At 45.1% G+C, this 142,863-nt stretch overlaps 4 protein-coding genes and 1 long non-coding RNA gene across 6 annotated transcripts; 2 read left to right on the top strand and 3 right to left on the bottom strand.

Moving 5' to 3' along the window:
• Window positions 1-8,031: 8,031 nt before the first annotated feature.
• On the bottom strand, window positions 8,032-38,454 carry CRISPLD2 (cysteine rich secretory protein LCCL domain containing 2). 2 transcript variants are annotated; one of them, XM_068203147.1, is made up of 15 exons: window positions 38,120-38,454; window positions 33,873-34,186; window positions 28,475-28,593; window positions 26,278-26,410; window positions 26,062-26,177; window positions 24,652-24,752; window positions 23,319-23,477; window positions 21,989-22,049; window positions 21,248-21,314; window positions 20,153-20,283; window positions 19,962-20,005; window positions 18,961-19,033; window positions 18,226-18,301; window positions 13,860-13,993; window positions 8,032-11,378 (listed from the first exon to the last, which is right to left on the bottom strand). In XM_068203147.1, the coding sequence occupies exons 2-15, from the start codon at window positions 34,113-34,115 to the stop codon at window positions 11,324-11,326; spliced, it is 1,512 nt and encodes a 503-aa protein (XP_068059248.1). In that variant the 5' UTR covers window positions 34,116-34,186; window positions 38,120-38,454; the 3' UTR covers window positions 8,032-11,323. The 2 variants fall into 2 exon arrangements, with proteins under 2 accessions (XP_068059248.1, XP_068059247.1); XM_068203146.1 differs by having other exon boundaries at window positions 38,126-38,453.
• Window positions 38,455-44,014: 5,560 nt separating this feature from the next.
• USP10 (ubiquitin specific peptidase 10) lies at window positions 44,015-91,324 on the bottom strand. Its single transcript, XM_068203145.1, has 14 exons — window positions 91,169-91,324; window positions 71,732-71,800; window positions 68,593-68,638; window positions 63,074-64,099; window positions 57,454-57,545; window positions 55,807-55,916; window positions 55,310-55,365; window positions 54,026-54,129; window positions 53,195-53,294; window positions 51,822-52,002; window positions 49,229-49,394; window positions 47,338-47,482; window positions 46,201-46,266; window positions 44,015-45,114 (listed from the first exon to the last, which is right to left on the bottom strand). The coding sequence occupies exons 1-14, from the start codon at window positions 91,187-91,189 to the stop codon at window positions 44,927-44,929; spliced, it is 2,370 nt and encodes a 789-aa protein (XP_068059246.1). The 5' UTR covers window positions 91,190-91,324; the 3' UTR covers window positions 44,015-44,926.
• Window positions 91,325-91,369: 45 nt separating this feature from the next.
• LOC137481411 (uncharacterized) lies at window positions 91,370-96,015 on the top strand. The gene is made up of 4 exons (XR_011003485.1): window positions 91,370-91,485; window positions 92,546-92,994; window positions 95,353-95,482; window positions 95,769-96,015. It is a non-coding gene; the product is annotated as an uncharacterized lncRNA (long non-coding RNA).
• Window positions 96,016-97,549: 1,534 nt separating this feature from the next.
• Window positions 97,550-116,137, bottom strand: KLHL36 (kelch like family member 36). Its single transcript, XM_068203143.1, has 5 exons — window positions 115,910-116,137; window positions 111,562-111,643; window positions 106,852-107,925; window positions 105,793-105,950; window positions 97,550-99,570 (listed from the first exon to the last, which is right to left on the bottom strand). Exons 2-5 carry the CDS (start codon window positions 111,619-111,621, stop codon window positions 99,015-99,017), a joined length of 1,848 nt encoding a protein of 615 aa, XP_068059244.1. The 5' UTR covers window positions 111,622-111,643; window positions 115,910-116,137; the 3' UTR covers window positions 97,550-99,014.
• Window positions 116,138-116,243: 106 nt separating this feature from the next.
• COTL1 (coactosin like F-actin binding protein 1) lies at window positions 116,244-136,037 on the top strand. Its single transcript, XM_068203144.1, has 4 exons — window positions 116,244-116,432; window positions 116,835-116,917; window positions 126,625-126,782; window positions 134,716-136,037. The coding sequence occupies exons 1-4, from the start codon at window positions 116,356-116,358 to the stop codon at window positions 134,824-134,826; spliced, it is 429 nt and encodes a 142-aa protein (XP_068059245.1). The 5' UTR covers window positions 116,244-116,355; the 3' UTR covers window positions 134,827-136,037.
• The last annotated feature ends 6,826 nt before the right edge of the window (window positions 136,038-142,863 follow it).

Genomic DNA, 142,863 nt, shown 5'->3' with positions numbered 1-142,863 from the left:
CCCGGGGCAGAGCTCAGTAAAACCAGGGAGGAAAGAGCAGTGGGGCAGTTTCAGTGAGTGGCTGTGACCAAACTGTGCATCACAACTCGAAAATCCACAGTGCAGCCTCCAGAGGAGGGATTATGCAGCTGTGCCTCCAGCCTCTGGGCTTCCTGTGACACACTTGGCTATTTTCTAATTTCTGTGCAATATCCTTTAACAAATCAGGAGGACCACTCATGGCCTTTAATTGGAAAATTGGTGAGCCAGGGTTACAAGCCCTGTCCCACAGCCCCGTGGGTTCCCACAGCAGGCATTGCCACACCTTTTTCTCAATGCCAGAGGGGACAGCATGGCCATGGACAGCCAGAACCATGGTCTGATGAAATCTCCTGTCCTGCTTGTGCCATGGTGGAAATCATTCACCTCTAAAGACATCCGCTCAAAGATGCCACAACTCCACAAAAATCTACGTTTTCCAGCATGGCTGGTTTGGAGACTCTGATTTGTGCAGAACTGGGAGCAGACCTGCAATGACCAGCTCAGGCCCTGGTGTATGAGATCCATAAATGAGATCCTGACAGGGTTTTCTGAGCCTTTCTTTTCAAAGGGGGTCTGTATTCTTGCACCCTTTGCAATACTCTCTTCCTGTCCAGTCAAAACAGATGTTGAAATCTACAGTAATTCTCAGTACACTCAATAAAAACGAGTCTGTGGTTCATTTTTGCTTCCTCTTCCAATAATTTTCATGTCTCCCTCCTCTCCCAGGATGAACCTCCCACACCACCAGCATGAGGGGGTTCCCTGAGCTCAGTCTGTGCCCACAGCACTGTCCCCTGTGCCCAGCATGGCCTTGCATGCCCCTCTCTGTCACCAGGGAAGGGAGGGGAAATGTAAAGAGGGGTGGCTGTGCAAGTCCCAGGGGTCTCAGATCTGCCTTTAATTAAAGGCAGAGATCACAGAAGATAATGAGAAGGTACAGGAGAGCTCAGCTTAAAGTGGGGCTTTGATGAGAAACTCACATCTGCCAAAACCACTGTGCCCAGAGGGCTGGTAGGTCAGAGTGTGGGTGGGAACAGGATTTCCCTCTGCTTTACACACCCCCAGCTCTGGGAATGACTCCCTTACTCATCCACCAACCTAGAGATGCTCCCATGGATGGGATGCAGTTTATGAAGACACAAAATCTCACTGCACCCCTCAGGACAGGGCTGGTTAAACTGGGCTTACAAATGGAGCAGCTGCAAGGGACCATCCATGTGTCAGTGACCAAGCACAAAGCCGATGGTGCTGCAACAGCAGGAGTTGGGCTTTCCTCCAGGCTTGTCATCCCTGGCAGTTTTCCAGGCTGCCTGTGCTGTTTGACCAGCTGAGTGAGCTGTTCCATTAATTTTCCCTGAGGAAAGTCCACTGGGAAGCCGTTGATATGGAGAGGAAGAGACAAGGGCTGTGTTGTCTGCTCAGCCACTGAGCTGGAACAGTGCCCACAATTTCCAGAAACCCCAAACGTTAGCTCAGGAAAAGCAAGGCTGCTTGTGGCTGTCTTCTCCTAGTGAGAAAATTTCCTTTGCATTGCATTTAGCTGGAAGAATGACATCCTCTTGTATCCCACAGAAGATGGCTTTCCTGGAAGAAGGCAGAGCCTGTGGTCAAACTCTTCCAGGTGCTTTCAGGGGAGGGGAGAAATGTGTCCTCAGCCTTTCTGGACAATTTCAGCACCATGTGAGAATCTGTCCAGCGAAGATTTGCAGGACATACACTCATATCCTACACCCCTGAGACCTCCAGGTTAAAAGGAAAGGAAATCTGGCTCCATGTGTCCTTGCTGGCCTCTCGGTGCCACCCCAGCTCTGTAGGAAGCACTGTCCCTACAGCCACAGTGTCCCTTTTCTCCTTCCATTGGATCAACCCAAAAGGCAAATGTGAAGAGGAGCATCCATTCCCCATTCCTGAAAAAGAACCGTCACCTGCATGGCCATGTGGGACCAAAAAGCTCTTACCTTTCAATTAATGAAAGGTGATTAATTAATGAATCAACTGCTCAGAACTAAAAGCTCTCACAGAGTCCTTCCAAAACCAGGGTTTGGCTTAAAGGAGCTGAGGAACTGGAAGCAAGTAGTTTGGAACCACCTAAGTGGCAGCAGGCTTGGCAGGATGGGCTGCACAGCCAGGACACAGCGTCATGGAATTACTGAGGATGAAACTGGGTCTTTGATAACGGCAGAATAAAACACTTTTCTGTTGAGGAAGAAAAGGAAAATAAGTTTGAGGGGGTTCAAAGCATAAGGATCACCTCCCATCCTGACTTCCACTCATCCCCTGGATTTTGGGGACTGGCTTTCATTCAGAGTACCCAGCAAAGCTTTCCTCAGATTTCACAAAAATAAGGTGTTAGGCTCCAGTTTGAGTCCTTATGGCCCCTTGCTCTTCACTCCTCCTTTAGCTCCATTCCATTCCATTCCATTCCATTCCATTCCATTCCATTCCATTCCATTCCATTCCAGAAAAGCCTTTCTCCTTTACAGTTCTGTCTGGAACTTCTTAGGTTTCTTCAGCTGACACTCCTTCTCAGTTTCAACAAAAAAATTGTTCCTCTCTTCACCCAGATAGCATCTCAGTCTTCACATAAGCCAGCAAAAGCCAGTGAAACACCATGGGGGAAAAAAACCAACCCAAACAAACAATAAAATTAATTTAAAATTTTCATTAATGCTTCTCAACTCCAACAAGCTTTTAATAAGACACACTTTCAAACATGAAAAGAAATTACTGAAATAACTGCAATTTCACTTTTTTAAACAGTGCCTTTTAAATTTTTTTAAAATATATTTTGGTCAACGAAACCACTTTTTACTTAAAACTGCCTTGCTACAAGAACGAGGATTGGCTTTCACTCCTTTTTGATCCTTAATGAGACAGAAATGCTTTGGGGGTTTGGGTAGTTGCATAAATTTTATGTAATGTGGTTGGCTTGGGGTTGGTTTTTTTCTTTCTTAAAGGTCAGTCAATCAAAAAAACACCCCTCATTTATCTGTAATTTGCAATTATGGAGTCAGACCCTCCAATTCCCTGGGAATGCCCCACTATTGACCCTTGGATGAGGAGTGCTGCTTGGGTCCCTTCCAGGGAAATTGCTCCCCTCGTGAGACTGAGACTCCAACCAGTTTCACTGGGCCAAGGCCTCAGAGCAGCTCCAAGCCTGTGTCTCAAATGGGAAAGGTTGGCACACAAGAAAGAAAAAATAAATAAATAGAGGAACACAAACCCAATTCTGTAATATTGCACATTAAAAAAGCCTGCCTTGCAGGTCCTGCTGATATTTCTGCTCCCAGTGTGTGAATTATTAATATTTAGTATCTGTGACTCATTGATATTTACTTTAGGAGGTATTTTTATAAAGTTCAAGTGTTGTCTCAATGTAGGAGCTAACGGAGGCTCCTGTTGTTAATGTCCAGGGAGCCCTCCCTGAACAAACTTTTCTGGTCACTGTTTAAACTGGGCTGCTGGGCTCTTTTGAGGCTCTGACCCTCCGAGGCTGAGCACTGAGGCTGGCAGGGGTGGCCCTGCTGGGACACAGCTAATTTTAAACCTGGATCCCATGGCAAAAGAAAAAAAACCTCGATTTTACTGGCAAAACTGTCACAGTCGAATGCTGTGTTCAGATTACGGGAAGAGGCCGCGAAGGAGCGCACACTCAATCCCTTTTTTGGGTACTTGGCATGAATTTTATCTGAAGTCATGGATTATATAAGAGAAGAGCAGAGACTTCACACAGCTCTCTCCTGCGTCAGTGCACAACGCCTGGCTCCACTCCAGGCCCCCATGTTGTGCCACACCGTGCCCACGGCCAAGGGGACAGGGCTTGGCCACTTTTCCAGTAACTCTCCTTAAAAGTGGATCACAAGCATTTTCTGGAACTGCATCCAGAGCTGTCCACAACATCGACTAGAGCTGGCTCCTGATGTCCTTTTCTTGGTCTAGACGCGAATCTTTGGAGCTCATGAAAACTTGGGTGTTTTCATAATTTTATGGCTCTCGTTAAAATGGCCAGTGTCCAAACGAGTCCCCATTTAGTGCTTTGGATTTGCAGAGATCATTGTTTGCTGATAATGAAGCTGTTCCCAAGGAGAGCACTGTCCAGCACTGGGCTGCTCAGCTGCCTGCATCTGTTTTGCTGTAAGGTTTTGGGACAGCTTGACTTCCCTGGTGCTTTTGGAAAGGCACACACAGCCTGCTGAGCTGGCCAGCTGCCCTCAGATGCCTGAGATGGTTTCATGACTCTGCAGATGAGAAAATTTCCATGGTCTCCCTCTCCCCACCCAAAGCCTGCCCTCAGATGGTGCTGCACGCCTGGCACGGGGAGGAGATGCCTTCTGTGCCTGTGCCCAGCCTGGCTCAGTGACACTCCCAGGGGATGCCCTAAATCACCCCTTCCTTGCCAGCATTTCTGAAAGGTTCTCCCCACTATTTTATCCCGGACACAGCAGCCACGGGTCCATCTGCAGCTGTACCTCATAATTCATCTCTCTGCTAAAAGACCTAAAAAAAAAAAAAAAAAAAAAAAAAAAAAAAAAAAACCACAAACCTGAACAAAGACTTAAAAGAACAATGACTATTTTTATCGTGACTGCCATGACACTGCACACCTTTATCTAGGCTTCTTCTGCCAGGTCATCTCTATTGGTGTCACCCATGGGAAAATGGGAAAATGACAGTCTCTGCTTGTGCACCATCCTGGTCCAAACAGAGGATACCCTGTCCCACATGATGGGATGTTTCCTTTAACTTGGAAAATTATAGGAAAGAAAACACCTGGGAGAACCACCAAGACGTTTTCTACTCCATCCTCCACTCGAAGCAGGATCTCATATTAGGAGGTGGCATCTAGAATAACCTTAAAAACCTGGAATGATGTCTTGAAAAGACCACACAGATAATCTGCTCCAGCCAAAGCCTTTACCAATGGTCTCGGTGTTTCCTACTACATTTTCAGCCCATCCCTTCCCAATGGGCATGAAGAACCCTCTCTCCCTTTACTGTACCTTTACACACCACAGGCATCCTCTTCCTCACCTTTTCCATCCTCAGAGAACTCTCCTGCTTTCACATAAGTTGTTTTAGCTCTCAGGTCTCTCTTTCTTTCTTTCCTCCTGGATTTCCCACAGTGGGATGAATATTTTCCAGGCAGTACCAGGACAAGCCCAGACAATGTCATATTGCACCAGAGACCTGAACAGAGGAAGAAAATCTGGAAGGTTTCTCACCTGCCTTGCTGATCTTTTCACATCTGATATGACTTTTATCTCCTTGGCCATAGTGTGATGGTTTTGACTCTTTATCTCAATTGGGCTGAGCCATTCCTTACTGGTTGGTCTCCATCTTTCATTATTCCTTGTACTCTTCCCTTCCAAGTGTCATCTGATTTTTCACCTGTTTCTTCCAGCACAGGTGCTGATGCAGTTTTGGAGCTCCCTGCATTGATATAAATAATATTTTTGTTACAAAAACATCAAGTAAGATGGTCTCAATACCTCTACCTCCTACAGTCAATCTCTATTGTGTTTTACTCTCTTTTTTCAAATTTACAAAGCCTGCTCAGCTGGTGGAGGGGGGAATTAGGCTGCTTTTGAGATTTGTTTCTGACAAACTTGTCCTCTAGCCCCTGGGATTAGTTCATAAGTGGTATTTTCTCAGCTTCCACATGTGCAAAAGACAGATGTCCAGAAACAAGCCTTGAGGCAGCTACTAAATAAAAACTTCAGATATCAGTCAAGCACCCCTCAGGACAGTTGCATGTGTTGGCGGGTCCCCCCTTGGGGTCACAGTCACCCACAGCCCCTAAACCACAGCAGCCCAAACCTGATAGAATCAGCCCTTGGAGGACATCCCAAAGCTCTGGGTTTATTTTGCTCCCTTCTTCTTTCTGCTCTCATGTTCCACCTGCGCCTCCTGACTTTTCACCCACTATAAATATCCCTGTATTCCTTTTGACACTGAATCTCCCTGCCATGTGCTGGGCTGTGCAGTGGCTGAGGGACACTGTGGACAGTTCTCCCCTGGGTGAGGAGCAGAGGGAGCAGCATAAGGCAGACCTTGTCTGTTGACTTAACTCCCTAACCCAATTTTAACCACTGTCAACAAGATAGAAGGGTGGTTTCTGTTTACACTGAGGCTTCTTTACGCTGCTCTCCCCACACCCTAAAGTGGCATAAATGCCTCCTAAGTGCCTTAAAGTAGGTCCTTAGTGTAAATGAGAGCCAACCCCATGGTTTGCAAAATGGCTTTGAAAACATCGGGGCGCATCCTATAAATGACTGTGGGTTTTTGGAAGGACACCCACCCCAAGGTATGCCCGTGCTATACATAGGCTCTGATGAGCTCAGCACGGGCTGAGGAGCAGCCAGCAGAAGGCAAAACAACCAGCAACAAGATATTTGTGCCCGAGGCAGCAAGCAGAGAGATACCTGCTGCTTGTTGATGCCCAAGGATTCCCAGCAATGTGGGAATATCAGATCTGCCCCCCTCGCCCAGCTCCAAGTGGGTTTCTCCTTCCTTCCCCCCTCAACTTTCCTTCAACCTGCCAATCTTTACGTCTTCTCAGCTAAAACAGAATCTGGATCCCACCCCAGCTGGGAAAAAAATAATTATTATTTCTCCTGCCTGTGTGTTTCCCCCAAGCCTTCCCTTACCTGGTTTTCATACCTGTTGTACAGGAAGCAGGCACAGCTTTGTTTGCCACACAGCACTTGTGATAACACCAATTTCTGGTGGACAAGCAGAGGACAAAGCCCAGGGCTCGAGCAGGAGGAGACAAAACCAGAGACAGTGTCAAAGGATGGCAAGATTACCCAAAGGATGGGTTAGGTTCAGCCCTAAGTGTTGAGTGTTATGCTGGTTTTCTCTCTAGGCCAACCAGGACATAAATTTTACCACAGAACTCACAGGATCATAGAATGGATTTAGTTCGAAGGGACCTTAAATATCATCAGGCTCCAAATCACAGTGTGGGGCCTTCTGTAGCACCAAAAAATAAGATATGAAACAACTATTGCCATTAATGGGATGCTCTAGGCAGCCTCGCAATAACCAATAGCCTGAATTCCCCTCTCTGCTTACCTTTAAGCTCTGCTTAGGAAAATCCTCCCAAATATATTCAGCAGAGATATTTTTGCAGCAGTAAGAATGGGGGAAGGAAAGCACAAACTAAATTCAAGTGGGCACTTTGGAACTGCAGAGCATGCAGGAGCCATGAAACTCCCCTTTGACAGAAATCACTGGCTGGGCAAAAATGAAGTTATCTCATCAGTCCTAGGCTGGGACTATTTACAGGGAAATACTGTTCAACCAGAACTGCATCAGCCCAGCCCTGAAGTAAAGCAAACATCTCTGGATTTAACATTAATCCTCTTGTATAGGCAATGAAAAACACAAATTTCATGGCCTAGTCAATCAGGACCTCATCCCATGGCCCAGCCTACATTTTTGGTCAAAACCCATCTGGTGCTCATTGTCTGGAGGATGAGTTATGAACCTCCCTGTGTTGCTTCTTTAACTAAATGGGCTTGGATTACCAGGAAAAATCTTGGTTTGATTTGTGGTGCTGTCAGCAAGGATGAGCCTGGAAAAAATTTCAAAGGGAATTACAAAATCTGAATACTTTTCCTTTCAAAAAATGAGGGTACAATTCACACCAGCCTGCTCAGGTGGAGAGGAGTTCACCTCACTTGCATTTTGCAGCACTAAATCATTAAACACTATTTCCAACCCATTAATCTAATTCAGCCCTTATGTTGCAGGGATTCAAAGACAGGCAGTGATTTTCCCTTACTCTCAGTATGTTTCACTAAGGATACCTCTTATTTTTGACTGGGTAAAGATTGAGTTTTAATGCCTGGGTACTGGGCAGTTTGTTTGTGGAATAGGCTTTGCACATCCCAATCTCTTTTGGAGTCTCCAAGGAATGCTCTAGTCCCCAGGATTAACCCCAAATAGCTCTTCTACCAACTCTTCAACCCAACCCAACTCTGGCTGAGCATTAAGACAAGGGAAGCATTCATTCCAGGAAGGTTTTATTTCACAAATAATTCAGAAATCAAAAGAAAATTGAAGGGTAGGGAGGAAAAGATATTTTACAATTCCACATTTAGACAAAAAAAAAAATCTAGTTTATAAACAACCACGGCCCCTTGGAAAACATGCAAAGGCACACAAAAATGTACAAGTAACTTTTATACATAGGAAGTAAAATACACCATTTTTCATAGAAAAAAAAAAAAAAAAAAGAAAAGCAACTCTATGAACTGGCCCTAAATATTTTGACTGCACAAGTGATGAACTGGAGCCTCCTCAACCAGCTGTTGGCTGGAAGTCTTAAAAAGAAGGAATGAGCGGAGCCCAGGCCCCACCAGCACAGGCTCTGGATTTCACCCTGGTTGTGTTTCCTGGAGATTGGGCTGAGCCAGGTGTTTTGCAACGACCGTGCCATTGCTTCCAAACCCCAAATTGTTGGAAAAGAACAACCAGGCAGCATCAGCTTTGGCTACACCTGGATGCTTCAGGTGCCTACAGATCTGCTGAGCTGGGGCTGAGGAGGAGAGGGCCTGGTGAGATACAGACGTGATGCATCTTTAAGCTGCATTGAAATATAGCAGGCTGAGAAAAGTCTTGGTATCAGAAATAAAATCTGTCAACATTTGGCTAAAAACTGGTACTGTCCCACCTATTCATGAATAGCTAGCACACATGATGGCAAGTCATTGATAGGTCATGACTGCCTTGGAGGACCTGATCGCCCCTAATTCTGGGGGAGGTATGTTTAAATTAATAGCACCCAGGACCTCGAAAAATATTTGTGTAGTAAAGTCACAATTTCTCTTTTGTACAACAAATACAAAAATAAACAGATACAGACTTAAATTAACATCGGTTTCTAAAAATCCAAACCAGTTGGCTGAAGATAAAAATACGCAATTGTAACATGAATTAAGCATTTTAGGATATTTCTGTTGGAATAATAACCCTTCCCCTGTCCCCTTTCCGTCACCTAGGTACATCCCCAACTGTTTGGATTTTTATGTGCTCCCAGTAACCCCCTGGGTTTTACTCCAAGAGCCCTCACAGTCCTTTCCATCACCTTCCATCCGTAATTTTCATGGATCCTACACTAGAGTCGAGGTGTTTTATGTGCTCCTGCAGTCCCCATGAACCTGACTGCACCTCTCACTCTCTCCAATTCCATTCCCAGCCCATTTGGCCCAGGATGTCCCAGATTCTTGCTGCAGTGTTGGATGGGCTCGAACCAGACCATGCACACCCCAACGCTTCACAGCGGGCAGAAACGGGGAGGCTTTTCCTCACTGCCAACATCTCAAAAGCTTGCAACCAGCAGCTTTTCTAGGACATGTCCCAGCTGTTTTTAACATCAATTTATTTAGCAAGAAAAAGAAATGGTTCAGTTTTCCTGTCTAAAGTCAATACTGTACACCTTGGACGACAATACTACATAAACAAAGATGACACGAAGGGTCACTTCTCTCTATCCACCCCAAAAGTAGCTTTTCTGTGCAGTGTTTTTGGAGACAGTGAAAAGCAGTTCCAATTTCAGGTTTTACAAAAGGTTTCTTTCCAAATTCAGATTTTATGGAGAAATAAATCCCAGTGGTGGGACAAACTGAGTGATAAATGTCATTTCCTTGCTGATTTTGTGGCGTTTACAGAATTAAAGAAGCGTTTAATCATATAAATGCTTTTGGTCTGTGTTTTGAAAGAGCTTGATGAGATGGCTCTTATATCTGTCTAGATTAAACCAAACATGTTCTGGGCATAAGAGCAGCTGTGAAACATCTGCCAGACAGAGGGAAATATTTTCCCATTTGTTATCCAATATTACAAATCAGTTTTTGAACGGAAGGACTGAGCATTTACAAAAACTGAAGAACCACTGTTGGCTTTGTCTTCTCATGACTGATGAATTTATTGGATGTGTGTGTATCAAAACCCACCAGATTTGTGTTTAGACCAATCATAAAAATTCATTTCCAATATGCAGCAGAGAATATCCTTCTGTCTTAAAAAAGCAGCTCATGCTGAGCCCTTCTCTTGGCTTTGAAATGCATTTTGGTTCATGTCAAGACAAAAATATCAAAATATGGAATAACACCATTACAACACCTTATGAGTTTTGCAAAACCTATCATCCTGGCTATCAAATGCTCATGGGTACAGCATTTACACTGAAAGTGGGGGTCTGTTGGCTTCACAATTGGAAATTCCTGGAAAAAATCATCTACCCCAATTTATGCTGCATCTTTAAAGTCTCAGAACTGCACACACCACAAGGAGCTTCACAAAGGGGAAAGTGAACCTGCTTCCTACAGATACAACCATTCCTAGCAGAAATAAGATTAATTTTACCACTACTCAACTACTATAAAACAACCAGCACTGCTGTATAAACCAATACACTGCATTTAACTGAAGTTATGGCATGGAGTATAGGATGAGATGTGCCAGCACAAGAGCCCCAGTTCTCTGACTGCTCAGAGATTGCCAGACTTGCAAAATACCTGGGAGTGTTTGACCAGCAAACACCAAACCTGCTCTTTGGATGATTTGGTGGCCTCATTTTCTGCAGTGAGGATCTCTGCCACCGTTTTACACCCTGCTCCAGGCCCACAAAACCTCAATTTTGGCTGCCAAGAACATCCCCAAACCCCATCGTTCAAGGTACCCAGCAGCCTCACACAGCAGTGCTGCTGCACATCACCTCAGTGGGAAAACACCACTTTTTATCCTCTTTTGCACAGAAACCATCCAACATACACAAAATCACTCTGTCGAAGCCCATCCTCTCCCCCAGCGATGCAATTTTTCAATGAGTTTCTCATTTCAAAGTGTCCAGCGCCTGGACAGCCGCTCACTCCCGAGTCTGCTTATCCTCACACCCATCCCAAGAGAAGCTTCACACCCTAAAAACACCATCCAGGGCCAGGCTGAGATCCCTGAATCTGCTGCACATGGAGCCACCGCCGTCCTGTGTAGCAACACCTCTGGTAAAAGGAAACTTAAAACAGTTTATGGTCGCTGAATGCCCCTAGAGAAACAAAGACACGAGACAAAGAGATACAAGGCTGCACCAGTGCGATGAGATGCCAACAGCTGAGTCAGAACCTGGGGTCTTTTTTTGGGGTTTTTTTTTTCTTTTTTTCCCCCTTTTCTTTTGGAATTCCCTGAAGGAGATCGGCAAGGAGGGTACGGGCAGAGCTGATGCCGTTCAGAGGAGCTTTAGCGTCTCTGGAGATCAACAGAGAGCTCTCCCAAAGAAACCTGCACCTTCGCTGGGGGTTTACTGCTTCACAGCAAAGATTCGGAAGGCGTTCCCATCTGAAGGATTCTTCAAGCTGGAGACAAAGAAAAGAGGAAAAGAAAACAAACATGGAATGAACCAAGTGAAGACACCTCAGAACCCAAACAGGCAGCTCTGTATTGCTCCTATCTCTTTCCTACCAGGAGTAGGAGAAAGATAAAGGATGAAAAAGAAGTGGCACACATCCATGGTTTCACTTTTTTTTTTTACATTTTCAATCCAAATCTGTAGTGCTAATGCCAAGAAAAGGAGCTGGAAGACAACAGACTCTCTTACAGCCCTAGCTTTTATCCAAGGAACACTGTGCTCCCTTGTGCAGAGATTCAGGCATAAAGAGGAATATGTTTTCCTTAGAAAACAGTTGTCAAATAGGTTGGCAGGTTCACAGGGCCTGTCTGGCTTGGCTCCTAGTGCTGGGAGTGGGAAGGGCCAGATCAGCTCATGTTAAATGACAATAAATATGGATATTCCTTTTCAATCTGCAGACGTGTCCCCAGCTGCTTTGACTCCAAGCTGCTTGGGGTGGCTGTGTGAAGGGGAAAGGGGATGTTTCTATTCCCAGGTCCTACAGCACTGAAAAAACCCAGGAAAAATACAAAATTTCATCTTCCCACAAAATAAATATTGCAGCAAGGGTAAGGAGCCAGTAAATCCTCAAGGCAATCTTTTCCCATACCTGTTTGGGTGTGTATCTTTACCCAAGGTTATTTCCAGTGTCCTAAGGGGTAAGGGTTCACCTTGACCTTGGAAAAGCTGTTTCACTGTCTAATGGATCTCACAGCATAAGGCTGCTCCTTACTGCAGAGTGTAAATAATATTTTCCAAATCTTCATCCCTGCTGTGAGAAGGTCTCTGGTTTCCCTCACCCCTCAGATCAGCACTGGCTGCTCACATTGCACATCCCTGAGAGTGGTGGGATTTATTCTTAACTAGGGCACAGTTTGCCATCACAGTAAAAAGTTGTCTTTTAGTATAAAAGATAAGTGAAAGCAAGATTGAGATAAAAAAAAAAAATCAAAGGAACAGGGGGTTTTTCACCTAAATTCAAGTTATCCAATTGGAAAATGCTGACCCTGGTAATCTATATGAAAACTCCCATATTTAACAGCTGTAGTTTTCCTGTCTTAGTCTGTTTTTATTTCTTGAGATGCTCTAAAGCATTCTGGAATATCCATTGTTAGAACAAAACCAGCAAACTTGATAGAATTCCTTATGGTCTTTATAAAAGAAGAATTGCACAGAGCAGACAGGGTTAGCAGTGACCAAAAACCCCCCTAAGTGTGGGAAATTCTATTCTTGTGAAGGTAGCCCTGAGAAATCAGTGTCATCACACCAATATCTGAAAAAATACATAACAGATTGAAAGTGAAGTCTCAACTTAGGAAGGACTGGATGAGCTGTGACTGGATTGTTGTGATCTTGAGGAGGTGAAGGATGTTGGAAGCACAGATTTGCAATTGGTCACTGAAACCAGCATGATTGGCCCAAGAGAAATTACAAAAAAAAAAAAAAAAAAAACCAAAAAAACACTACAAGGGTGGCAAATTCATCTTCAAAAAGTGTTTGATCATGTCTCAAGAGCTTAATTTACTTATTTCAAAGAGAATAGAGAACATGAATCAACAAATACAAATGAATCCCACACTCCAGAACTGAATGGAAATCCAAATTATAAACCCCAAATCATGACCTGGGCTGAAAACTGAAAATACTTGTGCTTATCTCCTGATGTGTTAAAACACACAGCAAAATGTATTAACATGTGTAGGAATATAAAAAGGTAAAAGACTTTAGAAAGTGCAAAAGGCTTCAGAACGTGGACATAAAGCTGAGAAAGGTCGGGAAATGTCAAAACCTTCTCATGGGAAGCTAAGAAGTTAAGAACCAAGTGAATACATTTATATTTATCATAAGGAACAAGAAAGTACAAGAAAGAGCAAGAACTTATTGATAGTTCAAGATGTGAAAAGTCTTAGATATATGCTTTGCAAAGACAGAAAAAGTTTCAATCTTAAATAATTAATTATTGTGTATTGTTTGAGGTTCATAGAAGTCCTTTTGTTAATGTTAAACCCACGTGGGTCCTTTTCTAATTGGTTAGAGTATAATGACTTTACACCTTTTCTTTTATGCTATTGGTTCCAAGAATATGCATAAAAAGGCTTTGCATGGGCTGCCATCTTGTCTCTGATCTGGATTTGCATGGATGTTGTCGTTTCTCTGTGTCTCTTGCTTTTTACTTGTATGATACAGACAGATTCTAAATCCTAAATCTGTATAATCCTTGTGCTGTAACAAAATCTAACAAGGCTTAACAACATTTCACAGCAGCCTGAGCGCAGCTCCTGGCTGGGGGAAGGAAGGAGCAGGACAACACGCTCCATTTCTTTGGGTGTCACAGCTCACAGTGACGCTGGGAAGCCACCAGCCTGTCGAGCTGGTATCTGCTGACTTTCCCAGGCAGCTGAACCCACTGTGGAAAAGAAGAGGGAAGTACAAAGGAAGGAAATCCCACCTCTCTGACTGGACGCCGTTCTTTAAGGAGCCAACGTAGGTTTTCTTCTTTTCTACAGGCATCACGTCCACAAAGCCTCCTCTTTCATCTGAAATGACCCCTGCGTGCACTGCAGTTTTGCAGATACTGGAGCTCTGAAAAATATTTAATTGTTTTTATGCACTGTCTATATTTTATAAACTAAGACTTATCAATTCCATCATACCAAGAGAAACAGGGAATAGACAAAGAAACAGTTATGAAACAGTTTTGTCCCTCTTTTGGACAAACTATGGACTAGATCTTGCAGGTATGTCATAATTCCTGGGTGAAAGAAGATCCATCATCACCACAAGCAGATTTTCCATTGTTCTGAGGTGGAACTGCACCTGTGAGATCATCATAAAATCATGGAATGGTTTGGAAGGGTTGGAAGGGACCTTAAAGCGCATCCAGTTCTACCCCTGCCATGGACAGGGACACCTTCCACTGCCCCAGGCTGCTCCAATCCCTGTCCAACCTGGCTTGGACACTGCCAGGGATCCAGGGGCAGCCACAGCTGCCCTGGGCACCCTGTGCCAGGGCTTCCCCACATTCACAGGGAACAATTCCTTCCCAATGTCCAGTCGAAAGCCACACTTCATCCTATCCAGGGCCAAGACTGAATTGAGGACAACTTTCCAGCCAGTGCCTCTTGGGACTGCACCAGAGAAACCTCTGAGGTGAAACTCTGTGCTACTGGCAGCAAAGGTTATTCTCACAGTTGCTTAGAAAGGAAATGCTTCTGCTGAATTAAGGTAAATTATCACTAATTATCTGGGACAGTTCACATCCTTCTCTCTAGGAATGACAGAAGGGCTGCCCCCTTTGTCTGGTGTAGTTTTTGGATGGGCTTTACCTCATAAAACAACACCAAATGTGGAGGGAGATTACACTTCTGGAAAGACTAAAGTTTCTCTATTGCACATCCCAGATGTGCAGAGTCAGAAGAGCTGGAGGAACACAAACCAGTAACAACTGATGACTAAGCCCCCAGAGCATCCAGGAAAAGGCAGCAAAAGCACAGAAGGCTGAGGGATAGTGTAAACTTGGCCATCAGCTCTCTGCAGGGTTTACATACAGCAAGCTGGAAGAACAGAAAGGAAAAACCAATCCAACTCTGCTCAGCGAACTGCAGCAGGTGAAAATCCCAACCCCAGAAATGCCCTGGTTGCTAAAAATCCAAGTACCACAAAACCTGTGCCAAGTGCAACTGTTTGCCTTGCATATGCACAGCAGCCCATGCTGCTTGCCTGCCACAGCCATATATGGCAGCTCTGCCTTGTCCCCTATATATTTATCACTTTGGATGGCCTATCTCTTGGCAGCCCTCAGAGTTTTGAGTGCCAGTTTGGTATTTTTCTTCTATATATGGTCAAGGGAGCAAGGGAATGCTGTGTTTGGAAGATATGCAGTGAATTTGCCCTAAGATGTGGTGGGAAATCTATAAATCTAAATCTGGCTCATAAAATTAAACTGTCCTGGATCAATTTGCAACACTCTCCGCTGGGAGACATCCTGAACAATGTTCTTTTCAAAGCATTCCTGTTATTTTTTTTTTCCAGGACTTGCTGTTCCGCCGCTTGCTCAAAGCTTTGACGAACAGATTTACCTCAAACCTCCTCTTATCACTCTGTTGGATTACAGCCCTCTCATGTCCCAGGCTGGGCTGTTCTTTGATTAATTTATTGCAGAGCTTTTGGAAGATGAGATATTACAAGAATAAGGCCTTCCCTTCCAGGTCCAGGAGTACAGCGGCATGGACAATACAACAGTTTGCCACAGTGAAGCCCCTCGGGATGCTCTGAGACCAATTCCTGATGAAACGAGCCCCAGGGTACACACCATAAAATGACAACACACTTTATAGTGGGTCATTAACAATATTGTCTGACTATGAGCTTAATCACCCAGAATTTCCTCACTAGTGTGGCTGGTTTAACCATTAAGGTCATATCTCCTGGGAGCTGACTACCAACTCATTTGCTCTGGTGACAAACTCCTGCCTCTGTGCAGGACATCCATCCATCCACCCATCCATCCATCCATCCATCCATCCATCCATCCATCCATCCATCCATCCATCCATCCTCCAAGCAATCACTGCACAGCTGTGGGTAAAACCTTATCTCAAACGTGGGGAAGTTGCTCTCTTTCCTGGGCAGGGATGGGCATGGGTTTCCCCTGCAGGTGTCACACCAGGAGCCAGGCAGAGTGGCAAATGACAGTCTCATGCAAGTCAAAAGCTCTTTTACAACCTTCATAAAGATCCCTGGATGTTCCCACAGCTCCAGCATCAAGGCCGGGTTGGACAGGTCTTGGAGCACCCCAGTCTATGGAAAATGGCCCTACGCATGGCAGGGGGTGTAACTGGATGAGCTTTGAAGTCCTTTCCAACCCAAACCATTCCATGGCTCTATGATCATCCCAGAACCAGGCCTGTCCACTTTTACCATCGCATATTTCTTGCATTTTATTCATTTACCCCAAAATTCAAGTCACTTCTACGTCCCTGTTCCACAGTCTTACTAGTTTTCCCACAAATAATTCCCTGAGCTGCTTTTTAAAGCAAAGTGCAGACTGGAAATGGGGCTAAATGCTTCATTGTCTTTTAGACAGCTTATTTAAGAAGACTCATTTGGAGCCCCGCTGCCCTTAGGGCCAATAAGGTGCCACACAAGACATGAAGCTGGCTTCCCAAAGCCCTCCCAGAAGACCAGCATTTGTCTCATCCAGCTCATTGCCCGCTTTAATTATTCCTCAGCAGTGGGCTTGGGTTAATTCCCAGCACCCTGCACTGGCCTTTCTCTCTGGGAGAAGCCTTTCCCCAAATTCTCCTTGCATGGTGTGGTTATTTCTCTTCCTAACTTCCCATTCTGAGCATTCCCAGCATCCCCACCTCTCCCTTTGCAGTGTCACTCAGAGTCACCTCAAACTCTTTGTTTCACCTGCTTTGCCACCAACCTCAACGCTTTCCTGGCACCTCCACATCGCCCTGCTAGCACAGTAGTCCAAAAAAAGGTTAACCAAACCCTCGAGAAAGTGGCCAAATGCTTTTTTATTATTACTGCTTTTTGGTTTTCTCCCAAGCCACCATCCATGCCCCCGTTTATGAAACAATACCCAGGGGGGACAGTAGGAAATGGGTTCATTAAAGGACACTAATCCTTTTGCGTCAGTGCAATGCCAGCCTGGGATGCTGCTCCTCACCTAATTCCTTTGTAATCACAGGCCCTGTTCAGGGGTGATTTGAGGGAGGTTTGTCCTCTGTAAAAAAGAGAAAACTATTTCCCATTTCCTGCAGGTGGGAGCATGCAGGAGGCAGGTACTGCAGGGAGGCAGCTGCCCCATGGATTTGCCTGTGAGCTAGTCCAGGATAACCTGTTTGTGCAGCTCTACCTTCAAAAAAAATTGGTCTTGAGCAAAATTTAAAATAGTGTGGATTTTTGTTTTGTTTTGTTTTTTAAATTGCTTTCAAAATTTCTTCTCCAAATTACTGTATGATTCCTGCAGGATGGATTTTCTTCATCAGTCTGCAAAGCTGTAGAGTGACCTGAAGCTGGGGGTCCACAATCTGCTGACTGCTTTCCCCAGGCTTTCAAAACCACGATCCTACAGGCTACAGGGCAGCCAGGGAGCTGAACAGAAAATGAGGAAAAAACCCAAAATAACCAGACACCCACAAATGGAAAAGCATTGAGACCCAGTTTTTAGAGGCCTAATACTAAGAGATTTCAAGAAAATTACTCTACCTAGTTTTAGCACCAAGTCTCTGCTCATCCCCTTGAGCAAAGCTCAGAAAAACAAACCCATAAAACCAGCTCACACACTTTCTTTCTTTTCACTGCTCTGAGCTCTGTCCTGGCTGCTCAGAAGCTGTTCATCTCCCAGAAAGAGGAGGACAGGGGAGAGAGGTCTTCTTCTGTCAACTCTATCGTGTGATAGGATGGAATAAAAGCCCTTTGGTGCTCATCTATAAATCCCAAAATGCTTTACAAAGGCAAACAAGTGCAACCATGATTTCACAGCCAGAGCCCAAAGGCTTGGGGAGGTTAAGGGACATGACCAAATCTCTAGGAAGGAGTCGGTGCTGGAGAGTAGAAGGGCTCACCAAACCCAGTGGCCACAACCCAAGGAGTTGTGGAGTGGCACATCCAAGTCCTCCAGAATAAATCAGTGTTGGAGATCAAAAGGGTTTCCCAAGCCTGCTGACCCCATCTTTCACCCCCTTTTGCCCATCCCCACGTGGAATAACCACAAGAGAGTTTGAATTTCTCCTCTAAATCCCAGAGTGAGCCCAGCTCCGGGACAGGACAGTCAGGACATGCAGGGAGAGGTCTGTACTCACATCCGCATAAACGTTGGTGCCGAACACCGGCGCCCAGTACGACGGCTCGTCCTTACAGTGGGCTGGGCAATAAATCCTAGAAAACAATGTATTCAGATTTATTCTCCAGAGCAGGGCTGGACAGGAAGGTGAGCTGCATTCCTGGGAGATTTCAAGTGCCTGCATCTGGTCTGCAGGTGGCAACAGTGAATTTGATTATTTGCTCCCCTCAGATGACATTTGGTTGTTGCTGCAGAACTGCAAACAGAGGGGTTTGGGCCAGTAGAAGAGGGATTGGGTTTTTATGACCCTTTCAAGGAGGAGCACCTGTATTTTTGCTCAATTCTGTGCACATAAATCTCTGCATATGTTTGTGCCTCCCTGCCCTGTCACTTACTCCTGCACAGTTTCCAGAACAAAATTCTTCCATGTTTTAAGGTGGAAAACCACATCCAAAACCCAGCAAATGCAGAAGCAAAAAGACAGAGTGTGCAGTTGCACGCTCACACGTGAGAGTGGGCTGGGACAGGATTGTGCAATGTAACTGAAGTCATACAAAAACATAAAGTGAATTTTCTACAGTGATGCCAAGAAAAGCATGGTGACAGGGGGAAACGCCATTCCAACTCCCTCCTCCAGTTCAACCAGTATGATCAGCTCTTATCCCACCAGCCCTCAAATTCAGGGGCCTCAGCACCTCTGTTAAGCTGCCCCTCCCTCAGGACAGAGGTTTTAAACCCAACAGATTTGTGTTACCTCGGGCAGTGGCTCACTGGCTTTTTGAAGTGGCAGAGTTCAGCTACTGTGGTGTAACAATCCAGAGTCTGTGCTGCCAAGATAAATGTGGAAAGGCAAATTATTAGACCCAAAAGCTCTGGCTGCTGCAGAAAACACAAGTCAGAGCCACACAATGCATTTGGTGAGACCCTTGTCCAACTGACAGCACAAGAAGGAAAGCTGCTCCAGCAGCAGGATCCCAGGATCCCAGAGCTGTTGGCCAGCTCTCCAGCAGGAATCCTACAACCACACTACAGTGTGGCCTTAAAAAGGTCACAGCTTTCAAAAGAGACAAGCAGCTGACCCACTACACGTGGGTTTGCTACAGCTCCAGATGTGGAGCCCAAATATCTTGACACCTACAGTTGTCCCCAGAAGGGGCTCAGGTGGATCTAATCAAAAGGATGATTCTGTGTTGGAGGAATTTTTCAAAGATATTCAGAGAGTGGGAATTGTTTAAAAAGTGGAGCAGTGTTTATTTATATGCCCATCAGAAATGTGATGACTCAATGTTAAAAACTAATATCACATGTATTGTGTTTTTCATTACATTACTGCACTAGGACATTAGCCACTATGGTTTTTTTTCAGTTTTTGTAAGTGCTGACACTTGACTGAGCCTTTCAGAGATGGATGGCTCAACTTCCATCCCTTCACTATCAGCAGCTGAACTCCGGACCCCACCATGATCCATCAGCAGGAGATGCTGTTGGAATTGGCTCATTTTCACCTATTTCTCTACCTTCCTCTTAGATGCCCCCAGGAAAATGAGGTGTGTGGTGGTGGAATTGTCCAGGGTGGGTGGGCAGTCACTCTAAGGTTCTGCTCACCCTAGACCACCTCTCCAGAGTTTGGTCGTGGCACAGAACCATTTGACACAACCACTGAAAATGGAAAAGAGCCCTGAAAGGAATGATATTTTCAAGTACCCCATAAAACCCTAGCAACAATATATTTTCCCCTCAACATTTAAAACTTACTTGTGACTTTGGAAACCATGAACGCATTTGAAGGTTTACTTTTCCTGTAAAACAAGCAAACAAAAAAAAATTTAAAAAAATAAGCAGAGTAAAATTATTTGGACCACTGAGTCTACATGAGAGCAACAAAGATGACTGAACATCTGCTTGTATTTAAAGGTAATACCAACAGTTTTTGGGGACGGCAGTACCTGAATGACTCCACACCGTTCCTGGTGGACTTCACAAAAGCAGGTGTCCTCCCTTTCCTCGTGATATCCACCAGCCCTCCTTTGTTGTCCAGGATTCCATAATGGATTGCAGCACGACATATGCTGGAGGACTGATGAGAGATAAAGAGATGGGGTGTGAAATAAATCAGATAAATCTCTCTCACAGAGCAACGCTGCCCAACTGCTACGTGAAAAACAGAGAAGAAATGAAACCACCACCAGAGCACCAAGTGGAAAATAAGCTGAGTACACTCCTTTGGAATCTGGTTGTTAAATCTTCCTCTCCCAATACAGATTCTTTTATTACTATTATTTTAAGCACTGCCTGGTTGAACGGGAAGCTTTTTTTTCAATAACAAAACCATACATTTAAATACAATTTAGAGGAAAAGCAGCGTTGGAAGTGAGAGACCAGTCTGAAATATTTCCAGTTCTCGACAAAATATTCAAACCCAAAATATTTCTGCTGACGCCACTTGGAGGGGTTGGGTGTCTGCAATCACAGAATTTCCAGGGCAAAGACACATCAGAGTGATGCAGTCACACACCAACAGTTGGAACAGGGAAAGAAAACCTGATTTTACCCAAAAAAACCCTTTTTATCTTCCAGCTTCCCTCACCCCAAAAAGTAGTTTTGATGGGAAAATGGTGCCATGCTTTATTTATAAATTATCTTACTGATTTAAGATCAAGCAAATCAGCTCAAAATATTATTTAGTTACAAAATTTAACAGTGTTTTTTTATATAAAGTTTCTGTTCAGGTGACAGCTGCCCGCAGGAGCAAAGAGATCTTTGTAGGAGCTGCCTACTGGTGCTCATCCCTCAATTTCCATGGGTGTGCACATTTAGGACAATTCCTGAATTCTGGAACCACTTTGACTTCCTAGAGTCTGTCCCTTTTTTCAACACCAAGATGAGGAAAATACAGATAAACCTTTATTAGCACCATTTTACAGCACCACAGCCGGGGAACATGAAAAGCCAAATTACACCAGAATGGCTGGCATTTCCCATTTCTGTCATTCCCACTGACTCCCACAAATTACATCCAGGAGCTATTAAAAGGTACTTACGCTTTCGTAATAAAATGTTCCAAAGATCTTTCCCTTACTGTACAAGCAGCCAGCTGGGCACAAATACCTAGCAAAGATATTTATCTTTGAGGGTGGCGAAAAACAATTCAAGAAAAACAGACTTTGACTCTATTTCATTTAATAGTCATTCCATTCATTTCACGTAGTTCTCCTGTTTTAAAAACAAGATTGCAAAATAGCTACTTTTTTAAAACAGTTGCTCCACCCTCCTTAAGAGCCCGACCAATATTTAGGTTCTGTGGATTTGGTTTTTCTCCAAGTGATAAACTGTCCTGTTCTCTGCAGAAACCTTAAGCAGAAGTTCTTGACAGGCTGGGAGGGACAAGTCATGAATTATTGGTCTGGCTTGGACAACACTGGAATGCATGAAAAAGGCTCAAAAAATGACTCTGCTGAAATGTCTTAAATTATTTTGGACACCTGAGACTGTGGGTCATCACGGCTGAATAAAATCATCCAAATCACCTTATTGCCAGGCTTGGCTGAAGGCTTGAATTAAGAGAAATCTAGGGGATTTTTTTGTTGGGTTTTGGGGCTTTTCCCAAAGAGATCTACCTAGAGAGTCACAAAAAACATATAGTGCAACCTATCCTGTGTTTGCAAGAACTGAATAATATTTAGCAATAAAACATAAATATTTATTAAAAATATTGAGTAATACAAAGTAAATATTTATTTATTTTCCCCTCAGCACTCCAGGAAGTATCAACAAAATCCTACCTGTTGCACGTTGAGCCTCTGCACTTGTCTCTCATCTTGGTTTCACAGGTAATGACTTGTGCTGGGGAGGGAAAAAAAATCAAATACATTTTTTAAAAAGGAAATTGCTCAGCCTGCTCTTGAGCTAAAGAAATGAGCAACCTCCACACATCTTTCCTGGAGGTCTTTGGTGCAGCAAGATAAAATCTGATTTTATCCAGCCTGGAGCAGTTGGTGCCTCTTTAGCCCTTCACCTGAGACAGGTGTCTTTGGAATATTAGCAAGGAAGATGCAGCTGACAGCTCAAGGCTTTGATTTACAGCCCGAGGTCTGCAGTCAGAGCTCTCATTCTCCTTTTAATTACAGACTCTCCAGATGCTGGCAGATAAACTTGAAAAGGACCTGCTGGCTTGCCCCACCTTGTTTTCTCAATAAGTGTCTTTTAATTAACTGCGGTTGGAAAACAACTCAGGAAGTACCAGCAGCTCCACAAATAACTTCAGAAATATTCCTGAGCAAGAAACAAAGAGGAAACAAGGCATAAACCCCAGAAAAGCTGTGAAGAAGGGTAAGTGCTGAGTCTAGAGCTTTTTAAAGGAGAAATAAAACCAGTATTTCCTAAACGTATTACTGATTGAGGGGACTTTTGGTACATTGATATTTAATTGAGATAAGGAGGACATGGACTGCTGGAGACAGTCAGAGGAGGTCACAGAGATGCTCTGAGAGCTGGAGCCAGGATGGGAGAGCTGGGGATGCTCACCTGGAGAGGAGAAGGCTCCAGGGAGAGCTCAGAGCAATTCCAGGGCCTGAAGAGGCTCCAGGAGAGCTGGAGAGGGACTGGGGACAAGGGATGGAAGGACAGGACACAGAGAATGGCTCCCATTGCCAGAGGGCAGGCTTAGATGGGATACTGAGAAGGAATTGTTCACAGGTGCCCAGAAAAGCTGTGGCTGCCCCTGGATCCCTGGGAGTGTCCAAGGCCAGGTTGGACACTGGGACTTGGAGCACCCTGGGATGGTGGAAGGGGGTGGGACCGGATGAGCTTTAAGGTCCCTTCCAAACCAAACCATTGTGGGATTCTATGAAGTGACTGAAACAAGCACAGAACTTTTGCAGATCGATGTGCAGTAGGTACAGGCTGGTTTTGAGAGCTTTGCTCACCACTCCTAGCAGCTTTCTGCACAACTGAAATTTTCACACAGTGAATTTCCAAACAGATCACCTTTCCTCCACTCAAACATCCTCCCAGTTTCTTTATCCCTGAGCCTCCTCATCACTTCCCACACCTTTTCCCACAGAGGTGCTTCAAAACCCATAGGAGCTGAAAAAGAGGAAGGCTGTGTCTTACTCATGTAGGATTCTGGGGTGATTTTCTTGGGCTTGATGGTTTTGCTGGGTTTGTTTTCTGGAAGGTGGAACTGCACCGGCTTCTGCTCCGCCACCTGCGGAATCTCCACCTCGTTGGTCTCATCTGTCTCAGCAATGATGGGATCTTCATAACGGTGATCTTGGTAGAAGAGGGGATTCAAAATAATCACAGTGTGCTCACACTGGTGGGCAAGTCAGGTTCATGTTTTGTGGGGATGATTTAGTTGGACAAGGATCTCCTTTTAAACAGCTGGGAGATCAAAAATGCCTATTGAAGGCAGCACAGGGCTATTCCCAGGACACTCCTCTCCTGCTCCTCTGCACATGAAGCAGCATTTACAGCATCTCACAATAAAGATTTGAAGGGATCCCCACTAATTAGTGAAAAAAGGATGTTCCTTCCTCTGTTTCCCACTGAGTTCTTCCCTCTGGAGGAAAACACAAATTTGCTGAAGGGCTCATATTCCATCAGGGCATCCCCTTCCTTCTCCCTGCTGCAGCCCACCTGCACCCTGGGGTCCTCCTTCAAACCCCACAGGATAAAAAACAAGAAATGCATGGTGGCAGCAAAATAAGCCTCTGCACCCTGGGCAAGTCTCCAGGGAATCTCCCTGTTTTCAAAGAGCCCAGCTCTCTGGAAAGTAAAACACTTGGAGGAGAGAAATGACCCTGGGAGATCCTGGATGCTGGGGGTAGCACTGCTGCACTGGAGGGCTCACCCTAATAATATGTTTTATCCTATTGGCCTCTCTTCCAAAAACACTCCACAGGTCAGGAAAAACCCTTCAGGGTCCCCTCCTCTCCTCCAAGGGACACAAATGGCTACGTTCAATTTGCATCCCTGAAAACCATTCCTTGAATCCCCCATCCTGAAAGGTGGGGAGGGAGGCAAAGGCTCCATCTGAAGGAGCGGGGCAGGCAGCCAAGCTCTGCCCACCCACGATGCCTCTGCCAAGCACTGGAGAACATTCCCTTCCCCAGCAAACCCCTCCGGGATGGGATCGCTCCTGCCCACAGCCTGCCGGCGCTCAAAACCCCCTGCAGCTCCGGGGCCAAACCCATGGAAGCTCAGAGCTGCTTCTCCCCATCCAAGCTCTCTGTTTTCCCCAGGAAAATGTGCTGAATCCCAGCTCCAGGCTTTCAGCAGCTCAGGGATTCTTGCTGACGATTTCCCACGTGTCCCGACGTCGGGATATTGAGGATGGCTAATTAAAAGGGGCATTAAGCTGTGGTTGGCTCCAATTGGAAGCTTCCACACGTTTGCTCCAGCCTTGTCCCCCACCCCAGAGGTGCCCCAAGCCCCCAGCAGGTACCTTTGTAGCAGAGGTTGTTCTGGCAGCTCCCCCCGTAGCTCGGCGGGCACTCGGAGCAGGGACGGCCGGTCTTGTACGGAGCTTCTCCAATCCAGTTGCCCCTGGGAGCACAGGAGAAATGAGCACCCATCGGACACACAAATACCTTTCCAAGCCTCCAAACCCAGAAACATCATCCTGGCCTAGAGCAACTAAATAAAGACTAAACAACCAGCCATGTAGGAAAGATGCTCCTCCTCGTTCCATCTTTAAAATGACATTTTTAGGGGTTTGTTTAAATCGTGTGCCAGATCGCTTTTATATTACATTCCAATATAAACACCAGGGTCTTATGTAAACAGAAATAAATCAATGGATTACTGCATTTTGCTGAAGAAACTCCCCAGAAATAACAGCCCATTTTGGCATTCTCTCCTGCAAGTCTTAGGGGATGAGGAGGTTGAAGGAGCCGGAGTTAAGCTGTGGCTATAAACTCCTGGGTTATGCTCTTTCAGCTGTCTCCACCTATAAGGCTACATGAGGACAATGTGCACCGATGCCAGAGAGAAAAGATTAAGCAGAAACTGCAGAAATAGAGTATTTTTCCATCCAGCAGCTCTGAATGGATGACGTGTAAATCTCCCAGCCTGCTGTGGGGGCTCTGTGGGAGATGCTGTTATTCCTCAGGAGGAGCAGATTGTTAAATCCCCCCAAACCAGGAGTAAAATGTGCTCATCTGACGTGGGGAGAGAGGTGCAGAGAACCCACCCAGAGAGCTCTGCCTGGGACATGATAGCTGCAGCCCCACACTTCTTTTTCCTTTGCATTTTTCTGCACTGTTATCCCCTGAAGTCAGTTGCTCCCCAAGCCACTCCATTTGCGTAGAGAGATTTCCCTATTTTATTTTGTTATGAAGTCTTAAATTGCCAAGGGCTCAGAGTGGGAATGTTTCTCCTATTAACCAGAAAATCTTAACTGCCATTGCCAGGTAGTAAACTTCTCCTGGATGTAGTAGGCAAGAAATATGATTTTCATTTTGAAATTTAATCAAACTGTCGAGCTAGTGAAATCTTGACTGCTGCAGTTATTTCAGGGTTTTTTGGCGTTCACCACCACCCCATCCCTTCCCACCCTCTGACAGCAGAGAGCAAGCCTTGCTCAGCAGCACATGCCAGCTCCATCCTGGCCATCTCCTGCTCCTCCTTTCCCTTCCCGTGGCAGGAACATCAAAGCTCCAGCCTGGCCCCAGCCTCTCATTCAGTTTTCCAGGCAGTGCTCTGTAGTTTTGAACCAGCCCTGTGCTGCTGTCTAAAGAAAAAAATTTAAAGCCACAACCACCAGTCTAGACTGCCTGAAATCTCTTCCCCAGAGCTAGTTAAGCAAGCTGCCAGTTTTGGGAGAGCTGGAGAGAGCCCAGCTGCTCTGCCTTACTTGGGGGAGTAGTTGCAGACCAGGTAGACAGCGTTCTCCCAGATCTCTCCCCACACATTCATCTGCTTGCAGACATTCACAGCACAGCCAATCCTGTTGGTCGTGGCCCAGACTATCTGTAAGGGAAATGTAGTTATTGCAAATAAGCAAATTACCCCGATCCAGACATGGGGGGGATGTGGGGAGTGTGGGTACAGACCCCTTAGAGTCCTTTACCTGGGTGTAATGTGTGCACATGGCACCTGTACACCTCTCTGGGCACCACGGGTTGCACTCATGGGGGTATGGGAACGTGTAATCTTTCACTTCATCATACCAGGACTGGACATGGAATGCTGGAGATCGATACCTAAGGGAGGAAAAGGCAGCTGGAATCAGGATGTTCTGGTAGAAGTTTTCAAATTTAAAAAAAAAAAAAAGGTTTTTTTAAAGATGAAGGGTTAGATGGGATTTGGGAAGGAATTGTTCCCTGTGAGGGTGAGCAGGCCCTGGCACAGGGTGCCCAGAGCAGCTGTGGCTGCCCCTGGATCCCTGGAAGTTTCCAAGGCCAGGCTGGACAGGGCTTGGAACAACCTGGGACAATGGAAGGTGTCCCTGCCCATGGCAGGGTAGTTGGAACTGGAAAGATCTTTGAGGTCCCTTCCAACCCAAACCGTTGTGTGTTTCTATGATTTTTTCCCTCAGATTCACAGCCTGACCTGACTCTGTATTATTTATGGGTTTGACATGATCCTCAAGTGCTGCTGACCTGAAACGCCCTCTCACTTTTCCACTCAACTACAAAATAACTTCTAGTTTGGCAGAAAGTTGTGTTTTGAAAGTAAACAGAAGTTAGGCTTTGCCAAACATCTTAAACCAAAAGCCAATCATGTACCTATTTTACCACGGGGCAATTTGCTAAATCTGGAAGTTAACTCGCAGCCAGACTGTAAGACCTTTGAAAGTGAGTGGGCTTTTCCTCACTCACATCCCACCAGGAGCTGGTGTGGAGTAGTTGGTGCACTACACTCCTATCCTACCTTTTTTTTGGCAGCAATATCTCCCCGCACCCTGTGTGTAACCTCTGCCTCAGATACCAGGGTCTGAGGCAGTGCCGATGCTGCTTGTGCTCTTTGGAGGGCACAAACGGTGTCAAAACTACCTGTAGAAACTCAGACACACTTTACACACAGTGAGCAAACAGAGTGATCTGCAAACTGTACCAAACCCACTGCTTTTTGATTGCTTTCAACAGCTCGTACGGAGCAACCTGCCAGAAATCCAAATGATATCATTACCAACTGGAGCTCATACTTTCAGCCAACTTTTCATTAAAAATCACTCATTAGAAGTATTTTAAAAACATCTATCTCATGAAGTCATGAAGCGAATACTTTCCGAATCCTATTTTACAGGAGAGGAAATGGAGGCAATCAAGTTATGGCCCATTCCTGAAAAAGCTGAGATAAATCTGATTTTTCTTTCCTCTCAGGGGCCGCAAAGGGAGCAAGATTGGATCTTCCTCCATCAGGAACCCATGGCCATCCTGAGCACTTGCAGGACAGCCAAGAACAGCAGGATCTTTTGATTTTTGTTTCCAATGAATTAACCACTCTACCTTCCAAACATTAAAATGGGCCTAATTTTTACATGCTGCTAATTTCACAGCAGCAAATTTCCTTTGCTTTCCACCAAGTTCTACCTGATTTACAACAAAGATAACTGGACTTCCACCCAGGAAATGGGCGAAAAAAAGCTCAGGGCTTCTGAGCAAGTACAAAATGTTTGCTGTGCAAAGCAGGCTTAACCTATAATAAGCTTAAAAACAGGGGCTTAGCAATAAACAAATTTCATCTTGAGATGGAAAGGAAAATCCCTTTGGAAGCCTTCATGTCAGCTTTCCTACCTTAGTTAATGACTCTAGTTTAACATCTTGTCCCAGGAATTAAAAAAAAAAACAAACCTACAAAGTGTTTTCAGTAAAGAAAAATCAGGAGCCAGATAAATATTTATGGAAAACACAGCAAGAGATAATTAAATTCTGAACTGAATCCAGACAGAAATTCTGAGCTGAATCCACACATTGCTCCTTCAGCTCCGTGATGCCAGAGCCCCCCCCTGAATCAGCACATTTAGGAGGGTTCAGACTTCTATACCTGTTCTCCTCAAGGAGAAGGAGTGACTTTAGGTCACTCCAGAGGTGCTACCCCAAGATCCAGATGGATGCAGGAGCCCAAATCAGTGCTGGTTTCCTGGGAAGTCTCAGGGGAAGGTGGATAACCATCCCACTGAAGCCATCACAATTAACAACCCCCAGCTTTTCTCCCATCTCCCCAGTGCTCCACCAAGCACCAGAGCAAATCTTTCCAGCTGCCTCTAAAGAAGGACCCATAAATCACCCTTTGCAATGATCCTGTAGCACCCCAAGCCTTACCTGCCCCAGTGAACTGCCAGGTTCTGCCCAATTGACCTGATGAGGTCACTGGGCCCATGGTCCCAGATGCACTGCTGAGCCCAAGCGTGTGCTGACCGTTCCAGCTCCTCATCCCAGGTCTTCAGGGTGTGGGGAGAGAAAAGAACAGGTCAGTTTTTCATCTCAAACTCGCTAGATCAGGAGATTAAACCAACAGCAGTTAGTGGAGAATGACTAAGGTACAGACTACCCCCACTATTTCTGGCCTGTCCTGGTGAAGCCACCACGTTTCTCTGCTAAAATCACATTTCTCAACATGTTCCCCTGCCATGAAAGTCCAGGGCACTAAAGGGTCTGTGATTTTCTCCAGTTGATGGCATGCTTCTGAGGAAATGCTTCACTCAGTTCATCAGAAAACACACAAACCCACGTGGGAAGACCTCAGGAACACATCCAGACTATCCACCCTAAACCACAAGATACTCTTGGCAGTTGTTTTTCTAATACGTTCTAAAAAATTAAAAATTAAAATTTGAGGTTGGCTATCCCGTGATCTCCAGCATGACACATATTTCTGAGATCCCATGATGTGCAACATGACACATATTTCTGAGTCCTGCAAGAGTTCTGACATACACTCAGTGCTTCGATGCATTTCAGGATGATTTTTCATCCATTGTCCTTACTGCTGGGACATCTCCAGGCTTTCCCATCAAGGGGAACTCCAGCAGTGGAGAGCTCCACTTCCTCCACCACCACACAGCTAGAAGTCTTTGATCCAACCTCTTAATCAAGGAGTCTGAGGCTCTCAGTCTCAGGCCCCCTTCTCCTTCCAGAATAAATGAGAGTCCACCAGTGGATCCAGTCAAATACATCAGAGGTGGCAGTGTCCCAGGGTTTTTTAAGCTTTTTCCACTCTCACTGAAACAGGCATCACGTTAGAAGTGACAAATCCCATTTCTGCTCCCACTGAGGGCAGGATGCTGGGGTGAGGTCACTCCTCATCGAATATCACACAGTTGTGAGCCAAAGGAGAGCTCCAACATGACACAAAGGCAAACAGGAAAGCAGCTCTGCTGGCTCTGCTGCCCAGGAGAGTATTTGTTCTAAAGGCCAGACTCGCTGGGCCCAGCAGCCAGTGCCCTGAATTCATTGTGTAATTACTGACAGCTGCTCTATTCAGAGCAGCCCTTAGAGGATAATTCATTGGGATTAAAATATTACCGCACATTCCTACAAATAAAACCAAAGAGAAGAGAGGTCTTGTAATGTGTATCCAGCCCATCCACATGCCAGCACGAGACTGTCCTCTTTGGACATTTAACATCACAACCAGCTGCTCTTTCCAAGTCCTGTCTCCGCCAGAAGAAAGGCAACTTCTGGTCTCAAACATTTCAAAGGACCTGTCAGAGCCTGGAGGGCTGCAGGGCACCCAGGCTCTCGAACACATTTACAAACCATCCAGTGATCATTCTGAGCATATCTGCACACAGCCTGGGGCAGTTATAGTTGGGATGGGGAAGGACTGTGCATCCCTGGATAACACAACAGGAAAATGCAGTGTCTCCTGGAACTTGGTTTGTCTCCACTACCTCAGTGAGGCAAACATGACCTCATCTCACTGAGCTCACAGCCCAGGCCTCCCAGAATAGTTTATCATGAAGCACTCTCAGCAACCCAGAGTCCAGCAGCATCCCAGAGCTGCCCCAAGCTCACCAGCTCAGCTTTGGATGGAGCAGGGACCAAGCAAATTCTGTCTGCAAGACCCCGTGTGGACAAGGCTCTGACACAGGGAGCAAAACCATTTTGCTTCTCAGCCCTCCAGCTCCTCGGAAGTGATGGGATCAGACCCACCACACATCTCCAACCCTCTGCTCAGGCAGCCTCTTGCAGCAGTGCCCAGACACAGCTTTTTGTGGTTTCCCACTTTGTGGGCTCAGCAGCGACCGGCCACAGCTGCCCTCCCATCCAGCACAAAAGCCACAGAAACTCTCCCAAGATGTTCTGCACTCCGAGCTCCTCAGACTTCCTACCCAGCTTTATTCCCTGCAGCCCCGGAGGTGGAGATGTTCCAAATCTCCTAATTTACTGCAGAGACGTCCTGAGCAGTGGGCTATTAAATGGGAATTAATGCGAGCGTACGCGTTGTATCTCCCTTTGACGCCTGCGGATAAAATAAATGAACTCGGACAAAAGACACTTCACAGGTAATTGGGAAGGAGCTCCATCTCTGCACGGCTCTTTGCTGCACGAGGAGAGAAGCTCGTTTCTGCAGGCATCAGATTACAAAGCCACCCCCTTTAAATTAGAGCAATTATTTGCCTCTTGCTTCTCAGACGCGAATGCGGTCAGGAGGCTGGAATTATTTCACAGCAATAAACATAGGGGGGGAAAAAAGAGATTTCAGACTTTCCCAGCAAGAATTCTTTATGCCAATATTCAAAGCAGTATCTAGGAAGATGTCTGAAGCCAGAGGGGCAAGAATCCTGTGCTCAGCTTCCTTCAGAAGCAGAGGTTGAAAATTTTTTGGGTGTGTGTGATTCCAAGTGGGTTAGCACACGGTCTCTCTTTTTTTTTTACTCCTACAAATTTCTAATGGCCTTTCAAAGTGGAATAGTGCATATATAAAATATATGCATGGCATACACACACCACACCACAACTTGTAGGTCCAGATTTAATAATGCATCCCACAAGGAGTCTGCTCCCTCAGCCCAAGGAGCCTGCAAGCCCAAAGCCAGACACCTGAATTGCAGTGATCAGGTTACTCGCTCATTTTCCTCCCCAGCTCAGACTTTCTGCAATGCTGGCAGCTTCCTTCTAAAAGTGGCATCAAACCCCAGGACTGACATGTCCTGGCAGACGTCTGGAGATACTTTTTGCTAACCCCCACAGAAACACTATCCCATCCTGACAGGGAAAGCCACCACCCTACAGTTGAGAGGAAGGATGCATACCTTATACATGAAAACAAACTATTTTCCTTCCAGCAATCTACACTGAGAACAATTTTGCTTTATCCAGCTGTCTCTGAGGCCGCCACAAGAGGAAAGATTTCTGCCTTTCATCACTGCTGAAAGCATCTGACTAAGCCATCTTAAAAGGTCACCATGCCTTAGGATCTATTATGTCCTTTTTCCTCTGGGTCCGTTATGTCCTTTTTACTCTGGGACTGTTAACAAGGAGTTTGTTTTGGCCTTGGCACCCATCCACCTCTGTTAAACAGTCCAAATGCACTCTGGAAGTGTCACTCATGGAGCTGGTAGAGGGGTTAAGGTAATTTTGAACTGGCCCAACTTTGTCAGGAATTTGTGCCCTGCTCACTCATTTTTCACTAGCACTGAATACCTGTGCCAGCTTTCAATTAATTACACAGACCCAGCAGCTCAACTGTTTCTTTCTTCATTTTTCAGTCCACTTTGCCTTTATCCCATATGTATATAACAATTCTTTTGATCTCCAGATAAGTCACAGGACTCACTGTGCTCTTGCTTTCTTATTAACAGTGTCCAACAACAGAAGCTTATCCAGTAGCAGTTAAATATGTCCCTTTCCTGGAATATATTAGGTCCCATTTCCCTTTTAGACACTTAAATACCTCAGATATGGAGCTGGGAGAAAGGATTTTCACAAGGCAGCATTTGGAGGTTGGGCAAGAACAAACTCTACCCACTCATCCACAAATTATCCCAGCACATCTCCAGTGATGCTCCACTCTGGCACCAAAGGGAAAGAGCAAAGTTTATCCATGGTTCTAAAGACAGACCATCCTCTTAAACGAGTCCAAATGAGAAATGTCCTCTGCAGGACAAAGGATTAAAGAGAAATTCCCGTTCAGCATATAGATGGCATTTCCAAGTCATACTGGGTAAACACGAGCACATGAAAGGCTGATTATAGCCTTTCCAAGCAGCACCATCTCATACTCAGCTCCTTTCTCCAGAGCACATAAGGCCCTTTCATTTGCCCTCGATCACCCATAAAAACCACTAGAAAAGCTCCCAGAGCAAAGGCAAACACAGAAGTGCAACCGCGCCGCGAGCGCAAACAGCGGCCGGGCCGTGGGCACTCGGCAGCGGCAGCTCTGCCAGCCCCACGGCCAACCAAAACACCTTGGGCTTTGTGTTTACCCTGTGGAAATCCATCCAGTCGCCTCTTCTGGCAGTGCTTCCCTGCAGGATAACGTGAGAGAGGCTGAGAAAGGGATGCAATCCCCGGTTCTTAGAAAGGCACAGGATTTCTGGCAAAAGCGGGACCAAAACCCAGCTGGTATGGACAGAATAAGGGATAGCTGTCCTTCCTCACCATCCCCTGCCCTCCCTTCTCTTTCCCTTCTCCCTGCAGTCACAAAAGGCAGGATTTTCCATTTGCAGCCCTCACTTCAGCACAGCTGGCAAACAATTTTATATTACATTGAAGTGTACTCTTCTTTTACCCTTTTAAACACGGTCTTAACAAGTCATCCGTCATTTGATCCGTCAGCAGGAGGGCACAGTTGAAGTCAGGCTAGTTTTGATCAGAACTATATTTGCACACTAGGAAAAGGCACACAAAAAGAAATTATTTGTCTACGTCATTTTGTGGCCCTGTAATATTTTGATGGCATGGCAAAAATAGCTCAAAGTAGGTATCAGGTAAAAAAAATATTAATGTGAATTGTTGGTGGCAAAGGCATATTGCATACTCCTCCAACTCTTAAGTTCTCCCTCTGAAGTGGGAGGATACATTGATCAAACTTTTAACTACAAAACCTAACAGCACTGACCCATCCACCCAGGAACTCCCAAAGCCTTTCCAGCTATTTCCAGTGCTTTGCAGATGGAGCCACATTCCTCAGGCCCCGTTTCCCTGTGGTGCTGTACAGATTCCCAGGAGCATCGTGGAGGTTTGGCTCACCTTACTAAGCTCAGGTGATCAGTGTGTGACTGAGGGCAGCTGCCACCTCCAGCATTGGGTTGGCAACCCAAAAACCACCAGAAGATTCCCTGAGCAGACTGTGGTGTCCCCACAACAGCCTGAAAGCTTTCACAGGGAGAGCAGGGGTTAAACACTGGGGGAAAATGCTGCTTTTATGACTTGAAGGTAATGGAAGAACCTGCTGAGGCAGGCTGGGGAATTGCCATCACCGGAGATGCATCCAGGGCTGGGCCAGATGCTGCTTTATGAATAATGGAACCAGTTCTGAAACTATGCAGAGGATGGACTGGATGACCCATCAGCAGCCCTTTCCAACCAAAACAGGCCACTGATCTAAAGCATCCTTCACTCTGGAATGAAAGGCTTCAGGAAACCTCTTGAGAGAAACTTACTTCAGAGGAAATTAATTCACCACACCTCTCGCACCACAAGGAAAATTTAAATACAGTTAGGAAAAAAAATAAAAGTAGTAATAAAGTGATGTATCAGGCTCTAGACTCACCATGTATTCCATGTTAGAGGCCACTGGATACACCTGACCTCTCAATTTATTGTGGAGCATCAGTATCTCCTGTCTGTCTGAGAACAGAATGGCTCTCTTGGACCTGGAGTGAGCTTCCCCATCCTGATATTTACTCAGGATGCTCTCCAGGTGACTCGAGTTGGGCAAGATAAAGCACTCAGCTGTCTTTGTCAGCAGCAGCACACATCCAAGAGGAATGATCCAAGGCAGGGCAGGACTCATGCTGCCAGCAGAAGCAGAGATGAAGGTGACGGTGGGTTTTCGTGCAGGGACTCCCGTGGCTCAGTGCAGGTCTGGAGTTTGGGGAGAAACAGGCAGTCAGAGCAGTGCCACAGGAGCTCTCCGTGCATTTGTCCCCCAACAACGAGGTCACACAGCCCAGATTTGAGCTTGAAAAAGAGTGGTGCTTAAAATTATTGCTCACCCCAAAGGCAGGAAGACCCGAACAGCACCACAGGAGGTGGGGGCTCAGTTTATTACACCTGGGAATTCCACTGATGCTGATTTGGGAGTGAACCCTTCCCAGGCATGCAGGAGGATGCCTTCTGTACCCCTGGCATCCCTGGTGGAGCTGCCACCCTGCCATGCCCAGCAGCTCTGAGTAACCCCAGCTCCATCCCTCCACAGACGGGGACATTTGGAGCTGTCCCCCCAGAGAGCAGCTGCTAAAGCCGAGATTCACTATTGTATGAATAGAAGGGAAAGTAAAATCCCCAGGCAGCCGGATGAGGAGGTCGGGCAGCAGCAAGAGCTGCTCCTGAGGCTGCAGCAGAGCAGCTGCCGGGCTGTGTGAGAGCGGCTGTTTTTTGGGAAATGTCTCGGGGGGCCGAGCAGCCGCGGTCCCCGCTGGCAGTGACGCACCGGGGCTCTCGCTGACGCTTCCCGGCGGGCGGGAGCGGCGCCAGGGATGTGAGTTATGGAGCAGCAGGAGCAGCCGCCCTCCCCCGGCCAGATTAGGTGTTCCCAGGCACTGGGATGCCGTCAGCGCCGAGAGAGTGGGCTTTGGTCTTTGAGCAGCTTCGTTTAATCCCTCGCTCCGTAGTGCTCCTGCTCCACCTGTCATTCCCAAGCACTTCCACCCCCCGTGCTCCAGTTTATCCACCTAGCGACCCTTGAGCGGCTTGGCTGGTGTTATTTGGATCAGCAGCTATTCACGGGAGGCTGTGCAGCACTCGCTGCTCTCCAGTGGGATCCAAGAGCCCCTGGAGAAGGATCAATCCATCCGGGCCAAGAGGCATCCGTACAGACAGAGCAAGCACGGGATCTCCCTCCTTAGGGCTAAGTTTTGGGAGGAAGTTTCCCCATCCCTGTCTCCAACACGAGGTGAGGATCTGTTTTTGACAGCGCTGTTGAAAGCCACGCTGAAAGCATTTCCTCTACAGCGGCAGGAAACAAACCCCAGATTAGCAGGAATTATTCGAGAAATTTCATCCAGTGACACGGGATTTGGACACTCTGAGACCAGAGGAGTTGGAAGCCAACCAGAGCACGGAAGAGCCATCTAACTCCCAGCTGGAAAAGCGACACTTGAGCAGAAAACCCCAAACCTCTGCTCCCCCAACCCACTACAGCAGCATCAGGAGAACCGTGGCAAGCACGAGGTGCTTTGCACAGGCAGGGACCCCCAAAAAAACTCTGAGAACACTGAGAAACCCCGAAAACTTGTTGGCTGACTGCACAAAAGACACAGAGTCCCTGCTCGAGGCTTCTTTCTTGGACTGAACGTTCAGGCAGATGAAAACCAGCTGCCCTGAGCCTCTCTCCAGGCAGCGCGTTAAGCCTTTGCCTGGGTACGACAGTGCAGGATGCAATGTGCTCAGTTTAGGTAACAGCTTCTCATCACATCCTGTTCCGCGGAGCAAGGCGAACACACCCGCCTTGTCCCCAGCTCCAGGCACACCTGGAAGGCAGGACGGACGTTCGGAGGTACGGGGACAAAGACTCATTTAACCTCATCCTCCTCGCAGCCCTGCTTGCGGCATTCGCTTCCCCCCAGGCAGGAGCCCGACTTTCTAACCCGGCTACAGAGGGGTAGGGGAGAAGGAGCAGTTGCTTTTGTAGACTGTCTGACCCAAATTCAGGGAACAATTCCTACTTTGAGGCACTTCCCTGAGAGTTTAAAAATAGCCGCATTGCCACGGCCATTGACAATGTGGCCATTTAGCCCCGGCGGCTCTCCCCGCAGGAACAGCCGGCTCTCGGAGGCGGCCGTTGCACCCCTCGTTTGGCCGGCTGCCCTTTGCTAAACAGGAGCCCAAATCCACCACCCATCTAAGGCAAACACTGAACTTTCAGAAAGGGCAGATTGAAAAAAATCAGCTGTAGCATCTGAGAGCCAGAGGAGCTGCCCCGCTCACGGCTCCGCAGCAAAGCCAGCGCGTCTGGCTCGGCGAGGCAGCCAAAACCTCCCAACAGATGGTGCATTATTCCTCGGGATGTGCTTCCCTCGGTCCCACTCGCCAGCAAAAGGATACCAGCACCTCTTTAAAATTAGGTCACTTTGGCTTAATCTTCTGTTTCACTTGGGGTGTGCAAGTCCCTTGCTCTGCTTCAGCTTGAGGTAAAGAGCGCTGAGCATCCCAAGGAAGGATAAAGGGATCAGAGAGGGACAGGGAGCAGGGAGTTCCCTGGGCAGATTAACTGAAAGCTGCCGAAAGGTGCTCACGTTTCAGAAGGCTGTCATGGATTTCAGATGTCCATCCATCTGCCTCTCAATATCCTCATGCCCAGGTGCAGAGAAACACTCGGATGTGTGCTCCAGCCCAGCCCGTCCCAGTGCCCTGCAGGGCTGGGGCAATGCCTCACCCAGGGAGGCTGAAATCACATTGCCTTTGAGCTGGGGTTTGACATAATTCACAGAAAATTATCAGCTGACAGTCAGCTGAGGAAGCCTCTGCTGTTGATTTCAAGGGTTCAAGAGGAGCACAACCTCCCTTTAAACACACCAGGCCCTTGACAATGGTGCCAGGTGAACATCTGGGAGCCATCAGAAATGACTGAGTCAGCAGAAAAGGACTCCTGAATATGCTGGAAAGCCTGTCCAAACTGGGGAGAAATGGGAGGCCTTCTTTTGGGGTCTGAGGGAGTTGAAGTGCAGCACTGGACTTAGGGAAAGATTATTTTTAGAAAGCTATTTCCCCAGCTAATGGATGGTGTCTGCTTTGCAGGGAAAGCAGGAGAGCCGGTCACATCTGAAGCCTGGCAGAGACACTGCTAAGGCCATATGCAGGCTGATCCTGCATTCATGTCCCCATGTCACCTTTTTCCTTAGGGACATTGAGCTTTGACTGCCTCCCTGGTGAAGCACATGAGTGGGCTCCTGCTCCTGGCTTATGGGTGACATTTGCAGCTAAAACATCCCAGGGCTTGGGGAGTAACGCATGGCACCAGCTGACAAGGAAGGAAAATGAAAAGTTAGCTCAGGATGTCAGGAGAGCATTTAGAACAGCCAAGCAGAAGGGAGTTAGCCTGGGATCAGCTTCTAAACTGAGCCTGGGATCAGCTTCTAATCTGAATTAGCCTGGGATCTAGGATGAGTTAGCCTGGGTTAGCCTGGGATCAACTTTAACCTGTGCAAAGAAATCCAGGGATAAAGCCACAAGATGATGCACTAAACCCCAGGTCAACTCTTTCCCTGGGATGCACACACCCCAAGCTTTGCAGAATTGTGCTGGCTTCCAAAGACAAGGAGGACGACAAGTTCCTAGCCACAGGGCAACAGTGACACATTGCACTGGACACACCACAGATTCAGCATCTTCAAGGCCATGGGTTAAAATATCTGGATCTTCCATTTCAGTCCACTCCCACAGAACCCAAGTGGGTGAGTTTCTACATAAAACCACATGGAGAACCACACGTGGTGACGCTGAAATTCCTTTCCTACGGGTCTTGAGAGCAGAGCTGCACAAACACAGGCAGCCTGGAGCACACAAATGTGCCCACAGCTCTGGCGACTGCAACAGCATCCCTTGGATATTTTCTATTTGCATAGAAATCCACTCCTGTACTTGCAAACTCCTCCCATTCATTCCAGATTAATGCTTGTTAATCTTGCATTCAATTCTGCAGGGCGCACATGAGGGAAGCTCAGACAGTATTGTGTTATTTTATACCATCCAGGCAACTTTTCGGAGAAGTTACTAAAACTGTGCCTTCTTAAGAGTCATTTCTTGCACTCTCACCACCCCCAAAACCACATTTCAGCAGCCAGGACCGAACTTTACACTTACCTTGCTGAGTACTTCCAAGTCTCCAGGTAATTGCAGCTCCTCCAAGCCTGCTTGTGGAAAATAAATTAATGAATCTGAAATATTTAAACGAGGAGGACGGGGGGGGGAAAGGATGGAATAAGCCTCAGGAGGTGCGAGATGTGCAAGGTCTCGGCTCAGCAACTCGGACCAAGTGCAGTCTCACAGAGCTCCCCAGTGGTATTTATGCTCTCCAGGCAGAGGGGAGAACCCTGGATCATCCCCTGTGACAACGGGCGTGGAGCAAAAACGAAAAGGAGAGGGAGGGGAAAAGGGGGGGGAAAGCCACGAGGAGAGGGGTGTTGGCTGGGATCGCAGCAGCTCACGGGCAGTCACTGGGGCTCAGAGGAGCAGGACCATCCTCCCTAAGGCGGGAGGGAGGAGGAGAAGGAGGAAGGAGGAGGAGGGCAGCCCTGATCCTATAAAAGTGCTCGCTGTGCTGTCCCCAGCAGTCGGCTCTGGGACTCGCAGCCAGGCATTCCAGGGGCACGGGGAATCCTCCCCGCACAGGGGGGACCGCGACGCCGCGGTGCGGGGCTCCGCTGGCAAGGGAGGGGGAATTCCAGAAAGGAATTTCCCTCTAAGGGACTGAGGCCAGCTGTCTCCCCCCGGCTGCCGGCTCAGCCAGTCCTGCTCCTCCCAGGGAAATCCCACCCAGCTCCAGCCCCTCCAGTAAAACCCATGGCATCCCCTGTTTTTTTTCCAGAGCCGGGCTTTTGCTGGGAAAGGAGATTAATCGCACTCTAGTTTGCTGCCAGAGCTCTCCCAGCACTGACATTCCTCCGGTGCAAGAGTGGGAGCTACAGGGAATAGGGAACGCAAAAAGCTGGTGAAACACGCAGGCAGGACTCACCTCTGCCGATGTCCCAACAGCTCCAGCTTTGGCATCCAGCTCCGTGGTTTTACTCACTGTGAAAGGAAACGATTGAGCAAAAGACAAGCTAAAAGTTCCTTCCTTTTTCTCGAAGTAAACAAACAGGGAAAACCCAAACCACTGTCGTGAGTAACATTAACGTGAGTGTGTCACGGCACCTCTGCGCTGCTCCAGGCGTCAGCATCGCCGGGATTCCCGTGGGATCCGCATCCCGCACGGCAGGGTCAGCGCATCCCCCGGGATGTCCCCTGAGGAGGGGCACCAGCCACACCCAGCACGGAGCCAGGGGAGCACCCATCTCCTGGGAGCTGGCCCAGCCAAGAAAAGCAGCTCTGATTTTTCCAAATGCACTGCCTTGTCCTCTTTCCAAAGTTCTTGGGGGAAAAAAAGTCCTTCCATTCTTCTAACCAGTCAATATTTATTTCTTCCTTCAGGCAAAACACCAACCACTTTTATTTACTGTTTACTAGGAGGGAGTTTACAAGATATTCCCAGAGGTTTGTTTAAACCCAGCGGCGCTCAGAAAGCAGAGGGACATTTATCAAACTCGTTCAACAGAGCAGGAGCTGAGGAGCAAATATTGGCAGCTGGGAGAGCACCACTGCTCTGAGCAAAGAAAGAACCCTCTGAAGTTAGCATCGAGGCTGATTCCATCTCTGACACCATTTTCCTGAGACTTTTTCAAGAAGGAACAGAGTGTCATCACTGGGGTTGTATCTTGCAGCCCATTTCAAGCTGAGATGGGCAGCCAGTCCTCACCAGTCAGTCCCAGTCCCACAGCCTGGTGCAGCCACACCAGCCCCTCTGGCTGCTCTTCCCACACTCTCCCAGCTGTATTTACAAAGAGTTTCTATTTACTTCCAAACAAACTGGGTATGGGAACCAACAACACGTGGTCCAGCAGTTGGACCTCGCACTTCTGCCCTGCCAGGAGCTGCTCAGTGCAGTTTGGGCAGTTTGCTCCCAAAAAAAGCTCAGACTTTGACACCAACACAGGCAACTCAAAGACCACCCAGAACTGGGCTGAGAGGAAGTAGGGCACTGCTTTACTGTAAAATCACTGTATCCTCTTATTTTTTCTTTTTTTCCCCTTGCTCTTTTGATTCCCTCTGGATCAATGAGTTTGCTGTAGGCTTATTTAATTACCTGAAAGATGATGTAGCCCCCCCCCCCATTCCTAATTTCCCCAAAACACAGTGAATTTCACCCCAACACAGTGAACCCTGGTGCCCCCACACAGGCTGCCACCCCGAAACCACGCAGCTCCCCAGCCCTGACTCACAGCCCTCAGAAGGTGCTGCTCACTCCAATTACCATAAAGCTGAATTAACTCATTTTAAATCTCACATACCGACGTACAAATAATTTCCAGACCTCAGAGGAATTTGGTATTTTGTAATCTCCGCAAATATCCCTATGGGAAATGAATCCCTGTAGGATGGTTTGGGCTGTCTGATTGCTCCATCAACCTGGCTGCTTTACAAAGATTTGATTTTTTAATTTATTTTTTTAATATACACCAGGATGGTTTCACTGTACAAGACATACACAGGGCCTGGTTGTGCTCAGGGATGAGCACAGCCTGGAACAAGAATTTTTACCCACCTCATTTTGTCTTGAGTCAGCAGCTTGGGGTCATATGTTCCACCAAAGCCAAAACAATCAGAAGTTACTTTTAATCATTCCTCGTTATTACTGCCTTGATTATAACGTCTCCATTTCATATGTGGTAAAAGCCACATAAAGCAGGCTGCATATATAAGTATATATTAGCAGAGAGGCTTTTAATGGAATAGCCAATGAATGGGAAGAGACACAGATTTCCCTATGCCCTCCTAATTGACCAGGCAGACAGTGAGTCTTGATCTCCACTGGAATTAATGCTCCTTTATTTCCTAGTCAAACAGAGCTCGGCAGGAATGGCCCCGAAGCAGGGCAGGGTGAGGAACAGGGTGAGAGGCACAGAGCTGCAGGGGATCCCCTGGCTTGGCTCCTGCTCCGGAGCACAGGGGGATGAACAGGGTGAAGAGAAGCCAGTGGCAGCAGGGACCTGCAGGAGCTTGTCAGTGATCACCAGCAGTGAGAGCACAGGGGGAGCAGTGCCCTCTGAGCCGGGCACCGCCAGGTTCAGGTTTGGGGGAACCACCCCCCGTTTGCTGCCTGCTCACATCCCCCTCCTGCCCGGGCCGTGTCTTTACCTGAGGGAGCCGAGGAAGCCCTGCCACATCCACCACCCCAGCAGGCTGGAGATGCCCCTCTCCTGACCACACTGCAATCCAGAGGCTACTCCAGAAGGTGAATTAACAGTGTGGGGATCCAAATCACAGGAGGGAAAGCCAGGCATTGATGGATTTATTCCCAAACACAGTTATTACTTGGCACTGTGAGCCCCTGTTTGTTCTTTCCTGCTGCTCTCCTGTTTTGGGATAGCCTGGACTGACCACCCAGGTCCATCTGCAGCTTCTCCACCTTCTCGTACTCAAGAACATTCCTCCAAATGCTTCAGCAGCTGATGATGAGCAAGAAAACAACTCCCCATAAATCTGTCCTGTTTCATCGGTGACCAGGAAAAAGCTGATGTAAAACAATGAAATAAGAACATGAGCTGCAGCAATTGCAGGAAATTTAGGGGGCACCACTGACTGCACTAAGCACAAGTCAAATGTGAACCGAAATCTACAAAATCCCTCTCTATGAAGGTGGTGAGGCACCGGCTGTCCAGAGCAGCTGTGGCTGCCCCATCCCTGGAGGGGTTAAAGGCAAGGTTGGACAGGGCTTGGAGCAAACTGGCCTGCTGGAAGGTGTCCCTGCCCATGGCAGGGGGTAGGACAAGGTGAGTTTTAAGGTCCCTTCCAACCCAAATCAGTTTGGGATTCCATGAAAACCCCTTACCTTGTTCCCATATTCCCTGGTCACATCTGCAGACTGGAACAGTCCAGGACCCTTAACCCAGCACCCACCTTTGGAGATTTCACCCCACACCAGAAGGTGAACTGCTAGCACAAGCTCTGCAGCCACCACATCTGGTTATTCACCAACAGAAACAATTTCCAAAAAATCCTCTGGGTCATTAGGACAGCCTGAAATAAACCCCCATTCGTTGCCCAAATCTCCAACATGTTGGGAACATCCCCTGCACTTCCAGGGCTCCCTCTTCATTCCTAGTGAAAAGCAGCAGATTTAGAGCACATTTAGAGATAAACCCTCTGCTGACAGCTCAGGATCCATCCTGGCAGCAGCCTTGGAGCTGAACTCTCCGGACCTGGCCCAGCCCAGCCCTGAGGGACATCATCTCCAGAGGATATTGTGGAAATCAGCAGTTTCCTATTCACCCCACCTTCCCTCAGCCCCCAACACCTCGTGGCTTTAATAACCCTCCTCCCCCAGCCCACCCAGCCCTTCCCCTGCACATCTGGCTCATGGCACGAGGTTTTCCCCACAGCCCTTTGGACCTGCACATCCAGTTTCTCATTTTGCAAACTTCAGGTCTTACTGTGCATTAAGAAAAAAACCCCAAACATTTCTCAAAATCTGGTTTAAACTTCAGTAAACAACCACCGGATTTACGGTGTATCATCGAGGGTGTTGGGTTTTTTTTTTTTACATAATCACACCCAGTGTAAATGATCAAAAGCTGCAAGCCCTTGTTTTGCAACAATGGGAGGAGTTAATACAGAAAATAAAAATTGTTTCTGTGTGTCCACATCACTGTTGCCACATACTTTTATTTCCCTTTTAATACACTGCAGAAGAAGGACTTTAGTGACAAATACATTTGTAATATCCTCAGTAAAAAACTGAGACAATTTCAAGTCATACTGAGAGAATTTCAACACGATTTTTAAACTGGCAATGACTCATTGCCATTTCTTAAAATGGTAACATATATAACCTCTATTAAGTAATATATTAATTACTGATCACCTGCAGCTTTCTCTGCACTATTCAGGTTAACCTGCACTATCAGAAATGCACTTTTTCACAATAGACAGAGCTAAATAAATACCCAACACAGGCACAGGACTACTTAAAAACAGGATTTCTGCTGTACAGAAAACCACTTCAACCAGGATGTGAATAATAACCAGCACTGAACAGCAAGTTCAAAACCTGGTTTCTTTTTTCTTGGAACAACCTCCCAGTCCCTCAAGATCTCAGGTTCTCACCAGTGGGGCTCTGGGGCAATTCCCATCACAGGGATGCTCTGGGAGCACCAATCCTCCAGCAGCCTCAGCTCCAGGAGCTGAGGTTTCCCTGCGAACAGCCAAAATCCAAATGAGCTTTGCACAGAAAATTGTTTTGGAACTGGGGGAATGTCACCAAAATCATGAGCAGTCACCATCTGTAAATCAGAAAATCCTAATAAAGCATGAGCAGCTAAAATATAACAATACATTTGGACATCCAAAACAATGCCAGAGCATCATTAAACTTAGTCAGCAGAGCAGGACCACCCCAAAGAGCCATGGGGTTGGGATGCTCCTTCCTACAGCCAGAGCTCTGGGCAGGAAAACTCCTTCCTGTGGGATAGCAGAAGAGTCAGGACAAGCCAGGGAGCTTCCACCATCCCATGATGAAATAAAGACATAACACCACTCTCATCAAAGAATTAAATAATGTACAGGAGTTTTTTAGAGAAAGCTCTCCAGGGCAATGTCAGCTGGCTGAAGAAGAGACAAACAGAACATCTCCTGCTTCAGAAACAACACTGCAGGAGTTTCCAGGAGGACACTGAAGGAATTCCATCCCCTCTCCTGGCTGCTCAGTGCTCAGCCCTGGGACCACCACATCCCTCTCCCTCTCCCCTCCAAGTTCAGTTCCACCTGAATGTAAAACGGGAACATTTCTGAAGTTTCAAAAAGTTGTAAAAGCAAAGAAAAATCATCTCCACTTCATTTGGGGAAGGCTCCCTACACCTTGAGAAGTGCTACACAGAAACTTCTGGAGTTTCCAAGGGCAGGATTCACACCTGAGGAAAAACAAAACCCACACACACCTTAAACCAACTTTGTGACTTTTATTGATGGGCGACAACTTTATACTTCTAGGTATCACTAAACTGTGTACAATTAGGAACTCAACATTATAGGAGAGCAGACAGCAAAATTAAACAAAGCAGACTTAAAGAAATATCAATCTTAATTATTTTGCCCATTTTCTTAATTTCATGTACACAGAAGCATAAATGCAGTTTGAAATTTCTTAATAGCAATAAAGTTACAATCACCCATCTATATAGACTAACATCTTAACTCCAAATATTTGATCTGCAATGTGTACTTAAGCAGTTTCTCATCGCACAATTATTAAAATGTGTCTTCCTATCAGGAACCAGCAACTCTGCAGTTTGTACATGTTTTGAAGCACAAAGGACCATTTCCATCTCATACACATCGGCTCATATTTTACCACTTATCAAAAAACTATTGGGGAAGCAGAGAGAGCTTTTTATTTATTTTTTTTAAATTTTTTTATTTTTTTTACTGAAGTAAAGATAAAACATTTTCACAGAAATCTACAAGTTCTGTTGCTGGTGCAGGGTTTTCTTCTACTACGCAATTAGAAAGTGGGAATTAAATGCAAATCCCCTTTTTGTTATCTTAGGATTCAGCATTAACTCGGATGAACTTTATTTCTTTTTAATTTTTTTTTTTGTGATTCACGAGGCTTCCAACCGAGCGACTTCATTCCGCAACGTCAAAAGTCAACACAAACTCTGCTGTGCACAAACGGCAGCTTCCTTTATCACTCTATCCCACAGTTGCAAGGGGACAAAAAAAAACCAAAAACATAATAAAAAGGGAGGAAAAACAGGAAAAAAAAAAAAAACCCAAAAAAATTCACTCAGAAGAGCATTTACAGGAGAAAAAGTTAGTGATGTTGGCGCTCTACGGGGCGGGGTGGTGGGGTCACAGCAGGTCCACCTGGCGGTAGTACAGGAGGTAGGCTGTGCGCTCCAGGGCCGCCTTGACCACCTGCGAGTGGTGGATGACCCTGACGGCCTGGTCGTCGATGCGCAGCCACCCGTTCAGGCCGATCTGGAACACGTCCGTCGTGTAGTGCCCGCCCGTCGCGCTGTTGCCGTGGTGGTACACAACTGTGGGGACACACGGGGGTGGAGGTGGCACAGCAGGGGTTAAGTGGGAGCCAGAGATCCCGCCCACGGTGTAGAAGAACTCGGGGTTTAGGGTTTCCCTGCCTTTGGGATGCGCAGGTCATGGAATGGGAGATAAAGGCTCAGCTTGTTCCATGCCTTGCTGTGGGACATCCCCAGCTCTAGGTCAAGGGAGCATGGAGAAGTCCAGAGGTGGGACAGACACAATCATGGAATGGTCTGGGATTGGAAGGGATCTTAAAGCTCATCCCATCCCACTCCCTGCTATGGGACACCTGCCACTATCCCGGTTGCTCCCTGTCCAACCTGGACTTGGACACTTCCAAAGGAACACTGGGACACTTCCTCTGGGAACCTGTGCCAGGGTCTCCCCACCTCACAGGGAAGAAAGCCTCCATGTGTCCTAGGAGACACGTCTCCCTCCCAAATATCCCCCTGGTGGTATTTCTGATGGTGACTGGGACTGGTTTGCCCATGGGGAAACAGAAAATGGGATTTTCCAGCTGCCTGTAGTCAAGGCCCATGTCAATCCCAATGGGATGACATCCAGAGGCTGGGGTGGGATGAACATCTTGGCTTTGTATGGCTGAAATCATCTTTAGATCTGGAGAAAGTGAAGGAAACTGGGACAGGGCCCTGGGATTTGGCTGTAAAACCAAGGAGCTGATTTAGGTCTCCGTGTCCCACCCCATCCTGATGGCAGGCAGCTCCCCACCCTCAGAGGGAAGGATTTCTTCCAGTATCCCATCTAACCCTGCCCTCTGGCACTGCAAAGTCATTCCCCTTGTCCTGGCACTCCCAGCCCTTGTCCAAATCAGTGTTTCTATAGCACAACCAGATTTCCCCCTTTTAAACAAACCCCACTAAACACAAGAATTTCACACCCACAGCTACTTCAGGGCAATTTAAAAGAAAACACTTCATGTAACCCAGTGTTTCTGTAATTTCATATGCAGAATCTGCACTTGCAAGAGAGATGAAATACACAAATAAAAACACAAAGATAAAAAATGTAGATAAATGAAACAATAAATAAAAGACAGATAATAAAACAAACAGATGAAATACCTGCAAAGAGCCGGTAGGTTCTTTGGCCTTTTGAAATTTTACTTTTCACACCAGGAGATAGTAGCTCTGGAGGAGGAAAAACAGCCACACATTAGGAAATCTATAGCAAGAGGATCAATTATTTTTCAGAGAAACCAACATGATCACAAAGGAGAACATTTAATTGAAATTTCTTCTGCAGCCTTTAAAGAACGGTCATGGTTCTAGAAACTGGTAATCAAGGGAGTGAATTTGCAAGTTTGCTGAACACTGTGGTTTATGAAAGGTTTAAAAATTCCACCAAAAATGAAAGAGAAAAAAGACACAGTAAAAGATCAGACTATTCCATTTTTCCCTTTTCATTCCTGCTGTCAGTATGACAGCATCAACTGTCACTCTAAATCTGTTAATGAATCAATTTCAGCTTCCAAGTCATGCTTACATTCTTAAAAGAATATTGCAAAATAAAATATTAAGTAAAACAAAAGGGCACTGCCAGACAAGGTCCAGATCTCAGTTGAGATATGAGTATACACTGATTTTATTTATTCCTATTTGAGCTACTGGCTGGCTAATAGTCCATTTGTCAGCTCAACACAAAAGGCATTATTTTGGCAAGCTTCAGACGCTGGACAATTTCCAATCTCACACTATTTAAAGTCAGTATCTCCTAGGATACTTGTTAAATAAAGGATCCTTGTTTAACCTCTGCACTATGGATTGTCTACCTTCAGGCTGCATTTCCAGTAAAATAGCAGTTTCCTTCCACCAGCCACTCATTAAATAATTTGTCCCTCCTCTGAATTAAATTTGTGATAAAGATGTCCAATATTGATCCAATATTAGCAACAATCTTGTACAGAAAGGGACACAGATCCAAGATGATTACTTCCCATATTTGCCCTCAGCAGCCTGTATCCTCACTCTATAAATGCACAAGAAGTTCTCATTTGGCCAGCCCATTGCCTAGGAAGTGCTAAAGGCTTTAAGATCTTTCATCATAAAAAACCCCCACAAAATATTCACCCAAATGACCAAATTTTATACAACGATGAGGACAAAACCTTCTGTGGGAGAAATTAAAACACACACACTCATAGGAAATACAACATTTTCTTTCCCATGAAGAGAAGGCAATTCTGTTCCTAAATCTCTTACCTTTGCTGATTTCCAGATCAACAGTGTATTCAATATTCTTGATCAGCTTCTGGCATCCACCGGTCTTCTCATACACAAAGCGTTTGAGGTGTAAAACAAGAACAGGGGGCAGCTTTTCTAAGGTGAGTCTTCGACTGATCTCCACCTGAGAGCATTTAATTTTAAAAATCAAAATTAATAATAATATAATTTTAAATGTAAGTATTTAAATTTAAATACACTAGCAGCAAACCCTCCAGATTTGTTATTACTGCAGTATTAATTTATGATAAATGCTCGTTTGTGACTTAAAGCCCACTGGATCTTCAATCCTAACATTGCTTCAAAGGAGAACTCAATATATTCAAAGAGAAAAATGTGAGTTATGACCAAACTTTTCTCCACTAAATAGTGATTCTTATATAATTATAACCAAACAATCCACAACATTTCTGCCTGGAAACCAGGAGCTGAGCTCTGAACTGCGGAACAAAAATGTTTTCCCTTCCTAGAAATGAAGACATGTAAATGTTTCTCAAAATAACTGCTTAAGGTTTTTCTCCATTTTTTTTAATTGAGAAAAATCTATTTATTGATAAGCATTAGCATATTATTTCTCAATACATGGCTTGATTCTGCTAGAACCTACGCGTTGAATAGAAACTCATGGAGAAAAAGTATTATCTCTTTCCAAGGTTCTACAGACAATATGTTCAGTGTTTTTACTACAATTTTAATACAAAAAACAACTATTTCAATTTGAATTTCTTTTGAAAAAAAGATCTGGAAGACACTGTGGGTGCTTGTATTTCCATCCAAACTCTGAAATATTGCAGCACCTAATTTGAACACCCATTTCTTCCAACCCAGCATTGGGTTTACAGTAAAAACCTTAAACCATTTGCAGTAAAAAAAGAAAAAAAAAAAACAAATGGCAAGCAAAACAAGATCTTTGTGGTAAATCATAATCAGTTTGCAAATGTTTCCTTCACACGGAAAACAACTGGAGAAATATATGCTCTGAATATTCAAGGTAAACAAATTTCTGCTACTCATCTTTAGCTTTTCAAGGGAAATGAACCTTTCTTTATCTAATCCTGTTCTCACTTGGAGGAGTTTGAAAACTAACAGACATGAATGTCAGAGGGAACACCTACAATTCCAGAGTTACCCACGGTGCACATGGAATTCCCATGTGAGCAATCCCTGCACACCACAGGTGCCTTTATTACCACTCACCACAGAACAAAACGCAAGGCCTTAGTGAGGGAAGTTTAATGATTGTCCTCCAAACTGCCAAACCAAAGGCATGCTTTTCCTCCTTGTAAGTACTTTTCTATTGCAGTTATTACTATCATGTATTATATGTAAAATAAAAAGTATTTACTCTGAAGAGCTGCTCCTTTACTAACAGCATCTGTCAATCCCTAGGAATCAGTAAGTTTTGATGTAGAACATAGTATTATGAATCTTTACCACAGTTCAGCCTACTAATATTTATATTATTAGTAGTAAGTAGTAATAATAATATATTAATAGTTATATTATAAAATATATAGCAATAATAGTGTATTAATAGTGATATTAATAATACTATAATATTAATATGGAGAATAGTATAGTCACCATTAAAATCCCCAATGAATTATTACATAAACTCAAATCCCAGCTATTTACAAAATTCTCTCAAAAGCCAGCTATTTATTTTTATTTATTTACTCAAAGCCAGCTATTTACAGGCCTGGCTTTATTTCAGAGCTGACATCTCACTGCTCCAGGACACTCTGAAAAGTTTGTACCTCTTTTGTTAAAGCGTGCTCCAATGACTCTTTGTAAAGCCAGAGCTCTATGAAAACCCTTTTAATTTAAAAGTTTAGCACTTGGCTGTGTAGAAGGAGTGACCAGAACACACCTCCTGCTTGGTTTTTGTGGTGTAGCCCTGCACAGACTCTCTTGCCACCAAGCTTTCCAAGGCATCCTGCACGGTGCGGATCTTGTCCGACTGGATGTCCAGCTGCAGGGTGAAGAAAAGCTGCAGCGTGGCAGACTCCTTGGAACTCTGCTGGTAAACAACAGATCTGTGGAGAGAAAAGGAATCAAAATGAAATAAAGAGTGATTTTCAACCAGACAGAACCTTAAAGGAAGAATGAGTTACTTACATAACTCGATTAATATTTAATTCAAAGAAACACATACAAATATAAAAGTTAAACAGCAAGTTTTACCAACTTACTCCAATTTAAATGATTTTAACATCTACCAAGAGTATTCTGAATGGGACTGTAACAGAACTGTTTTATTTATGCAAAGTTTAAAGAAAAAAACTGGAAATTTTGATAAGCATTAAAAAAAAAATTCACCTCCGGGCTCTTTTTGTTAGTTTAGTTTTCCAACAGCTCTCCACAAGTGCAAAGTGCCAGTACTACCTGTGTTCTACTGTAAAAATCACAGCTGATTCCAGATTCTCCAATAAAAATACATCATCTTTTCAGTCACTTCTCTAAGACCAATTTTATAGTGATTTTAAAGTGTTTGCTTAAATCTTGCCATAGGAAATAGAAACCGTGCTCCACTGAGGACTGGCAGTCCATTTTCTTCCCATCATTTTCTGTATCCAGACTTTGTCCATGTATATAAATTATTATGTTCTTATATACTGAAAGCAGAATTATAATTAACACAGCTCTGACCCATTTGGCCACGCTGGACTATTTCCAGGTCAGGTAGGAAGTGTTAATATTCAGGTTAATCTGAATGTTCAGGATAATCAAAAGAGTCCTTTTTACTCAGGCAAAGCCCTGAAGCACCAACACAAAGCCAGTGCAGCTTAATATTGGCAAATATATATCCTTTAGAGGGAAGAGAATGCATGAACAGCAGCACCTTTGTTATAAAAATCAGAAATTATATTGCAACACCTCTTCAGGGTATTTTCCTCACAAGATATGCAGAAATTGATTTGATAGCAAAACCTTCTCTGGGCTATGATTTCTCTGCAACAACGTCCCTTATTAAAATAATTACAAATTACAGCTGGACATGGGGAAATGCATAATTTTCAATGAAAAATTACTCAAGCACTGCAAGAATTCCCAGGAAAATTTTGTACTTTCCCATTTAAGCCTCATATTGCTTAGAAAGGCTTTATAGGCTGGGATTTTTAAGTAATTTTGCCTAAATAGACATTTAATAGACTCAAGCCTCTCAAGGACAGCCTAAAAAACTCCCAAGCCTGAAGTTTCCTCAGCCAAAAGATGCCAATTTAAATCACCTTTTCCTCACTGCTTTTCCCATTGGATTTTTCCAGTTTCTGAAGCTTTCATTTAGTGGAATTCTACTGGCAGTTTTATATTCAGTCCTTCCTATCTCCACCCCTGAGGATGAAGCTTTCCCACATCCCAGGGGATGCTGTTCCTGTGGTGAGCTGTGCCCTGGTGTGAAGGATAAATAAAGTGGATGTGGTGCCAGCAGATGTTGGATTGGATCCTGTGGTTCTGCTGCTCAGTGCAAGGTTTTCCCTTTTTCCAGTGTTACCTTTGCTTTATATAATTTTTCGTGGACTTCTACAGAAAACTGCATCATGTCAGTATTTTTAATATAAAAACTGATGGAATCATGTAGATATGAGCTAAACAATTGTGAACAAATTCTGGTATTTACCTGGGGTATTACCAGCACCTTGGGTATGTGAACCATTGATGCAGGACTCCATCAATACCTACAAACATCTGTCTGCCAAATTCTATGGAAAATATCATTTTATTTACCAGCTGTCTGGCTCAAAACCCAGAAGAATAAATAATTTCAGAGCATTTCCAAGGCAGAAGGCACTAGCCCACATTATTCACACTTCTAGACTCAATATCTGGCAACACAGAGAGTCAAACACCAGCAATTAAATGTCTGTCTCCAATTTAAAAATAATTCAAGTCCAGCAGTTTTTGTTTTGCTGTATGTTTTTAGCAAATGTTTACTTTACAGTTTAAATTATACATCTCTCCAAACAAGCCAGGAGGCTTCCTTTCCAAAAAATATTCAGATTCTACTTTCTGCCTTTGTCTGGTATCAGACCTGCACATAAGTGATATGCCACATTCTTTTCATTCCAGTAACATCTTGTAGTAATTTACATTTTTCCAGGCTTCTTTTGCCTTTAATATTTCTTTACTATTGAACTCTGGGAAGCATGAAGTGTCTGAATAACCTAAAATTCAGATTTATGTTTTAGTTCATTGTTTTACTGTCAAGATTCAACTCTGTGAATCTCATTCTCTCTCAGTACCCTTATTTATAACATGAGAGATAAGACTCCTCAGAGGTCAGAAAAATTAGGCAGCTCTAAAATGCTTTGGAATTCTTAAGACAATATTCAAAGCATAAATATTCCAAACTCCTTTTCCACATGCAATTCAAGGCTTAGGATCTCAGAACAGTGTGTTCATATAAAACATTTTAAAAGATTCAGCCACTGCAAGTCAAGAACTTGTAGGAAGAACTACTGTACCTTATGTGACCACCAAAAATATCAGTGATTGGAGTCTGGACAAAGTCAGCCTGGCGAGTGACCGAGGATTTGTTGCGGGGTCCCACCTGCTCCCACTCATCCTCGCTGCCTTCCCCCTGCTCCTCCTGCTCCTCTTCCTTGGGAACACTCTGAGCCTCAGGGCCGTTGGACACTGACACTTCTTCAAGTGACCAAGGAATAAAACAAATGAAAAAAAAAAAATCCAGGCTGATAAAGGATTTGAAAGGCAAAAAAAAAAAAAAAACCCACTACAAATGGCAAAAAGCCCAACACAAATAATTTTTGGAGGATAAAATGTTTTCATGCATCATTGTTTTAATTAAAAAAAGAGAACAAGCATATCCGAGGTTTGCTCCCAGCATGACACATCCATGTATTAACAGAAGGCAGCTCACTGATGACTGTATGTAAACAGCAAAGTTTGATATATTTTTAGTAGTAAATTTATGGGGTAGAAAATTAGAAAGTCAAGTGTTATTCTGGCAACAGAATTATGCCATTATTAAATACAACTCCTTTTCTGCACAGGTATTTTACAGGGAACCCAAGGCTTAGCAAATATTTTCCCAGTCTGTGCCAAATTCAGGTTATAAACTGCACACAGCTAAGGAACAAAATATGGTATGACTTTATATCCTAAAAAATTTACCCTACTAAAGAGAAATTGGCTAACTGATCTGAATTGTTACCTGGGTAAGGCTTGCAGGATTTTATTTGTAAAGGGGTCTCAAGCTGAAGCCTCTATAAACTGACATTTTACTCTGCATACAAATTCTAGCAATTCTTTCAAAGCAAATTCTCCTCCAACTTTGTCAGTAAGAATTTTCATATCATTTAGTATGTTGGTTTGTATTAGATAGAAAAAGAAAGATCTTAACAGTTGCTTTATAGATCAGTGAAAGACACACATATATTTTTTAACTCCTAGGGAGAGTCAAAAACCACTGATACTACATGTGTTATAAATGACAAACAAGACTGATCCACTAGAGTTAGCCCCAGAAAATGCTCATCAGGGCTCAGAAAAATGTGTAATATTGAGTTCTGTTGTTTAGGAGAACCAGAGATGTGACTTATTGTCATTGAGATTATTGACAGAACCATGAAGCCTTTCCAGAAACTCAGTAACTCTTCAGATCATTCATAAACTGGGCAGAATGGACTCACTGTATCCAGATTTTACCAAAATATTATTTAGTTATGTGCCAGTCCTCTAAAACATGGCATTCTGTCCCTATCTCAACCTAATTATACAGCAACCTGTAATAACACAGCACTACTCTGTATTATGGAATCACCACACAAAAGCAGTATTTGAAATGAATTGTTTGCTATAAAAAAAATCCACTAACTTTCATTATGTGGAGAGAGAAGTTTCTTGAGGGTCAGCATTTCTTCATGTAGTCCATTGAGGATAAATCCCAAGTATTCTTCAGCATCCTCTTGCCTGCCCTGAACAGAATATTTTTTTTTCAATTAATTCTATGATATTTTCATGGTGTTCTTTTAACTGAAGCTTCATGACACTGAACAAATCCAGCATTCTTCTATTAATTTAGCTAATTTAGGAACTAGTCAGTCTAAATTTATGTCAAATAAAGTTTAAATTTTATTATAAGACAAACTCTTTTTTAATCAGTTAAACCCAAACTGTGCTAAGCAGTAAATACACACATCAATGCCACAATGTCTACAAGAATTCTACATTTTTCTCCATACAAATTCCATTTAATGTGTGAGTTGGAATTTTTTTCTCCCCATTTCTTTTACAACCACTATTAAAAGTTGCTGTCAAGCCAAGGCCAAAGCAAAGGATGGTCTGAGTTCTTATTTTCTTTATATTGAAATTAAACCTGACCTTCAATCAGTCTTAGTTGAATTCCTCATAAAAATGAACAACTGCTCATTTCTTAAATGTAAATCAATTTGTAACTCCATTATAAAAAGAGATGTTCCATTCCAACAGTAATTTTCCCATTATTCTGACATATCAAACTGCCAAACCTGTAATTAAGATTTTCCTGTAATTCAGGTCCCAAGACAGTCGAGCTTCATTACCATGAACTCTCAATGAGCTGATTTTAGTGGCATTTGAGCAGAGCCTGAGGTTTGGCCTTGCAGAGTTTTAAGGACTGGGACTGCCCTGCAATGCAGTTCCACAAGTCAAGGATTTGAAGTCCCACCTTTTCTGACAGACTTGACTTTATAACCGTCAAGAGCCTGTAAATGTAGGTTGGTTCAAAGGCAGCTCCTGGTCGGATGTCTCTCACTATTTTATCACCTAAAGCTGCAAGGTGAAATAGAATTAATGTAAGTAATAATAAATAAAAGGGGTTTTTCACATTATAACTTAATAGTCTCTTCACATATCACTAGTTTTGGAGTCCATCACTTTTTTTACTAATAGTTCAATTGTAATTTTGGAATCTTGAGCTTAGAAATTATAAGATACAACTCTTATTGCTTTAAAACATATCGTCCTGCATAAACTTACAGATAGTCAGGAAAAGTTCGAAGAAGATTAACAAGAATATCAACAGCCATCATAAAAAACCACTTTTGGTGCTACTTGCAATTCTGCATTTCTTTTGTACGCGAAGAACATGTCCTTAAACCCTTTGTGTATCTGCAATTCTAACAGATCACTTTTGCTCACTGCAGAATAAAAACCCCAAGAACAGCCTGACAAAATGTTCCACCTAATGGCAATACAAGGCCTCAGAACTGTCCTTGAAAACTACACAACAAAATGACCTACAAGTACAATAAGTTGCATAAGCCAGTAAGATTTGTTTCACAGAAAGAAACCACAGAAATGTCTGAACTGTTTGGAAATCACTGGAACAACCAGCTCCTCCTGACATTTCCTTATCATGTTACATAAAGAATAGTTTCAGGAATGTGCTTGTTTCTACAAGTTTGCAATACAACAGACTTGGCTTAAAATTAAGATTAAACAACTGAAACCTTTAAGATCATTTATTTGCATTAAAAAAATATGTTATTCCTCACTCCATAATCATCACTGAGCCTAAATATGTATTAGGAAAAATCAGGTATGGCTGAAGTTTTCCCACTGGAATCAGAAGCCAGGATAATATTCCTGCAGGCAATCTCCAACTGCTTAAGGGAGCTGTTATGGCCCCATTTTGTTCCAAATCAGTGAGTGTTCAGGATTTAAGGAGCAGAATTGAGCAATCTGATAAACAAACAGTTGGAGCTATGTAAAGAAGGAAGTGGAGGAAAACACAGGGAGTTTCAACTGATTTTCTTAGAAAGGGCATGCTCTTAGTAGGCATCTTCACAATTAAGTGAACCTTCCAGAAAATCTGTTCTTATTGCAGTTGTACACTTGGTTCACCAAACAGAAGAAAAAAATCCAAGGTGCAACACCTCCCCCCATGCAGCTCTTTACCCCAAAGGCTTCTCCCCAGCATTTTCTGCTTTGTGCCCCTGCTCCCACTCACCTTGCTTTGCTTTAGGAGGTACAGGCATATTAGTGAACTCATTCATTAAACGAACACTGAAACAGAAGGGAAGCAACTGGACATGAGCAGCAATTTAACACTTAGAAGAATAAATAATAAAATTCGGTAATTGTCATTCTGACTGCCAAAACAAAACAAAATCAAAGAATATCACAGAAATCTGGGTGAAGTTCAGACATAAAATCCACCTGATCACTGCAGTGAAACCCAGGTGTTGGGCTGGTCCTTGCACCTCTCACAGTTCATTTTTGCACACTGAACACTACACAAAACTGATACTCCTAAGGCAACAGGAATTATCTTCTTTGACAATCCAAGCACTTGTAAAACACCAAGTTCATTATAAAAGGGTCACCCAAAAACACATGAAAAACTTTTGGACACGTATCAGCTTCTAACAACAGCCACTGTTGGGTATTCCTGCAAGAGTTTAGCCAGATCCCAGACTTTTATTCCTTTTTTCCCAAGCTACTTACAAACTGTCTAGCATTGGTGTGGAGGTGCACGGCCTCTGCGATTTGGAATACATTGGAATGGACTTCATTAAATGATACATTGGAGGGCAAGCAACCAAGGCTTGCAGGGTCTATGCAGTGGCATTAAGGAAACATGCAGAAAATGGCATCTGTGTATTAACCAAATATTCAGTTATATGCAAAACGACAGGAAAAACAGAGCTGTGTTTTTATTAGGTAGATCAATCCAAGAATTTAACTGGAAAAGAGGATGAAGCTTTATCACAACGTTAACCAATAATGTACAGAAGTTGTATTAAAAAAAACCCAGCATCTTGGAACAGGCAGTGATTTCAGTGGCATTTTAATCATGGCAAAAACTTTAAGTCATGGGTAAGGAAACATTTCATCCAGGAGCAGGAGAAGAAAAGAACTTTCATAGGAAAGACTTTAGAGAATTAAGGATTTGAAAATAGGCAGGAGATAACCTGGAACACATTTTCTGAGAAGAATGGAAGAAACCAGCTGAAACTTAAGGGTGCTGAGTCACCACCGCAACCAAAGCAAAACCTGCTGAGATGTGAGACATCCTGCATTGCAAAGAGAAGGGAACAACCTGGAAAACTCCAGAGAATGCTGGAAGAATGAATAATACTCTAAAAACATCACAACTTGGTGACAGCAGTGAACAGAAGAAAAGCACTTAAAAAACTGGAGGGAAAGGGAAATGACAAAATAAGGCATCGATCTCAGCAGCTGAAGAGAGAGATTAATTTGATCCCTACAGTGTGCAAAAACTGAGTAAAAAATTCCAATGTAAAACTTCAAGATGGAAAAAATGGGAGCTAAGATGTATAGTGTATATAACCAAATTAGTGCAGAGCTGGTTATGTAAGATAAAAGCTTTATTGAAGGCACAGTCATTGGCCTAGAAATAGTTTATTAGCATCTGCCATGATCAGTCTTGAAATTGGTGTTAACATTTTTCACTAGCAGTGCCAGCACTAGAAGTATCACCTGCAGTCAGCTGTGCGGACACGGGAGACAATTTTTCTTAATTATTAATATTTTTATTAATATCATAATATACCATGGAGGGAAGGTGCTTTCTGTTCCTCAGGGCAAAGTTATTTTTGCAGGGGAATACAACTCCAATTCATTACAAGCAAACTCATCTTCCATATGTAAGCTTGTAGTAGGATTAATTTAAATTAAATGCTGCTTTACACAGATGATACAACAGTGATAACCTGCTCAGCACAAACCCAAATGATCCACTTAGAACTGCAAAACAAAGCCCAAGTGTAAGAACAGGTACTTCAAGTACAAAAGAGGAATAACCATTTAAATGGATGCACAGAGTCATGGGGAAACACTGCTAGAAATCACAAGGATTTCAGTCAGGAGAAGTTACAGTTCTGAAATATTTTGACACAGGTAACAAACTGCAAACAGGATTGTGCAGGGGAACCCTGCACACCAAGTTCAATGATCCAAAATCCCCCAGGATTTCTGGCTGCTACACTTCAACATTTAACCACAGGAGCAGGATCTGGGAAAACAAAACACTTTTGTAAAATACTTACCAGAACATTCCAAAAAAACTCTGACAGATATAATATAAAAATATCAACTTAAGAGCATTAATTTTTTCCCAGGGAAGGATACAGCATTGATGTAGCACCAGTTTCCTTTGTTGATCAGCCCTCGGGGTTGCAAAGACACTGGTTTATGTATTAGTCTTACATTTTCCAGTATTTCTGCAGAATGAGAAACAGTAAATTGAGCATCAACAAAACTCTCATGGCCATCAAACAAATATCTACTGCAGCACTACACAGTAGTTCAAATCAATGAACAAGATTCCCAGAACCTTCAGCAAATGATTTCCACTCCATTTACCCACTGGTCACATTCCAAAACAGATGTTTTTCTTCCACCGAAGATCCCAGGATTCAGAGATGCTGATACAAAACTGATCACTGTCATTCCAAAGCAAGACCTACAGATTTGAATGTTTGCTTTCCTAAATCCAGGAATTTTCTTTATATTGCTACATAGACACATACAGAGATATAAAATGCCATTAGCTGGAATCACTTGTCACCAGTTTTATGAAGTATTTCCCTCATTTTTCTGCTTTGAAGAGGATGAAGACAATGCAGCAGTCTCAGTTCAGAAGTTTCACCATCCACTATCTTACAACAAAATCATCTCAGTGCAAACACACAGACTGATGTGCTCTGCTCTTCAGAACACACTGTTTTATTTAACACTTCCAAAATCTATGAGATAACAGCCCTTCATAATGTAATTCCTACTCTTTCCTGCTTTCAAACCCCAAGTTTAAAACTTAGAAACCACTGCACATTAGTCTGTCCCAGTTATGAAACCAAGAGCAACAAAGGGAGCTTTTCCAGGAATCCTGACCTGTTATTTAGAAACCTAAATAAGAACTGTTTAAAGAAAATATTGGAGCTCATATACTTTAAACTTGCAAAATAAGGTGTATACAAGACAAAATAAAAATTGCAAGTATATATAGCAATTGTATACCAGTGGGGTTATCTATTTTTATAATCAATGTGAGGGGCTCTAAAGCTCTTATATGCTATAAACTGAAAGAGTTTGAGCTGCTCACTACAGGACTAAAAAGATAAAATAACATGATGTAGGTACAAAAGCAGATGTACAAAGCTGAAAGTAAGCAGAGGAAATGGCAGAACTGCAAACAAAATCCACATCCTTCTACTGCCAAGCTATCTCCCTATCTACAAGAACATATTTCTTGCAGAAAACATCCGTTCTAAGCAAACAAAATTGACCAAAAATAAAAATATTTCATTCAGTTGTCTATTACATAAAGAATGTGCCACCTGAAAGAGCAGACAGCAAAGAAATGTAAAATGGAAGATGAGGTAGCACAGATGCAGAATAAGATTCCTTTCTAGTGAATGCTAAAATATGTTATTAAATTACTGCTAAAGTACTTCAGATTGTATTGTTAGAGCAGCAACATTTGAACTGTGTTCACACACAATATTTCTGTTAACATATTCCATCATTGTTGAAAATAAGGATAAAAGTAATGGGAAAAGTTTCTATTTTTTGTGTCTATCAATAACTTTTTACATTAACTCTTTTCTTCCCCATTTTTGCATCATGCTCAATAAAGACAGTAAGAGGACCTTTAGCATCCTCTTGTGGTCACAAAGCTGCTTTGTGAACAGGCTCCAGTGCAATTCCTGTGAGTTTTGCTTCTCTTAACGAAGACTTGGATTTGTGGACAGCAACTACATCCAACAGCACATTTCCAGCTTACATCAAATACACAGTAACTAAAGAACTTTTACATGTGTATCAGAAGAAAAACAGACTTACAACCATGAGAAAATTTTAAAATTTCAAAACCTGTTGGAAAGCTCATGTCATCTCCCAGAAAACGTATTTCTTTTGGAGGGTACTGATTTGTGAAATGAGGAAATGTTTAGATATTTCTGCTGGCAAACAGAAAACATTTTGCTGAAGTTAATTCATTGGGTTTTGTTATTACAATTACCTCCCAATTTTTTTTTAACAAGGTGATTTCCTAACAAAGCAAATCCAGAGTTTAATACAAAAGAAGCCCTGTGGATATGGTGTCCATGCTGAAGAGATAATGGTGGTTACAAGTTAGGAACTGAACAGTTGGCTGAAGGCCCTGATTGAGAGAATACTGTCTCTGTCACTCTGATCTTTCTTCAAATCTGGACAATGCCGAAAAAAATCCCAGGACAACACAGCTGGATGACCCTAAACAAAAACATTTCTGTAAGAATGCAGTTTGAATGTACAAAAGGCTGCATTTCTGAAGATTATAAAACCCCCAGTTCCTGGATGTCTCCACAACTCCTTGCTCTAGCATTTACCTACCTTTACAATGAGAAATCTTCTGCTATATAACACTGGAACACCTTTCTTACAATCTGAATTAATTTATCTCTGACCTTGGCAGAACTGTGAATCATCATATTCTTTATGAATTTGTTTTGTAAATTTGGATTTACAACCATGGTGGTGCCAGCAATATCATCTGAGACAAAGTAACTCTGAATATTTCATGTTTGCCCATATGGGTTTTAAATCTTATTTCCATTTTTGCAGCTGCTCTATGAAATTTTCCTTCAGAAGGAATGCCCAAAGACTGCCATTGCATCAAGTCCTCAACAGCAACAGCAGAATTAGTTATTTGCCATGTTTTCCATATAAATTGGTATTAACACACACTGGGGGAAAAAAAACTTTGTCGTCTTCAGCTGTATTAAAGACACTCATCAATTCCCTAGAACTTCCAGATTATTTTCTCTAATACATCTACCATTAGTTCTTCACATTGTACTTGCACTTGGTTTCTCTTCTGGTGCCTTCCATACTTCCATTTATTGAATTCCCTTCCTTCTAATTTAAAATCATTCCAGACTTAGTCAATTCTTGAAGTTTCTGTTATTTGATTCATTTGAAATCTTGCCTGCTGTAAACAGATTTTATGGGCACTCCCTCACCCTCCATCACCCACAGTGATGCAAAAAAAACCATGATTCAGAAAATTGTTTTAGATTCCCTCACTGCAATTCTTCCTAAGATCACCAAGTACAGTTAAAAAACTACTGAGAGAATTGGTATTTCTCCAATCACTTATTTCCTTAGCATATTTCCAACATTATATAAGGCATTATTAATTATTGGGTTATAATCCTAGGGGACCAACTGTGAAATGTGGCCAGTAAAGCCTTGAAGAGTCGTATTTTTACCAATATCACTTATAACCTTACTATCCCTTAGACATTAATTATTAAAATGTTTGTCCTAGCATCTAAATTGGGCTGTGGTACATAATTACTACACCTGTCCCTTTCTAAACATGCAAGTGCAGCACCTGCACAGCAGATACATCTTGGACACTTGCTAAAATTACCTCTTCAGTATTTGTTTCTCATCAAGATTAACATGAAATTTGTCTGTTCCATTTATTTTCCAGCCCTGATCATCTCCTTACCTTGTGTAGCTTCTGTCTTTGAGGCTAAAGGAACCTCAGATCTCTGTAGGCTGAATCAAGCAGCATTAAATTATCTTCAGGGTGCCTGTGAATCATTAACCTCCCTTTTAATAACTGCTGAAACTGAACTACAAACCAACAATTTGTCCCTGGAAAAGCAACTTCTCTTCTTGTGTGCTGAGCACCTGTTCTAAATAAAAACTGAGCAGAAGGATCTTTGGCATTGGGTTGTTTGGTAATTTGATTTGTTAATTTTGCCTGCTAACTCAAGGTACTTCAGGTGTAGAGTTTACCTTGTGTCCAGCACCCTATGGCATGTGTGGTCAAAAATTCATCCCCATTGGCATGAGCTGAAGCTGCTGAATTCCCAGCAAATCCAACAGGAGCATCTCAACTCAGCCACAGGGAAAACAAGGAACACCCCTGACAAACACACTGACCCTCACACAGTGATGATCACTGAGGCAGGAGATTTGAAATTAAATACGGAACAGAGCAAATGATCTGTCTGGAAATCATGAACTGAAATTCTTGTAACACATTTTTGAGTGTGGGTGCATGAACAAAGCACTCAGCTACCTGTTTTCCAAACAAGACAGAGAACACTCAAGTACATATAAAGAAAATAAAGAAGAACACCTTTTTCCACAGAGCAAAGCACTGATCACATGGCATTCAGATCTTCAAGTAAACATTTTACACCAAAAACAGCGGTATCAGAATTACAGGAATTGCAGCAATAACTCCCACCTAAATCAGCTACAATGAGCAGATGAATTCCTTTTATCCATATTCAGATTACTCCTCTGCCCAAACAGCAAGCTAATAATGAAGGTGCTGAAGAAACCTGAGTAAAAGTTACATTTGTGTTTTACTACACTGAAGACAAAATAAAAAGCTCTGCTCCCACCTGGTGGCAAAAAATAGTACAGGAACAGTGGAAGTCTAGAAAGTTAACTTACAGCTGGATCAACTTGGATGGACAAGAGAAAACACCTTTTCCATTTATGGCAAGCAATCCTAGCTTGATGATGGTCACAAAAGAGCTTGAAGTTAAAAATCATTACCAAATGATAGCTTGAGATTTTAAGACAACATTCTCCATATGGGTTCATACAGACTGTAATCACCTGCTTTTCTATATATATATTTTTTGTTTTAATACAGTGTTTGTGACACCTAAGTGGAAAATACACTGAAATATAAATTATTCTGCCAGCTTTCCTCTCAACAGACAATTCTGAGTAATGAAACCATTGCTGAGTAAGGAGGGGAGGAGAGGCAGCACAGAATTCTGGGCACTCTGAACACCATCTCCAGGTCAGCTTCTGTTCAGAGTGGAAACCTGACTTGAAGCTGTCACTTTCAAAACAGCATTGTACCTGTAAATTAACTTGTAGCATAAACAGCAGGACCTTCTCACACATTGACCACTTCAGAGATTTAAAACAATTATTTTGGTTCCAACACTGGTGAGTCAGTGATACAAAATGCACCCAAGCTGGGAGAACTTCACCATTTCTGGCTGAATCTGCACAACCAACCTCCTGCAGTTTCCAGCATTTCCCATTAGGACCACAAATATGACAAGACCAAGAGTCAAACCTTGTATCACTCATTCCCTGTCCCGGTGACCCCTCTGGACAGCTCCCTAGGGTTATTCTTGAACTGGGAACAGCTGGCATTGGTTATGGATAAAGCAATACTGTTTATAATGGTTAAATTGGAAGGACAGACCCCTCAAGAAGTATATTAATAAATGTGATATTTCCTGAATTGAAATTTCTGAAGCAAGACCTATGTAGCCATTACACTTCAACTGCTGTTTAGTGCCCAGGAATTTCAGCTACTTTGGTATAAATATAGTAATACTCTTCTTGTAATGGAATACTACAAAATTCTAAACACTGGATAATGTAACACACCATTTTCTGAACAAACCTAATATATTCTCCTTTTCATAACAGCACACAGCCCGATTGAAATCACAGATCACTTCCACAGACTGTTTGACAAGTTACTTGACAAGCAGTAATAGTTTCCCTGTATCTAGGATAATGACATGGCAATGCCTGGTTGGAATGTTTACTCGGGGGGATACAAACTGGCTAATTCAAATGACATCCTTCACGCAGTGTTTGAACAGTCAGCTCATTACCAGAGGAATGTTCTCTATCAATATTGCACACTCCTGTTTACAAGCAGAGCTAATACCCTTGCAGTGTAACATCCACTCGTGTGTATTAACTATACCTGCAATCTTTATGGCTACGGGATCCTCTGAAACTGGAACAGGTCCCTCTTTGACTTCAACCTGTTTTTCAGGGACCAGAGGAGATGTGGCAGGAGGGGTATACTTAGTCTCAACATAGACCACAGATGTGGAAGCAGAGGGCTTGGAATTGTGAAAAAGACTAGCCCACGATTTTGCAGGCTGATTAACAGGGACTGATCCTGCAAGCGGGACCGTTGCCTCAGTAGTAGGTGAAGCTTCCTCAGGCTTAGCTTGGTCTGAGTCAGTGCTTTCCACAGTGTGCAATTCTACCCCATTGGCAGCTGTGTCCTCACCAGAGGATTCAAGTGTTTGTCCATTAGTAACGCCAAGAGTTTCAGTAGTATCAGTACCAGCATAAGCCTGTACAACAGCTGTCCTTAGGGGGCTCTCTCTGACGGCCTCCGAGGGGAGGCAGAACTGTTCAGAATGAGCAAGGCGGCATACCTCGGGCTGCCCGGCAGTCCTGCCGGGGGCTGCGGCGCCGGGGCCGGGCTCGGCACACGCAGCTCCGGCCAGGAAGTCCACGGAGCTGGCGGGGCTGCTGCAAGTCCTCGGCGTGGCCAGGGAGGGGAGGTCTCCTGCCAGCTCCGTGTCCTCGGCGCTCAGGCTGTTGAGTCCCACGGCCGAGGCATGGCCGTTCACCAGCGCCTCCGGGGCAGCCACGCCGTCAGGGACATCTTCCAAGTAACTGTAGTATCCAGGGGGCCTTTTTTTCTTCTTCTTCCGCTCCCTCTGCCCAAGGCCCCCAGCCAAGGCGTCGTTTTCGGCGTTGGAGCCGCTGTCCAGGGCCAGGGTGGGGTCACTGAACTGGCAGTCAATGGAGTTGTAGTTTGTGTCGCTGAGAGCATCATCTGGGGTTTTCTGAGCAGGTGCACAGCTGAGAATGAATTCTGGAGCCTGAGGATTCAGAGTACTCGAAATACTGTAGTCGGTGTTATTTAGGACAGATGACTGAGTCTCGATAACTTCATTAACACCAAATTCAATTCTCTGATACTCTTCCCCTGGACAAGAGAAAGCAGATCTCAGTCAGAGAATCACATTGAACCAAAAAGCTATAAAAGCAAGAAAAACACTCTCCTGTAACTCAGAGAACAAAGTACGCTCCCCAAACAAAAGGAATTCTCATTCTCAACCATGACTTTCAAAAGATAATTTTCTTAAAGACAGCAGAGCATGAGTCAGGTTTTCTTAACCAGAGTTATGTAATTTCCAAATCACTGCACAGCTCCTGCACATAATCTCCATTAAATTCCCCTCATAAGAAAAACTATTAAAGTCTAGTGTATATAGGAATAACCTGCATTAAATTAATTACTGGATAATTGCCTATAAAATATGGTGTAATACTCAATTCCACGCTTTTTTCAAGCCAGTCTGTTCAACTTACAATTACAAAATCCAAGCCTTTCCCTTTTTAACTTTTCCATATGTGAGGTTTGCTTTTTGAGGGGCTGCGTTTGGTTTTTCAGGTGGGATTTATCACAACCAAATGTAACTGAAAAGTATATTTATTAATTGCATGGAACATTGCAATTAAAGCTTTTGAGCCTCCAGGCTCGTTTATAACTTCTTTAAATTTATCACAAATTTATCACCATGTGAGAGTAACGATATATATGAATCCAGGATTTTATGACACGAAATATAACACATTCCGCAACATAAATCAGCATTCAACTTGTACACAGAAGTTGTACTGAAAACTTATGAACAGTTTTTTCATTTTATTGATTTATTTATTTGCCCTGGAACTAAATATTCTCATGGCAGGCTGCAGTATCACAAAATATTTTCAGTCACCAAGCTCTGCAATTTCCTGGAATTTATTTATTGTTATAATGTATGTGTGCTAAGCGGTGACACTGAGTGCTTCAGCTACAACTATTTCTTTAACTACTGAGTAAAGACATAAAATTAATGAAACAGCTTCAGGAACTTGGAAGGTAAGCTGGCATTTTAAATCTCTGCAGGTCTTTATGATATGTATGCTATGTTTCAAAGACATTACATTTTAATATTTTGTGTTTCCTCAACGATGGGGGCTAAACCACACATTTCCAATTTTTAAGACTTACTACAGAACCAACCAACACTAGGGATTAATTCCAAAGGAATTGAGTGGATACAGCACTAAACTTTTAAGGTTTTGTGCAACTTACATTATGCATGACATCAACAAATACATATTTGCAAGTACATCACAGACTCACTAAAAATGAAATGGATTTTTTTTAAACACAACAAAAAGCAACCAACAATTCCCAGAAAATAAGTTATTCACACACTTAAGGAACTAATCCTCAGGGAAAACAATCTAGTAGGGAATATTTTGATATATGACTGTCAATACGGAAGTTTTGCAGTTCTGGATATTTTCTAGAAAAATCTTCTAACAAATATTTTAGCTTTAAAAATGTGAAAGGAACCAGAATCTGCATTTTTTAATATCAAATGAAAAGTAACAAACATTCAATGTGTGTTGAGGTCTGATTTATCCATGCAATACCAACGTATTATGATTTAATGAACAAATTATAAAGATGTTAATTGCTTTTCTGCATTGATCAATTAATCTGACTAAATGAGAAGCAAACAGGTCACATATCAACTTCAATCTTGCTGCCAGTCAGACTAAAGGAGACTTTTTAAAAATAAAAAAGGGTAGAAATTCCACACACATCTGGTTTCTCTAAATCATCTTAGGAAGAGAGTGAATTTCAAATTTCTAATTTTTTCCCTCTCCCTGTGAGAAAGCATTTTTAGCACCCTGTCTGCCATTCACCAAGCACTTCTGCAATCACTGCCGAGCCATCAGCACCCAGAAGAGAGGGCTGAAGTTCCTTTTTTAAAAAATCATCAGCCTGGAGCCAGAGAGGGGGGGAAGCTGTGCCTGATGTGCACTGGGAGAGCTCAGGCAGCATCTCCTGCCCCAGGGGCTGGCAGTGCCACAGAGCCTGAGCTGGCTGTGCACACACAGCTCCAAACTGCTTCACCTCAGTGCAAATGCAAAATTTTGGGGGCTTTAAGGGCTATAAATACACAACAAAACCATTCCTCTCTAGCTCATCTGTTTCTGGAGTGACTCCTGAGCTCAAGCATGAGCCAAAAGCTGGTTCTTTGTACCCTTTGTTACAACAGCACAAAGCACAGGCAACAATTGGTAACATCCAATATTCCTCCAACCTTGATACAAGCAATTACTGGGCACATTTCAAGTCCCTACCAGTTCAACTACTTCTTTTCCAAAATCCAAATTCAAGAAAATAGTAATTGCTTCAAAACAAAGAAAGTGGTTTCCCTCCATGGGCAATCAAGTCTATCAGAGGCCAAGGTTAAAGCTCTCACCTCTGTACCCCTGTCCTGCTCCTCTCTCCCCAGAAAGCTCCCAGCACTTGTGTGACCCAAAGTTAACCTGGCAAAAAACATCATCTAAGGGAGCATTTTTCCTAGTTTTGGTGAATTTATCCATTTATTGTACACTAAAGAATCACAAGAGCTCACTCAGGGCTAGTGGGGAGCAGGAAACAGAACATATCCCTTACAGAACAGCATAGGCTGAAACCCTGCCAGGAACATAACTGATGCTGTAGCATTTAACACACAAATTAGGAAGTTACAGCTGAGCAATTAATCTTTGTACCTTACAGCAGGATTAGAATAGTAAATACCAGTAGCTATTGTACAGTTAGTTTGAGGAATGACTGGCAGAAGCTCATTTGCTGTAAGATTGTGTCAAGTTCATTTGAGAAAAATAAGAGGTCTTTTTTTTTTTTCCTTATTTGTTTTGACTTTCTACTTTGCTTCAGGGCATCTTTGTTTCAATCTAGTTCACAGCTCTATTTCTGCATGGACTGAAACAGATCTCTGTGCCATGAACAACATGGCATACATATTGAAACAAGCACCAACAGATGCTCCAAGGACAGTCTGTGTACAACCCCAAAATCTGTGAATGCACAGTACTAATTAATGTGAACACAGTTCTGCATATTAGAGCTTAAGCCATGATTTGATTACTCCTAGTAGGTGTTAACAGATATTCTGATTCTGTAATAAAGTTAAAAACTGAAGATAAGAACAGAAAAAAATGAAGACTATGGGGAATGGTAACATGGTAAGTGTGTGTCATCATATATAAATATAAATATTCTGCATAACCAAGCATTCCAGTTTAGTTTGCACAGCTTCCTATGCAGCCATCACAGTGATAATGTGCATGCACAGTACAGTGCAAGCTTGTTAAAGACATTTTTCAAGCAAAACCTAATTTGCTGTCATTACCTAATCTCAGAGCTGGGAGGGGCTCTCTCAAGGTCTAGGAATGATCTGAAAGACATTTGTACAAACCATCTTTCTGTATGGCTTGTGAACATTAAAATCTCAGTCTGAAAGAACAAAACTCAAATCCAGTTAGACAAAGAAATATATGACTGGATGCTCCTGTCACCAACAGACAATTCAAACCACATGGTCTTTTTAAAGAACCTTTCTATGTAGAGCTACTCAGGGTCCTAAACTGGTCCTGTACTAAATAAAACTCCTGAATTGTCAGAAGCGCTACTGATCTGCTCTCAAATGAGACCTGTGGTCCTTCTTTCTGACTGCCTATCTTGTTTATCTTTAAAAGGAAGGCCAAAGTCTCTAAGCACATTGATCAGGTGTCCTTAAACACTGATGTGTAGTTTGGTCCTCTTTTGAGCACTTCTGAGAAATGTTCAGTCAGATATTTCCATGATTTTCCAGGGAGATCTGGAGTAATTTTCATATACATCTCTCAAAGTCTCAGCTTCCTTGCTCTCCTCTGGTTCAGGGAGCAAACCAAAAACTAATTTACCCGCAGCTTAAAATTATGTGGAAATTTGGTTAAAACTATTTAGAGTGAGGATCCCCGGGCAGCTCCCACCTACCTGTCCACTTCTTGCAACTCTGAAGTCAGGTCAGATTTTAAGAGGTATGGGTTGAGGCAGAGGAGACCTGTGAGTGTTACAGCTTTAAAAGCATAACTCTGTAATTTATTTTTAAATCAAGTCACACTTCCATCAAGAGATTTAAAAAAAACCAAACCAGGATTCTTCAAAAAATAGCCAAGCCAGGCAGAAACAAGAGTCAAAGGGAGCACAGAACAGAGCACTGCTTGCAGAGCAGTCTTGCTGTAACTGTTAGAAAATACTCATGCTATGGCTCTTCAGCCCCCCTCATTTTCACAGCCACATCCTACAGTGTTTCCACAGGACTCTGACTGTGTGCTAGCACAGTGAAGGAGGAATAAGATGCCCACTGTAATTAGCTGAAGTTCAACGCAGGATTTTCAAAACCTCTCACAGATATTCATTCAATGAAGTTTAAAAATCCAGTACATAACCCTGCTTGTGTAGGTGCTGAGCAAGTTGTAACAATTGTATTTAAAGAGAGGTTACAGTAAATCTCAGGCAAGTGTCACTACCTTGAAGTTTAAAAAAAAAAGATCTTGATTTCTTACCATCATGAAACTTACCTGTGGATTTAATACCACATGAAACTGTTTCATTGTATGGGGGGAGCTGTACAAAAAAGAAATGAAACTTATTTAAAGGCAAAGCAAATCTATGAACATTTCATGTCAGTTTCATATGAAACATCCAAATCCTTTAAAAATAACATCATAATTGAGATTTGATTTTCGGAGAGGATGCCTTGAACTCATGCTTCTATATTTATCAAATCCCACACTGCAGCTCCAGGCGTCCTTGCAGATTACCACAAGTACTGAGAGATAAAGATTATCTTGGTTACACACTACAGGCTCACCAACCTCTCAATAAATTCACCTCCCAGCATCAGCATCTTTCTTCATCAGCTCATTTTAGGATGAGGAACATATCCTCTTTTTAGACAAAAGCTGAAGACAGACCAAACTGGGAAAGGATGAAACCAACTTTTGCACAGCCAACAATCACACCTAAACCTTTTGACTCTCAACCTGCTCCAGGGTGGCCCTTGAAATGTTTCAGCTAAGGTGGATTCTTGAACACAGTGATCAGCCTAAGCATAAAGTACCCAGAGTACAGAGTGTGAATACATCTTGTATAAACACTGCCATCATTTTATGGACTCGGGGCTGACAGAACCCTTGCTATGGTGTAACCACAGGTGGGCAATTCCTAACCCCCCTCACCTGCCCCTAAACCTCCTGAGCAGCTGAAAGTGCCTGCAGAACTGGCAGCCACTGCCACACTGCATGCCAGCAGCTCCTGGAGAACGTGGAACTGGTTCTGCAGTGGGAGATACAGCACTGAGGGACAGTGCAGCTTTACAATGCTATTCTGAATAGTAACTCCAATGCTGTAACAAATGAAAGACTTCTTTATTGAGGTTTCCAATTCCCCAAGCTATAGATACTCACAAGTCACCTTTTAATGCACTGCAGACACCAGTGCACCAGAAACAGCAAGAAAAATATTCCTGAAATTCCACTACAAAAGTATATAAAAAACCCCACATGCTGTAAATCCATTTATGAACCTCAAAACATCTTAATATATCATCTTTTCAAGCAAAAATGAGAATCAGTGGGCCAAGCTCCGTATTAATTTTGAACACAGGTTCAGTATAATTTCAGTTAGAGCTAAAAAAATTACTCTAGATGTCTACAGCAAACAGTTTATGATACACCTTGCAATCTTTGTTTTAATCCAAAGCAAAACCTTCAGAGAATAAGAAGATTTTAAAAAAGTAGCCAGCCTCTTGGTCCCCAACATATCTGATTAATCAACAGCACGTTTGCAAAGCTGACTTGTTCCATACAACTGGGTCATGTGAACCATCCCAGCCAACAGGTAAGAGACAGAACATGTGTCAAAAATGTCACATGTAAAAGGGACATTTTAGACAACAGAATCACAGGGTTGGAAGAGACCTTCAAGATCGAGTCCAACCCAGCCCCAACACCTGAACTAAACCCTGGCACCCAGTGCCACATCCAGGCTTGTTTAAAGCCATCCAGGGATGGTGACTCCACCACCTTCCCAGACAGGCAATTCCAGAATTTTATCACTCTTTCCATGAAAAACTTTTCCCTAATATCCAACCTGTATTTCCCTTTAGCTTTAACTACTCCCCTGCCAGAGTCCCCCTTGGGTCTGTGGTTAAGGAACTTCAGAGGGACAGCAGCACACGTGGGGACTGTCCCCAGCACGATGTGTGTCAAACATCACTGCAGCATTATCATCTCTGGCTCGTCCTTCTTGAATTTCACCCTGCCTTTTTCAGACCAAATTTTTACACCAATTAGTGTAAAACTAATAAGCATCATTTTTATTTCATCATCCAGGTAATTAAAACATTGAACTGAACCAGATCAAGGGCAAAGTTAAGGAACATCGTTCAACAGCTCTTTATTTTGACAGCTAACCAGTAAGTGGTACACTGAGAACATGAAGTCACACTGGGTCTGGTGCTGCGGGTTCATACTTTGAGAACAGCTTTGCACAAGTCAAGATATGACATTTTCATCATCCCCAAAGTAAGTGTTGAAAAAGCTGATGGGGGCACTTCAGGTGACACTACATGGGATGAAAATGTCCCACTGCTGTGACTGCAATTATGGTGGGAGAACAGCAGGATCATCACAGCTAACAGGAATTATCTGAAGATCTCTTCTGCTTCCCACAGACCAGAGACCTAGCACTCCCCCCAAAAAAGAAGAAATGCTCCTTTTCCTTTCTGAACTTCCCTCACTCCCCACCCCATCCCATTCCCTTTGTGCCCTTTCATTGTTCAGCAGTTTATTACACTAATTATCCTTGGAAAATTAAGCTACAGGAAAGTAAGTCACATTAACAATGGTTTGTAAACTGTGACAGAAGGATTTCCCCATCTACAGCTCAAGCGTCTGTTTCCTTTATGTTGAGAGGGCAGGATGGAAGCATGACTGAAATGTTTGAATGGAAATGTCTGGAGGAAATACATGGAAATGGACCCAAAGGAAAATTATTTTTCAAGTCTGGAGATGAGGACAATGGGATAAAACTCTTCCCTATAAAGGAAAATGGTTTCATGATTGTCTACCAAGAACTACAGAGACTAAGAGCCTACAATATTATGTGAGTATGTAATGAACTCCAACATACAAAGACAACTGTTCCCACTCTGTGGTTCTCTCTGTCACTAATTAGTTCATTATTAATGCATTTCTCAGATCTCACACACAGCCTTCTCTGTGAGCACAGCTCTAAGGGTCAACAGTGCTCCACCTGGCCACAAACATTAACAATCCCTGTGCTTCAAAAGGCTCCCATGACTTAGAGCCCACCTTACAACCAAGAACTCTGCTGGGAAACTTCTCAGTATCCACCTCTTAAAAAAACCATCAAAACTGAGGTACAGGGCTGGAAAATTCATCATCAACATCCCACCACTACTGTCAGCTAGTCCAGCTCTGAAAGATGACAAGCAGAACATGGAATCATTAATTTGTGTCTAAAAATTGACTTAATATCCACATACATGGAAAGAAGACTACTGAATAGAATTTTCAGTTTTTAAATTAGCAAGCCAAGTGAATGACAAATATTTGTATTCTTGTATTTCAAATTCACACAAAGAGATGGAGCTTTCAAATGTTATTTCTAAAACAAGTTTAAAGTAGATCTTACCTCAACAGAGCATCGTGGAGTCACAAAGAACTGATTAAATTCATCAGGGCTGAACTCCCCAAAAATATACTAAAAATAAAAGAGAAGGATCTTTGTTAAATAACTATTTATATTCAATACAATTAATAAATTCATATTAAAATCCATTAGGATATTAGAATTCAAAAAGACCCAGGTGCTGGGAATCAGAAACTCTACCTTGCATCCCAACTCCCATCTTCACTCCTTCCTACATCTTTAGCAAAGAACTTTAAGCTCTGAAACTGTAAGCAAAGCATTCTCCTTTAAATTCCCATTGGAAGTGATCACAAATTGCTCCTCATCCTGTGACCAGTTTAAAACCATGTTTTGGGTAGAGTTGCATCAGTTCATACAAGCCCCAGGCAAAGGCTGGTTTTGCCTTCAAAACTCACCCCTCACAAAATGAAAAAAAAACCAAGAATTATTTCTCCAGAGTTCTGCTGAACTGAGGAGTTACACATGACTAAGTGTACCTGAGGGTACAAAGAACTGAAACTGCTCAGGTGTAGGAAAACACACAAAAATCATCAATTCTGTTATTCCTGGGCCTGAAACTCTCCACAACAAACCCAGATAAAACATCTTTCCCCAACATTATCTTCCTGCAGCTTTTCAAATACTTTGCATCTAGATACTCTCTAAAAAAAAAAAATTACCTAACAAGACCACAAAGAAAATTACACTAAAATTAGAAATTTAATTTACAGAAAACAAAAGATTCCCAATAAAAATGCCTGAGCTGTTGGCATTTCACAGCACCTGAAGTTTCTATAAACTTCCACCTCCAGCTGTAATTGACTGAACAGCACCCAAAAATTCAGGACAGATATTAGGACAGAAAGAAGTTAAAGAAGGAGCTGAATAAACTGACAAAATAGACAGAGAGGACTGAAAAGCACCACTCTTGGCATGTGGATAAAAGCAGGTCAGCCGGCCCCAGTACATCACAGCTCCCACTCCCATTTATCTCCCTGTTCTCCCAGGGCCATTCTGCACAATTCTCTGCTCTCCTCCACCCTCCCACCAGAAAAAGCTTTTTCAGCAGCGTAGACTCTTGCTCGTGATAAATCTTTAGCTTGGCTCTATGGAGACACAACAAACCAGAGTGGGGGCTGAGCCAGAGAAAAGAATTCCTAAAATCTGGGAAATCATCTCTTCTGTAGTGCAGGCTGCTGCCACACACTGCACACACAATAACCCAATCACGCGATTTTCTTCCAGACTTTAGGTGGTTTATTCCAATGGAACTTGCTGTTTACATGACTCACAGACATCTACATTCATAAATCTCAAAGCTTAACTGAAAGCCAAATTCCACAGCAATTACAAACCATCGTTTTCTTACACAGAAAGTGATTTATACACACACCACTTTTACGTGTGGCCATTTTAATGGCCTTCAGGTTTTTTAAAAAACTAGTAATGTAATCTGGTTTAGACTACAAACAACTCTAACAGTCAAAACAAACTGGATCATCTGTGATTCAAAGAGTGAAACACAGTTAAACATTTAACGCTTCAAAAACTCCTCCTTCAGCCAACTGCTGCCCACCAAGGGAGAATCCAACACCCAAACCCAACAGATCCCTAAATTGTACTCAAGTGGCTTCACAGCTCTTGGCACAGGACTCAGGCTTGGTTTATACTTTCAGTACAACCAAGGCATTTTTATTCAGCAACATATGAACTGGAATTTAAAAAGAAGAAAATCACTTGCTCACTCATCACTAAAATTATGTTTTAGGAAGTATTTTTGATGCTGTCATGCAACAGAACAAAACAATCATCTCAAGTGTAGTCTATTAAAAGTTATATACATCCAACCCTAATTTCTCCATCTAATAATATAATACAGTCATTTCATTAAGCAAAGTATCACAGGCCTGGTACTTCTTTCTGAGCTTCTTTTTTAATGAGGAAACACAAGACAAAAATTGAACAAAGTGATAATTAATACTATATTAACTGTTTTAATGGTGTATTCATATAGAGAAATTTGTGTCTATGCAACTCTTCCTGTGGAATATAAAACAGGACTTTAAATATTTACCAACACCTCATCCTAGTCAGACTAAAGCTCAAAAAACCCACCCAATTTGGGCTTGAAATAAACAGAATTTGATCTGATTTATTTATCAATGCTTTACACCAGCATTAAGTCACCAGTTAAAAGATCCCTGCATGATAACTGAGAGAAATGATGTTTCCAAATAAACATAAGGCCATAGGACTGATGCCATTAAACCTGCCCAGTTTAACCAACCTCCTCTGCCTCCAGTCAGCCTCATCTCTCCAGAAATAACTTCTGCAAGCTGGACAGAATTTTCTACTCTTTTTGAGACACAACTACGCACTCGAGTGAAAAAGAACCGTGATATCACATCCCTTGGCAAGCATAACAATCCTTACCAAAAAAAGACAGGATTCAGAGAGGGAAAAATGTCTTTTAAGCAATTTTAAAGACACTGTAACTCCCTGCCTGCTCTCCATCCATGCATCCCAAGGAATCAGTGTACCTGGCAGTCTACAAGTTACCTGTGTAAGAAAATACTTGTTTAGTTCTAAAACAGCATCAGCATTGCTGCAGTACTTACCCTGTACCATTAATTCAAATTTTGAAGTTTTTACAGCATCTTAAGTGCCCAAGCAATAAGAAATTTTAAGCAAAAGCAGACTAAGATCTTATAAAAAGTAGCACACCCTTACAAGAATAACATCATTATCAGCATGAGCTTCTGGGGTCCTACTTTTTTGTACCCTCAAAATTACTCCACCTAACCTCAAAATTCTCAAAGTTGCCTTCTTTTTCAAACTGACAAATAAAATCTAATGCTTGAACATCAAACATTTAATTAAATTACTTACTCGTGATCAGCATTAATTTCTCCCCCACTCAATAAATAACATTTTAACACATGACAGAGATACATCAGCACGTGTTAAAAGTTTGGCCAAACTCGTTTCAGCTGATTTCAATTCCAATTTTAATATTTTCAAGTGTGTAAGAAACACACACCCATTACAACTCCATGGAGCTGATGGCTTTAATGCCCAGCTAACTTGCCCCACGCTGTCTCAACCTCTGATCCTGTACGTCACAACACTTCAAGGTCTGGATTGGGGATAACAGACAGACTTCACGAGCTCTGAGGAAAAGTGGGAGTCAGGCACAGACAGCTCAGGGTCAGCCCTGGAGCAGGTGAGAGATTGTGCTGTGCTGGAGATAAGCTGCTTGTCCTGCTCCATCACTGCTGTGCCAAGGCAGCGACAGCCTTTCACCTGCACCAACAACTGCACAGCCCTGAGAGAAGGGCGGGCACTGCACGTGAGCACAGAGCTCACCTGGCCCAAGCAGCAACAGCCAGGCCTATTCCATCAGTAACACAAACTCAGGGGATCTGGCAACATATAAACCCAAAATATTTAAAAATATTACCTGTGAAAAGCTAAGGTTTAATTAATAGCTCTACAAAGATTTTACTTTAAGACCAAAAAAAAAAAAACAGATTCTCTAACACTATTTAACATTCAATTGCTGATTTCAAAAACTGATTTTGATTTATAGCCTCAGACAAAAATGCAACTGCTTGAAAATCACGTTAAACGGTAGTCAATGGTGTCAGTGTTCACTCACAGGAGCACATGGATAAGGCTTAGGACATCCAGTCTCCAACCAAGACTGAATGTGGAAGAAAATCTAAAGAGAACGCTGGGAGAAAGTTCTGAAAATTTCCAACTGTAATGATATCCCCAGACTTACTTTTAAAGATACCTAATCCCTAAGAGGCTTAATTCAGTCCCATCTGCCTTCCCTCTCCTTTCAAACCCTCTGCACAGCCTCTGACAGAGCTGTCTGTCTGTCCTGGCTCCTGGGAAGGAATCTCTGGCGTTTTTGGGAGCACATATTTCACTGCTCACTCTCCCTGGATGACTGAACTCTGCAGAGCCACCACTGACCCTGCACTGAGTGTGCTCAAGGGTCCCTTAGGATGCCTCAGCCTGCAGAGCTTCATTTCTGTCACACCTTAAAAGCAGTGTCAGAACAGTATCAAACAGATCCCAGTGACCTTCCACTTGCAACTGTATAAAAAAACCCAGATGGGAAATAATAATAACCTCGTAGGGGGGAGGCAGGGGCATGCGGGAAGAATGAGGCTCCATGGAATTCTTGCTAAGAGGAGATGATACACAAAGGACAGCTCTACCTCTGCTACCTTTCCACTCCCTCATCAAGGCTACCAAACTTCTCCTCTGGGATGGATAAACACCTCCAAACCCAAAACACATTGATGGATCTATTCCATTCTGCAACTCCCAGCAGTAACCAAGTCCGACCATTTACAAGAGATGTACAGTGTTAAAAACCACACTAAACTTCCCATGATTTAACTCATGTGAGCAAACATACACCAACGTAATAAAATGCTTTGCTTACACTGCACAATCAAGTATTTATGTATTTTCCATCCAGTATCTTCCATACTGAGGTTCCATAACCAATCACTTTAAAGAGACAATTATTACCAAGGGCTGCTTTCCACCATGCTTTTTAAACACTGGTTTCAACATACACAAGTTCTGAACTTCTGCGAGTTTTCAAATGTGAATGTCTTCTTGCAGATGTCCCATGTACGAGACCAAGGATGAAAATAAAACTAACAATACTTGAATAAACCTGAAAATGAGGTCGTTTTAGAGATGACATAACGAAAATCTTTCCCTTCAGATACTGACACTAACAACAACAAGCACATTAATTAAAGAAAAAACTGCAAAATTAAACATACTTTATGCAATTCTAAAATGGCATTTATCTCATGAAGCTGCTGGTGACATGGGTGTTCTAGTACTTCATATTTAATTCATTTGCCTTATTTGCACCTATCAAGATTTTTTTGCAATAAAGTTTGGGCATTGAATGCAAAATACTGTCATACTCTTGGGACTATTAAAAAAAACTACACAACTAAATGCTTAAAAATAAGCAAACAACCAATTAAAACTGTAGTTATGAAATGCCTCCTATGTGACTGAAGAGGATAAAAAATTAGCTGCATCTTGACTCTCCTCTCCAAGTTAAAATTTTAAAATTACACAAATACTCTGCAGATGAGAATATTCTTAAAAGTGTAGCATTTTTGAAATATATTTTTTCTATAATACAAGTTAGGAATATTGAATGAATGAGACTATTAAAGCTGGAACAGTGTTTCCAGCTCACTCCTGAGCCTCTGGCACCAATTTCCATGTTCAGTCTGATGTGCTGCAAGGAATCAAGTTCCCTGTATTGAATCCCTGCCTCCCAACACTAATTCTCTTCAGAAAAATACTCATGTTAAACACCTTCCTTAGAGCAAATCCCAAATCCTGCTGATTGTCAGTCGCTGGTGTTTCCAGTCACAACAAAACTGGAATCAGTTTCTAACTTAATCTCTCCAATGAGATTACAGCAGTGTAACATCCAGCTGCACTCCAGGAGATTCTACAGCACTTGGAACAAATCATTTCATCAATAACATCCCCTTTACATCTTCAAGATATTATCTGCAGCTAGATTTTAACACAAATTACATAAAATTAATTAACCAAACAAATCTATCCAAGAAGATTTGTTTTCTAGCACTCAGGAATGAAAGTAAAAGTACTCATATTTCTGTGTAATAGCTCTGATCACTAGGCAACGTCTTAACTATGCAGATAAAAGCAGCAGCAACATAAATAATTCCAATGGGGGGGGAAAGACCCCAAAGGGTTCAAATACCTGACCTGCAAGCTCTGCCCATGCTGACTGGTTTTTGCTGTGGTCCCCCTAAGCACTTTAAAAAGGAATGCTAATGTTACACCCCACTGCCTGTAATGAAATCTCCACTGGTGTTCCTGTCTAGCAGCAGGAAGGCTGTCCTGGAGGAATAAAAGGAGGGTGAGTACGTGTTCCACAGCTGCTTGTCCTAGAAAAATAGGTAGAAATAGCACTGCTGCTGCATCATCATCCTGGGATCACCTGTGCTACAAGAAAGCCAGGGAAATGAAGTGTCAACTTTGGCTTTCAGAAAGCATTAACGTGGCTTTCATCTACCACCCAAGAGCTTCAGATCTTCAGTCAAACTAGTTTAAGCTGCAAATACTCCCACTTCAACTGCTTTTCTATAAAGGAGTTAAAAATACAGCTTTTACTGCTGGATTATTCCTTGCCACCTCTAAATGTCTAAGCAGAAGGCCAAACAAGTCAAACTAGTTCACATTTGAACTGAAATGATGAAATAGTTGATGTATCCACTAAGCTATACTTATATATGTATTATATATATGATCTTGCCCACCAAGTTACTCCTACAAAGTGGACTTACTCTTACAGCTCTGGGATAGGCTGCAGCAGAGCAGGAAAAGGAAGCATTCAGACAGAAGTGTGTTTTCTGGCAAGGAAAAAAGAGCACATGCATATGACTGCACTTGGGTTTTATTAGCAGAGAAAATACTCTCCCATTAGTCATCCCCACAGCAAACAAGGCATTGCTTCCTCACCCTTTACTTCTCTCCCAGTTTCTCAAGGTTTTTTATGGAAAATGTAGGAAAAAGCAGCATTCCCACAGGTTGTCCTTTCCTCTGAGCTGGAATTCATCAAGTCTTACTACACAGATGATTACTTAACTGCAGACAAGGTTTTACAAACTAACAAATCTCAGGAAACTTATTCCTGAAATGCTTAAAAAAGCACTGACAAAATTGTGAAACTGAAAAACAGGTTTGCTGCTTGGGCTTTTTATCGATCTTGAATTTGCAATCAGCATCCCATAACCAGGAGCTATGAAAACCACTGGCCATGTATTTATAGCTGTACCACAGTCTAAATAATATTTTAGGCAAAGCATATGTCAATATACCTTCTTTACGAAAAAATTAAGTCAACTTTTATAAAAACAAACGTATGCAAATGAAGCCACACTTGAAGGTGGAGCAGTTGCATATTAAAACTTTTAAAAGCTAAAAATGCAACAAATCACAAGCAAATTCACAGTGAAGCTGCCAGCCCTTTATCATTAGCCTGCAGCTCAAAACTAGAACATTAACACGTCTCCATAGTGCCTGGAGAAAGATCAGAGCTAGGTAAATGTAGGTCACCTAAGCCCATGAGTCAGTGCAACTCCGCCTGCCCACCATTTAAGCTATCAAAGGCTCAAAAATATAGTGCATGATCAAACCTTTCATTTTTTCTCCCCAATTCAGGGTTTTTTGGATGTTATTATAGAATTCTTACAGCTGAAGAAAGTTACAGATTTTCTGTATGTTTCACATAAATTAATCGGACGGGTTTTATTCCTTCATTAAAAAAAAAATATTTATCATCCCCAAAAAGTCATTTTCTGGTCAGAGGAAAAGGCAGATCTCTGGCTAGTAGGGAAGCACAGTTGTGACTGTCACATTACTGGAAGGACAGGTTTCATGACCAAATGACCCCTTAGAGCCTGATGTAATTAAGGGAGCACTCACCAGTTTATCCTGAATATTGTAACTCAAATATTCACAAAAGCAGAGCAGGCTGTACTCTTTTTATCAATTATATAACATATTTCAAATCAAAGCAACAAACTGAACAACAACCATAGAAAATCCAGCCAAAAGACGAGCCAATTTCTTACACCCAAACAAGTTCTGTTTATGTATGCTCCTCATTCTATTTCAAATAATGAGGTGCCTGTTGGCACTCCTCTATTTCAAACAGCAGCTGCCACAAAGTGCATCCAGCCCAAGGAAGTTGTCTATAAAATGGTCCATGTAGTGAGCAGGGGGGAGAAAAAGGGAGTGGAAGAATAAAAACCAACCCAGGTCACACAGACACCACTGCATTTCTGAGTGAGCTGTTCCACAAAGACTCCTTATCTTCCCATGTCCAGGACAGCACCAGCAGAAAACCTCTGCTGCTTCACATTTCAGATTGGCCTCAGCTGGTATTTTTGTGTTCCACAAAACAACAAAGGAAAAGCCCACCAAAACAGGCACGATCTTATTTGTAAATAATAGCAGCATAAGGAGGGCAACTCATCTGTAGCACTCGTACATGACCATAAAGCAATGGCCCCTGACATGAGAACTGTATCTACATTCTATATACAACCTTTAATTTGCATCCTGTGGCACACCATCCAGTGTTCTTGATGAGAAAACATCTTCCCTGCACCTTCCCCTGGCACTCGAGGTAGGAACACACATGAAGAGCAGGCATTTGGGGACTACAGCAGGAATACCTGCAAAGTGCATTCCAGGCAAGAGCAAGGGAGGTAACTGAATTGTGAGAGGTGATTACATCAACTCTTGGCTCTTTGGAGAGCAAAAGAAGGAATTTCTGACACCTTTCCACCACCACTACAAACCCACAGAACATCTGCCTGTGATAAAGTAGTAACATTTTCCTATCTGTTTTCTTGCTATGTTAAATCTAAATACAAGCCAAACAAAAATACTTTCCTATCATAATCTCCAAGCTGGCAGTCCTCACAAATATCAAATGAAAAAGAAATACTTCCCAAAGAGAGAGACTGTTTCTTCCTGAGTTCTGAATTCAAGCACAGTGGTTGGTAAAAAACCTCTGGCCAAAGCTCTATCTCTTCACACCCTCTAAAAGTTTGGAAACACCAGCTCAAGGCTGGATGCTCATAACTCAGCAAACACATTTACTTCAAGCTCTGCAGGCTCCTCTTGCACTCAACTAGCTATTGAGTCTATGTGCAAATTGGAAACTCTCCCTATAATGAAGAACAAAAATAATTAAGACTTGCATTATTCTGATTTACCACTGCATGATAAGCTCTGAGGAGAGAGAAGCTGGAACATGAAGTTCCTCAAGAACACAGCCAGTTTAACTACTCTTTTATTACAGGTGGAGCAGGCAAAACAAGCCCTTAGTAATTTTATCTAATACTTCCCAGCAGAAAACCCTTAGTGCTGGCCTTTTTTTTTTTCTCTGCCAAACTAAAATCATTAGAGCTGCAACCTTCAGTGCCAGACACCTTCAGTGGGATGAAGTTCTAAGAACACAGTGGTAAAATCAGTTCTGCATCTGGAAAACACTGCTTGGGCCACATTAAATAGCAATTTGCCTTGGAACACCTCACAGCTGTCCAGCCAAGTTCCAGGCACATTCCATAAATCCACCTTTTTCTGTGGTTTACAAAATCTTTATTTAGCAGATACTCCAGCAGCTAAAATCCTGAAGAATTGTTTTCCACAAGCTTCTCTCAGTTCCTCAAGGTGGAAAACCAGCACAAGCATCTTCCCTGCCATCCCCAGAGTCTGCAGTACCCAGGAGCCAGCACATCCCTCCCCTGGCCAGGCAGGATGCTCTGGGCTGCCGGAACAAAGCCCAGCTTTCCTGCAATGCTCCAGCTCAGAGACTGCAGAGCTGCTTGGCACTGCCCTGCCACAGCAAAGCCTTTCTTCTCGTCTTACTATATCTGAGTTTACCTCACAGGCTGCTTTTATCCTTCAAATCTGTGGTTTAAAGAAGTAAAACCAACAGATCTAGATTTGGGTGAGGTTATTAAAAAGAAGTCAGAAGTAGAGCTCTAGGAGTAAAAAAAAAAAAAAAGGAAGCATCTGACTTTTAAGAATGAAACAGATTAAATATGGGCATGTTGTAAGTAGTTCAGAAATATTATAATTGGCTTGAAGAGGCCAAATATGAGGAACAAGAGTTAGATGAAGAGCTGACAGAGGAGCTGAAATTATTGGTACAAACAGCAAAAGAGAAAAAAAGAAATTGAGAATGGGTTTTGCGCCTCCCAGACCACTCTCCCTTCCAAAAGCTGAACTATCACCCAAAATTCGGGAGTCACTTAGTCCTTCTACTGTTGTGAGGAATCTCTTTAATTCCATTCCAGCAGATTGTATCTCACAGTCCCTGTTTTGTGAGCTGCTGCGGGTGCTTGGACAGTGAGTGCCCTCTCCATGCAGGTGAAGGTGCCAACCTTGCAGATACAGCAGCCAATATTCAGGATGGCACCCTATTATTTTAAATATGGAAATTACATTAAAATTAGGTTTCTAAAATACAGCAATCAAAAGCAAAGCTGCAAAATTCAGACTGCTTGTATCTTCATTAGATTCCCACTAGTTTGTGTATGTTTGGTATTTTCTTTACTTATTTCCACTACTCTCTTCTTCACAGAGGACAAATACCTCAAATGATCAATACAAACCCATCCAAAAGAACCATTCTAACCTGGCCAGTGAGGAGATTGCTGTTCCTATTTGTCAAGCAAGCTGGAAAATACAGTGGAGTATAAAGAAAAGTGGGAAAAGAATGCATAGCCTCTGAATTACTGCAGCTAAACACTGTGGAAAACTTAACTTTCTCTAACAGCACCTCAGCAAACGAGTCACCCACACAATGCTTTTCACAAGCAATTACTCAGGGCAGAATTTAGGATAGCTAAGATTAGGTGAGGCAAAAATTAGCTATCTGGACTCCATCCTGACAAGGAACACAGATTAACACTTTTGGAAAGCAGCTAAGCCCACCTGCCCAGGACTCATATGCCTCTTTTGATGGCCTAACATAACATCTCAATCCTAAATTTTTGAAAAGCTGAATGCTTAGAACATTTTGCCAGACTGACAATCTCATCTCTTCTCCACAGGCTGAATGATCAGCGAGGTGATTACTGTCAAATTGAGAAAAAATGATCCAGATGACCTTTTATTTACTTTTTCCCTGGTGGAAGGAGTGTTGAAGAAGTGAGGAACCAGTGTCAAGCAGAATATACAAGTGGCCAGGAACAAGGAAGAATAAGACTTTCCCCTCTGCAAGTTGTGACCTGCCAAAAATGGGTTATCTCATAGAGAAACAGCCAAAAATAAGCCAGAGAATATGTGAAAAACACAATGATTGGTAAATTACTCATGGGGATCACAGAAATGAAACACAACTACCACTACAGAATAAAGTCTCCAATATTTTAAGTTCTGTATCAGCTGAAGTTTGAGTACTACCTCTCACTAGGTTCTTGCTGTGTTTTCTCTTGAAGGAACTCCAGCCCCTTGCAGGACTCCACCAGGAGACACATATGGATGTGGGATGTCCCATGAGGACACCATCCCATGTTCTGATTCCCAGGACATTCTCAGCTATCCACCTCCTCTATCAGCCCAACACGTGGCAGGTGGAAACCTGCAAGGATCTGGCAAAGCCTGTGACAGCAACTTTGTATTTTGAAGGGGTTTGCAAGTAAATTGAAAATTGGGACACCACACATATGCCACCGCCTCCCGAGACAGTTTTAGAGCTTAAGTATCTGCAAAACAATTTTATGTAGATGCAACATAGCTGTTAAAACAAATGCACAGATTAATACACTGCTGCCACCAAAGCCCAAACAGTAAGCATACTAAACACTCATATTTTTAAGTGACAGCATTAAAAATTGGGTATGACTATGGCAGTAGGTATACAGCAAGAAAAAAAAGTCTTAAAACTGTCAATGTTAAGTAGCTCATTTCAAAAGACTACCACTAATAATGCTGCTACTTTATGTCTTTGCTTGTAGAACATCTTCTGTCAGCACTCAGAATTCTTTCGCACATATGAACAGAATGCACAAAACAGCACTCCAGGTATTTCCCAATACATTTACAGTCTCAAAGATACTGAAATTCTTTTGTTTTCTGAAGGTAAAAAAGCGGTTACACCAGAATATTCTGACAAACTGATAAAGCCCCCAGTGCTCAGAGAGCAGAGCACACTCACAGCTCGTGTACCCTCCACACAGGCAGGAGTTGAGTCACCACTTCCTTGGCCTGCTCAGAACCTCAGAATGGGAATATCGACACCAGCAGGAGCACAGGCAGCTCTGCTCTGGCTCTTCAGCTGCCTCAGTGCAGGGACAGAGGCAGGAGCAGCTCTGTCTGCAGTGTCCCTGCTCTCACCCACAGATCCACCAGCTCATCTGCAACTCCAGCACCCTGTGCTCTCCTCTCCCTCATCCATCCATGGCTTTGGAGACCTCACAGAAGTACCACCAAATTGTCATCTGGCCCAAAATGCAGACAAGGTTGAGTAACAGTGATGAAACCACACCCTCAACCCTCACACTTCTGCACACCCTAAACCTGTGAGACTTTCCACTTCCATACAACACCAACGTAGGCAGTTTTTGGAAGAACATTCCATGGGTCTGTTCATTTCCTCCTTTGGTCCCAAATCTAATTAAGAGATCTTGCAAATCACAATGACACTCCGTAAAGCAAAGGATTACACTATTGTTCAAAATGGTTGTTTTGCAAATAAGGCAGAAAACACAAACTGAACTAGAAAATCCAAACTGATTTAAGTTTCACATTGGAGACGTCCGCCATTAACAAATATTGCTGGCTACTCAGTAAACACACTGGAAGTGCTGGACACTCAGACCTGCCAATAAGCAGTTGTTCACTAATTTTATAAGGGTTTTTTTATTTCAAGCTGTCACAAAACAAATAAATTTAGAGCACATACACTAAAAACTGGTTTGCATACCAAATGGCTAAAAACCACCTTAGCTCTTAGCTCATCTCTTTCCTAACTATAAAAATCCAGGAGGAATTCAGACCAATTATGGAGTCACACTACCATGAAAACACACAGGCTAAACAGCTCAGCCCCACTGGAGCACTGCTGCTGGGCAGGAGGGACCCCTCTGAGCCCCTGGCACCCACCACTGCCAGCAGCACAAAGCAAAAGGGAAAAATGTGCACAGCTGCCCCACCACACCACTGCAGGGCTCAACACTGATGAGAACTTGGGGAAATCTCTATTTCAATAATGTGATTACATCAAATCAGAAAATCATATCAGCCTTAATGTGACAATCATAAGTGCCAAGTGTAATACACATCCATTGCCTTTGTCCTCTCCAACTGAGGAAACTCAGCTCTGGCAACACCTGGAACACCATGGCAGCATCTGCCACCTGGACTCACAGCAACAGGAGTGACCATCACAACTCAGAACTAGGCCTTGACTATGGTGAAATTCAAGAGACTGACACCATGAACCTGTTGACAGGAACAAATTTAACAGCTTTATTTCTTCTGCTCTGAAAGATGACTGCTCCTCTTTCACACTTCTGACTCTGCTGCACTTACATTTTCTGCTGCTTGCAATGCCAGGATGACAATTTTATGTATCTCATTTTTGTCTGCTCTGAAAGCACACTAACTGCATAAACTCTTTTATTTTGTTGTTGTTGTTGTTGTTTCGAGTTCTGTTAGGGAGTTCTCACCATGTGTGATGAAATGTGGAAGCCTAAACTTCTTGTTAAGGGTCACGGTTTATGGTCACAGCCCTTAACTGAGAAGAAAGTGAGTACTGCCTAAGTAAGTGGAAATTGCCTCAATAAGTTGTCTTTGACCTTTTTCCAACTTTGTATCAATTAACTACAGTGCTCCACAGACATTTTCAAACAGTTGTGGTTTTGGTTTTGTGTCCCAAAAGCAGCAGCAGAACAGAAAGTGAGGTTTTCCATGCTGTAAGGACAGAGTGCTATTTCTTACTTTCTTTGGTCAGCTAGCTATTATTAGAACCCATAAGATTTAATGGATAGACTAAGTAGACTGGAACTCAAGAGAATTTGATTCTTTTTGCAATTCAGCTGTTACCTGTGCTGACAATGACTCTTTTCCTTTCTGCTTGACTTCCCTCTCCTTTTTACCCTATCTACTCACATTTAAAATGACAAGGCCATCCCACACTATGAACCAGCCTCCTTTTGAACTGAATACCCTCCCTAAGTAACATGGTCCAAAACCATTATTTGAATACAACTAATCTAATTGCCTGCCTCTACTATTAAACAAATTAACTGAACTTTTGCCACTTCCCTCTCCATCCAGTCTAAAGCTTACACCAAGAATTCAAGGGATTATCAGTATCTTACCTACTTCAACAGGTTGCTACAGTACCTACAAAGACATCCCACTCCAAGAAGATAAAACATTTTCAGACCAGAAGCCTTCACTTCTTTGTATGAATGATACATGACTTCTGTATTTTGAGTTACAGTGGCCAATCCATTGTCAGTGTGCAACATTCATGGGGAAAAATGAGGCAGGAAATCTGTGAATCACTAGAGCAGACTCTAAATGTTGTATGAAAAAATATGGCCAGTGCACTGAGGGAATAACTCAACTATTTCTGCTGGTCTGCTCAGTGGAGTTCAAACAAAATAAGAAGTCTTTCATACACAAAATTCTTTGAAGAAATCCTACTTTCTTACATGTTTTTTTAAATGCATCTTTTCACACAACCTTTAGAGACAAGCTCTTCTTTACAGCTTCTTACAGACCATGCATTTTCTCTTCCACCTCAAAGCTGAGCCTCACTTGGGGTATTTACTTTTTTAACAAAGCAAAAAAAACTTCAGCTCCCTTAAGTGGTTTTCCAGTTTGTGTTAACATTACCCTCAATGGCAGCTCATCTATATCCCTTTCTTTCCTACTATAATTCCAAAGCAAATAACACACAGTGCTTCTTTTAAAGCTTCCATCCATGACACAAATTCACATACAATACTACAAACAGCAAATTCCCCAAAGCGCTCCTGGCACGTTTCTTTCCTACGGCACTGACATTGGTGGCTACCGCAGAATCTCAACAAGCCTTTCTTGATTTGAAGAACAGATTTTTTTTCACAAGGTGTATGATTCAAAGAAGCCCTACACAAACATTTTGTTAGGGCTACTGTGATTTAATCTTCCTCCTGCACAACTACAGGTGAAGAAAAACAGACCTTGTAGCATACAATGAAGATCAATAAATCGTATGCTGTCAAACAAGGAGGAAAAGTTCTTACACATATTTAAAATATCAGGAATATCTGGAAATAAATTAGGTATTAGAGAGTCAAATACAAAATGAAAAGACTAATATACTTCAAAGTTTTACTCTATTAAAGCATAAATGAATATATTAACATGAGCACTAACAAAACAGAATCCTTTAAAGTGTTTTAAAAATAATCAACACAGCCCCTTTATTGGAAATACTTAAAACACAGTCTTAAATACCTATGGCACAATTTCAGAAAACAAAAATAGGTTTCAGAACCCCAATTTTAAAATATCAGACTATTCTGTTATGGAATGTCTGAATATACAAACACACACACATGTACACAAACACACTTTTTTCACCATGAAGCGTAACCCTTTGTTCCCTAATCCCCAGTGGTATGTTTAATGATCACACATAAAACACTTCCATCAAAAAGAAAAACCGCAGTTCCAGCATGTTTAATTCTTTGGAAATGAACATCTACATTGCTGAAATGGCATTAGAGTGACAAATGACTATAATCCAATGGCCCAAGGCCAGCAACTTCTATTATAACAGATTTGGCAGTTTTGTACGACACAGCACGTTGTGTGTCAATCACTAAACAGAAATGAGACTGCTCAGTTTACCTACAAACAAAACCCCACTTAACTTTACAAGTATTTTAACAGCTACATGAATGGAAAAGACCAGTATGTCTGAGCAACTGCCTACAGAAACTGGATTTATTAATAGGTAAATGGCTGGATCCATTCTAAGAAGTCTCCAGATCAGTGCTATAGTCTAGAATGCACAGAATAAATAGCAGTGATTCACAAAACCTGTGGGTTTTAGCCTATTTGCATGCTGCCATATAGTTCCAAATTTAAGTTCTATGTCAGTTTTCCCAGACTTCCCTTTTTTAAGTCAACCAACCCACATTCACCCACTTTACTCTGTGTGGATTCACCATTCACATTTTAGAAAGGCAAATGATCCCTTCTGGCTACCGAAACTCCCAGCTTCAGCTGCAGCCTGAATTCCCAAGATCACGGAAGCCTGGAATAACTGCTCACTCCATGGGCAAAAGATGAGCCCAGACCCTTCTGAGCAATGAAAAACAAGTGGGGAGAGACAAACTCAGCTTCTTCAGCCCTTTAAAACACAGGACAGCAACTGAGCAGCTGCAGCAAGGTGGGGCACTCACACACCTCCCTCCAATTCCACTCCCCAGCAGCCCTTTCCCACAGCCACCTTTTATTTTGTGTTGAGGGTGTCCCTCATATTTTCAGTGGCTTCCACAAACCTGACAGAATCCAACTGCCCCATCCTCAAACATTTCTTTCTGCCCATGAGGACACTCCAGTGTTACACATATGTGCACAAGAAACTCATCCAGCTGCATAACAACCATTTTTTGGACATTATTTTCAAGACATCGATTTCCTAATCACCAGAAACATCAGGCAAGACACTGCAAAGGCAGCACAGCACAAATGCCTGCAGGCTGTTGCTTTTTTTTTTGGTCTTCTAGAAAGAGTCCTGGCTTAAGGAAACATCAAACTACACCCTGCCAGGGAGCAGCCCTCCAAGCCGGCCATAAAAGAGGCAGTTTGCAGTGCAGTGTTTCAGGGAGTCAGGTTGCATGCCATGTTCTGAGTTCCAGTTCTTCTGGTTGCCAGGCCAGACACAACCTGGGTGAGGATGAGCAGCTTAGGAGCTTGTTCAGCATTTTTTCTCAGCTCAAACTCGCCTGGTTTTCACTTCAGCCGGGTTTGGGGCCAACGTGGTACATTTAAAATGGCACCGAGTTCATTTGATACCACAGTAATGGTGGAAGAACAAAACAAGCATAAATGATTCATTCTGCTATGGTATCCTTTCTTCTGCTTAACTTGTTTTCACAGGATTTACAAATGAGGCGTCTGTATTAATTCTTTCTATGAAAAACAATAGAAAAATTGGCTAAAACAACTGTTTATACAGGTCCTACAGAGTTTTATTCCTTCCAAACAGGGAAATAGTTTTTAAGTTGTCCTTTTTTTTTTTTTTTCAAAGAGATTTTTAGATGCCCTTGATGACAAGTGGTTTTAAGTAGAGCAGCTTAACATCTTTAGTGTCATGGAGCGATACAGCAGGTTTACTTGTAGCTCACCTTAAAAAAAGGACAGATTGTGAGTACAGTCAGCACACACCCAGCAGACCGACAGCAACACTTAAATCTCTCATGAGATGATTATGAAATAGTGGCATGGAATAGAGGTACAAACACCAGCAATATCTGAACTGTGCTGTCAAACGCTTCTGTGCTTGCTGAGCTGGCCACCCAAAATCAATGGAAATATTCGATATGATGGGGTTTCAGGAGTCATTTGTCACAATGTGCAAACTGACTGATGAAATATTCCTGCCCACTATTCCATGAATCCATCCATTGGCAGAAGTCTGACTCTGCATTTTAGCTGGAGGAGCAGCAGGATTTTCTTGAAGATGTTTTTTCCCCTGTGTGACAAAAAATGCCTCAATGATGGTACACCCAAATTAGAGATATGGCAGAAGAACACATTTCTGTCTACTTCTGCATCATGACATGAACATAGTGACTCAATAATCTTATTTCTTTTTACTCAGAACAGGCAACTTTAATCAAAACTTTCTTATTTTTTCTACTGATCTGCAACACTACCATCCTAAAACAAAAAGGAAACACCTTACACAAGTAAAACTGCATCCCTGAACTTATCTTCAAGCTTTTCATCCCAAAGGCTCCAAAACATTGTTACCCTAATTCAGCATCACAGCACGGTTCTGGAAGATGTACTCACATAAATCCCAGACATCATCTCAATAAATTGGTTAAATTTGAAAAAGAAAAAACCCCAAACCAGGTTGTGTTTAGTAATATGAACAAAGCATTAGCTAAACAATACCTTATAAATGTGTTTCTAAAATATCTATGTTCCACATTCTATACTAACTATCTAATACAAATAATATATTGTAACTTCAGCAGCAACCTCACGAGACCTAAAATTCACCTTTACCTACAGAGGGGGACGATTTAAAGTAATCTATGCTCAAGTTGTTACTAAAGTTGAATTTACAGCCCGGTTTTAATTTCAGCTATGGAACACTTCACCATAAACTAAATCATCAGCCTTTTTTTTTTTTTTTTTTGTTTTAAAGTACACCAACATAATTATGTACAGACCAAGACACGTCCTTAATTCCTCTAAATCATGAAAAATCTGCATTTTAAACCCCAAACTTATCAAACTGACCACATGCACGGCTGAGGGGGGGAGAAAGCAGGCAGTGAAACAACTCTTGAGTTGGACACTGAATCCTTCCGAAGTATCCGCACTCCAAAAATCATTCACTGGGACAGCAAAAAAGGGTCCAAAAGTAACTGAGTTTCCTTCACTTTGAAATAAAACTAGGACACAAATTTTTAAAATTAGTCGTAATTTCGAAACAAACTCCAGACACTGCAGCTGCCTTAAGAACACCCACATTAACAAAGGCACTCACGTTTTTCTCTCAAACATAAATAAATCAAGCTGGACAAGAAATGTCCCTATAGTTTTCACCAATTACGAACTTTTTCAAATGGAAATGCCAGTGCCACCAGTACACGTCTTCATTTGATGTGTAACTTAACTTCATTGAGAAAAAACCCCCAAAACCTACAGAACTTACAACAAAGCGTCACCCTGTTCGAAATGACTTACATTTTATGAAACGTGCTTTCTATGACAGAAGACACGGATCCTGAACAAAATTACGTTTAACGCCACCACAGTTTTCTAAACTTTATTATTTGCTAAACAACAAAGTTGCTCTAAGTCTTTCAAATAAAACACTCCAGAGCTCCACACGCTTTTCCTGACATTCCTGCTTCCAAGCTCTTTAGGAAAAAAACCTTAAGGGAAAGAAACAGCGAAGCGAACCCATTCAATCACTGGCTCAAAGCACACGCTGGATTAGCCCAGGAACCGAGCTGTAAACTTCCAGCGAAAAACCACCACGGCTGCAGTTTTTTTTCCACTCGGTGCACAAATCTCCGGGCTGGTTCAGCCAGTGGGATCCAGGGAATCCGCACACGCATCCCCGTGCACGGCGATCTTGCAACACTCAGCCCTTTGCACCCCGATGCGCCGGGGTTTATCGAGTGTTTGGGCGGGGGGGAGGGGGGAGGATTAGTTTACAAATCTCCTTATTCCCTTCTCGTTATAGAATCGTTCCTGCCTCTCCTCTCCTCCAAAAAATTAAAAAGAGCAGCCGGAGCGACGGGCTCTGTCCGAGCCCCCCTCGGGCGGGGGCTCAGCACCGACACCCCCCGCCCCGGGCCCCGGCGTGGTGACACCGACACCGGAGCGGGGCCGACCCTCCGCACTCCGGACCCCTCCGGGATGGGAATTCCGCCCCGGGAGCGCCGGATCCGCCGTCCCCGCGGGCAGCGAGGCCGCCCCACCGCCCTCAGCACATTCAATGAACGTGCACAATCACCCTGGGCCTACTCCCGGCCACCACGCTCCCCCCCCGCCCCCCCCATCCCGGGGCCCGCCCGCCGCTGGCAGCCCGGCGGGGTCCGGGCGCGGTGCCGCAGGGCTGCCCGCGGGCCCGGACGGTACCTGCGCGCCGTGCAGGGCCATGGCGCCCCGCGTCCCCGGGGAGCTCGGCGGTCCCGGCCCCTCACGCCGCCGCCCCCGCCGCCGCCATCTTCTCCCTCGCACGCACCAGCCGGGCCGGGCGGGCGGGCGCGCGCCGCACCGCGCATGCGCCGTCCCCGCCCGCCCGCTGCGCGCGCACGGGGCGGGAGCTGAGGGCGCCGAGGGAAAAGGGCGGGCGGCGGCTCCGCCTCCCTGAGGGGAGCGGGGCGGCCCCGCGCGGGAAGGCGGGCGAGGAGCCCGAAAAGCCTCCCTGGAACGCCCCACCGGGCATCTCGGCTGTGAGGGGCTGAGGGAGCGGGGAGGGTTTGGCCTAGAGGAGGCTGAGAGGGGATCTCGTTAATGCGTGTAAAATATCGCCAGGGCGGGTGCCAAAAGGATCACAGAATCATGGGATGGGTTGGGTTGGGAGGGAGCGAGCTTAGAGATGATCCAGTTCCACCCCCTGCCATGGCCAGAGACGCTTTCTGCTATCCCGGCTTGCTCCGAGCCCTGTCCGGCCTGGCCTTGGACACTTCCCGGGATCCAGGGGCAGCCACAGCTGCTCTGGGCACCCTGTGCCAGGATGGTGCCAGACCTTTGGTGCTCAACAACAGCACAAGCAGCAGAGGCCATAAACTAAACCAGGAGAAGTTTCCGGTCAGCATGAGAGAGAATCTCTGTTCGTGTAAGGTGGCAGAGCTCTGGAATAGCTGCCCAAGGAGGGCGTGGAGTCTCTTCTGAGGGAGATATTCCGACCCCACCTGGCCAAGTTCCTGTGTCTGCTGCTCCAGATGTCCTTACCTCGGCAAGGTCGTTGGGCTGGGTGATCTCCAGAGATCCTTTCCAACCCAAATAATTACGTGACTCCTTGACTGGAGTTGGAAAAGCCTTCCAAGACCATCTAGTCCACCCCGTGACCAATACCCACCTTGTCAGCCAGCCCAGAGCACTGGGTGCCACATCCAGGCATACTTGGACACCTCCAGGGATGGTGACTCCACCACCACCCTGGACAGTCCATTCCAATGTTTAATCACCCTTTCTGTGAAGAAATTCCTCCTAATGTCCAGATTTCATCAGTAAAAGGGCACATGCCGAGGGTCACTCTGGCAGGTGACAGGTAAGGCTGCGTGCCCAGATGATGCCAGAGCAAAGCTGTCCCACCTCTGTCCCAAATAACCAGGGTGGGAATGGGTTCAGAGTTTGTATCTAGGAGGAAAAAAAAAAAATAGGAATGACTAAGCCAATCTCATGATTTTGAGAACATTGAGTCATAACAATACTGAAACCCCCAGGCAAGAATCCATCAAATTAATCGCTAATTTAGTCCATATTTTTTTCCTTACACAAACTACCAAGTCCTGCAAAAGTCTAATTCGGCTGGGCAGCAAGTGATAGAGACAACTTTATATATTAGTGAGAAAGTTGGATAGAAGAAAAGGAAGAGCACACAAGAACTCTGGGTCTTTGGCTGTTCACGGAAAGTGGGAAGAAGATTCCTCCCCGTCTCCACGACAAGGACACGTCCCTCCTGTTTTGTGAAGAGCAACACTTACCGTGTGCTAATGACAGAAAATGATTTTCTCTATCAGCCTTTACCCTCCCAGCTGACACACCCAGCTGCCGCTCCCTCGCTTTTGTCTCTCGCAAGTGTTGCTGTGCTGTCCTGAGGCAGAGAACCAGCAGTGAAAATGGCTGGTTAATATTAAAAGGGAGAAACAAAAAAGGGAGACAAATGTTCAGGCTTTTTGCATACAGCATTTCAAACGTCTGAAAGCCCCTCTCCCCTCGGGAGTCTAATTTACAAGGTAAATAATGGAGTGAAAACCCTTACGTGGCTCGTCTGGTTGAAGGCAAAATTCCCTTCTGCCCACAATGCTGCCTAAGTAAACTGACTATTTCAAAATACAAATGAGCGCAGTGTCTTCAGCCTGGAAAGCAGAAAGTTCAAATACCAAAACTGCTAAAACCCAGAGCTGAGGGTGAAAACTGAGAAAGGATGTCACTGTCTCATTCAGCAACATTTTAAACACGTTCAATTTTATCCCATCTTACTGTAGTTTAATTATAAAGTCTGTTAACATTTTACCATAATATTTCCTAATAATCTAAGGGTTTTTTTTTTTAGTAATACCGAGCTTTGATGAAACCTGCTGCAAAGTTCCCACCTTGGTCCTGTTTTATTAATTTTTTGCCAGTTTTAGTGGCCTGTTATTTCATGACAACTTTCATTGCATAAACCAATTGTATTTTCTTACATCCTTTATGCCAGTGGCTGTGAATTGTCCCTCCAAATCAACAAGTTGCTTTTCCAAATTAAAAAAATAACCAGTGTCTTATTTTTCTTTCTGTGTATGCACGTTCATGGAGCAATGTTCCTACCAACATGTGGATTCATCAAAACCAAACGAGGTCCGTGGCTGTGGAAATAAAGGATTGTCTGACAGCAGGATAAACCACTCCCAGGGTATCTGGCTCCAGGTGCTGCTGTAATTGCACTTATCCTGCTGGAAATGCAAAGTGCTGGGGACTCCGTGGGACTTCACAAGGTCATGAGATCTGTGCTCGTGACAGTGCCAGAAGATGTGTACACATGGCTTCTGAGCACTTCTGAGGAGGACTTTTGGGGAGTTGAAGCCCTCAGGACCCTCACACCCACTTTTTCAGGAACAGAGGGAATACTGTAGCACTTCAGGAGGTTTAGTACTGTCCTTGTAGAGCTTCCTCCTGGTGCCAAGAGCTTCAGGAGCTCCCAGGACTTTTTTCAGAGATTCAGAACCTTTATCCCAACAGTTTCTAGGTCCAATAAGGGCTTTGCCTACATAAAGCATTTGCAAGCCCTGGCTGAATCTCAGGGAGTGTCAGCTGGCTCATCTTAAAAATAGGATATTTAAGTTTTCAGTAGAGAACCAGCCAGCTCTAGGTCAGCATCAGAGATTGTACAGTTATCAACCTTGGTAATATTTTTTTAACTTTCTGAGCCCTAAATGTCCCAGGCCAGCAGCAGGCACTGGGAGTGGGCAAAGGGAACCTAAGAGCAGAAGGGCAGGAATGGTTCTTCTGCAGGTGGAAGACTTTAGACAGGTAGCACAGGACACAAACTGCAGCTATTTAATTCCAAAAATGGGTTAATGAAAACCTGACTTCAAATTCCATATTCCTAAATTTGCTGGACATTTGTAAAAGATTTGCTGATGTAAAAAGCTCAAGCATGGACTAGTTCAAGCAGAAACACATTTGAAGAGTGGACAAGCCTTTAGTAGATCATGTGGATGCTTGACTCAGTGTTTCAATTATCTATGCAGAACTTCTGCCTAATTAATTGTGACTTATTCATCCTTATCTTAAATATAAGTCTTCCCTCTTCTCATTCAATCATCTCTGTCAGTTCTGGAGCATCAAAAGAACCAGCAAGTCTCCATCTCACCTTCCTCTCGTGTTCTGTCACCAAACCCATCATCATAGAACAAAGGTATATTTTTTCCCAAAGCTACTCCGAGTTCCAGGAGGAGCTAAAAAATGTGTGTAGCACCAACAACCCCGTGACTGGGCTGTGTCCTCCCTGTGTGGAGTTATCAGGAAGGAGGAGGAAGCTATGAGTAGCTGAGCTGTGCTCTCTCATAGCGTGGTGACAGAACCTCTCCATCTGCCCTGACCTGATCCCTGAGACACCCCAAAGCCATAAATTCAGGAAGGAATAATTAGCATCTCACTCATTATTACATTAATGAGAACTGAAACAGCTCAAGAAGCTGAAATAAAGTAATATTTAAAGCCTGTCACGCCAGCTTTTTTTTTTGTCTTACTGGTCAGAGCTTTTCTAAGACATACCAGCAAGGGAAGAATCACAGTTCAAATCTGGGCTTGTTTTCTGCAAGTTAAATTGCTCTCAGAAAGAGTACTGAAGGTTAAATTATTTCTTTACATTCCCTAGACGCACAACCCCTTTTTTTGCTGTCATGCAAGAATCTGGAATCCTGAACAGCGCCCAGAAAATCAGCAGTCCTTGAAAGAAACCACTGAAAGCACTCAGATCTCTTACACAGAAAGACACCAGCACATTTTTCTCAATTTAAAATTTTGACTTGAGAACAAAAATATTTCCATCTTTTCTCTCAACCCTTCAAAACAACTGCATCTCACACCAGGCTGTGATTTTTCCTCAGAGTACCTCGAGGGATTTGTTCCCTAACGTCAGAGTTACAGGAGCAGCTCCTTGACATGCCAATGCCACGACACAGGCATGAAAGTGTGGGAAGAGCAAACCTGAGGGTTTTGGTAGCTGCTTTGTTTCAGGTAAAACGAGCTTTCCTCAGAATTTGGCAATGGAAGCCTTTTTAAAAATGAGGTAGGGCAGTAGTTATTTTCCCCTGGGGGAGCTGTGCTTCCTGGCAAGAGTAAAACGCTTCACAGGGTTTAGGGATGAAGGCAGTGGGATGTGCAGGTTCAGGAGCCAGGCCAAAGCAAGAGAATACACCTCTCCTCTGCCAAACCTAATTCCTCACCAAGAGGACTGTTCAGACCTCAAAAACCAGAGCAGAAATCCACTGGTGTCACACAAATTCTCCCTTTCATTTTTCAGAAATTCCAGCACACCAATTCCCCAAAGTTGTGCAGCACTGGGGAGCGTGCATGATCTCCAAGCTCCCTGTGCTGTCTGCTGACACTTCCCAAGGGGTGATCAGCCACATCTGGATCCACAACATCCCAAATCCAGGGGTGATCAGCCACATCTGGATCCACAACATCCCAAATCCAGGGGTGATCAGCCACATCTGGATCCACAACATCCCAAATCCAGGGGTGATCAGCCACATCAGGATCCACAACATCCCAAATCCAGGGGTGATCAGCCACATCAGGATCCACAACATCCCAAATCCAGGGGTGATCAGCCACATCAGGATCCACAACATCCCAAATCCAGGGGTGATCAGCCACATCTGGATCCACAACATCCCAAATCCAGGGGTGATCAGCCACATCTGGATCCACAACATCCCAAATCCAGGGGTGATCAGCCACATCTGGATCCACAACATCCCAAATCCAGGGGTGATCAGCCACATCAGGATCCACAACATCCCAAATCCAGGGGTGATCAGCCACATCTGGATCCACAACATCCCAAATCCAGGGGTGATCAGCCACATCTGGATCCACAACATCCCAAATCCAGGGGTGATCAGCCACATCAGGATCCACAACATCCCAAATCCAGGGGTGATCAGCCACATCAGGATCCACAACATCCCAAATCCAGGGGTGATCAGCCACATCAGGATCCACAACATCCCAAATCCAGGGGTGATCAGCCACATCTGGATCCACAACATCCCAAATCCAGGGGTGATCAGCCACATCTGGATCCACAACATCCCAAATCCAGGGGTGATCAGCCACATCAGGATCCACAACATCCCAAATCCAGGGGTGATCAGCCACATCTGGATCCACAACATCCCAAATCCAGGGGTGATCAGCCACATCTGGATCCACAACATCCCAAATCCAGGGGCACTCTGCCAGATCTTGCCTTTAGAAGTGCTCTCTGCCATGGGTTTGGAGATGCAAATGGGGATCACTTTTTCCTTCAGTAATGGAAAAATGCTTCTGGCAAAGACAGGTACGATCCCCCAGTGACCTCTAATGACACAGGATATGTCCCACACTCACTCACAGCCTCTGGCTTTGGTATTTTCCCCAACACACAGACCAGGGGAAACAGGGCTTGCTTTGATGAGCACTGAAGCTGCCTTTTGTTCATGCAATGAAGTTTAACGTTAAGAAATTGTAATTTATTTGTCTACACTCCATTAAATACTGTCTTTGAAAGTACTCTATAAACTGGATTGGATCTTTTCTCAGACTTGCAAAAATGTGAAAAGGAATTTCATAGAATTACAGAATGCTTTGGCTTGAAGGGACCTCAAAACTCACCTTGTTTCACCCCCTGCCATGGGCAGGAACACCTTCCACTATCCCAGGGTGCTCCAAGCCCCCATGTCCAACCTGGCCTTGGGCACTTCCAGGAATCCAGGGGCAGCCACAGCTGCTCTGGGCATCCTGTGCCAGCACCTCCCCACCCTCACAGGGGAGAATTTCTTCCCAATATCCCATCTAACCCTGCCCTCTGGCAGTGGGGAGCAATTCTCCCTTGTCTCTTCTGACTCTGGAGGAGAAAAATGTAGAAAAAATGAATTATCTAAATAAGTTCTATTTCTACTTAATATTATTAAATTTATTTTCCTACTAAAATGTTTCCACCATTATGAATTTCATTGAAAAATTATTACAGGATTATTTTTTTCCAATTAATCAAAAAGGAAAACCTCAGTGAAATCAATACACAAGACATCAGGCTGTGATGAATAGAATACTCTAAACTGGATTTATTGTTCCCAGACATTAATGTAATACATAAACACGTTAAAAGAGGGGATATAGATAACAAGCAACCCAGTAACAGAAAAAAAAGCAAATAGTTGAAATTTTTGTTCTATACTTACACATGAAAATGTCCCCAAAAAGTTAAGCAGTTGTCAGTCAACATATCAAGGATTTCAGATATTAAAAAAAATAACCCCAAAAATTTGTCTATGAGTTTGTCATAACCAAAATGTTTCATTTGGATTTTTTTGGTTTTGTTTTAAATTTATTCTTAGGCTAAAAAAGAATAACCATTACCTCATGCAGTATACAAAGGCTTTAAAATAAATCCATTAATGAATATGAAAGACTGACTCCTGAGGCTTTTTTTTTAATTAAAAAAAAAATCAAAAAAACCTCAAAGAGTTTCAGAAAATTAATTCCAACTAGTTTTCTTAGCATTGAAGAAACAACCTATAACCTCCTATCACTCCAGAAATTTATTGTTATCTCTTTTGATACACATGTGCTTGTAGTAGGTCTTAGATTTACCAGACTTTCAAATGAAATTAAGTGCAAAAATGTTTTCTTAGTGTTTTCCAATGATTGAGGTAAGTAGTTTAAAAGGGGGAAAAAAGACAAAAGAATGAAGGTAGCAGGATATCACCTGCCCATACACCAGATGGAAGAAAAGGCAAATCTGAAATACATGGAAAGGGAGATGGGAAGAGGAGGACTGAGGAAAAAATAACAGCAATGATCAACAGCTGAACTTTAAACCGAAGCCCTTGAAATCCACTCAGCAGATCAGCAGTCACTGAAATAAAGGGTGTTTATGGGCATGGCTGGCGAGCTGGGCTCTGGGGGAGCTGGAATTGTGACAATAGTCCCAATTCCAGCTGATGGCCTGACAATGCTGGGAATGCCAGCGCTGCTCCAACGGCTGCACCACGTCCTGGCCAAGCCACACAGAGACCAAAGATCATCAAACGAGGAGCTCCTGACGCCAACAACGGGCTCACAAGCACAGAGCAGCAGCTTCTATAGTCAACAACGTAATATACGGCAAACGAGAGACTGAGTTAGCAAAATGTGGTATAAAAAAGTATAAAAGTTGTTTTTAAAAACTTCCTTAAAATGTCGATATAATACGATGTATGTGGAAATGCCATGAACCACAGAAGGAGAAGCCTAAGCCTTAACATTCAGGAGAGCAGCAGAACCTCTCTGGCCACATCACCCTTTGTATAGCAAGAGGGGGAGTTTTTGGTTTCATTTGTTGTTTTTACCTTAAACATGAGTTTAATCCAAAAACCACATTCAAGTGTACATTTTCTGAGGCTTCAGAAGATGCCCTCCCCACCCTGTTTAAAAAGAAAAAGAATAAAGGTTAGATAGAAATGTCTAAATACAAGGTCCCTTCGGAGCCCACCACCCAAGGGTGGCTATCCAGGAGAGGTCATCTTCCTCGATCCTGATGCTTTTTTGTTTTTATCTTTTTCTTTTTGTCCTCTGTTTTGGGTTTCAGGGCGCAGACACACGCGGACACTCCGGCAATCGCTTTGGGCAAGTCCGTCCCTTTGCACCACTTATTTTTCTCCTTATCATAGACCTGGACTGTTTTGGAGAAGACAGCCTCCTCCCAGCTGTAGCCACCAAGGATGTAAATCTTGCCTTCCCACACCGCCACCCCCGACTCGCTGTTGGCTTGCAGCAGAGGGGCCACTCTAGTCCACTGGTTGCACTGGGGGCTGTAGGACTCCACGCTGAGGATGTCAAACCGAGCCATGGTCTCGATGTTGTCGTCGCTGCCGCCGATGGAGTAGATGTTGTCCTGCAGGGTGCACATGCTGTGCCAGCCCCTGGCAGTGATCATGGGCCTCTTCTCCTCCCACACGTCCGTGCGGTAATCGTAGCACAGCAGGTTCTTTCTGTAGGGGCCGATCTGGTAATCGTGGCCTCCCGAAATGTACACAAATTCCTTGTAGACAGTGCCAGCGTGGCCGTAGGTAAACCTGGGGCAGGCAAACAGGAACAGTCCTCAGGGGTTTTAACAAGGCCCACAAGCATGCAGCAGGGACTGTGCTAAAGAAGCAAATAAACAGTAACTAAAGACAGAAGAATCCATGATCTGGCAGTTACCCAGTAACTCCTCTCACTCCCAGGGCCTCACCCTGCACTGCAGAGTGCACAGCCTGACAACCACTTTTAAATCACCCTTTCCATAGCTGGTTGCTACAGAGCCCTAAGGTATGACAATCACTTTTTAATGCATCCTCTGGAGTGTGTCACACAACAGAAATAGTCCATCCTGCTCTACTGGCATGACCTTCACTCCCATATTTCTGCTCCAATGCTTGGCTTGCATCAGTCTGAGAGGGCCAGAGAGGGAAAAAATCCACATCTCAGTAAGGGTTTCTATGACAGAAAGAGGAAATAATCATGACACCTCTCAGACTTACCAGTAGGGATAAACTAAGAGAAACCAAGAAGAAAACTGCTGCTGCCTTGCCCTTGCACAGCTTCAGGATCACTGGACACATCTCACCCACGGGTGCTCTCTGCCCGATTCACCTGCAGTCCCAATACAGGCAGTGTCCTTTTCATGAGCCATCTGTCTGCTCTACCACCGCTGGCCTACAGCTGGGAACTTCTTTGGTCACCCCAGGACAAGGCAGCAGACCCCAGCCCATCACAGATCATGGTGAAGGAAGAGAAAATGAGATGGTAGAAGCAACACCATGCATGCTGCATCCACAGGGCAGAGAGAAACCCCCTTCAATCATCCATAATAAACCCACTACAAAGCTAAATCTCCAGGCTATTCTTAACTTCACGCTAGGATATTCCGTAGCAAACCCCTTTGAGCTCTGAGAAGTGGACAGCCAAGGTGATGAACAGCATCAGCTGCTTTGAACACATCATTTCTAGATGTCTTTTTTCCCTCTTTTGGGGGACTTGGGGTGTCAAAAGATGCAGCACCAGCCACAGCAAATTGGGTCTCACAAGGACTCTGAACGATTCAATCCCCACAGGGCACAGAGCAATGCACTCATCACGCTGCACTCGCCAGCCTCTACCACCATCCTTTGTAGTCAGGCACTCGAGACCACGCAACCTCCACGGCAGACAAACCTCGGTGAGCATTGCTTTAGCCTTTGAACCGTGCCTGAACACGCTGGAGCTCCGTGTGGAGAGAACCTTGAGCTGTTTTTATTTCGCAGGCTAATGGTTTCTCTGAGCCACACAAATGCTATCAGAACATCTTCCATGCACCTGAGTGCCAGCACTTCTGTGCCAAGGGAAAAGATGGACTAGGAAAGAAACCCCACATTTACCCTGAAAGCACAATGCTTCTGAGACAAGCTAAAAGGTGGTTATTATTCTAGATGCCTGCTGAAACCTCTGATCCCTATCTGAATCAGATATTTTAATAGAAAAATCCCTGACACGCTTGGACTGACAGTGCTGAGTGACCAGGACAGTCCGTTCAACTATGGGGGCTGGAGCTCCAGCCCTGGAGATCTTGCAGAGGTGACTTCACAGCTGTTCTGCTTCTTGGCCTCTTAGGGAAAAGACAGGAAGAAAAAAGGAGAGAACTTTGGTATAGTTATTGACTTTATCCAAAAAAGCAACTCAGAATTTCCATAGCTCTCAATGTGCCTCATGAGGGAAGCAGTTAATTCAAGCTCAGTGCTTCTGGTGGACATGATGTACCTTGAGCACATGAACCCCTGGCTTTCACCCTGACCGAAATACCATGGCAGGTGAAGTGCCCAGAGATGCTGCTCCTTGGCTGAGGTCTCTTCCAGACAAGAACAGGGACTGTCCATCTCCAGTGGCTCCTGGGCTACTTGTCAGAGCCTGTGTTTCTCTACATACACAGGAGCGGGTTTAAAAATGCTCAGTTTGGGGATGGGATGGACAGCTTGAGTTCAGTTCATTTCAAACTGCAGCAGACTTTAAAAGCCACGTGAAACCAAGCCACCTGGAGGCTGTGCTGTACCAGGGAGTTTGGAAGAGTCAGGAGGAGGACAATGCAAGGACATGGAATGCACCCCAGAGCCCCTGCACTGCTGATGGCAATCACACTGCATTCACCATTCAGGGGAAAATGACCCTAAGTTAATAAAAACCTGCATGGCCTGTGGAGAAGTAGGTTAAATATTCTTCTACTCTGGAGTTCTGTGCAGGCAAGCAAGCAATAGCCATTGTCTCTCAAGCACAGGCATGCAGCCCAGCACAGGCAGCTGCAGAAAAAGCACTGATCTGGTTCTTTTGCCTCAGACAATGGCTGTGTCCAGGGAACACCAAGAGCTAAGAGAGTGGTTTGACAGAAACCATCAGATCTGAAGCACCAAATCGAGCATCAATTTGTTATTGTCCAGTACAGGACAATTAGCCACTGAAAGGCACCAGAGGTGTTCCACTTTGCCTCACTTCTGAAAGCTCATCTGAAATAGCATCACTTTCCTAGGAACTGCATGAAATAGAAGCATAAATTGAAACCAATCAATACAGATCCTTTCTACAGGCACTGTGACTGAGAGAGGGGCATTTCTAAATGGGCAACAGAACAGGCACATCAATAGAGTGGGTCTAGACATCGTCCAACAGAGAGCATTGAGCATTTTGGCAGTGTTATCTGCAAGAGTGGCCAGAAAAAAGCAGAGGCATTAAGAGAAAGGAGATTTGATTTTAACATCTGCTGGAGCCTGGCACTGATTTTGAATGCCTTAACCCAGATACAGTGCTGAAAAATTAGTTCCTGACCCAGTAACACCATTCAAATGCTAGAAAACCTACCATTTACTGCCCGAGACAGAAGAACACATTACTCAATAAAGCTTTGGGAATCCCCTACTCCAACCCAAGTCCAGGTGAGCTGTGCTTGCTCTCAGTCTTGGTGTCCACCTGTTGTAGCCCTGCAAGATCGTTCATGACCCAACCGGCAGAGCAGATACCATCACTCCCCAGCCTGTTCCAACACAGCTCCTCACACAGCAGCTTTCAGTTGCTCTGCCAAACTTTAACCTAGGGCCACTCAATTAATTTAGCTGCTGTCTGCAGCAGGCCTTTTCATGGTCTGTTCAGGATGAGAACACACTGCTCCACCTCCTGCTCTGCCAAGCTCCTCAGCCACCGCTGCTCCCTGCCGGGCTAGAAACTATGACAGAAACTGCTCCCAGTTTCTGGGAAAAGGGGCAAAAAATATAGGACCTCTCTGAAGAAAGGGAAAGGTATCCCACAACCAAGGACCCTAATGAGCGTCAGGCAAATTGAATTCCCTTGTAGCAGGCTTGGAGCAGGTCCACCCTTTAGACAACTTGGCTGAAGTTTTCCCTGCAAAGCGTCTGCCCCGAGAGGCTGTTTGCTTCTCCAGCAAGACAGCCTTAGTTCAGTCAAAACAGCTCAGCTCCTTCCAAGAGAGTGCTTAGGGAAAACAACGTGTTGTTTTGACCATATAGGGTGGGAAGGAGAGGGGGGTAAGAGGAGATAAAGGAGAGCCTGTAAAGCTCTTCCTTAGAGGAGCAAGACTGCCAACAGCAGCACTGACATGGGATTTGGCACTGGCACGTGTGCTCAAGGACACAACCACTGCCTTTCCCCTGCAAATCTCCATACACGTGGCAAGCTCTGACCCTTGGGAAGCAACAAACCCATTTTCTGGATGTTCAGCAGAGAAGCTTTAACAAACAACCTCTGAGAGTCCCACCCCACACAGCTCGAGTGGAACAACACAAGCCCACACCCTAGAATGACCTCAACATGAGCCTGTCACTCCAGGGAATGGGATTCCAGGCAGTTGCTGGCTTGGGGCAGTCAGGAATGGCACCAAAAAGCCTGCTGCTGGTGGTCATGCTCTCAAGAAGACCAAAACACCTGTACATGTTCTCTTCAGAGGGAAGAAGACAGAAAAACACAGGAAAAGAGGAGGTTTTGTTGGGATACAATGCCTGATCAGGCAGTCAGGAAGGTTTCCTCTGCATGAGAAGTCTTGCTGCTAGAAGAGGGCTGGGGGAGATGTTGAGTGAAACAGGAACTTAAATCTGTTTGAGGAACAAAACCATGTGGTGAGGAGGACACAGAGATCAGATGAGGAGTGCTTTGAAGGGAAATCTGGAGCAGGCAGCAGGAACTGTAGCTGGAATGCTTTTAGTCTTGAATGGATCACAGAATCCTCTCTCATCCTTCCTCCACTGCCAGTAAATCACAGACTCACAGGGATGGGGCAGCCACAGCGTCTCTGGGCAACTTGTACCAGGGCCTCACCATCCCACAGACAAGATTTTTTTCCTAATATCTGATCTAACCCTGCCCTCTGCCCCTGGGAAGCCATTCCCCCATGTCCTGGCACCCCAGGCCCTTGTTAAGTCTTTCTCCATCTTTCCTGTGGGCTCCCTTCAGGCACTGGAGTGCCACAGTTAGGTCACCATGAAGCTTCTCTTTTCCAGATTGGACAATCCCAATTCTCTCAGCCTTTCTTCTTAGGAGGGCTGTTCCATCCCTCTGATCATCCCGGTGCCTCCTCTGGACTTGCTCTAACAGCTCCACATGAAGTACCTCAAGGAGGGGCTGCCCAGAGCCTTTTCAGCAGCCCCAGATCTGCCAGAGCCACCCGGCTCAAGCAGTGGACATGTGTCAGAAAGGTTCCTGTTGCTCACCTCTGAGTGTCTGGCCTTTTGCAACCTGCATAAAGTTCTTTTTGCCTAATTCCTTCGGTGCAGAAACAATTCAAACCCAAACAATTCACTGCTCAGCACCAAACAGAAAAAAAGGGCTGAAAAGACAAAAAATCCAAAGGTGTCAAGAGTCCACTAAGATCTAACTAAAGACACTTAAACGTGCAAAACAGCAGCTGCATGGAAAAGTGGGGAGCTGTCTCCCTCACCACACAGCTGAGCTGACACAAGGACAGAGCAACAGGAACAGAGGATGCAGAATCATTTATTTGGATGTAGGAATAATTCATCCTAAGAGGGGTCTGTCCCCTAATGGGAGACTTTAGCCTTATCCAAGCAGACCAGCCAGGAAATTGAATAAAAGATTAACACCCACAAGTCAAAGTTTATTTTAAATGCTGCAGCTGCAGAATTCCCAAAGCCAGCACACAGGTAGCAGTTAGGATATGCAAACAAACTCCCCTTTTTAGAGAGTCTGGGTGGATTAAGCCAACTGTGTGAACTTCCCCAGGATCATTTATGAGTAAAAATATCCACACAGGATACACATCACAGGTGACCCCAGTTAACAGAAGGATTTAGGACCTGAAGATACTCTCCTATACAGCTTCCCAGGAAGGGCTGTGGTGCTCAGCCCCAACTGCTGGATCTGCCTAAGTGAGCAGAAATAAAAAAGCATCCTGCTTGTGAAGAGCCCTGGAGCCCAGCTGTTAGCCTGGATCAGCCTTGCATTGCAGCACCTGCCCAAAATAGCATTGGGCAACAGGCTTTTGTGCCTTCCCTGGCTGCCTCTGGCTCTGCAGCTCTGCAGCTCAGGGACCCGGGAAAAACCCTGAACTCTCAAACCAAACTGCAGGAACCTGCTCTGTGATGGCCCCAGGAAAGCCAGCACTGCTGCTGAGGTCCCAGACATCATGGAAGCACCATCCATACAGCCAACGTCCCTGTGATTCCCACAGATGTGAAACAATGTGAAATCTGAGTCACTGTTAGCAAATGAAATGCTGTCCTACTGTCCTTACAAAGTCACTGCTCTGACGTTGATTCAAGACACAGCAATGTCCTGTCTGCTACCACAAGAGCTGCAGGGCTTAAACCTCTCAAAAGAGAGCAGCCAAGTTTAAACTTGGAGAAAGAGACAGAGAGCTCACATTTGCAGGGCTCTGTATTTCCAATACAGCTAAATGTGTTTAGTTGTGACAGCCAACCTGAGCAGCCCAACACAGAGGAACACCCTACAAGGAAAATCATCACACCAAGGTGACAAAGTAAGGCCACAGAAATGCCAAACCCCTTTGACCAAGATGTGAAAAGTGCTTCTGAAAATATTCAACTCCACGTGGCCTCAGGAAAAGCTTTGTAAGAATTAGAGAATGAAATCAGAGCTCTGCCTGCTCAGCTCCCAGCTGCTGCTGTGGTTGCCATGGCTGATGCCACACTGGTTTTACATCCCCTTCCCTCCCTTCCAGGGCTCCCATTCATCAGCTAAAGTCACACAAGCTCCCTTTACTACCACTCTTCAAACGCAGGGGAGCTTCCCGACAGCTCAGTTACCTGGGCAGTCCTGCTATGTAGGTCCAGGAGTCCTTCTGAGGGCTGTAGGTCTCAACTGAAGACAGGGCCCCGTTTTCATTCCTGCCACCAACAGCCACCAGCATGTCAGTGATCGCTCCTAGGTAGAAATCCACTCGTCGCTGTCTCATGGAGGCAACCTGGCAAAGAAATTTACCTGCTGGCATCTTCCAGTGTCTGGTAAGCAAGGGACTTAAGGGCTGTTCATGTCTGAGGATGGGGAAGTTGCTCCTTCCCCTTTATTTGGTAAGGAAAGATTCTGGTTTTGACCATTATATTCATAAAACACTTCTGTTTTTCTGCAGTAGCATCCATTTTCAAACAAGGGGATATCAGGAAACATCTAAGAGACAGGTTACTCTAGAAATGTTTGTGTTTCTAGGAACTCCTTCCCAGCTCCCAAGAAACAGGTATTGGAATCACTGAAAACCACAAGTGAACCATCCAGGGTGGCTGATTCATAGAGGAATCATGATTGGTTCATATGGAAACCATAACTGGTCCATATAGGAACCATGATTAGTCCATATGGGAACAAGGAGTGGCTGATACAGTAACCCACACAAATGAAGGATTTTGTGGCAGCACTGGGAGCAAAGAGCTTGTTCTAAAGGAGACTTAGCACAGAGACACTTGACAATTGTCAGAGACATTTCCTTTTTACATCACACCCATTTCTGATTTATATGTACTACTGCTTGAGGAAGATGAACCAAGCAATCACCTCTAAGTCCATTCCAGAATTATTCCCAGAAGTAATCTAAAGAATTGCAGGCGGATGCTGATCAGGAATTTCTCAGATGAGATGCCCAAATCCCAAATGAAGCTTAGTATCTCCCCCAAACTCTTTTAATATTTGTGTTATTTAAGCATTTCCACAAAGGACTCAAGCAGCTGCTTCAACTTAACTAACTTGACTTTTCATTTGGAAGTGCTGCCATGTTGACTATTCTAACAAGCCCTGTCCTTCCACCAGCAAAGGAGAAAACACTCTAAACATAAAGGACTTTGAACAGAGAAATAATACAGCTCAAGTCTCACCTTTATCCACTGGTTACAGCGGGGATCATACCTATATAGCAGATTTGATGCCGCATCCCCTCCATTGTCCCGGGAAAAGCTGCCCCCGGCTATGAAGATGAATCCTCCCAAGACCGCGACGCAGTGGTGACTCCGCCGGGCCGGCAGAGGGGTTTCTGCCACCCACTGTCCCTTCCTGGTGTCCAGGAAGCAGGTGTCATCACAGAGCTCCAGGCAGCGCTCCGACACCTCCCCGCCCACGAAGAGCAGCCGCTCCTCGCAGGTGCGCAGGGCCGTGCGCTTGGTCTGCAGCACCGGCTGCGCCGCCACGTTGTTGTGGTAGTTCACGGCCTCCTCGATGAAGCCCTCGCAGTTGGCTTCCTTGGGCAGCAGCGAGCACACGGCAGGCTTCACCCGGTGCAGGAGGTCGCTCTTGGGGATCAAGGGGAAGTGGATGTTGTCCAGCACTTGGTAAGCCTCGTTCTCCCGCTCCGGGTACTGCGTGAGCCACTGCAGGGCGGCCTGCAGCAGGTCGTGCTCGCACTCCTGCTGCACGTCGCTGCTGTCCAGGTACTGGCACAGCTTCTGCAGGGAAATGTTCTGCAGGAAGTCCGGGGTGAAGGACAGCGTGCCGAAGTTCTGCAGGATGAAGGAATCGATGTAGGAGTCAAGGCGCTTCAGGTTGTAGATGGAGGCCAGCTCCTGCAGGTACAGGTAATTCTCCTCGCTGACTTCGTTCTCCAGGTACTCGCAGCAGAAGTCCACCACCTTCCAGATCTGCAGCAGGTGAGCTGTCTCGAGCACGTAGTCGATGTTCCCCCCATCCAGAGACAGCTCGCTGCCATAGAGGAAATCCACCACGGCCTTGAGACCGATGTAGGAGGCTCCGAAGAGCTCCACCTCCTTCTGGTGTGCCTCCCTCATGCCGATGGTGAACATGGAGTTGAAGTAGTCACTGCACACAGCCAGGAGGTTCCGGTGGGCCGGGACTCTCTGCTCATCCACCACCAGCACGATGTCACAGAAGAGGCCTCGGTGCCTCTGCTCGTTCAGGCTCTGCAGAACCAGGCTGGAGTGGTCATCCCACCTGTACACCTGGAAAACACAAACAGCATCAGGCAGGTGGCACCTCCACCACGATCAGTTCCAGAGTGGAATGTGCTTTCCCACTAAGTGCAGTCACACACAAGTCAGAGACAGCTTTTTTGTGTTGCACATTCACATTTATAATAAATTCTGACATGAAGTAGTTGGCAAGTGACACAGTACGAGCCTGAGCTCCTCACCTTTACTTTGAAAGGCCTATGGAGACTTTTACTGCTTCCTACTCCCTTTCTTTAATAATTTACTCTTCCTTCCCCCACAGTGCTGCACTGAAACCTCCTCCCTGATGAGTTATACAGGCACAATTTTCTGAAACTCTTCCACTCATTGTCTCAGAGACATCTTGCTGACATTTCCTTTCTTCCTTGTCCCCCAGATGACTCCTTACAGAGTTCTCCCAGCTAAGCTACTCACTGAGCATTTAGAGTGGGGAGCACACATGCAGCAGTACTCTGAATTTTCATTCAGCCCGTGTATTGTTTGGGTTACTGCTTGCTTGACAGCTACCCCCTCTTAAATCTTTCCAGAATTCTGCATTTCTAAGCTTGTCAGGGTAAAATCCCTCTCTTTCTTCCCACATTATTCCAGGCACACACACTGCACTCAGAAGTAATAGCTGTTTACTTATGTGCAAAGCCACACATGTGGAGAACTGATTCCCACAAGGCTTCTCCTCGCTTCCAGAAGCTGAGGTAGGTTTTGTTTAAATGAATAGGAGCAGATATTTTTCTTTTAAAGAAAAGGGAAAATGCCCTCAGGACACATCCATTAAGTGCCCTTCTGGGATCCCTCTGGTCTTCACATTCTAAGCACCAGCTCTGGATGTGTCACTGAGCTTTTGAGGGCACCAATATGTGCATCTTCTCACAGACTCACATCACCAGCCTTAGGATGAACCAAGATGGAAACATTTTGTTACCCCTCAAATATCCTGCAGAAAATGAACTGAACACTGCTGGTCAGTCCAGAATGCCGAGTGAAGATTTAGGCCCACCCTCTGGAGGAATTAAATGTGTGATGGCACAGTCAGGTACCTTGTGATGCCTCTTAATAAAAGCCAGGTTAATGTAAATGCAAATACCAAATACTTTAATTACCAAATCCAAACCAGGCAGAGTCTGTAAGAATTTGTAAGAGCAGTGAAAAGGGGTGGAATGGAAGCGCATCCCTGTGTCCTGCCTAAGGCAGCTCTGAACAGTCCTGGCTGTCTGAATCTTGCCCAGTCCTAAACCCCCAAGCTGCCTTTCCAGAGGTGACACCTGAAAAGGTCACACAGGTGACCTGAGCCTCCCAGACATTCCCCTTCCCTTCCCCACCAAACTGTTGTTTCTCCTAGAAATCCTAATGACCTGTGGCTCTCCTGGCTGCCCAAGCAGAGAGCACACGACCACAGCAGTCTGGAAAAGCCATTACTGGGTTGGTTAAACCACAGGGGGACCCTCTCTACCCACCTGGGTGGAAAAGGTTTGATTCTTAGAGCCAAGAGGATTTGAGACCCAAATTAACAACCAAATGTGCTGCTCTTAGTGTGACATCCCAGCAGAGTCTCTTTATTTCCTTATGTTCTTTTCTAAACAATGGAGCCCAGGCTGCCAAAAATCCTGCTGTTAGAATGGCTCTGAACACTCAAGTGTGCAGAGTTAAACCAGTCTAAGGGAAGAGGCTTCAATAATTAAAAGGTTTCTGGATCAAAACTCTTTAATTTGCCTTATACTCATGAACACACCTCTGAATTTAAAAAGGGCTCTATGGCATAGACAACAAAGTGGCTTTCACTGAGGAATAAAACTGCCAGAGATCTGTAACAGGAAAAAAAAAAAAAGGTGTTTAAGGACTGTAAAGCTTTTTATCTGCATTTTCCTGAGGCTGGGAAAAGCTGATATTGTACAGGAGCCTAAGCAAAAACCAGGGGGTGGAGAGGAGGGGGAGAAGAATAAATATGGCAAAGGATAAACCACACTTTTGTGGCAGCTGTAATCAGGGGTAGTTGATGGTGGCAGATGAACAGACAAGAAATAACAACTTGCAGCACCCTCTCCCAAATCTGATTCACAGGGGATAGGATTGAACCAAATCCTTGGATTGAACCAAACCCATCCTCCCTCTCATCCCTGGGAGCTGGCTGATCATTTCTCTCTACTATTCCCTAATACCACCATCATGCATAACAAGATTACAGCAGAATGTAAGATTTGCCAGAGATCCCTCTCTGCTGAGCTGGATGTTGAGTCAGCAGCGTAATCCTGCCCTCAGATACGCCTGGCAACTCGCTCTCCTGAAATCCCAGTTGCCATGTGCTGCTGCTCCAGGAGAAATCCTGGTTGCTGCTGCTGCTCCAGGAGTCAGGCAGGAGCCCATTCCACACTGCACTGGAGGCACTCACAATACAGCAACTCGGATTTTCAGCCACTTGGCCAGTTCATTTGTTCAGGGAGCATGAAACAGGAGCTGGGAGCTGCACATTTCAGAACCAAGACTGATTTCATACTGAACTTGAACATCTCCCTCAAGCTATTTATATTCTGTAGAGCAGCCTTCGCATTATCCAGTAATTCTAAGTTTAACAGATAGTGACAGCTGCTGTCTAAGAAAGCAAATAAAACAATGCTGTCAAGTTAATTAATTTTTAATGTGATGAATTATCATTACATTCAGACTAAACCATTTAAGTGGCAGACAGGATCAGCACTGAGGGAAGGATTATATTGGTAGGGATGCATTTAAAAATTAGTCCTATTTATCTTTCATCAATTGTGTCAGAGCAGAATTTCAGCTTCTCTTGGATTCGAAGATCTAATTTCTCTCAGACTGTTAATGCAGCACTGCTGCTCATCAATGGTGCAAAAAAAAAATGAGATCTGGCACATTCAGCTTTGGCAGGAAGGCACTGAAAAGTTTCTCTTTTTCAGCTTTTTTTCTGGTATTACAAGGTACCTGTTCTGCAGTTCCTGTAACTACAGCACAAAAGCAGCTTGCACTGGCATGAAACAAAGTGAACATAATAATTACAGCTGTTATTAACATTTTATAAGTCATCCTGAGGACCTGCATAAAGAGCGGCCTGAGATGGATTTCCGTGAATTCACAAATAAAAACAATGTATTTGTGCCAGACAGGGCTTTGATACAAAGAAAATGAACCCCACAAACTTAAGAAAGCAGCCCAGGTTCTGTGAGCTCACTGGGCTAACCACAGTTTGCAGGATCAAGGCTCCCGTCTCCCAAGACTGAATCTAAAGAGCAATCCCAGCTTTGCTTTTGTAACGAGCTTGGATTTTACGAGATGGATCAGTTTAAAAAACAAACACACCACATTTCATAACTGAATGTTTAGTATAGAGAAACTACTGTGCTGCAATGATGTGGGTTTCTGAGTTATGAGTCATGATGAGCAGATGCCCATTTGCTGCTGCTTTTCCTTTTTTTTTTTTTTTTCTCTTAATCACTAGGCAGCAACTTCTACCAAAAATACTTGAGCAGGTAAACCACCATTTCCATCCCTCTTTTTAAAGGCTCTGAATTCTCACATTCCCCCCAACCAGTTCGCCCAAAGGAGACCCTCTATCCCCCCGCCCTCGCTGTTTCTGTAGCGGGATTTTTTTTGGTAGGTGACACAAATCGTACGAACCTTCGAGGATTCACTTATCTTGTGCGGGCGGCAGATCCTGCTCTGCCGGGTTCCCTCCATGACCGCCCGATCCGCAGCACTCCTGCAACAAAGGCACAGGAAGATGTTCAGCAGCTCGCCAGCCCCTCCTGAGCGCTCACACGCATCTTGTGCTGAGCACGGAATGCAATTCCCAGCCCGGCACGTGCTGACCCGCACCTTGGAAATGTCCGGGTTAAAAAATACTCATTTTCCCTCCTCGCTGCTGTTCCCCGCTGTTCTCAAAGGTCGGTTGTGTCAACAAGTTGGGCACAGCCCAGCTCAGCGCCGGCTCCGGCGGCCGCTCCGGACTTAGCGCTGGTTGCCGGGGGAGCGCCGAGCGCTGCCCGGGGCCGGCCGGAGCCCCCCGGCCGCGGTGACCGACCGGCCCCGGCCCCGCTCCGGCCGCTACATCGGCCGCGGGGAAAAAGCCGGGCGGAAAACAGCGGGGAAAACAAAGCGGTGACAAATTCCTGGAGGCTGCAGCCGCCCCTCGCCCCGCCGCCGGGGCAGGAAACGCCGGCGGGGCGGGACCCGAGCGGGGCGGGACCGGAGCGGGGCCGGGAGCGGAGCGGGGCCGGGAGCGGCGGGGGAGGCGCCGGGGCGGGGCGGGGCGGGACGGGGATCCCCCGCGGGACAGACCGAGAGCCGGGCCGGGGATGCTCGGACACATCCCGGGAGATGGGGGCTGTTCCCTGCCCCGGGATGCTCGGACGCATCCCGGGAGCTCCAGGCTGTTCCCTGCCCCAGGATGCTCGGACACATCCCAGGAGCTCCAGGCTGTTCCCTGCCCCAGGATGCTTGGACACATTCCGGGAGCTCCAGGCTGTTCCCTGCCCCAGGATGCTTGGACACATCCCAGGAGCTCCAGGCTGTTCCCTGCCCCAGGATGCTCGGACACATCCCGGGAGCTCCAGGCTGTTCCCTGCCCCAGGATGCTTGGACACATCCCGGGAGCTCCAGGCTGTTCCCTGCCCAGGGATACTCGGACACATCCCGGGAGATGGGGGCTGTTCCCTGCCCCGGGATGCTTGGACACATCCCGGGAGCTCCAGGCTGTTCCCTGCCCCAGGATGCTTGGACACATCCCGGGAGCTGCAGGCTGTTCCCTGCCCCAGGATGCTTGGACACATCCCGGGAGCTCCAGGCTGTTCCCTGCCCCAGGATGCTTGGACACATCCCGGGAGCTCCAGGCTGTTCCCTGCCCCAGGATGCTCAGACACATCCCGGGAGCTCGGGGCCGTTCCTGCCAGGTCAGGGATGGTGCTGGCAGGGCCTGAGGCGGGGTGGACATGGGTAGCCGTGCCAGGGGCATTGGCTGCAGGGAATGCAGGCTCTTTTGTGTTCCGTTTGTACAGCGGTAATAAACTGTGCAGTGGCTGCGGGAGGCGCAGCAGAAGCCCCATCACCATCTCCTCTTGCTTACCTGGCATGACACTACCTGACCTCGGAAATTCACCCACCCAGTGGGGATTTCCCTGCTTCTGCAGGACTTTCCCTCATTCGTTATGGCCCAGGAGGATTAAAATTAAGAACATCCCCGTGGTGAGCAGCAGGCTGAAGGTTCCCTGCCTCAGGGGGAAGTCAGAAGCAAAGACACTACACAGACCCAGCGGGTCCAGGGTCAGTGCAGTGGTCCCCCCACAGCACTCCAAGGGGAAAGGCCCTTTGCTAAGCCAGCAGTCCCGGGTACCCTCCAGAGGTTATCCCTGGCACAGCAGAAGGCTGCGTGTGCGTCCAGGCTCCATCTGCTCTCACCAAGGACAGCCCAGCTTGGACACGTGTCCCGGGTGGTGACGGGGCTGCTGTGGCTGGCAGAGGATGATGTGCACAGTGTGTGACATCGGGGGGTGTGCCACGGATGCCTGGTGCCAGCACCTCCACCTGCCCCAGCCTCTGCCACCCTGCAGGGCTGGGACAGCAGCACCCAGCCAGCTCCAAGGACACCCCAGGAAACCAGAGGGGATGATGGACTTGTACTCATCTGTTGATTATTGAGACTGGAGATAGAAAGTGGTTTTGCCAGCTATGGTCTCTCCTGTAGCCCATGTGACCATGAGGACCTGGGTAAAGACCCTCGACTGTCTGAGTGAAATCCCACTCTGCTGCCAGCCCCAGTGCTAACTGTGACCTGAAAACTGACAACCCCAATGGTGTGACTTGAAAACAGACAACCCCAATGCTGTCACCTGTAAATTGACAACCCCCATGCTAACTGTCACCTGTAAATTCAGGGCAACCTCTTCCTGAAGGAGAACCTTGTTCTCTCCATTCCTTTGTCTGCTTCTGCACAGAAAAGCCAGGGATGGAGAAGGAGGATTAGGGACGGGCATATAGAAAGATTGGAGAAGAAGCAAAAAAGTGGGGGAAGATGGCAAAGAGACACAGGGACAAGGCACTTGCAGGGGTGTATTTTAAGATAAAGTTCCTGGGTGCCCATGGCTGTGCAGAGCCATCCTGTTTGCTCAGCTCCCTCCAAATATTCTGAGACCCTTCCTGAACCTCATGGTACACTCTAGACAGCTGAAGGTCACTCCAGACTCCCAGGACTCCATGCCTGCTGGAGATGTTTTTTTGAGGAGGTCCATAAGTCCTCACTTTCTCTTGTGCTTCCTCTCCAAGGACTCCTGTGACATGGGCAGGTATTTCTGCCAGGCCAGTGACATCTTCCTCAGAGGATGGAAAGCCCCATGTTCTGGAGGTCTCAGAATTGCCATATGAAAAGCAAATCAGAGCTCACCAAAGTCAAAATATAGGTAATTTCCTCACTCCAGTTACAGCCTGATGAAACTGAGCACAATACTTATCCCTCCATGCATTAAAAAAAAAAAAATCCATGGAAAAGTGAGAAAAGACAAGGAAGAGATGCAAAGAGAAGAGGTTTGGTCCCACAAGGAAGATGTGCATTTCTGATGTTCGGATCTGGCACTGAAAAGTGTGAGGCATGAAGTCCCTAATTAAGAGAATTAGCACTCCAGCCACTGGGTCACAGAGACCTGCACAAGGATGAGGTTCTCTCCTCCTAAGGGGATGACATTGGAGTCGCCCACCTCTGCCCTAGGAAACATCAGGAGCTGAGGGTCAGGGATTGAAGGGACAAGGACAAGGACAAGCAGCAGTGTTACAGGTATAAACAGCAGCAAGTGCCAATGGATGATAAATGCAGACTACAACAAATACATTCATGAGCAGATAATGCTCAGCATAAAGGCTTTAAAAAAAATGAAAGTGTTCCTAAAAGCAAAGAAAATCAATATAAATCCAGAAGCATTAATGGGTGGTTATATTATCATCTAAAGCCTGCAGCCTACAGATACCGAGCGTGATTCACCCGGTGTCCTACACTTGTACTGACTTCAGAAATCTTTCCCTGTTCCCTATGACCTCATCGAATCAGAGATGCACTGCAGCAGCGCTTGTGCTGGGCCCCGGAGCTCCGGGAGCCACACGTCATCCAGGGCCGGGGCTGCAGCTGGAAGGAGCTGCGGGCAGGACTGGGGCTTGGTGGCACTAAAGGGTCCCTGGCAGTCAGGGCTCGCTCCGGAGGTCTTGCCCCTCATGTCTGACAGCACTCAGTGACCGTGTGGTAATGATGCTCCTACTGCTCAGCCTTCACATGGGCAACACTGATGTGAAACAAGCAGTGGTCATCCCCTGCAAACTTTAAAACAAACAAAATGTGATACTTTTTATCAAGGAATGCAGGTGGTTTTTTTTTTTTTTTTTTTTTATTAAATTGCATATCCAGCCCCACGGGTTTTGGGTAGAAACCCACTAAAATGCCTAAGGACTGGTTTGTAAAACTCCAGTCCTTGGGCACGACATCACCCGGTGCTGTTTATTCCCAGCCGGGTTCTGCAAAGGCCGAAAAATCTCTATTTCTGTGGGGCTGAAGCGCAGCCTTAGGGGCAGGCAGCCTCTGCCTCTCAGCCCGCAGGGACTCGCAGGGATGCGGGATCGTTCCTGGGCAGCGCCGGGAGCCCGGCAGGGGGAGATCGCTGCATTGGAACGGGGCGAGCCGCTCGCACACAGACACGGACACACTCCCGCACAGACAGACACGCGGACAGACACACGGCCAGACACACGGACAGACACGCGGACAGACACACGGCCAGACACACGGACAGACACACGGACAGACACACGGCCGCCCGCACACACCTGGCCAGCAGCGGCTGTCACCACCCAAAGTCACCCCGGAGCCGCCGTTCGAGGCCGGGGCCGCCCTGAGCGCTGGGGCCGGGATGCGGGTGATGCTCAGCCCCCGGTGCTCCGCACAGCCCCGAGCCCCCATGCCCGGCCCCGCCGCCCCTCGCCCCCCGCTCACCTGCTCCGCTCCGCGCTACCTCCCGTGCGCCCGGCCCGGCCCCCGGCCCCGCCGCGCCGCCGCCGGCTGCTCCATCCCGGGCGCCGCCTCTGCCTCCTTCCTCCTCCCGGCCCTCAGCGGCTGCCAAAGCATCGGGGGGCTGCCAACACGGCGGCGGCCGGCAAAAGCACCCCCGCGGCGGGTCCGTGCCGCGCCGGGCCGGGCCGAGCCCCGCGGCCCCCGCGCCCCCGTCCCCGGGCTATTGCATCACCGCGGTCCCCCCGCGCCGGGAGGGGCCGGGCCAGGCCCCGCAGAGCCATTGGCGGCGGCGGCGGGGGCGGGACGGCCGCGGTTCGCGGGGCTCGGCTCGGCTCGGCTCGGCTCGCTCAGCGCGGTGCGGCAGCAGCGGCGGCCGCGGCCCCCCCAGCTCCGCGCCGCTCCGCGCTGCCCCCCTCCCCTTCGCCCCCATGGCCACCAAAATCGACAAGGAGGCGTGCAGGGAGGCGTACAACCTCGTCAGGGACGATGCCACCGAGGTGAACTGGTAGGTGGCCCCCCGGCATCCCCCCGGACGGGCAGCGGTGCGCCGGGGGTCCCCGGCCTCTCTCCCCGCTCCCCAAAGGGTGACTTCTACAGACCTTGCCCCCTTCTCTTCTTCCCCTCTTCCTAAAGGATGGGTTTTTCACAGCCTATTCTTCCCCATCTCCTTCTTTCCCTTCCTGAAGACTGTGACTGTTCAATGTGTTCTTCGCCTTCCCTTCCCCCATTAAAAGGGTGACTTTTAAATGTGTTATGTGCTAATGCGTTATGTGTAAATATGTTATGTGTTAAAAGGGTGGTCCCCATAAAAGGGTGACTTTTAAATGTGTTGTTCCCCTTTCCTTTCCCCCATCCGGAAAGGTGACTTTTAACTCTATTCTTCCCCTTGTCTTTTCCCTCCCCGAAGGGTGACGTTTAAGTACAATGGCTCTACAATCGTCCCTGGAGACCAAGGGGTAGACTATGAAACCTTTAAGAGGAAGTGCACAGGTAAGCTCCGTCTCCGTTGCTTTGGCCCCTTTCCGCCCTTCCTGCTGCCGGGGCGAGGGGGAAAGGACGGGAGGAAACTTGGGGGAGCTGGGATTAGTGCTGCTGCTTCCCCGTGCCCGGATCGCGTTTCCAGCTCCACAGAGTGCAACTCCCCCCAGTCCATAGTCCAGCGGCTCCTTTGTCTCACCCTTAGACTTCACGTCCTTTGGGCTCTTTCTCCCCTCTTTGCACAATCGTTCACTGCTTCTCGGCTAATAAACCAGATAAAACGCGTGATAAGCAACGCCCGCCTTGTTTGGCAATGCAATTTCACAGCCAAGCCGACTCGGCTGCCGTGGCTGGAAAGATGCGGTCGTACAGATGGTTGAGAACGAAACACTCATGAAATCCTTCTGAAAATCATAGCCCTACAGTGACTGCAGCTGGGAGGCTTGCTGGGATTTTTTAAGACCACGAAAGCGGAGCGGAGGGTGGTCGCTGCCAAGCTGGGCTCGAACAATACAGCCCTGCGAACAATCGCAGATGTGGCGTTGCACAACCGCAACTGTTGCGGCTCCAGGTTTAAACGTGGCAGCGCATTGTTGAGCTGCCGATGTGGAACATTCAGGGCAGGAGCAAAGCCTGGGGAAGAGGAAGATCAGTTCAGGAGCGCTTAACTGTGTCTGATCGTGACTTTTGATGAGTTTCACAAAAGCGGGGTTTGATTTTTATCTCGGTTTTAATCAGTTTTCCTCCTGTCTTGGCTGCTAGTTAACAATGTCACCAAGTGAGCTGAGATACGGAGTATTTTTTACTAATACTGGATTGTAACAAAGTCTTACTCGCTCAGCCAGTTACTGTACAATCGAGTGCTGTGATCGACCTGTATTTTCAGAATTCTGTGCCTGAAGTGTGGAGGAATTGTGTTGAGCAGTCCCTGCCCTCTCAAGGTGGAGCAGTTCATGGGGACACCGTGGGGCTGGGAGCCCCAGGGCTTGGCTGTGCTTTGTTGAGTGGAAGGGGAGAACTCCCAGGAAAGTAACTGAGGGCAGGACAGCTCTGATCTGACAGGAGAAAAGTGTATTTTAGTCCTTGGAAAGGAGCTATGAAATGAAGATGCTTTAGGCTGACGTTGGCAGTGGGGTCTCACTGAGATTAATGCAGCCACTCGTTTCCAGCTGTTCCTGAGAACCTGCAGGGGAACTTCTCAGAACTAGGAAAGGCCCTGTTGTGGTTGGTGTCAGAAGAGCTGATCACTGCACTGCAGGAACTCCTTCCCACTCAACTCTTTTTAGTGGGCAACAGAAGGGAGAAGCAATTACCTGGAACCCAGGGAATCCCGGGGCTCAGCACTTTGGAAGTTCATGGCAGTGTTTAATTGTTCCCTTGGGAAGTCAATGACTTCGGGATCTGAGTGCCACGTTCTTGTCTCCTCTCCTGGGCAACATAACTGAGCATCTCTGGTGCCTCCAGACACCCGAGGCTTGCAGGGGAGCCTTCCTCATTTATTTTATCTCCTTGCCTTTATACAGCCCCTGTCTTTCTTTTTGTCTGAGCTGATTTTCAATGCTTTTTCTGGATGGGAGCCCCTTGAGAACTTCCTCTCCTCCATTCTGTGGCAAAGGGGATCCTTTTCTGGAGTGGCTGAGCAGGCAGAGGGGCTTTGGCAGAGCACAGGCAGGAGCTGGGTTGGGTAGGATGAGGATGACAAAGAGTGGAGGCACACACTGGAGTGTGTGCCACATCTGTGTTCTTTACAGGGCTTAGAAACAGGGTGCTCAAATCAAGCTGGCCCCAAGATAGAAAAAAATGTAATTTCCCATATTTTAGAAATAAGCTCAGTAAGGAAAGAGTTAAATATAGGGCACTTGTGGGGTGGGCTGCGGCCTATTGTAAGCCTTTAATGGGGAGCTAAATCCCTTAGAGCTGCTCCATTGCTCCCTTTCCCTGTTCCTTCTTTCCCTTTCCCTTGGCATCCACCTGCTGAGGGCTGTTCCCTGGCAGACCAGGGCCAAGAAGTTGTCCTCAAACACACCTCTGGAGCACAGCTGTTGGAGGCTTAAAAAAAAGGCAAATTGAGGTGCCTGGTCCTTGGCTGAGAGCTGAAAAGGATCTTCCTCCACCCACGAATTTCAGTGCTGCAGTTGGGGAAGGAAGAGATGCAAGTTTTGGAGCCTCCATCTGTGCAGCAAACCTTCACCTGGCCCGCTAGACATAGTCAGGAATCAAACCTTGTGCCAGCAGTGAAGTTGGAGCTTTCCTTCCCATCTGGAAGAAAGCAGAGTTGGTTGGAATATTTCTACTGAAACAAAGTCAGTAAAAAAGAGTAGCAAGGGATGGGAAAAGCTGTTGAAAATTATTTCTTCTTGTTGCTACATCTCTTTCCTCTTGGTGTCTTCCATGCCCTTTTACATTTTATTGGAGGGGAGAACAGCTGCTATCAATGCAAACAGCTTCAGAAAATGGGATTAAAAAATTGAAAAACCTTGGTATCAGAACAAACTTCTTTGTTTTGAATTCCTGTTGTGTGAGAAACATTGCCCTGAAAGCCACAAAGTGCTGCAGCTGCAGCTGCCTCTGGTAGAAGCTGAGCATCATTTGGTGGTTGGAGGTGAGAGCAGGAGCTGGGATTGCAAATCTCAGCGTGCAAAGAGTCACCATCAGAACTCACTCTGCTCCACTTTCTGCAGCAGCTATTTCTGAGCTGCAAACATCCCAGTCCCTGCTTTCTTTAAGAGCCATTCTTATGAAAAGCACCTCGGTACACATTGCTCCCCTGCTGGGCACTGGGCAGGGTCACTGTGTGCTGGTTCCTGTGGCTCTGGGACCAGGAGGGGCTTTTGCACCAGTTTGGAATCTCTTTGCCTGTGGTGGATGTCCTGCCTTGTGCAGTGATAGATGTCAGGGGGCTGGAAGGGGCTGTTGCAACAGCTCCTCTTTTTGCTTTTTTCTCCCCTATCCATAACCCTTTCCATGCCCATCACTGCCTCTGCAAACCTCCTTGGGGAACCAGAGTGGCTGGGGACAAAGGGAAAGGAGAGAAACTGAAATTGCTTCTTTTAGAGGAAGTAGCACTTGAGTGAGGCCGTGTCAGAAACCAGCTCTGCACACCTCCAGCCCCACTCTGGGGCTGCTGGGGGAGCACACGTTACACAGGTGCTGAGCTGGGGCAGGGACGCCCATGCCCTGAGCCAGGAGCTGCTGCTGGCCCTGCTGTGGGTTCTTTCCTCCTCTGCTGTACTCTCAGATACATGTCCCACATCAGACATCAGTTCCACATCAGACCTGCACCTTACAGATCCTGGCGTGGGGGCCTTTTCTTCCTTACATCTTCACTAAGCTCTGTGTAGGAACAGAAAGATTGAACAAACAGCATCATTAAACTATCAGATTTTCCCATCCCCGTTTGGGGACAGCAGTTGCCACTCCTAGAGGAAGGAAACATGGAAAGAAAAGCTCCTTCAGTGCCCTTTTGTTCAGGGTCCTGGGGTGATGCTGCAAACACAGCCTGACCCTGCACTTCTGCGTGTCAGTCGCTGTCGTGCCATCCCTGCCAAGGTCTGTTTGTCTCAGACAACTCAAACACTGCCTGGGAGGCAGCAGACCCTGCTTTAGAGCCAGACATTCATCTTCTCTGGCCTCCAAAGGGCAGCCCCACGTGTGTGGGCACCTCTGCTCCAGCCTATCCCAAAGGAAAGCCAAGGAGGCTGGTTTAAGGCACTTCCTTGGGTGACTCGGAGGTGGCTGCTGGGGGCTCTTCCTCTTGCAGTCCTGCCTAATGGCCAATGTCCTGCCTGTGCTGGCCCTGCTCTGACCCACAGAGTCTGGAGGCCAAAGCTGAGGACATTCGCCGTGTCAGGGTCAGTGAACACTCTGTGTAGACATCTCCTGTGTCTTCTGGCTGAGGACTGTTTTGGTTGGGTTTAACAGCACAGATTAGCTCTGCATTAAACAAGGACTTGATTCAAGGCTTCTGATCCATTTTACTTCCCAGTTCCAGCTCTTGCCTCTGCAGGTGGCCTGGCTCCAGAGGAAGCATTAATTTGGTGGTTAGTACTACATGCCATCAGTACACTTTGAGAAAAAGCAGCTGAGCTGGTGCACTTGAAGCCAGAAAGAGATAAGAGTTGAAGGTTATTGTATGGAAGGATGTGACAGCTCTTAGGATTTTTTTTGATGTTTTTAATTTCAAAGTCTTATAACTGGGCTGGTGATGCTGTTGCTGAGAAGAGTGGGATGAGTTACAACTGAAATGACATCCTGTGAAACTTTTGTGTTTGTCTGTTGTACCTGGACATTGCCTCAGTGTCTCTATTATGAAGCAGCAGAGCATTACCTTGGCTCTGTCTGTGGTTTAATTTCATTTTTTTAGTATGCATTCTGCCATTAAAAAATTTGAGTGGTCAGAAGGCTGGATTTCCCCCCACCTTCCCCCCATGCCATATGTGAACAGCTGTTTTCAATGCATCTCTGACAAAAGAAATAATGAGCCTTTTATTTGGAAAGCCTCAGAGCAGATAAATAATTGCAATGACAGCATGAAATGGGATAGTTATTCATGTGTCTGAAAAGATCAGCCCAAAACCACACCAGGCATTCAGCAGCAGGAAGAACAGAAAATCTTTGGAAGAACAGAAAATAAATACCTTATAAAATCATTTGGGGTTGACATAAAATATTAGAAATTAGAAATATAAGTGGCTCCTAATAAAAATACAAGTTTTTTTGGGTTTAGATCAAGTGTCCCAGAAAGCCTGGGCTGCACATTAAAAACGTAGGAGCTGTGAGTTGAGAGATCACCAAGGCTACGTACACACCTGAGGTTGTAGGAAAGATTTGTAAAAACACACGAGGACATATAATGAGATAGGTGCTTATCTGCATTTGGCTGCATCTTAAGTTGCTAAAATGGGCCTTGTAAACCAATCTCCTGCTGCTTTTGTTTCTCCTCTTCAGTGTTCATCTCTCCTGCTTTCCCTTACTGGCTATTTAAAGGAAGACCTGGGGCCATGGGTGGCTTATGGAATTTGTCACTCTGCCCCTGTGCCCTCCCTGCCTGTGTGGAGTGCTCTTGGCAGGGTCACAGCGATCTCCTGGCTGCCTGCTGCAGCCCAGGCTTAGCCTGGCCCTGCTGTGGGTTTAGGGAATATTCTCACTGATTTTTGTGGCACTAACTCATCAGGTCAAGGCCTGCAGTGAGGGTAACTCTTGGTTTTGTGGTAACTCTTTGGTTTTGTGATGGCAACTGGTGGTAACTCTTTGGTTCTGTGATGTTTAATTAAAATGTCGTGGCTGTGGGTCTGCCTTTGCCAATCCGTGGTGGGCACAGGAGAAGGGAAAGAAGAGCTTTGTACCTTTTGCCTGCCCTTTGTTTTGGGGCCTGCCTGGCCCTTCTGGCCAACCAAGAGCACCATTTCCTTCCTTCAGGGAAGAGCTGGGTGCCCTTTTGCTCCCACTCTGCTCTCAGTATCTGCCCAGGTCAGGAGAGGAGCCATGACCATGTCACTGGGCTAGCAGCACCCCCCTGGTGGCTTCACTGGAGCAGAGAAGCCACTGTGGGGTCATTTTCCCCCGCACTTGTGTCCCTGCACTCACATCGGCCATCCTGAGTCACCTGGAGAAGGTTTGGTGCCCCAGCAAAGCCCTGTGGTGGCCCTGGGGTCAGACACATCTGAGATGATTTAATGAACTCGTTGGGGTGGAGCAAGGCAGCCCTGCACGAGATCCGTGGGCTTAGTGCAGGGTTTAAGAGGAAAAGACAGTGTAGGAAGAGGTTAGGAACATTTCTGTCTGCACTTGTAGCCCCGTGGCCACTGAGATGACTGAAGAGGTGGAAAATTGACAAATTAATCTAAAATTAATCCAATTGAAGCAAACAAATTAAATCTTCACGGAAGCTGTCATGCGCTGCAGTAATCCATGTTGGACAGAAGACAAAAGCAGGTCAGTCCGTCACCTGCCTTGCTGCTCGTGACCTTGATTCAGCAGGCAGGTGAAGCTGGGAGCAGTGTTTTTATCGTGGCACATCTCTGGCTTGGCCATTCACAGCCCTCAGCCCGAGAACCGTGATGGTTTGGCAGTGTGCTCCTTTCCTGCAGCTATTATCTTTTACTGATGACTCACTGTATTTTAATCTAATGGGGATTTTTTCAGTACAGCTGAAACAAAGCACTTGAGTGGATGTAGAAAAAGGGAAGGGTACCATGAAGGAAATCTCTGTAGTCTGGCATCAGGCTGTGTTGACAGCCAAGGGCAGCTTAATCAGAATATTTGGAAAATCCTGCCTTAGTGATAAATAAAGAGTTTAGAGAGAAATACCAAGTGATGCTCGTTAAGGCATTCATTGTGCTGCTCATTGTTTGTCCAGCCATTGTGAAGGGAGTCGTGGTATTAATTGAATTAACATTGTTCATTTCTGCTGTTTGGATCCTGTGCGATCTCAAATAAAGCTGCTATTTCCGTTTTCCCCAGATCGGTTATTCACTTCTGTCTGCCCTGAAATTCATGCCTCAGTGGTTGGGAAGGGGGTGGCACAGCACTAGGCAGGATTTCCTCTTTCAGGGGAAATCTGTGCTGTCTCTCCCTGGTTTGTTCTGCTCCTCTCACTCCCAGCAAATTCCTAAAACCACCGTGAGCGCTTTCGTGTGAGAAGGAGGTGGTGGATGTTAATGCCCTGAGATTTCTCGGGGAATTGGCACTGATGGCACTGATGACTTCCAGTGCAGGGAGTTGATGTGGCAGGGTAGGACTGATTAACTGTGAAAGAGGAAATCTGGGAGTAGGGAAGAACTTGCGTTTTGATCCCCTTATCACTCCGAACACGCTTCAGACTAATTGTGAAACTCAGCCTCTTCTGCTCCGGGATTTTGACCTGCACTTGGAGAGGCTTATACCCAGGCTGAGCTAGTGCTAAAAAACCTCTGCATCCATCCCTGATGCCCTTTTAGGAATTGAGACATGTTAATTGCTCAGGGCTCCAATTCATATTCCCTCATTCCCTCTCGCTTTGTGTGCAGCGCGATTCTCACCCGGCACAGCGAGTTAAGGCATCACGTTTGTGCTAAATGTCCTGGGCTGAAGGCTGTGGCAGCTGAAGACCTGCTCTGCCTCCAGTAGGGATATAAACTCCGTGGGGAGACAGGAGGAGACAGGACCCAGCTGCGGTGTGACCCCTTCAAGCCCCCACAAGTGAAGCAGCCCCAGGAAAAGTCTGCCCAAGGGGTGACTCAGAGCCCCAGTCCAACCTCAGGTGCTCGTTGAACTTACTGGGACTGAACACGGTGGAGTAAGGGTTGTTCATGCTCAGGTGATCTCATGGATAAAAGCTGGAATTGCTGGATTTGGCTCTCTTTAGTGTCATGGAGCTGCTTTCAACCAGGATGGGCAAGCAAAGAAGGTTCTGCTGAGAAGCAAATCCTGCTGCTGCCAGTGAGCTGTGGGTTAATGTCAAATTGGAGTTATTCTGACAGAAAAGTTCATAGAATCCCAGAATGGTTTGTGCTGGAAAGGGCCTTAAAGATCATTTCATTCCAGCCCCATCATAAGCAGGGACACCTTCCAGTATCCCAGGTTGCTCCAAGCCCCATCCAACCTGGCCTTGGACACTTCCAGGGATGGGGCATCCCTGGAACTTCCTCTCTGTGCTGCCATGAAAAAGCACTGGTTTTTCACATTCATTATCTTTTCTCCATTATCTTTATTACAAAGGGGCACATTCCAGTGTCCACATTCTCTGTGGCAGCCTCAGTTAGAAGGGACAGGGATGGAAACCCACAGGCTCCAGGTGGGGACAGAGGGCTCCATGGGAAGGGGAGTGCCACCACTGCAGTGCAGGAGCTCCCAGCACTCCGTGGCACTAAAGGGCCTTCCAGGACTGCTCCCAGAGGAGCCACAGAACAGTTCTGGGCAGAGCGTGGCCTCCTTTGCTGTCAGAGCTGGGGAAGCAAGGCTGGCTCCTGGATCTGTTAATTGTAGCGTTAGGGGATTTACTGTCTCGCTTCACCTTGGGTATTTCCTGGCTGTCGCTTCATTTATGGTTCTAATCAATCTTGGGAAGAGGATTTATTGTCAGAACCAGCAGGCTCCACGTGCATTTCTTACACTCACTAGTAGCAGGGCAGCTGAGAGAAAAGTTTTGTTTGCCTGCATTGTTGATAAACAACTTTTTCTCTCCTTCCAAAGATCAATCTGGATTTTTCCTCTGAATAAGAAGTTTCTTTTTGTTTCTATTTTGAAATCTTCAGAGGAGTTTGTTTTGAACATTGTACTGGCTCACACACCCCCCTACATCCATTTTCCAGTTTGCCCAGTATTACTCAGTCAGTGACAAAAAAAAAAAAAATAAAAGAAGAGAGAACAAAACAGGGACAGCAGAGGTGGATTTTTTTCAGACTTAAAAAAGTCTTCTCTTTTAACAAGGAGAATTTGTCTTTGTGAACACTTTGGCAAATCAAAGTGTTAAAGAAGCTCTGAGATATGTTAGCTTGCAGAGAACATCGCAATTTATTTTTTTAACATTGTTTTCTAGCAGCTTATTTTCTGGAGATGAGCAATTTAGAGCTGCTTCTCCCCTGTCTCCAGAGCTCTTGGGGCTGTCCTGGCTGCTCACGGAGCGTGCTGGGGATGTTGGCAGTCATTCCTGCACCTGGAGCCTACACATTTTCACCTGGCAATTAGTCAACCCAGCAAATCCTTCTAAGGCACATACAACTGGTCACAACAAGTGTGCCAGCATTACCAGGAGTCTTCTCAAACAGCAGGTTTGTTCTTCTGGTTTGAGTCACCTCCTTTAAAAGGCCTCGAGTGACCTCTGAGAGATGGAGAAGCCATGATTAGGAATATTCCACAATTGCACAAGTGTCCATCTGCTCTGCTTTCTGCCACTCCTGGTGGAAGGCTCCAGCATCCCTTGGAGCCTGGGGATGCAGGGGGATGGTGCTCCTGATCAGGAAGGCTTCCAACTGCCTGGCTCCGTGAGTCATCAGGAGATGGAGGAAGGAGCTCTTTGAGATAAGAGTCTGCAAGGTTGTCACACATATGGCCAGGCTATAATAGTCTGGTGTGATGTAGCACAAGCCAGCTGTGAAACAAGGATCAGCACAGTTCTAAAGTCCAGGATTTTTCCCTCCAGGGATTTGGAAGGAATAGAAAAACACACCTGGGCAAGTAATTGCAGATTTTTCTTTTCCTCCTTCTTCTCCCCTCCTTCTTGTAAACTCATACTGCAAGTGAGCCAGAAATGGATTGAAGGAGGGAGAAAGATCACACTTGCACAATGGCCAGTTTCTAGTAATGTTATAAAATGTGACCCTAATCCTGCTATTCCGTAAGAAGGAGACACCAGGATATCACTTTCTTCCCTTCTCCACCAGACCTGCAGATGAATCATTTGGCTGAATGTGTAACTGGGCTTAGCTCTGTGCTCTTGACCTGCCTGCTGACTGTATTTTAGCCATTTCCACTGTGATGTGGGGTGTCCAGCACAGCCAGTTTCCTCCCAGTAACTCAGAGAACCCAGAAGAGGCCGAGCCAACACAGGCAAAGCACACCTTGCAAGCACAGGGCATATGAGCAGAGCCCTGTACTGCCCCCTGATTCCCAAATGCTGGCACTGAATCACGGGATCAGTGCCTTGCCTTGGTGTTTGAGAACAGTAGGCTCATCCTGGAGAAGGGGAAGGCAGGGATGTTCCTGGTTTTAATCTCTTTGTCCCTTTTTTGCCTCCACAGACGATGTGCGATTGTTCGGCTTTGTCCGATTCACCACCGGCGATGCCATGAGCAAGAGAGTCAAGTTTGCCCTCATCACCTGGATTGGAGAGGATGTCAGTGGCCTGCAGAGAGCCAAAACTGGAACTGACAAGACTCTGGTCAAGGAAGTAGTACAGGTAACCTCTTTCTTATGCTCCTAACCACCAGCTCCCATCGCTGTTTTCTGTACCAACACCAGCAGGAGGGAGAGAGGGAAGGATTGGCTCATCCTCCAAGTTAGGAGTTAATCCTTTAAAAAGAAGACAGTTTCCTATTGCCTGTCTTCCTCCTAGGAAGGCTTAACATCTGCCCTTTGAGCACTCAGGCATAAAGAAGCACCTTTTGAGCTTAAGGCTGCCTTAGCTATTTCATGAGGAGGGAATTTATGCACTCCCCTCCTTGTCACCACTGAGATGTTTCCCATCCCCTTCCTTGATATGGAAATAATTCACTGTTGAATGATCATGAGCAGCATTGAGTTAAGCAGGTAAAATTAAACAGGAAAACCCACACCTTTGTTTAAACTTCTCCAGAGGCCTTTTGCCTTTGCACAGTGAATTTGTGGAGCTAATCACCCAAAGTCTGAAGTCCCTATGGCACCAATTAACTAACAGCTCTTAATGGCTAACTAGATGTGAACAGGCTTTGTTTGGCCTTGGGCGTAGCAGGGGAAAGAGAAATGTGCTCAGTCCAAGTGAGAACAAACAACAGCCAGGAGAGAAGTGACTCGTGGGAGGCTGCACAGAGCCACAGCTGAGACCTGGCTGTGATGGTGAGGATGCTGATGTTTGGAATGTTTCTTCTGGAGAAGTATTTAAAGCAAGATTAGCTCTTCCAACGAAACATGGAACCAGCATGCCAGAGCCTGAGAAATGGTTTTGTTTATGCTCATAAAGAATAGGCTGATGATTAAATTAATCTCCCTCAATAACTGAGTTCTTGCCAGTGTAAAGAAATGTCCCAAGAGGACACTGTGAAGGGTGAGAATGAAGCCCCCCTCAACTCTTTGGTAGTTTATATGATACAGAAGATTTCATTTAGATAAGAAGAATGAAGAAGATAATACATTCCTGTCCTTCCAGAAGATAAACTCTGGTGCTAAATGTTTCAGAATGACGACTCAGAGGGGCCTGTTCTCCAAAGAAACTTCCAGAATGACACCTGAGAGATAGGAAAGCAAGTTTCTGCTCATGGGAAGCAGCTGGAACTGTGTAATTGTAGCTGAAGATGAAATTATAGAGTACTAATGAATGACTCTTATATGAGTCACTAAGCCCAAGATTTTCTTAAAAATCTGTTTAGACAATGTATTCCTGTTGAGTAGAATAGCATTCCTGAGCACTGTGCTCAGATCTGTCCCTAGGTCTGTTACATATAATTTGCAATTTCACTTGTTTCATCTTTGATTAGTAGTCTGTAGAAGTTAATAATCTGGTGGAGCATTAATCATTCTTGGCTGTTACTTAAAAGCTTTCATATTCTAATTACTCTGTACTAAAATATAAAAACAATACAACTGATGCTCGACATACTTTTACTGAGCAACCTTGTCTATAAACCCCTGCAAAGCATTTCTGAATGTCACAGCAATGATGATCTCCTGTCCAGAAGGAATTATCTTGACAAGTATTTTGAATAGTTCTTGATATGCAACTGAATCCCTCTGAGTGCAGTGAGATAAAAGCAGAACTCTTTTCTTCTTTTTATGCCTGTGACCTTGCAGGTAATCTGTCAAAATAAACAAGGACAAGAAAGTCCAGCTGAAATTTAATGGAGGGAGTTTATCTCAGAGCTATTTCACTCTTAGCAGTTCCCTTGACCTTCAGGTACAGTCTCAGCATTCCGTTTTTTACAGAGGTTATTTGAGATGTGAGTTATCCATAGAAAAATACACTTTTTTTTTTTTTTTTGGTGTAACGATAAGCTACAAATCTGAGCCAGTGTTGGTTCATCATTTGGAAAAAGCAGTGCCCTAAGGTGGGAGTTTTTTGGTCTGCAAACCCTGAACGGGTGCAGGTGCACTTGGGCCCACAGGTGCACTCACCCCGTGGAAGGGTGGCACAAGGAGACTTTTTGCACAGCTTTCATCTGCACAAGGGACAGCTGGGGATTCCAGAAGAGCAGCTCTTCACTCTGAGAAGCCCTCAGCAAAACCTGAAGGGCTCTCACAGTCTTGTACTATTTGCCAAAGCACCTGTGGGTCTTTATTTAAGACCTAAGTGTGAGGGGATTCCTGCTTTATATCCTGTGCTGTATTGATGAGCTGGGGCTGAGCAAACACCAATAAATGTTGCTGTTCTGGAGTCAAAGTGAAAGCCAGTCAGCTCTGGCACCTCCTGCCAGCACAACCCAGTCCTGGGATGAAGAGGATCCTGCCCAGGGAGGGTTAATGGGCTCCCAGAAGCACCTGCCATAAGGAAAACACAAGGGACATGAACTGGTGAGGAGTGGATTATGGGCTGTGAACAGAGGGATGAAATGTTGCACAGCAGAGGCAGGAACTGGGTTGCCCTGGCTTTTGTGTTCCTCCCTGGGAAGGAGGAGCAGGTGCTGTGAAATCTGTGGGGAGGTGGCTCTGGAAGCAGTGCTGATAGTGAGTGCAGGAGGTTGCCAGAAAACCTCTCAGGAAGAAAGGACAATTGATTTTTAGCTGTAATAACTGTAAAATGACAGCGTTGGATCTCATCTGCTACAAATAGCTGTAGTTCTCCTGATCTGTGCTAGATGAGAGCCAGGTCTTCTGGCCCTACTTGGCCCTATGCTTATTAGCTCTTTAATGTTGTTGGAAAATGGGTTTTGAGTTTGTTGTATTTCTTTTGGATTGTAGAAAAAATCCATTTAAGGAACTATTAGAAGCTTTTTTTTTTTTTTTTTTTTTTTTAGCACAGCCATTTATTTTTCCATCCTTACGTCCTTAACTCAGCTGGAAATCTTGGCTCCAGCCTGCAGCCTGGTCCAAGCAGCTCAGCTGGGAGCAGATTAGAAGTAAGGCCAGGATGGAGAACAATTATTTATCTGTATCTTCTCAAGGGTCTAGCTAGGTCCTACTGTGTGAGACAGGGAGCAGGGGGATGCACAATCCCACCTTCTATCCACTGGGCTTCTCTCCATGCCAAGGACAGGTCTAATGGGGCAAGAAGTGGCACAGAATTTCCCGTTCAGGCAGCTGCTTAAGAAATTTGGGAGAATTTCTGGGGTAGAGTCTAAACCTACCCCCAGAACAATCTAAACAGCTGGGAACTTCATGGAGCAGTGACTTCTGCAAGGCTGCATCTGTTTGGCAGCAGCAGCAGCAGCCGTGTGTCACCTTGTGCACAGGGTGACCTGGCAGATGTGTACAGAGAGCCACCCCCCAGCACCGGTGTCCCCTGCAAGCTGCACTTTGGTCACCAGACCCCACAGCAAGGACGAGCCCAGGCACAGGGGCTGTGGCACTGGGAGTGGCACCTGGTGCTGCAGTGGGGTGGTTTTGATGTAAACACCAAAGAAATGGAGACAGGACTTGGTTTCCCTCTGAGTGTTCCTTCCTCTCTGTGAACTCTCCTTCCTTCATGACTGCATTTCCTACCAGGAGATTTTAACTCTTCCTTAGGCACCTTTGGGGTCTTTTTCCTGACAGGGCTGAATTCATGTCCTGCAGGACTTTCCCAGCAAAGGGACTGCCCAATCTTTGCCAGTTTGTCAGATTTTCCATGGATTTTGACTCTTTTCTGTTTTTATCAGCACTCCTTCCCCCACAAAGTCATGTGCTCTGTTATTTTCCTAATTCATATTCAGGGTAAAACAGCTCTGTTTCTGTGAGCAAATATTCGAGGCATTTTATTCATCATTATTTTTGGTGAGGAATTCATCTGGCTTTCGTGATGTCAACAGCTCTGCTGGGTTCCTGTTTTGCAGCTGACACCCAGATCTTTTTTTTGCTCACCTTTCCCTTTTCCTCTGGATTTCTCACTGCACTGATGATGGTGTCCCATGAGGGAGCACCCACTGATGGGGGCCCTGTCCCTGATCTTGGGCTCAAACAGAATTCCCTCTGTGTGCTTTGGTCTTCTCATATCAGCACAGAATCCTGACCAGAAGATGAAATAGCTAAATTAAACCAGAAGGTTTAATAGCTTTGTTAGAGGCAAATCAAACTCCCAGAGAACAGATATGTCACAGTGGCTTTGAGAGTTACTCATGAGAGTGAGTGAGATCCTGCTGGAAAGGCAAGCAAAATTCTCCTTTTGGACTGTTTTTCCTGTTCTGGTTTACTGTAATGACCATACCAAATGGATATGGATTTACAAGAACTCCTAGTCTAGAGAAGAGGGTCAGAATGAGCAGCTTCTCATCTCCCTGTGTCTGACACACAGACTTGTGACTCTTCCAGTGGGATGAAGCACAGCAGGGAGAATTTGCAGAGCAGCTGAAATGCAGCTCCCATGGCTGAGACAAATGTTTGCCAGAGGTTTGGACTGGCTTCTCTCAGTGTCTGGAACGGGTCCATGTAAAATTGGCAGGAGTAGATTAGAAGAGAGGGATTTTGCTGAGCTTGGAGTCTGACAGCTGAGTGCAGGAGCAGGTTTGCTGTAGGCCTGGGGCTCAGACCATGCTGGAAAAGAAACCTGGGAGATGTCATGTCCTCTGCACTGCATCTGCACTGGGGATGAGGTGACCAGAGGGTGGGAGTGGTGACATTAAGCACAGTAGAACTGAGGATTCTGAACATCAGCAGAGGCTGCTCCAAGCCCCAGTAAAAATAAAATATATAAAAAATGGCAAGAAGCTGCTCAGCTACCTGGCACCATCTGTAGCTGCTGAGAAGTGTCTGTAGACTACACAAGGATTTTACTCCTGGCTTCAGGCTTCCCAAGCTGGGATTTATAAGGGCCTCTGCAGACCTCGTTTGGTACAATATCTGCACCACACGGATTTTCCCTTGGGCAATTTAGGGAAATTTTATGGCCCATATGCTAACCATTCAGGGCTTGGAAGAGGAAGAAAATCTACTCCACCCTTTCCCCCCTCCCCCCCCATCTTTAAGTTGGCTGAAAGAGAAGGATTGAGCTTTCTGCACAAATTCCATGCTTCCCAGGGAGGGATGCAGGCTCCTTCTTTGCTCCTGCATGGTTGGAGCCCTTTCAGTCTGTGCCTGGTGTGGTTGGCACAGGGGAGGGGATTCCAAAATTGTGACAAAGAGGAGCTGGTGCCAGAGAGGTGCATTGGAGAACCAGGAGTGAACCTCAGTATTTCTGTGTGCTGTTCACTGATTTGAGAGGCAAGGCAAAGCGACTGGGGTCACTGTTGTGCTGTGAGAGTGATAAAGATAAATGGCATCATTGTTTTTGTTATCTGGAGGCTGCTGGTGACTGGGGCGAAGACAAAGGCTAGAATTCACTGGCAGGGCTTGCTGTGGTTGTAGAAAGCCTGGGCTTGGGGGGAGGAGAAGGGAAAAGGAAGTGGAGGATGTAAGATGAAGACACGTGTCAGCAAATCAAGGGCCCGAGCGTCAGAGTTATGCACTGTGCCTTAGGATTTGCACCCTGAACATAAGCTCAGCCCCAGGGAGCTCAGACAGTAAATTCAGAGTGATGAGGGAGGCTGTGGCTGGAGAAGGTCGAGCAGGATGTCAACATCAGAAATTCCAGGCACCAAACTCACCAGAAGCATCTTCCCTCCTTTGGGCCAGGCTTGGGGAGACACTGGTGGGTTAGAGCTGGTGTGAGGAACCAAGGAGGACCCTGAGAGAATGGAATAAAGCAGAGATATTAATAGCAGTGACCCAGATTGCACTCTGAGGGTACAAATCTGGCACAAGAGGTGGCCCAGTCAGCTAAGAGGATATCTAAGAGTGGCTGGGAGCAGAACCCATCTGGCCACTGCCAGGGGGATACTGTTCATTCCTTGCAAGGTGTCTTGGTGGTGCTGATGTGGAATGGTGGCTGATGCCCACAGATCATCACCCAGGAGTCATCTGGATAAGTGTCTACTTGAGAAGGCATCTGAGTAATTGTATTTACTTTGTGGCACATGTAATTCATTCTCCTCTGTTTGGGCATGAGTGTACTTGCAATTTCAATTTCAGAATCAGCTGGATTCTGCAAAGTGGGCATTGAAGAAAACCCTCCCCACACTTTTAAAATACACTTTTCATGGAATCCCTCTCAGAATTGGTTTTATGGACCTGCCTCAGTTCTCACTAAAGCAGGGCAAAGACTCGCCCTGAAATCAGGTAGTCCTGGATAATCTGCTTCCCAAGGTGAGGAAAATTTGTTAAACCTGGCACCATAGAAAAGGAATTGAAAAGGCTCAGCTCAAAACTCACATAGGAGCATCAAATAGCTGAAAATCCTGGGGCTGCTCTTAGCAAGAGCTGAGCTTTGCAGAGATGTCACCCTGGAGACCTGGAAGTAGGGCACTCGTGAGCATGACTAAATCTGATGGTTTGGCCAGTTTGCCTCTTTATTCCCATCTCAAAAAAAAAAAAAAAAGGATTTGTTTTTCTTTAAAAAGCAACAATGCCTTTCCCATTTTCCCTGGACTCTGCCAAGCTGTGGATGAGTGTCTGTGCTGTCCACATGGCCAGAAAACCTGAGAATTGCAGGCAGTGGAGCAGGGCTGTTATTCCTGAGGACTTTGTGTGGCTGCCCATCAGCCAGAGCAGAGCAGACAAGGCTCCCGAGCTGCTCCGAGGATTTCCTACAGTGTGAAACAGGATCAGCCACAGCTCAGAGGGGGGAGGAGGGAGCTGTTTTCCTCTCTTTTCCATTTCTCACAGTGCATGAAAGAGGTGCTGAGGCTCTTTCAAGCTGCATCCTCCTCCACCCCCTCCTTTACCCGACTCTGATCCCAAACTGAGACCCTTGAGACGCTGCCAAATAAAAAGCTCTGCCATGGCTTAGAGTCTGAAACCAATTAGAAGCCCCCTTCCCGTTGTGCCAGGGCTGTGCCAGTGCCAGGGAGACCCACACAAGATGCCTGCTGCTCTCCCAAAGCATTCCTTCCTTCTCCATCACCTTTTGGGGAACTCACTGCCCAGGGATTCGGGCATTGCAGATTTCCCGAGATGTCACAGCAAAGCTGTTGGGATTTTAATTCATATTTTTGGTGGAGTGCAGTGGTTCCTTGTGTTTGTCACGTCTGTGGGGTGGGGGAAGGGAGACTCATGCAGTGTTCTCAGTTGTGGTTAGGAAGGGGAGGAAAATGCTAAAGCAAGCAGCAAACAGGCTGTTTTGCTGAAATGGCTGTGCACACACATGGATGCCATGCCTGGCATCAGCACAGCTCCCAGCAAGGGAAAAAATCCCCGAGCTGCCGCTGCTCTGACAAGAACCCTCAAGGCACCCTGGGATCCCATTCTGCTCCCAGAAAGGTTTTCTGTGTTCCCAGCCTCACGTGCCAGCACGCTGCCCGGGGCTTGCAGCGAGCTCTCAAGCAGGGAGACAGCTGCCCTGCAGCACACAAGTGCATTCATCCAGGAGGTCACTTGGGACACAAAGCACAGGGCACAGCCTGGCTGGGGCAGTGTCTGGCTTTGGCCACGGTGTGTGTTGGGGATGAGGGGAGGAGGCACTGGATCCTCAGGAGGAGCTGTGTTTGCTCCTGTACCACCCCTGTGCTGCTCAGTCCTTCACAGGTGTGACACCGCAGCGTACTCTGGTGTGGTGCTGTTCTGTTTTTAGGAGAAGGGGCCCTAAAAAGGGAACAGAGAGGATTAGTGACTTGCCAAGATTATGCTGAGGGTCAGTGGCGGTCAGGAGGTCAATAATTTTGAGTGTTTTAGCTCACATACTGCTTAGGGAGCTTGACCTGACCTGGCCTGTGCATCTCCAGGAAGAGCTGCTGCACCCCTGCATTGGGTCTGCAGGCAGTGACTGTGGAAGTAGATACATAACATTTTTCCAGGTAAAGTGTTGTGCTTTGCCTTCACTAGCCCTCTGTCTCATCCACAGCTTTCTATTTATCATCCCAGCCACAGGAGATCAAGGTATGCAGCTCAGACACCCAGGGAAGCTGGATAACCCATCTTCATTCAGCTACTTAAAAATATCCCCCTTTGTTAACAGGCTTTTTCTTTATCTCTTGCAGAACTTTGCCAAAGAATTTGTGATCAGTGACCACAAAGAGCTGGACGAGGATTACATCAAGAACGAGCTGAAGAAAGCAGGGGGGGCTAATTATGATGCACAGACTGAGTAAAGGCAGGAACCTCCTGGCACCATCACCTGGATCTCCAAGGGAGGGCAAAGGCACAACAAACTAACACCTGACAGATGAGGCAACTGAACTCCCCAGCTTTCTGTGGCTGCACCTAAGAATTCCCTTTTTTTGCATACAGAGGACTTTTATTTTCCATCCTCTCTCATGAAACATTCCTCTCTGGGGCTGTGTTTTTCTTTTTTCCCCTTTTTTTTACTCCTAACTCTGTCCATGTTCTCGCACCTGTGGAATTTAGATTTGGCTCTGCTTTGGTCCTATTCAGCCCTGTGTTTGTAGAGGCTTGCCACTCTGTCCTTCTTCATGTCTGTGTGTTTTACTGGTCTCTGAGGGAAGAAAGTTTCTGGGGAGTTCTGAACATTGATTAATTTTTGAAAATTTTTTTTCTGACTGATATTCTTGGGAATAACATTATTTGCTGTTCTAGGCTCAGTTCAGCTTGAGATGACTTCCCTCAAACTTTGATTTAATCATCTAAGCAGAAATGTCCAGCTGAGATGTTATCTAACAGCTTAAACAACAAAGCCAACAAACAAAAAAATTTCTTTGACTCCTGATAAATGGGAATAAATTTGCCTTAAACATTGTTTGACAGTTGCTATGCTCTGTGCTGCATCTCTGTCCCTCCCTCTTAAAAACAAGATCCACCACAATCCTAAAGTGGGTTTTGTTGCTTTTTGGAGGTGTCACAGCACAGTAAACTGAGGGGCTTAGAAATGTCTGGACACTTGGTCACTATTTTGTGTACGTTGGTCTCTGGGTTTGTATCTGACTTTGCTAATGCTGGGGCTCAGGAGGTGAAACTGAAATGCATCGACTTCCTTTTTCAATAAGGTCTGAAAAACATAGCAGCTGCTGAATCCTTCCCCGCCCCTGTCCCCCCTGGTTATTCTGCAGTTAAACACAACATCTTCAGTTCCTTGGGGCCTTTGCCAGTGAACATCCTCCAGCTGGGACCAAGGGATGGAGCAGGGCAGCTCCATCCCAGCTGGGGTTAAATATTCAACAGCAGAGGCCCAGAGAGAACCTGGGCTCAGTTTGGTACCAAACTGTTTGTCTGTGGGGGCTTCTTTGTATGGCTTTTGTTTTTCCATCCAAGGTAACTGTCCCCAGAATTACATGTTGGGAGGGACTGTGGGGCTTGGGAGTCAGCGCTATAAATCCATTACAGAAATAAATGTTTTTCAAGAACAGTTCTCAGCGACTCTGTGGTTCTTTTACCTTCCCTGCAACAAGCCCGTATTTAGGAGGTTTCTTAATCCTTGGTGTGAAGCTTTGAGCTCCTGCAATCTTGGGGCTATTAGGAGAATTAAAGACTGGCTTAGATGTAAAATGATCCCAGGGCCTGCAGCCCTTGCCTGCTCATCTCTGCTCTGAGAGGCAGAGGTGACCACAGTGCACCTGACACACTTTTTGTGCAGCAGCTCTGCTTCTCCATTTCCAGTGCCAAAATACCAAGTGGGAATTGCAATTAGGTCAAAGAGAATTTCGTAGCCATGAAAAATAGATGTAGAGAGGTCAGGAACAGATTTGGGAACAAGAACAACACTTTCAGACAAGTTTTGCAGCTTCCTGCACAGGGTTACATGGGGCATTACAGTTCTGGACAGGACTTCCTAAACCTTGCCCTGAAAGAAGGGAAATGGTTGTTTTTTACAGGACTGACAGCAGGGACAGGCATAACTAATGGGAAGGAGTTTTGCAGAGAGCTTGTGATGCTCTGAGGCTTTGCCTTACTGGTTCAGTGACCACGATAAACTTTAATTTGACACCCTGTGGCACAAATCTCTGCCTGGTTTTGAAGCCTGGCAGCACCATCACAAGAAATTCATCAGCACCAGCTGTGGTGGGAGCTCAAGAAAGAGCTCAGCAGAGGAAAATTAGCTTTCTCAGCCTTCAAAGGCATCTCAGCAAGAGGGATGGAGCACTTGTGTTGCCTTTGGCAAGCTGGGTCCAGGGATGGAGGAAGAGGAGGCATCACCCTGGCTCCAGTTGCTTTGCTATCCTTAATCCAGTTCTTAGAATATGAAAAATCCCATATTCCCTCTTTGAATAACTTCTGCGGTGTACAGGCACATGGACTCTCGTGCTGAGCACAGGAGTATCAAGTTTGCAGGCATTGCATGGTAACAGGAGAAAAATCAGAAGGAATTACTGATTTGTAATATGAGGATAAATCCTTGTGGGGGAAAAAAATAAAGTAGCTTAATGAATGAGAGTAATAGCAAAGAATCAGTGGGGTTGGGTTTTTTCCAACCTCAATTTAATCTTCTAGGGCAGGCTACGTAGAGATACCACCCTGGTGATGTTATGAAGAACTTTGTGGGGAAAAGCTGGGGTGAGATGCACGGGAGCACTGCTGCTGCTCTGCCTCTGGCCTCAGTGGGTCAGTGCTGAAAACCCACCAGGGAGCTCTCGTGTGTACAGTCCTGTCCCTCTGGCAGCACCGCAAGAGCCAAGTTAATCAAGTCCCTGCTTGTCAAAGCCTCAGTCAAACAGGAGATTATCTTGGTGACAAAGAATGTCCTGGAAACACACCCAGCCCAAGCTGATGAATGCACATCCCAGCTTGGGATGCCTGGCAGTGTTTGGGGCAAAAATGTGCTTCCAGAATTAAAAGTTTCATTTTCTCTTTACTTCCCATTCCTGAGGAGTGATCTGAATTAGCCATTAAATGGCTTTGTTTCTAGAATGCTGATTGCACTTCAGTGTTAGGAGTGGTTTTCATTTCCCTCAGGAGAGTGACTTTACTGGTGTTGGGTCAAACCCTTACACTGGTGGTGGGAGCAGCTCAGCTGGTCCAGGGGCTGCACAAGCCTGGCATAACTCACAGTCTGTCCTGCAGCCTAAAACTCATCTCTGGGGTCTGCACCCACTTGGCTGGAAAAGTATTTACCCCACAGTGTTTGCAGGCATTCTCCTTCTGTGCTTACAATTAATAATGCAAGAAACAATTGGCAAAGATGGAGCAGCAGAAAGACTGGGATGTGAAAAGCAAAAGCTTGAGATCAATTATTTGTGCTGTGTTTGGGATCTCACGCTTGGCATATCACAAGAGCACAAAACAAATTGGAATTTGTCTCTGTTCTGAGACCCCAGGGGAGCTGAGTGGCTGCGAGTGGCTGCTCTGATCTCAGGCATCAGGGACTCTGCTGGGGGTTGTATTTTCACCCAGAGTGGTGGAGACAAAGAAGGAATTAATAATGCCTATTTTTGCTGTGACACTGCTCATCAGGAGTTCCCAGAGCGTTTCAGGGAGATTGGAATCACAGAATCATTCAGGCTGGAAAAGATTTCCAAGATCAAGTCCAATCTTTGGCCCAGCAATACCATGGTACCTAAACCAGAGCACTGAGTGCCATCTCCAGCTGTTTATTGAACTATTCCAGGCATGGTGACTCCACCACTTCCAATGCCTGAGAATCCTTTCAGTGAAGAAATTCCTCCTGAAAATTGTAGTTTTACGTATTGATATAAACCAGACTGCACTAATATTCCTCCTGGAGCACAATATCCATGTTCAGGAAGGGCCTTTCCCCATGGAAGTGGAGCAGGAATAGCAGTGTTTTCCAGGGAATTCAGGCTCTGGGTGAGTGCACTCCTCCCCTTGGCACAGCAATGCTGATAACGCTGTGTCCTGGGATTGATGCTAGTGACCACATGAGACAGGCATTCCCTTTTATTCATTTTTAAGGCCCTTTTTGTAGAGTTAGGTGCCCTGGTTTTTGTCCATTTAGCATTCAAAGCCTGGCTTTGCCTTATCAGCCCTTTCCTCAGGCTCCAAGGACCTGCTGAGGCTCGAGGGCTGTGTTCTCTGGTGTCCCTCGTGTTGTGGCTCAGTGGGGCTGTGCCCTGTGTGGGGACCCGGGGCTGGGACAGTGTCAGCAGTGCCAGCAGGGCTCTGGGGGCTGTGTCTGGCCAGGAGCAGATGGAAATGGATCAACGGCTGCTTTATATTTGGCATCTCCTAAGAATTTGCTATCCCTCCCCATCAGGAGTGCAGCAGATCCGAGGCAGAATCCAATTTTAGCAGGGAGGAAGCAACAGAGCCGAGTGAAATAGCCTCCAAAAATCTTGATGAATACAGAGTCACACAGCAGATGAGTTCCTTCCAGCCAGCCCTGACTGGGGGGTTCTGCCCTGACTGGGGGGTTCTGCCCTGACTGGGGGGTTCTGCCCTGACTGGAGGGTTCTGTGCCCTGACTGGGGGGTTGTGCCCTGACTGGGGGGTTCTGTGCCCTGACTGGGGGGTTCTGTGCCCTGACTGGGGGGTTCTGTTCTCAGCTCAGTTATGGCAGGGGCTGTAAGCTCAGCTCCAGTCAGAGCAGGGGCTGTAAGCTCAGCTCAGTTAGGGCAGGGGCTGTAAGCTCAGCTCCAGTCAGAGCAGGGGCTGTAAGCTCAGCTCCAGTCAGAGCAGGGGCTGTAAGCTCAGCTCAGTTAGGGCAGGGGCTGTAAGCTCAGCTCAGTTAGGGCAGGGGCTGTAAGCTCAGCTCCAGTCAGAGCAGGGGCTGTAAGCTCAGCTCAGTTAGGGCAGGGGCTGTAAGCTCAGCTCCAGTCAGAGCAGGGGCTGTAAGCTCAGCTCCTTAGGGCAGGGGCTGTAAGCTCAGCTCAGACGGGATACAGACTCTAAGCTCAGCTCCAGACTTGTTCCTTTGCCCGGATCCACTCATCAGCTGGCACTGCAGCTCCAGCAGAGCACGAGGAGCTGGAAGCAGGAGCTGGAAGCAGGAGCTGGAAGCAGGAGCTGGGGGATGTCCCACAGATTTCCCCAGACTGGAACCAAGGGCTTGTGGAAGGGGAACACATCTCTTACTGAGCTGTCGAGCGAGAGCTCCTCTGCTCCCTGCTCACACACTTTTGGGCACTCTCTGGTCTGTAAGGGTGCAATGTGTGTGTTACTGCAGCCCTCAGCTGCCCCTGGACCCTGGGAGTGTCCCAGGCCAGGCTGGACAGGGCTGGGAGCAGCCTGGGACAGTGGAAGGTGTCGCTGCCCATGGCAGGGGTGGAACTGGATGAGCTTTAAGGTCCCTTCCAATCCCAGTCCAGCCTGGGATTCTGTGATCTCAGGCTTGGCTTTATGGCCCAGAGAGCCAAAACAGCAGAGGAGGTTTAACTGCAGCCTGTGTATGGCTGGGTGGGAATGAGGGCAGTAAATGACATTCACAGCCCACTCAGGCCTTCATCTCTGTTCTCTTCATCTTTCCCAGACATCTGTTTCTGGCCTGGAGTAGCTCACTTTGCTTGTCTTTCAAGATCTGGTTGATTTGTGTAAGTCTATCTGGGCTGGGAAACAAAGAAAAACCTTCTAAGATATTTCACCTCTCTCCCTCTCTCCACCATCAAAATGTCCAGTAAAGTTTTTCATTAACCTTATGACTTCTTCAGAATTTCCATGGAAATGAAGCTGAAGGGAACAAACAGCATCTGCTGTGCAAATATGAAATGCAGGCAGGAGATGAATAAGATGAAAAGACTTATCTCCTTTATCATGATTAGCCACATTTTGGCCTTGTAATTTTGGCCTATCTCTCCAAAGAAACTGCAGCCAGGATGTAATACATCCTACTGGCAAATTACAGCCATGCAGCTGTTGGAGGCAGCAGCTGGGCCCTTCAGCAATTTAAACTTGGTTTTATTACACCAGGGCAAGGCTCCAATAAGTATATTAGTGACATGATTTAAAAATAATAAGAGTTGAATGCTGTCCCACTGAAGTTAATCCCGACGTCGGTTTTCGTGGGAAGGAGCGTTTTGCCAAAATCAGGAATCCAAGAGGTCCCAGGGGTGTCCTCAGCAGGGTGAGACTGTGAGAGCAAAGGAGCTGTGCTGAGATCAGCCCCAAGCAAAGGTGTGAACTTCTCACAGGGATTTCTGGGTTACTACGAGCCAAGAAAAGTTCCATGTGAGGAAAGTTAGATGAAATCTGACTACGGAATACAGGGCTCAGACAAGACTTAAAGTGTGCTGTGGCAAAGTGTGAATTTTCAGCTCTCTTCTTGAATGCAGCAGTGAAGGGTGTGTTACCATAACAAAGAGCATCAGAAGTGTATTTAACTTCAAATGTCAGTGTTTCAATTTCTCTGAGCTCCAAACCAAGATGAAACTAAAAGCTGTTACAGTTCTTGAGAGCAGGAATCCTGCAAAACTCCCTGAAGTTTTATGCAAAAATTCCCAGTATTTTTCTCAGACAAGAACCACAACTGTTGGTCCTAAAACAGATTCCTATTACAAAGTCACAAATTATTCTGTGGGCTATTAGAAACACCTCGCAAGAGTAAGAGAAACACTGTTCTCTTTTCTAGATGCAAAGTGACTCTTGTCTAATTTGCAGGATTATTGCAAATATTGCAAATATTGCAGATTGTCTAATCTGCAGTCCTAATATGGGAGGGTTGCAGTGCCCATATCTATGTGTCAATATTCCCTGCACCACCCAGACAAGCAGCTGTTTTCCATATCCATGTGCTGGCTGTCACCAGATACGATGTTCTGTTTGAGAATTATTTGCCTTTTTCCCCCTAATACTTTTAGTCCAGTTGGAATGACAAGGTTGATGAAAAACTTTTTGGGTTGAATCACAAAATTAGTTTTTAAGTCAGAAATCAGTACTTTTCTCCTCTTTTAAGCTGTTTTCCAGGAAGAATTTTGCATCTGGCTGTATCTTCCTTCTAAAACGCAAAGTTTCTGGACAATCCCACTTCTGGATTCTCCCTGGGTTAATGTGGATACAGCTATGGGGTGATTTGATAGGGAATCTCAATTGTGATCTGTACAGAGCAGTCAACTTATCTGACATCAGAGCTGTAAATCAGATATGCTACAACATTTATTATCTTTATCTCCCTTATTTAAGAGCTCAAACCTGTCAGATGAAACCATAAATCTGCTCCTTGCATCAAGCCTCTTAATATTCCAGTTGATGTTTGTTTCCAAAAACTCTCTGCCAACGTTTCATTTTCCTCTCATACTGACACTTAATGCCTTAAGTGCTTGGAAAGATAAACACTGGCTTTAAGCAGTACAATCTCATGATCAGTTTATCTGAGGATTATTACATGGGTGCACAGAGGAGTCAGTCATAAATGGAGCACTTTTTGCCCTGGCTGTTGATTTAATTGCAGTGAATGGGGTGGAATATTCTGAGAATCACTGACCTGGGACGTAGAGGAGAATCAACTTGCAGTTTTACCCAATTAAACCGTGCTGGGGTGGGACACCAGGCTGTAACTGGGACCCAGGCTGGGGGTGAGAAGATGAATTTTACTGGGGGCTGAACTGGTGTCTCCAGCTGAGCACAGCAGGACAGACCAAGAACCAGTGGGGAAAGACTGAAGACAGATTAACTGAAACATCAATGTAGACAAAAACATTTTATAAGGGAAGGTGATTAACCTCTGGAAGAAATAAAACAATTGACTGATTCACTTTTTTACTACAAGGCAAAGCAAGAACTCTCTTCAGTAGTTGCTTGAATGAAACACCAACAATTGGATTTAGCAAATGGGAAATACAATTGTCTGCAGTGCACAGATGATTAGATTTGATCTCAGCTCCCTTATAAACTTTAAGCATCTTCCCTGTCTCAGGTACAGTAACAGAAGAGATGATTCAAAGTGCATTTTCACAGAGCTCAGCTGCATTTTCAGTGGCAAGGCAGAAAGTGAGGCAGCTCTGCTCCAGACTGGGCAAACAGCTGGAATAAAAACTGTCTTAAAGTGTTAGAGGGCTCCAAAGGAGGCAAAACTCATCTCTCAAAGCCATGGGATTCTCAGCCTTAAACAAGGACACACAAGCCTTTGTTTGCTGTAGTGCTCTTCTTCCTTTTCAGCCTCATTTTGAATAGATTAAATTGTCTGAAGTAGGGTTTATGGCTTATACCAAATGCTACTTTCAGCACAGCCAGAAAAGCTGGAGCCTTCCAGTGGAAAAAGTATTTTAGAACTGATGTTGTATTAAAATAAACCAGCACAAGGTCATCCCCTTTAATGTAAACCAGGCAAGAAATTTTGATTTTAGTGC

The sequence above is a fragment of the Anomalospiza imberbis genome, chromosome 12 (assembly GCF_031753505.1).
Source record: "Anomalospiza imberbis isolate Cuckoo-Finch-1a 21T00152 chromosome 12, ASM3175350v1, whole genome shotgun sequence".
NCBI lineage: Eukaryota > Metazoa > Chordata > Aves > Passeriformes > Viduidae > Anomalospiza > Anomalospiza imberbis.
This window is presented reverse-complemented; position numbering and strand designations above follow the sequence as displayed.

What these genes read in the sequence shown, in the direction of transcription:
- KLHL36 (XM_068203143.1), bottom strand. Translation starts at nt 111,621, where the DNA reads ATGGAGGGAACCCGGCAGAGCAGGATCTGCCGCCCGCACAAGATAAGT. An exon ending in AGATAAGTGAATCCTCGAAG is followed by an intron (nt 107,926 to 111,561) that starts GTTCGTACGATT and finishes TGTGTTTTCCAG; the next exon opens with GTGTACAGGTGGGATGACCA. An exon ending in TACATAGCAGGACTGCCCAG is followed by an intron (nt 99,571 to 105,792) that starts GTAACTGAGCTG and finishes TGCCTGCCCCAG; the next exon opens with GTTTACCTACGGCCACGCTG.
- COTL1 (XM_068203144.1), top strand. Translation starts at nt 116,356, where the DNA reads ATGGCCACCAAAATCGACAAGGAGGCGTGCAGGGAGGCGTACAACCTC. An exon ending in GATGCCACCGAGGTGAACTG is followed by an intron (nt 116,433 to 116,834) that starts GTAGGTGGCCCC and finishes CCCTCCCCGAAG; the next exon opens with GGTGACGTTTAAGTACAATG. An exon ending in TGGTCAAGGAAGTAGTACAG is followed by an intron (nt 126,783 to 134,715) that starts GTAACCTCTTTC and finishes TATCTCTTGCAG; the next exon opens with AACTTTGCCAAAGAATTTGT.
- CRISPLD2 (XM_068203147.1), bottom strand. Translation starts at nt 34,115, where the DNA reads ATGAGTCCTGCCCTGCCTTGGATCATTCCTCTTGGATGTGTGCTGCTG. An exon ending in GAACATTTTATTACGAAAGC is followed by an intron (nt 20,284 to 21,247) that starts GTAAGTACCTTT and finishes ATCTCTCATCAG; the next exon opens with TCCTCCAGCATATGTCGTGC. An exon ending in AACGGTGTGGAGTCATTCAG is followed by an intron (nt 20,006 to 20,152) that starts GTACTGCCGTCC and finishes CTTGTTTTACAG; the next exon opens with GAAAAGTAAACCTTCAAATG.
- USP10 (XM_068203145.1), bottom strand. Translation starts at nt 91,189, where the DNA reads ATGGCCCTGCACGGCGCGCAG. An exon ending in CTCCACGATGCTCTGTTGAG is followed by an intron (nt 68,639 to 71,731) that starts GTAAGATCTACT and finishes TTTTTTGTACAG; the next exon opens with CTCCCCCCATACAATGAAAC. An exon ending in TCTCTCTCCACATAATGAAA is followed by an intron (nt 52,003 to 53,194) that starts GTTAGTGGATTT and finishes GGTCACTTGAAG; the next exon opens with AAGTGTCAGTGTCCAACGGC.